At 37.0% G+C, this 144179-nt stretch overlaps 2 protein-coding genes and 1 long non-coding RNA gene across 3 annotated transcripts; 2 read left to right on the plus strand and 1 right to left on the minus strand.

Moving 5' to 3' along the window:
* Positions 1–21456: 21456 nt before the first annotated feature.
* On the plus strand, positions 21457–111497 carry LOC129754086 (uncharacterized). Its single transcript, XM_055749954.1, has 4 exons — positions 21457–21753; positions 78360–78449; positions 110107–110283; positions 110356–111497. The coding sequence occupies exons 1-4, from the start codon at positions 21742–21744 to the stop codon at positions 111178–111180; spliced, it is 1104 nt and encodes a 367-aa protein (XP_055605929.1). The 5' UTR covers positions 21457–21741; the 3' UTR covers positions 111181–111497.
* Positions 94847–95739, plus strand: LOC129754105 (uncharacterized). Its single transcript, XR_008738965.1, has 3 exons — positions 94847–95035; positions 95104–95234; positions 95310–95739. It is a non-coding gene; the product is annotated as an uncharacterized LOC129754105 (long non-coding RNA).
* Positions 111498–141683: 30186 nt separating the features above from the next.
* On the minus strand, positions 141684–142245 carry LOC129752742 (adult-specific cuticular protein ACP-20-like). Its single transcript, XM_055748511.1, has 2 exons — positions 142192–142245; positions 141684–142121 (listed from the first exon to the last, which is right to left on the minus strand). The coding sequence occupies exons 1-2, from the start codon at positions 142198–142200 to the stop codon at positions 141684–141686; spliced, it is 447 nt and encodes a 148-aa protein (XP_055604486.1). The 5' UTR covers positions 142201–142245.
* Between the last annotated feature and the right edge of the window lie 1934 nt (positions 142246–144179).

The raw sequence follows: 144179 nt of genomic DNA on the forward strand, positions 1-144179 counted from the left end.
GCGAAAAACTCCTTCTACTCATTAAAGAATTATATGCAAATTGTTGGAGGAGTCGAGATGTTCAATACCATCTGGGTACGCAAGTACAATGTCAATCTTAAATCACACAAAATAATGCAACTTTTATGAAATTCAAAACATCTGGATAGGATTATATTAAAAGTTAATAACAACTCGGGAAAATATTTTGAAATGAAAATAATTTCTCAAGCATATGTTAAATACTGTTAAGTCATTCCACCACTTTGCAACATTAAAAATCATATCAGAGTTGATTTTTAAGGGACATTTCTTATGCTCTAGGATCCAGGATTCAGCGCCCTAGGAAGAACGAACTGAAGGGGGGATACCAAATTCAATTGATGAGCATGTGTGTTCAACACATGTGAACTTCGGATGAATCTTAACAAATTGTAATGTGATGTTCCCTCCATGCCAATCCTACTTAATAGAGTGAGTGTTCCTACTTTGGACCTAGCGCCTATTTTAGTCCTAAAATGCCGAAAATCGGAAATAACTCATTCCGTTTGCATAGATTCAAGACACTCCTATGCAAATAATGAACTAGCGTCTATTTTAATCTTAAAATGACGAAAATCTGAAATAACTCATTCCGTTTGTTTAGATTCAATACACTCCTATGCAAATAATGAACTCTTATTCTTCCTTAATCTTTTAAAACCGCTATTGGCCATTAAAAGTGATTCTAATAAAATTTTCTACTTTTTTTAAAAAACTGCTTTCTCTTCAATGATGAAACAGACAGCTCAATAATTGGGAAGCATTTTCCCAGCCAACATTTTTGCAGGCATATTTTTTAACAAACTTTGTTATATGCTTCATATACATTATAGAATCATCGCATAAAACTCGAAAAAATAGCACAATATCAATATACATACCTAGTTTTAACTTCTGGCTTAAGCGATAAGAATTATACAAATTGGAACATATTCGAACCCTTATTCGTACATCCTGAAAGTATGCAAGAGAGCGCAAGTTTTGCTCTCAATGCATGCAAACCGATGCCAGCGACAATATTTGCTGCTTCTCTCATTCGACATTTTTTTTTAAATGAACCATCTAATTTTTAGCAATCTGGTTGCACTACTTATCGCAGAGAGAACAAAAAGGTTGTTTTCTCACTTGAATATCGCATGGGAGAACAAATTTGCAAACATGGCGGACTTTTCATCATATCCGATTTATACCGACTTTAAGTAATGATTTTTATGATCGTTTGCTTATTTGAATTGCGATTCGCGTTATCTCTGTTAACGGTTTGAGCTTTTATTTCTAATGCGATTTTATATTTGCTGGGTTGAGAAATCAGAGGTATTTAGAAAAAATCACATTATTAAACAGGCCAAACCTAATTTTAAAGGAAAACTACCATTGCTGCGATGAATATGAACTATACTAACTATACTAGCTACACCCAGAAATTGGTGAAGGGTCCAAAAGTAGGACACTTTCGACTATGATGATGATTTTTGGACCTGAAATCATTTTTTTATTACTAACCTAATAATTAGGGGCTAATTTTCATAAGGGCATAATTTGAAACCTACATATACTGAGCATTTCCATTTTTTTGTCAGCTTTAGGTAAATAAGCTACAAGTGAACCTTTTAACTATTATGCTGCTAAGAAATGGCTTATGAGGTAAAAGTTTAAGATATTCATTACAGAAACTAAAGAGCCAAGCTGAGAAAATCGTTGTGAGTTTGATGTTCACTTTCCCACGAAATTGTTTTTTCAATTTTCTTGTTTCTGGGATGAATTTTCCAAAAAGGTTTAAATCCATGGTTTTTTTTTTTTCTTAAAGTGTTAATGGATCATTTTGTTCGAGAGCTCTTGTCTTCATGCCGTTAGTTAAAAGGTTAACATGCCATCCCCGAATCTACTTAGAGTTTTTTAAATTTCAATTTTGAATTCAGCCACTGATTATAAATAACATGAGTCAGTCAATAAAGTTAAAAAAAATTTATTTGTAAAGTAGTGTAATACACCCTAACACCGTAAACGAAATATCATTGAAATACGGAAAAATCGTTGTATGAAATATAAATTCTGAATTCTGTACAGGATTCGACTTTTTTTTTTCTTAGGTAGTTCTACGCGGTCAAAACAAACGAATTTTGCGAACGCCATTTCGAAAACATCAGAAAATATTTCAAAATTCTAAATTCAAAATCAAGATTTTCAAAGTTTTGAGTCAGTGCTCTGTCCGGCCAATCATCCTTAGATTATTGAAAATGATGTTCCTTATTCTGAACTAGACATTTGCTTAAAAATAAATACGAAGCAATCAAGTTGACGAATCAAGTTAACATCACAGAAAACACAGAAATCGAATGCGGTTTAAAATTTTGAAGAAAACAGAGTTTAAAGCTTCGGGCATATGAATAATAGAAATAAAATTCATCCATTTAACCCAGATTTAAAAAGAAGCTTAATCTGAATTCTAAAAAAAAATTCAGATAAGATAAGAATTTAATCGAGATTTAAAATTGTTCAGCAAAACTATAAAAACTTCTGTTTGTTAATCGTTTTAATTAACATTCATTTCCTTCATTTTCAATTGATGGTTTGATTGAAAAATTCCGTTAACGTTAAACGTTAAAAAAGATACGTTTCTAGTATCGATGATATGGAGTTTATAAATTTCAACATGAATCAGTTTTAAGTGAAATCAATCATTTATAACTTATGAAATTGTAAAAAAATTATTCCTTATTTGCTTATATTATATTTAATTTATTTAGGAATAATAATGTTGATGATGATGATGATAATGCATGATCTAAAAAAGTTAAATTCTACAGTTTTTATAAACTTGGAATATATCATTACAAGCATGTCCGACTCTAGTAAAGAAATTAAAAAAAAAAAGATATTATTGAATTTTACCAATTTGTTTAATTCTGCATTTGTTTTTCGGCTACAAATATCTTAAATTAAATTTGATTTAAATGGAGTAACGTGAAGAAGTAGAAAACTGCTATAGCTTTTTTCGCAGAAACCAAAATTAGTTGCGATCTAGGGGGAAATGGATAATTGATTTGAAGCCTTTTATTTTCTTTTTTTGTTTCACAGATTTGTCAAAAAAGTCAAAAAAGAAATTCTTAAATGATTTTCACCTATTGTGATAAAAGGGATTTAAAAAACAAAGCTGTTAGAAACCTTATCACATATTTGGATTTTGGGCACCCACATTGTATAAAATCATCTCTTAAATTATTTGCGCCTAGGAAAAATGTTAAATTTGAGGCCTTGAGTAATTTGACAAAAACTTTTTGTATATGGAGTTTGGGATTCAAAAGAATGAGAAACACAAAATACAATTGAGGCTGAAATTGGTTTCTTGAGGAATATTTCATATGAGCATAAAATTTGGAATAACATTTACCTTTTTTTAACAATCAAAGTGGTTAGTTATAAAGTCATCGAAAATAGGATTTTGACTATCCTGCGTGTTCAACACCTTTCACATGGTTACCAACTTGTGATGTGTAAAATTAGTATTCTATGAATGAATTTTGAAGTTCAAATAGTTAGTTTCAAATGTTAAACTTGTTTAGTTGCACTTCGTAGTAAAAACCCATTTTAAACACGAGTTAGGGTTTTTGTGAGTAAAAATTTGAGTTTCAATACAAAAGGTATTAACTTAATTGCAAATCGAAATCCAAAATTGATTAGTTTCAATTTTCGAACGTCATATAGAGCCGTATAACAAAATGTCTAAGGCATTGAGAATGATTTAAGACGAAATTCCGCCGGAGCGCGAGCCGAATTTCTGACGTATTTGTCAACACCAATTTTCAAACACCTTTTGTGATCAAGTAATTTCCGGTAAATTCATTTCTTCTACTGAAAATTTAACTTGGCAAAAATCTTCTGGGGGGTGTTAAACCCCTAAACCCCCCCCCCCCCCCCCCCCCCGCTCCTCCTTTCGCACGGCCTTGATTCGGCACATTCGAATTCTTTAGAAGTTTCCATATTTGGATATTCGATGAAGTTTTATGTTTCAAGTAGACGCGCTTTCCCAGAATATTCAATGTAAAGTGAGATGGTCCAGCACAAATTTGTTGAAGAAGGGTTTTGAAAACATGTTGAAACATTTTAATAAACAAACCTCATTTTAGAAAATTTCTACGAATTTTCAACTTTCTGTTCATTTCCAAAAAGATAAACATGAGAAACCAAAAAATGCGTTAAATTTAATTCACAAAATGGAACTTGGTTTTTTGTTATCCTTAAACTGAGTTTTGAGTGCACCGTGCAGCTACACGAAAAAATTCGCCGCACCCCATTTCTCGTTCGTAAAATTTTGTAAACAGGACGTGCGAACTGTCACCACAAAAGGGAGAATACGTCATCGTGAATCGACCCATTACATGACAGTTCGCACGAAGCCATGGTGTCGTGTACATGGTGATTTGCAATGAAGATAAGCCGAACTCATAATCAAAAGAATGCAGTTCAGCGCATACGTTGGCGAAACTGCGGTGAATCCGTGCACCCTTAGAGCAAGTTCACTGGTGTTAGAAAAAAGTGATAGAAATTTTGACACTTACGGCACATTTTGAAAATTTTGTCATGCAAAAACATTTTTAAGATCTGTTGCCTTCTAGTTTTTTTACAACACGTGTTGTATTTTCGCATGCTGTGATGCAAAAATAGCAATATTTCTATCACATATGGCCGAAATAGAAACAGTGTTGTAAAAAAATACAACGCCCCAAGATCTTGAAAGCATTTTTGCATGGTAAAATTTTCAAAATATCAAAATTTCTACCACTTTTTCCCAACACCAGTGAACTTGCTCTTAGTGGGTATACATACATACATAAAACTTATGTGTGAATGTATTGGTTTTTATTTGATTCATTTAAATTTAATTAGAAGAAGAATTTCAGAATCGTATGTGCGGAGACACATATTCTCTAAATGTCGATTTTTTGCAGTGTATAAGGGATTTCAACATAAAAAATTTTGCAATGCGTAGAAAACAACTGTCTGCGCATGTGCATTCAGTTTTCAGACATTTATCTAGAGAAAAATTGGAGAAAATAAGTATTCTCCGTTGTATGCGCATTTGGGAATATTTCCCTCTACAGTATCATTCCAACGGAAAGAAATAAACTATTCCGATGAATCAGATAATGACGTAAACCCTTTGCATAATCAAAATCCCGTTTCCAATGTTGCTCGGAAAACCAGAGTTAGAAAAGTGGAATGCCATTTTGTAACACTTTCCACACTTACATCGTGCAATTGTAATCACAGCAGGCCTTTGCCCTTTTTGACCAATTGCATCGGCAGATTAAATACAGCACCAACAAAAGTGCGCTCAAAACAAGTTTAGTTAGTGCAAATGTAACGAACCCGCACGTTACGACAGAGAAATTTCTCACATCTTTGCAATCGGCTCTTACAAAATCGCGCTCGGAAACCAACCCCTTTCGGAAAGGAAAATCCATCCCATCCCGTTGATCGACATTCAGCGTTTTCTTCGAAGGCACTCTTGTGTATTTATTGGCGGCTGTTTGTTTACATATTGTGGTCCATGTGAGCGAGTCCATTCACAGGGGTAATGAATGAGGGGGATGCTGTAATTTTGCGACCGGTTTTTCACTTTCCTTTTCCATAGCACCCGGCCTCACATTGAAGTCGTCGGTTCCTTAGAGCTGAGCCGAGGTCGGTGCCGATCTCTGAGGACGGATACGGTCCGCCTCGAGGCCTCGAGGAGCAGCCATGATGGTAAATCCGCTTGGAAAAGCTAGTTTGTTTTATTGCGGCTTATCGACAGACTCGCGCAAATTGAGCCTTTCAACGGTGGAAACGAATAGTCGAGGGATGTAAGGATTCGCAAACATTGAGGTAAATATGTATTCTGTTACTACATTAAAGGTGAAGGGAAATTCTGTTTTATTAATTTTCGTTTACTCAAAAAAACATTTTTTTAAACGATTTTATTTCCAATATCGATTCCCAATATTAGAAAAAGACTCTGGATTGTTGCGTATGAAACGAATTTGAACAAAACAAATCGTCTCGATTGGAATCATGAGATACTAACCTTCCCATGAAGCTTTTAATTCTCCAGTTACTAAATGTTGAATCCGGGCTCCATCTATCGATTTTCAGCTCACCAAAAAGTTAAACAATCAACGAAGAATCGATTATCTAGTTCTGAAATATTGATAAACGGAGAGATGTTTCAAACTGATCAAACACAATGAAACGAATTTGATGATTCAACGTTGCTGGTGCCATTAGAGAATCGTTTATTGAATATGAAATTAGCACAGTGTATTGAATGGAATCATAATAGGGTAAAGGACCTATTTTGGACCGCTTTGGGAAGTGGCAATGGTATTTCTTGAAATAAAAAAGTTCATGTTACAATTTTTGACTTCTTTATCCGTTCATTACAAAGCTCAAGGCTTTTTCTATCGAAACGAATCGTCGTTTGTTGCAATGTAGCAAGATTTAGGACTAAAAGCTCGTTTATTAGATTATTACTGTGGTCGGCATTTTGGACCACCAGGTTTTTATTTTGGACCACCCTCTGGACCTATTTTGGACCACACTTAAACTAAATAAGTTTTTTTTCTAAATTTTATTATATTTACGACAGCGATTAATGTGCAATTTTGGACCTATTTTCGACATGGTTAAAATTGCTATTAAAACAAGTTTTTTGGGTCTTCAAGCTTGCAAACTAGTTTTTAAGTGTTTTATCATAGCTGTGAACATGATTGCAGTTGTTAAATCCATCACAGTTCAGCAGAAAACCTCTTGAAAGTTTACTTTAATAATGACACGTCCTTCTGAAATGGGCTTGATTCAGCCCAACTGTGACTAATCAAATCTTTATTTTCAATTTTCACCTTTATCAATTTGTTTAAATGGAATATTCCATATGATTAGAATCATGAGAAGTGGCTTTAACTATATTTGCTCAAAAATTTTCATGATAAACATGATTTGTGAGAGAAATATTGGAAAAAAGCTCCAGGGTTGTCCAAAATATGTACCCAGTCCAAAATAAGTCCGTTATTGCTTATGAAAGAATGCTGATATGTTTTAGACTATCCAAAAGTTTGGATATTTTCTAAGTGATAATACGGTCGTAAAGCATTATTTTTGGTGTTTTTCAAGTTAATTCAAGTCCTGTTCAAGGTGTTTAGGTTTTTTATAATTTTATATGTTTTGTAATTTTTTATGTTTTTGTAAAAATAGATTACAGAATTTTTGTCGTGGTCGGATCTGATATCTCTGTATAACATATTGTGCGGATAAACACATCCTCTTCTAAAAAACATTGAAGAACAAAGTGAATATTTAGAAACAATTCTAATAGTTTGCTACCAGTTTAGAGGAGTAAGCCATGACTTTTGGGTGACGGATGCGTTTCCTTTTATCTGTCAAAAATTTATTCAATTATCGTTCAATTTGGAAATTTGAAGTTTGAAAGTGAAATATCTTAAAATAAATATAAAATTAAAACATGTTCGAAATAAAACATAATCGCGGAGCATGAGGCGCCGATATTCGCAAAAGCCGCTTGCAAATACAGGGCTACTAGAATTAGGCAATCATCATCATAGCAAAGGTTGCTTTGATTTGCATTATTTGGTGAGGAACTTTCAATTTACTTTTCCCAAATTCGCTCTTCACTTGTTTTCTCTCAATGTCAGTAGGGGAGAGTGGGGATACTTGATCCCCTTTTCTTATTTTCACCATATCTTTTTGGAAAAATTTAGCAACTCGCCGTCTTTGACATTTTCTGACAGCTTGTAACTTCAAGTTTCTATGCTCCAAAAATTAGAACGATACTTGAACCCGTTGATGAAGTAGAAGCATTTTCGTGGGAGTAAAAAAATTGCGATTTTTCTGAAGTTAGGGGAGACTTGATCCCCTATTGAAGGAGACTTGATCATTTATTCAGGAAGCCCTAATCCTTGTATAAAAATCAAACAAAACTCCAAGATAGAATGTTAATTGACTATTTTGGTCATGTTTGTTCTCATTTCACAATTTATAGCAGACATAAGAAGAAAATTCTATAACTTTGTCTCAACGCTAATAATATTGCAGGGCTTGTGATATAGCTCAGTTGGCAAGTCTGTTGTCTCCTGAGCCGATGTCCGCGAGTTCGAGCCCAAGAGTAAACATCGAACACAGTTGCACCGGATAAGTTTTTCAATAACGATCCGCCAACTGTAACGTTAATAAAGTCGCGAATGCCATAAAAATGGTAAAACGACTATAATCGAAACAAAAAAAAAAAAAAAAAAGAAAAAGCTAATAATATTGCATACTTAAAGGCGCTATTTTTCATAATTAAGAGAAAATTAATTATTTTTGCTCTTTTCTTCAGACAATTGTTTGATAAATATTAGTTTTTGGATAAATATTAGTAATTTTGTAATCAGCAATCATAACGATCAATTCAGAAGAAGAATATGCCGTTTGGAAGGGGGATCAATTGTACCCAACTCTAGGGAATCAATTGTACCCATAATCAACATTTTAGAAAACTTTCTGAAAAAAGTTGAGAGTTTCCATTGCTTTGAAAATATGGCATTATGAAGTTCATTTCACGCTCGAACGATTGAAACATTGGAACAAATATTTTTTTCGTAATTTTCCCATATAAGGAACATTTTAAAGTGATGATAAAAGATCTTTAACTTACATTTTGTGAAATTTTTCAAACAAAGTACAATTACTCAAACAATAATTTTGTTAAAATTTTTTTTACTACAAGCATTGTTATTTTGCTCATTTTGGCACATTTTTCTAGAACATTTGGTCTTTGTAAGACATTCCAGTTTCGAGATATAGCTAAGGAATCAAGTATCCCCAGGGATCAAGTATCCTCATTCTCCCCTAAGGTTTTATGATTTCTTTACACAACACAATTCTACAGCAAAAATTTAGGAAAACACATCTGAATGAAAACATCAGAATGAAACGACTCAAAATACAAAACTAATATTTCGCATGATTTCAAAATATCAGCATTATCTGTAATAATTATTTCATATTTACCAATATGTCTTCTTGTTCAGACCCTGTTACTATAAGGTAGCATACCAAAATCCATCTCCACTTACGTTTCCAAATCTACATTTCTAGAGCCTTTTGATGACACCAGCGATGTAATTCCACTTTTGAATTCCAGTTGCCAAGTCACCAAGCGCGAATGATACTCCGCAGGCAGCGATTAACAAATACTTGCAGTTTTCGCGTCGTCACTTCATATCTGCACCAAGTTTTGCACCCGTACAGCAGTACGGATTTAACGGATTTCGGCGAGCAAAATAATATCGTCAGCCATGGTCATGGTCGTCCAGTTGCTCCATTGTCGAATGGTTCCACGGCAATCCTCGGTTTGGTCTACAGTCAACCGATTCAGTCAAGACCTCATCGATTACGAAAGAGCAGTTGTGATAAGATACATCCTTGTCTCAACCAAGCAGTTACCGGGATTGGATCAGACGAGACACCGTCGTACAGGATCTTCCACGAAAATGCCTCGTACTGTGCTTCGATGAGATGGACAAGTTTCTCTGGGAGTCCTCGTCGCATTAGAGCCGCCCATATGTTTTCATGGTTAAGTCGGTCGAATGCTTTTTCGAAATCAACGAACACCAGCAGAAGAGAGTCCTGGAATTCGTTGATTTGTTCCAGTATTCTTCGTAGCGTTGAGATGTGGTCCAAACATGATCGTCCGGATCTGAATCCAGCTTGTTGCCGTCTGAGTGTAGCGTCGATTTTCTCCTGGATCCTGTTCAGGATCTCTTTGCAGAGTACTTTGGGAGTTGTACAGATCAAAGTTATGCCACGCCACTTACCGCACTCGGTCAACGCTCTTTTCTTCGGGACCTTTACAAGGATACCCTGCATCCAGTCGGCCGGGAATGTTGCAGTATCCCAAATGTCAGCGAAAAGACCGTGCAACATTTGTGTTGACAAGGCAGGGTCGGCTTTGAACATTTCAGCAGGGATGCAATCGATTCCAGGCACTTTGTTGGACTTCATGTCTTTGATTACAGCTTCTTTTTCAGCCAGCGAGGGCGCTTCAGAGTTGACGCTATTAATGCAATTTACTGTTGGCGCTTCGAGCTGCGGGTTCTGTTGGCGCTTAGCGAGCGGCTGCATTGGCTGAACCGATACATGCGGCACGTACCGAGTCAGCCAAAGCAGCCGCTCGCTTACGATATGCGAAGCTGGAAAAGGCAGTTAAACGAGCTTGTAGACGAGACAAGAGAGCCTGGACAAACTCCCTAGCTGAAGAGGGAGAAGGAGTCGCCACCATAGGAGATATCCGATTACTTTATCACATTGTAAGATGCCTGCTTAGTTCCGCCTGTCTTCGGTCATCGACCATCCTCCAGGTTTCATCCAACATCGACTCACGTCTTCTTCCACAAATTTACCGAGAGTTCCATGGCTCGTCGTGATGAAAGCATTCTTGATTCTACATCACTGATCCGTCTGTCGGCAGTTCCGAGGCTCGGATTCAAGCTGTTCAAGGCATGCAATTTTCACCTCTAGATTCTCCAATAGGTGGACGTCGCGTATAGACATCCAACTTTCTCCTCTCGCCGTTGGACACGCGCGACTCTCAGTCGTATCTCACCAATGACGAGGTGGTGGTCAGATGCAATGTCTGCTCTCCATTTGCTGGGGACATCAAGAAGGCTTCATGTCCATTTTCGGCTGATGCAGATGTGGTCAATTTGATGTTCTGCTCGGCCATCTCAGGATACTCAAGTGACCTTATGTGGTGGTCGATGAGGGAAGAGCGATTCACCGATCACCGATTGCCACAAAATTCTACAAACAGCTCTCCGTTTTCGCTCATCTGTTCTAGACCATGGCGTCCCATGATGCGCTCAGCGTTCTGATTAGCCAATTTTTGTGTTGAAGGCGCCTAAGTGGATTTGAATGTCCTTCAGAATTTTCTCAACTACGCTGTTGTATTGACTGTTAAACAGCTCTTTCTCCTGCAAATCGGCGACATCAGTTGGCGCATAACACTGGACCATTGTAAGGTTTCTAACTCGTGTTCTATATCTGGCTACGATTAATCTTTCGTTTATCGGTTCCCATCGCATGAGGGCCGCATGGGCCTCTGGCAACCCTTCTGCTGAGCCACAACAAAGTGTTTTTTCCGCCGCGATAAAGCACCTCTTTTAACGGTCAAAACCCCCATAAATTGATAATTTCGTATTCGTCAAGTAGTTTAGTGCAGTTAGCATATGCATCAAATGCAATTTGTTACTTACGCGGACCTCAAATATTGGAAACTCCTTTTAAGTGAAACTCAAGGGTAGTGTTTTCAATGGTAGTACTAGAGTACCTACGTCGTTTGTGATCTCGTTTGTGATCCATAGCTAATGTCTACAATGGCTACGATACTGTGTTCAACCTGTAGGAAGAAAACCACCGAGAGAGATAGAATTGCCTGCTTCTGTGGATGTGGTGCGGTAATTCACGCTCAGTGCTCTGATCTCAACGCAATAGGAATCACCGCTCACAAAGAGAATGCATCTCTTGAGTTCGTCTGCTCCGAATGTAGAGAACAATCGCCCTCACCTAGCTGCAATCCGAAACACATGGAGTTGTTGTGTGCAATCTCAGGTCTCCATAAAAAAATCGATGATATGAAACACTTACTCTGTACCGAACTCTCTGCACAAATTTCCCGTGAGATTATTAAACAACTCAGTTCCCAGAAACTTTTGGCTAAAGCCCCCACCACTGCACCAATCACAAGCAAGCCACAACAAACATTCGCTCAGATAGTTAAAAAACCAACCATTTCCCGGATTCTTCGATCTTCACCGATAACTCCATCACCAACCACTACTACCCCAGTAAGCGGCTCACTACGATCTGGCAAAACTCGTCTACCGTCAACCCCATTGACTAACACTAAGACCTCGAAACATCTAACTACTACAGTTGTAAATCAACAGGTTAGCCAACCTTTGACAAAATCACCTCGCCCTAAATCATCCACTTTGCTGAAAATTGATAAGACGGTGATAATAAAACCTAAAACAACCCAAGATGCAGAGACTACCAGATCAGAAATTCAAAAGTCCCTCAACCCGGTCGATCTCGAGGTAATTGACGTGAGATCTCTTTCTAGCGGCAGCCTTGCTATCAGGTGTGCCACGGTTTCGTCAGCACAAAAATTACAGCACACTGTTGAGAGTTCTCTGTCTGAAAAATTTGATGCAGAAATGCAAACTCCTCTGAAACCCCGCCTCAAGATCTCAGGGTTCTCAAATGAATTTTCCGACAATCAGCTGATCAGCACTATCGTCCAACAAAACAATCTGCCCTCCACTGCCTCACTGAAAGTTATTCGGATGAAGGAACTCAAATCGTCACCTGAAACACATGCGTTCGCGATCATAGAAGCAGATGTTAACACATTCAATTTACTCTCCCGGATAAAAAACCTGAATATCGGATGGAACCGCTGCACCGTTCACGAACACGTCGACGTACGACGGTGCTACCGTTGCTCCGAGTATGGCCACTATGCTACAAATTGCACGAAACCACAAAGTTGTCCGATATGCGCGGAGGCTCACCTTCTGACCGAATGCAACGCTTCAATTGAAAAATGCGCGAATTGTGTTGCATTTAACCGAGTTCAGAACCGACCTGAACAATTCGCCCTCGAAACTTCTCACTCAGCCCGGAGTACCACTTGCCCAATATACCAGAAACGACTGAAAGCAGCCAAGGCTAGGACAGACTACACTGCATAGCAGCTGCAATCACCACCACAGAAGCCGGAACCTGCAGCCCAAAGTCTCTCCGGTTCCAACATTATCAAACCAGTCGACACTCCTGGTTTTCCAGGTAATTTAACCGACGACAGTATATGTTTAGTCGAAGCCTACACAGAAACTACGCACCCATTAAGAAATCGAAACTTGCAGTCGTTTTCGCACACGAACACAAAACCATCCAACGCCAGAGCAAGGTCTCGCTCACCAGATGACCTGATTTACGGAAGCACACTAGCTATTGAAACACCTCACACTCTCAACAAAGTCGATCACAACAGTAAACAACCACAACAAGCCGACCGATCCGCCGAATTGGGATTCACACAAACAGTCGAAACCCCTGTTTGGTCAGGTAAATGCCAGAACAGTATATGTCCAGTCGAAGCTTTTCCGATACATGCACACCAGTCAAGAGAACCCCCATTACAGACATACCCACAACTCACGGACTCCAGCGAACACCATCGGAGCTTGCCCAACACGAATACCTTGTCCTCTCAGATCACGGTGTATTATCAAAACGCACGTGGTCTACGCACGAAGATTGATGAGTTCTATCTCTCAACTTTGGATGTCGATTATCATGTTATAGTTCTCACCGAAACTTGGCTCAACGATCACATAACTTCGAATCAGCTGTTTGGACAACGCTACTCTGTGTATAGAAAGGATAGGGATCCTCTCACCTCGGGGAAGAAGTTAGGCGGTGGTGTTCTCATCGCTGTGTCTAACAAGCTCAGATCTCACAGAGTGACTACTCGAGCTAGTGATCACATTGAGCACTTATGGGTGAAAATCACCACCCCCCAGAGAAATTTATATGTAGGTGTTGTTTATCTTAGCCCAGATATTGCTTGCAACGATTCTACTGTTTTATCACACATGGATTGCGTGACAGAAGTCCATGATTATTTGAAACCACACGATTTGCACTTTCTGTTTGGCGACTACAACCAACCAAACATTACGTGGACATCACACCCTAGTGGTCACACCTACCCTGATCCCTTCCACTCATCGTTTAGTGCAGCTAGCTCACTGCTGATTGATAAATTAGCATTTATGAACCTGTATCAGATTAACACTGTTACTAACGTGAACAACCGCATTTTGGATCTTCTACTGGTCAACGAAGAGGCACTTAGTCAGTGCATCATTGAAAAAGCTATTGAATCACTGGTACCGCTTGATTCACACCACCCGGCAACTATCACTGCAATCAATAGTGCTCCTATACCAGACTTTTATGATTGCCAGCCGTCGTGTAAACTTAATTTCAAGAAGGCCAATTATGCTCTGCTGAACGCAGCGCTGATGAATATTGATTGGACACCAATATACCAGGCTTGTTCGGTAAACGAGGCTGTTCTGCACTTCACGAATACCTTAATCACGTTGTTTGATCAAACTGTTCCAAAATCTTCTGCACTCAAAAAACCACCATGGTCCAATAGGCATCTCCGCGAATTGAAACAGAAACGAGCATCAGCGTTAAAACATTATTCTCTGAATCGCAACTGCTACACGAAATCCGCTTTTTCCTTTGCAAGTCGTGAATACAGAAGGTACAATCGAGCACTGTACTCTAGGTATTTAGTACGCACCCAGCTGGATCTAAAAAGGCATCCTCAGAAGTTCTGGTCATTTGTAAATGAAAAACGAACTGAGAAAGGTCTTCCTAAAGAAATGTTCTTGGAAAACAACACATCTGACACAACTGCCGGTCAATGCGAACTCTTTGCCACACACTTTTCGAATGTTTTCATTAATGAAACAGTCGACCATTTAATGATCGAAAGAGCGCTAACGAATGTCCCTCTAGGTGCAATGAACATCGCTCTTCCCACCTATACCGAAACGGAAGTAAAAGCTGCTATTCAGAAAATGAAACCCTCCTCTAGTCCCGGCCCTGACGGCATTCCTCCGAATATTCTGAAGAAATGTTCCGACATTCTCTGTAGACCCCTAATGTCTATTTTTAATCAGTCGCTCACTACAAGCACGTTCCCGGTAGCATGGAAAAAATCGACTATGTTTCCTGCATACAAAAAAGGTGATAAACGAAATGTTCAGAACTATAGAGGTGTCACTTCGCTCTGCGCTGGCTCAAAAGTATTCGAGATCCTTGTTTCAAAAAGCATAATGACTGTAGCGAAATCGTATTTGTCATTTGATCAGCACGGGTTCTTCCCGGGACGCTCCATCAGTACCAACCTCACCTTGTTTACGTCCAGTTGCTTAAAATTAATGGAACGAGGACTTCAAATTGATACTGTATATACAGATCTAAAGGCAGCTTTTGATCGTGTGAACTTCGTTATACTACTTGCAAAACTAGATCGGCTGGGACTAGCAACTTCATTCGTCAATTGGATGGAATCTTATCTCACTCAGAGGAACGTGTCGGTGAGATTGGGTTTCAGCGAATCATCAGTATTCAGCAACTGCTCCGGCGTACCTCAAGGCAGCAATCTTGGCCCTCTACTATTCTCAATATTTTTCAACGACGTGCTAATAGCTCTACCTGCTGATTCAAGATTAGCATATGCTGATGACCTAAAAATCTTTGCCCCTATTGAGAAAGAACACGACTGTTTACGCTTGCAGAACTTCATCGACCTCTTCAATAACTGGTGTCAGAACAATAATCTTTGTATTAGCGTGGAGAAATGTGCTGTCATTTCGTTTAGCAGAAGAGTCAACCCTATAACATGGGACTATAACATCAGCGGTACTTCCATTGTGAGGGTCTCTAGTTTCAAAGATTTGGGAGTAATACTCGACGAACAACTCACTTTTCGTGATCACTACAGCTACATAATCTCAAAAGCGAATAGGAACCTTGGATTCATGACACGGATCTCAAAAGAATTTCGGGATTGCTACTGCCTCAGATCCCTGTATTTTTCTTTAGTGAGATCAATCCTAGAAACAGCATCGATAGTCTGGAGCCCACATACTGCCTACTGGTCCAAGAGAATTGAAGCCGTTCAATCTAGATTTGTCAAATACGCACTCCGTTTTCTCCCGTGGAACCAGCCACAAGAGCTCACTGACTACCACCACCGGTGCCGCCTGCTTGGAATGGAAACACTCTTGGAAAGAAGACTGACCGCCCGCGCCATTTTCATTAAGAAAATCATCGATGGCGACATCGATTCCCCAGAACTTCTACGTCTCATAAATCTGAATATCCGACCCAGGGTTTTAAGGAGGTACGAGTTTCTTCAGATTGAATACCAACGAACCAATTATGGTCAAAATGAACCGCTGCGTGCTATGTGCAAAATATTCAACTGGTTTTCCGAGCTAAACGACTTCAACGTTTCTACCAGCGTCTTCAAGACTTCAATAAGATCTTCAGAATTGCTTTTAAATCTAGTGAATCTTATTAAAAATCAAGCATTTTAATTGTATTAGCATAATGAAAGGAAGTGTTAGTTTTAAATTTCATGGAGACAAGGATGTCAGATGAATAAATGTTAATAATAATAATAATAATAACCCAACTCCTCGTTCTCGAGTAGCGGGTTCTCCTCGTGTGCCAGCTTAAAGCAGGACTTGCCCTGACTGTGTCTTGTGTTCTCCAGTGTAAGGTCAACGAACTTCGCTCAGTCCCAATATCTCTAGCTTGAGGCGGCTTGCTTCTCTAGCAAGTTGAGCCAGCTTACCTGGCTGGGCAAGTGTCAAAACATTCAAAGTTCCAATTCGTGTTCGTGTTTTCATGCTAAAAGTCGTTGCCAAAGTTCAAATTTGGTTATTTGTTGTCTCAGTTTCCGTAACAATTTAATAAATCGGGACCAGTAGGTTGTTAGCCTTTTTTTTTTAGTTGGTAACCACAGGTGGTAAATCCCGGTTTACCGATTGTATTCCAAGGCACGGCGAGCCACCGCGTCCCCCCAGTTTGCTACTCTGGGTCCATGGGTACAATGGGAAGACTCATGATATACTCCGTGTATACCCCCTACTCCCTAAACTCCACCTGGGGCCGCTGACCTGGTTCCCACCTCGAACTGTTTAGTACACTATGCTTCAATAGTGGGGGTCTATTCGCGCTAATGCGCTCCAAGGCAATACTCATTAACGAGACCACTTCCAGCAAAACCTCTCGTCTTTACGACTCGACGCCTGAACTCTCCTATAACGACTTGAGAAACGACATCTCCTTGCAATGACTCGAGATTCCCACACAAACCACACCTCTTCGCGACTTGAGGCCTGATCTCTCCTCTAACGACTTGAGATCCGACCCCTCCTCTCATCGACTCGAGGTTTACCTCTCCTCTGCACGATTCAAGGCCCGGTCTCTCCTCTAACGACTTGAAATCTGACCTCTCCTCGTAATGACTCGAGGTGACCACTTGAAACCCTCCTCTTGTTGATAAGGGGCCTTATCCCTCCTCTTACGACTCGAGACCCGACCCCTTATCATAAAGACTCGGGGTTGACCACACAAACCTCTTCGTCTGAAGGTTTGAGGCCCGACCTCTCCTCTAACGACTCGAGGACCGACCTCTTATCTTCAGGGTTCGAGGTTTGCCACCTTGCCCGTCATGTGCCAGATCGAGAGCAGCTTATCCTAGACTCGCGCCTGTCACGGCACACGCGCGGGTCTTAACGAACGTGGAATAACCCTTTCCCAACGATTTCCACTGCGAAAAAGGTCAAGTCTTATCCCCGCAGCTTCTGTCGTTGAGAACCGCCCTACTCGGATACTCCCCGAAGGTGGAGCATCCTTCGCACGAACGCGGCGCACCCACGGCATCTGCTACGCAGAAGGTATTGTCTTATCTTTGTAGCTTCAAACCGTGGGGTCGGACGCACTATACTCGACAGACCCCCGTCGATGGGGTCAGTCTACTCCGACCGTTGTCCGGTCTTCTTTATCCCCCTTGGCTGGCAACCCTAGGATTTTTGGCCCGCAGATTTTCCTGCCCGTTGTGTAGATCGAGATCAGCTTGTCCTGGACTCGCGCCTGTCACGGCACACGTTCGGGACTTGGAACGCTACGACTTGGATGTTTCCCGACGGTGACGATCAATGTGGTGGAAAGAGAGGTGATGAGAAAGAAACGTTGCAAAAGTAGAAGTAAAGTTTTTTCTTCGTAAACATAGTTGCCATGACAGAAGTGACGTCACTACCGACTATTTTCGCGACGCATTTTGCCTAGGATAAATGAAGCTCCCTGACAACGACGCGTCGCGACGCAGGGTTTGTTTATGTTTATTTATCTTTTTTCTCTCCAACGTGCAATAGTGTGCGTTCTTTTGCGCCACCTTAGTAAAAGTGTACCTCATTGGGTGACGATATCCTACATCGACTCGAGAGGCTCGCCCTGCATCGAGAGCCTCTCTACCCGTGGGTATCCCTCGACAGTAGTTAACCGTCTTCCCTCGAGATCCGCTACGAGGAAGGTAAAGTCTTATCCCCGCAGTTTCCCCCTTAGGAAGCGGCACTACTCGGCTACCCCCCGACATTGGGGTATCCTACACACGTTCGCGGCGCACCCCTGACCTCCGCTACGCAGAAGATGTTGCCTTATCTTTGTAGCTTCGATCAAGGGATCGGACGCACACTACTCAGATGCTCCCCGTCGATGGAGTCATCCTACACCGTTCGTGGACTGCCGTTGGTTCAAGCTCCTCTGCAGGGCAGTCATGATCCGGGTGAACCCATCGCTGACCGCATGCCAAGTGTTGGAATCCGCACACATCCTCCGTACAACGTTATATGCTGTCGTGTCTGGCCCACAGGCGGCAAATATGGAAGTACGTACCGCCGCAAACCTCGGAAAGACAAACACCACATGCTCGGGTGTTTCCTCTTCATCACCACAATTTGGGCAATATGGCGAAGCCACATGTCCAAACCGGTAGTGGTACTTCATGAAGCATCCATGACCAGTCAGGAATTGCGTCATATAGAAGTCCACTTCACCGTGCCTTCTTCCGATCCAGCTCCCGATGTGCGGGATTAGACGATGGGTCCACCTTCCTCTCGTTGAGCTATCCCACAGCTGCTGCCAGTTGGACATCGAGTCCTCATTGGCGAGATCTCGTACATTCGGCGTGTCTTTGTTGTCGTAGCAATAGCCATCCTCCTTAAGCAAAACCGAGATGGGCATAACACCCGCTACTACACAGGCGGCTTCGGACGACATGGTTCGGTATCCACTGATAACCCGCAGGTTCATCAGCCGCTGAACGCTGATAAGTCGCCGCAGGTTACAGTTTCTTCCCAGGGCCTGCCTCCAGGCCGCTGCTCCGTACCACAAGATCGATGTGGTCACACTTGCCAGGATCCGCCTTTTGCTGCTTTGGATGGCCGAGGAGTTCGGCATCATCCGTGTGAGTGCAGCCGTGGCCATTGCCGCTCTCTTGCACACGTAATCGACATGGCTCGCAAAGCTGAGCCTGTCGTCCATCATCACCCCTAGGTATTTGATTGCGCGTTTGGACACGATATTGCACGGTACAACGGCAATGGTACCTGTTTGGAGTGAGATCAGGTTGGTGACTAGCACCATCTCGGTTTTGTGGTGGGCTAGACGCAGGCACTTGGAGTGCATCCAGCTTCCCACTGCCTGGATAGCTACCGTGGCCAGTAACTCAACCTCCGCTGTTGAGGAGCCTCTCATCAAGAGGACTACATCATCCGCAAATCCTACGAGTTCAGCTCCCGATGGGATGCTCGTTCGTAGGAGTTCGTCGTAAGTGATGTTTCACAGAACCGGGCCGAGTATTGACCCCTGTGGAACACCCGCCGAAACCTCTTGTGTTCGCAAACCCTCGCCGGTCACGTACTGCAGTTGGCGATTGTGGAAGTAACTTTCCACAAGCCTATACAGATATGCCGGGATCCTCATTTGGATGAGTGACGACGCAATCGCTGTCCAACTGACACTGTTGAAGGCGTTCTTCACATCCAGAGTAACCACCGCGCAAAAACGGAGCCCTCTGTCCGCTACCTCGATGACCGAGCGGATGGCATCTACAGTGCTGCGACCTCGGTGGGAACCAATCTGTTTCTCCGAGAGTCCGCCCTCGCTTTCCGTGTATCTCTGAAGTCGCTTCTGAATCACCTTCTCCAGGACCTTACCCGCTGTATGCGGTTGTTAGCCTAAGGTCCCTATCCCGCGATGAGGCTGCCAACTTGGACTCAGCTGGAGCCGCATTTCATAAATTCAGCCGCTCGCTACGAGACAGACGTTGAGCCACCCCTGACCTGGGGAACATACGCTTGCGGCCACCTTCTCGGTCTGCATACGAACAAAGCATCCACCGGGGTTGGGTACCCGGTCTCCGCTTAGGTTACTCGCATCCCAGTCGGCACCATAGGGAAGTTGAGATAGGAGTTGTGAATAAGAGGTGATATGGCCACTATAGGGCCTCGTGTTGCACATTATCCACCATTCGCCAGCCAGTAAATATAGATCAAGATAAATATTGTTACTATGCTTAACATGATTCAACTGTTCAAGTCTTAAATAGAAGCTTTGCCGAAGATTAATTATAAAGTTTACGACTTTGATTAGAATTGCATCATCCAAAAAAAGTCAGCGTTGCGTTGATTGATTTCGCCATAAATCTGTAATTTAGCTGCTGGTGGTTCAGCTTATGTATTTTCCAGAATTTGGAAAAAAAAATCAAAATAAGGTGAAGTGGCATATTCAGATGGAAACTGTCGATAACGACACAAATTAGTACACAACAGGAAAGATTTACAACACTTTCGCGATGTACGGAGAGGAAATGTGCCTATCGGGTTGTTTTGTTGCCATCCGTGGTCGTTGTACTTATGTATGGCAGCTGTTTATGTAAATTATCTAATATATTTTTTTAACTTCATGGGAAAGGGAAGTGAGCAGCTTCCTATAAAAGTGATCGTTAACGTACTGATCTGTCACCTCTAGACTTTGAGATACACTCAGTTTTCAAAAGAGAAAAAAGACTCCATGATTCAGTAAAAAGGGGGAAAGAAGTAAAAATGTTTTATAGATTATGTATCGATGTTCGAAAGTATTTTTTTAATACCGAAAAGTTTAGCTATTAAGAAAACCCGTGGCGTCTCCACCATTCGTAGTACATTCAAGGAAAATCTTGCAGCAGCACCAGCAGTGTTCATCCGTATTTTCCGCTGCTCGCTCAAATGAACGGACGTTTGACATGAGAAAATTCCATTTTCTCGAAGCCGCCATCAGCCTCGACCCACAAGGCGCGTGTCGATCAAAGATCTTCCGACGACCAGGGCGATCAAACCAGGGCCGACAGTAATTGTGCAGAGAGTGAAAGGCACTCACCACTGTTGGAGAATTGATGCATGGCAAGGCGCCACTCAGCTTTGCTTTACACCCGCGCAGCTTACATATGTCTGTCTGTCGTTTGAAGTCATGTGGCCGTTTTATGCGTACCCACACGGAAAAAGCTTACTCTTGGAACTGGCCTCGGCGTTTCGCGTCTTTTCCGAAGAAAACAAAAATTCAACCGGAGCACTCTCGTAACTCGGGAAGGTAGCCCGGGTCTCCGTTCGTTCGTACGTTCGGTGGAAATTGCAATCTTGATCTTGAGGGTCTGGGCGGACATAATGTCTTTCGGCTCTCGGTATATAAACGTGAAAAGAAGATGAACGCCTCTTGAATAGTGCAGAGACCTTCGGTTGGCGCGGAACTAAATACGGATTGGCTCGTGATCGGTTCCCTTTTGGTGAAACTTGGTGAAAATAGTGCACGGTTCTATTGTCGGGCCGCAATATCGTTGACATCCAAAGGACATTCGAAAGGACTGAATTTATAAGTGCGAAACCAAAAGGAAAAACCAAACCCCATACCAGTGCTACAAATTCAAATGCAAATATAACAACTTGCCTTCGGTGTCTCTTGCAATCGGCTTTAAATCTTAACTGTGAGAAAATGCTACTCAAGGTGAGTTCAATTAAGAGTTCAATCAAACCTGAAGGATTCTGGCTGCGGCACAGCAGATTGTGGATGAATGGTGGAGACACACGCAGACAGATTCTAATTCTAGGCTCTGGCGGCTGCGTGCGACATAAATTCTGAGCCCCTCCATCCATACCCAAACCCGTTCATTCGTTAATATGTGAAAACGTGTGATTAAATGGCACCAGCTAGCAGCGACAACAGCCCCTCAAGTTCGATCCGAATTGCAATTGCACTTGCGTGTGGTGATGAATTTTGCACTCGGGCGGACGGAACGATTTCCGAATGTATGATTTCATTAATAAAGACTGTTGACTGCATTTGGATCGAATGCGTTCGGTGATAGGAACTGACCGAAGGAGTAGTGATCCTGGGACTTGACTCTCTTCGATTGACCGAAATATAGTTTAAAGATTAAGTGAATCCAAGCGTTCAAATGATCAATTCTTATAATATTACAAATATCCTTTCTGAGGCTTTGTGTAACGCAACGGACAAATATAGAGTTCTAGTGATGCATAATTTAGTTGAAATGGCTGATAAATTAACGTATCTGAACAATCCAGTATGAGGGTAGTGCGCTTATGACACAATGCATGAATAAAATTAAATGATACACATAGCTTTTGAAAATTTAACATCTCATACAACATTTTGCACCACGTTATTTAAAATCAGATGAAGAAATGAATTTACAGTAGTATCGACGTTTCAGTGATCGGGTGGTTAGCGTGGTAAGACGGTAATCGCTGGTCCACTGATGGCATGGGTTCGATTCCCATCTCGGTACTGGGTGTTAAATGTTATTCTTAAGTTGTCCACGTCATTTATTCAGTCTGTAAAGCCTAAATCGGCTAAGACGGTGTATGTCTTTTCTAACACTGTTGGTGTCTTTTCTATCGTAAAATTACTGGATCCTAAAAGTGTTTGAAGAAAGGTGTTAGAAAAGAAGGCCAAAAAATTTGCACGGTATTTAATCCTAAATCACTCAGGTCTAAAAGATTTCATTATACGATACTATATGACGTTCACATTTCCTAATGACCTAATAACCGCCACACAAAAACGTCTTTAAAATAGGTTTTTATTATGAAGTTTATCTAAACAAGTTTCTCCTTCGCTCTACTATTAATCACATTGAAAAAAAAACGTTTTGTTCATTTCAAATTTTATGCTGATACTAGCTGACCCGGTGTGCTTTGCTACACTTTCCAAAAATAAATTAAATTTGCTAAAATGATTGAAATTAACTTTAATTTCTAAGGCAGCATTTCAAATAAAATTTCACCATAATCTAGAAGCAAACTCGTTCAAAAGAGAGCTGCAACTGGAGTTTCGAATTTCAGTACAAAGTTGATTTAATGATAGATTGATATGGACTTCAAGCCCTTTCCCTGATCCGATGCAAAAAGTGCTCACGAACTAGTTTAAACTCATTTTTAGAATCTAATTGAGGCTTTATTTGTCTGATAAGTTTTGATATTATGATAAATTTAATATGAATAAAGACTTGCCTCTTTCTTTCCGACCCCACCCAGAAAAAAGGAAGGGTCTAAAACTATTTATGCAAACACACTTGTATGGAAGCCCTGATTGGTTAATAAGTTTTCAAGCTATATAGTGCAATTTATATGGAACTCCCTATGTCCCTCCCTTCTTTACACTGCAATGCAGAAAGGTTTGTAACAGTCATAGAAACTTATCTCGTACCCAAATACCTTCCCATTTTAAACTTGTTAAAATTGTAGACTTGACTCATTACAACTTGATGTGATGCCAAACAGCATCTGACGACTTTTTATACTGTAAATTACTAGATTTTTATTTTTAAAGCAAAAAGCATTCATATGGATGAGCTGTAACCCAATGATTTAAGGAAAAGAATTGTTTTATAAGGAGAAAAAATATGTTTAAATTTTGTTACTCGACTTAATTACAGCATTTTTTCTCTTTCTCTCTGAGGGTAATTTTAAAGACTTTTCAAGATTTCAACTTACTGAACTAATCTGTTCATTAACAATCGATTGGAAAGCAGATTTTCGAAATTTAAAGGATTGCAAAAAAATCTGTTCATGCTTCGATGGTTCTATAAACATTTTCTAAAAATTTTCATGTAAACATCACACAAAGCCTAAAAATGATGATTTTTGCGCCGAAAAGAATAACAGTTATCAAAGTTTCGACCACTAACCGACCGGGGTCCCTTGGCTCGGAGGTGATTGCTGGTACCTCCTACGGACGTGCAAGCTGCCTGGATGACCTTGACCACGCTATTGTCGATCACTCGGCCCAAACGTTGTTTTCTCCCACTGGCCAGTCTCGGTTCAAGAGGCTGGATTCGGAACCGACTGGCCGAGACGACGGAACTGTAGAATCTACAAAAAAACCTTCGTGTAAAGGTTTAATCTACACACACGTGTACGATTAGGTTATGTATCACACGAAAAACGGACAAAACGGACAATAGTCATACCTGATGAACTTCTTTTATCTAACGGATAGATCTCTCTACTGTAGCTTTGATGTGCTATTGTTAGAGCAGTTCTAGTACAAAATGGATATCATTTAGTGTTTCGTTTGTGTTTAACAAAATTCTTATCACTCACTTTCAAACACGCTATTCATCGCATGCACCGATGATACATTTAGCGACAGTTAATAAAGGCTGGAAATACTATAATAAATAGTTACAAACTATTCCATCCACCGCAGCCTACCATTTGTATCGAACGGAAACGACAACACTTAAAGTCTGCTGCGTGCACAAAACTTCAACTGCTCTCGATGAAGCCCAACGAACAAAGAGGCTTGAGTCAGCTCATCGTGGCATTACCAATCCCTTGGATAAGCCGCCAAACTCACACAATGGGTTTCGATCGAACCTAAGAGTAAGTGGGAAAGGTAGAAAAAATGCCACAGTTGATCAAATTGTACTAAGTTTTTTATCCAAGACACCGCTCATATACACTGAGGTGATTCGAATTAACGGTGTACAGAATACTGTTACAACATCATTCCTCTATTTTGAAGAACAGGCTTTTGTTCAGTTCAGTGTCTGTTCATTTTCATCTTATTTTGTTGTTGGCGCTTGATACATTTTCAGTTAATAGACACGAATGCCATAATGCTGATAAAGTGTCAAAAATAAAACCTTAAAAAAATCTTCAGTTAAGTATATGTTAAAAAAATGTTTTTGATCTATTTCTATCGAAAACATCTCATTCTTTTTTCTGTTATCGATATGAATCGAAACTAACCTTGGATTATACAACTATGTGTAAATCTTCCTACATTCTTTTTTTCAAATGTGCGGCATACCATTATTTCATATGCTTTAGTACTAAATTCTTATTTCTTAGACAACAATTGCTGTTTTAATAAACACGAAATCAAAATAGTTTTAATTTTTAAAATCGTTTAGATGGTTTTGATTTGATCGGCTAAATATCAATCTGGGTCACATCTAGGCATAATTCATTACCTTGTGCTATGAATGATCTAGTAATCAAGAAGAAAATAAAACTTATATTGCTATCAAAATTGCGGAAAAATCAATCAACTTATCGAAAATGAAAATGCTGATTAAAGCTGTTAAATGCAAAATTCAATTCACAATTTTTTTAATAACTCTATCACTACACCAAACTATCTGGATTAGAAAAATTTAAGGATAGATTTTAAAACTTTACTAAAATAACTTTACTAAAATAACCTCTGCAAATAAATTTGATTGAAAAGTACTCGAGTGATCCAAAAAAAAATGTATGAAAAACTCCTTTCCCACTTCCGTTGGAGAAAAGGAGGGGACTAGAAACATTAAAAACAATTCTAGTACTCGAATATACTTCCACCATCTTTTTAATGATAAATTTGGTTATTTTTGTTCGATTAATTAGTTCTCGAGAAATACATAAAACTGTATGGGAAATCCCCACCCTCTCTTTTTAACTCCCTAATCGAAGAGGGTGGAGTCCCAATTAATCATAGATACATTTCTCGAATCCCAATATCCATCCATGTCAAATTTGGTTCCATTTGCCTCATTTCAAGCCGATGTGTGCCAACGTAAGAACTTAACTACACAATTAACACACGACGTATTACAGGACACGACACTTAACGTTCTCACAAAAGGAGCGTTTGTTCCGTTCTCGCTAAATTTGAAATACTCAGAGCTCGGCTACCTTTTACTCAGACGTCGCCACATGTATGAAGCAGCCGACGGCTGATCTTAACGAACTCAGAAATCAGCGGAAAGATTACTCAGACGGCAGAAAATTCGCCACTCAGAGAACTCGAGTGCTTGAAGGCGACAACTGAGTAAATGTTGAACAGTTTGTGCGAGGCGGTTGAACTTGGTTGGTTTTGTGCAGCAAAAACTTGAAATTTTACATGGTGAATATATTGATTTTAAAGGTAATTTTTAGATGTTGATACGGTTTTATTTATATTACAGGATTCTGCAACGAAGTGATGATGGTCCAAATAGATTTGCCATCTAGTACGGCATAATGGGTCCCGGCCCGGGAGACAAAACCAGACGGGCAAAAAAAAATTCAAAAAGTTTGCGGATTTTTTTTAAAATAAAGGTGTATGAACAATATTTTCACTTTTATTATTCATCAATCAACAAATCCATCATTTGTCTGAATAATAATACAGGTTTTAGTTATTCTAGCATGAAAAAAGCGGCCAAAAACCGCTTCAGAATTATTCGCGCATTCTGAGTAACCATGACTCAGTTGTCGCGAAAAGGGCTGTTAGTCAGTTCTGAGTAAATGCCGTTTAGTCAGAACTGAGTAGGTGCGGTTTTGGCGACAACTGAGTAACCGCCACTCTGAACTGAGTAGCTGAAAGTTAGCGAGTTTGTAAGAACGTTAAGTGTCTTGTCCTGTAATACGTGGTATGTTAATTGTGTGGTTCCATTTGCTTGATTAGTTCTCGAATTTTGCAAAAAATTGTCTCCTTTTCTATCTCCACAATAGAAGAAAAGAGGAGTCCCAAACCATGATGAAAATATTTTTACTAACCATATACCCTCGTATGCCAAATTTGGTTCCGTTTGCTTGATTAGTTCTCGAATTGTGCGAAAAATTGTATAGCAGCCCCCTCTCCACTTCCTATTTCCTCATTGGAAGGAGAAAGGGGTGCCAAACCATCTAAGAAACATCTCTTATAACCAAATACACTCCCATACAAAATTTGGTTTCAATTGGAATAGGAACCTGCCCCGGCCCTCAAAGACCCCTCGTCTCAAATTTCATGCAAATCGGTTCAGTAATTTCCTAGTCTATAGGGAACAGACAAAAAGACAGAAATTCATGTTTAGTTCAAACAGCCATCTAGAAACAGTGCCATCTATTGTGCCGTTCATAAGTTACAAATCAATCAATAGATGGCACTGTTTTCCGTCATTTTTAGCGTCTTTTCCAAAGAGAGCACTGGAAATTTTTTACATGTTTCTGTAGATTTTTTGTTCGAGCTTGTACATCTGTTCATCTGTGGTAACATTGAGACTTCCGACAAAGAATCTAAAATTAAAAAAAAAAAAATACAACAGAATTAAAGTCAACCTCCATGGAGAAACAGACAGTTCAACAGTAAAATTAAAAACCCAGATTTTATTCAGACCCACAACCATAGTCACCATTTTTCAATCAATCAATTGAAACTTGATGCTAAGAAATGCTCATACTCAAAATTCTTTGCTGCCATTCAAATGAAAACTTAGGATTTGCATACTAGATTGAAAACCTTTTAGTGTTCATGCATTTTGAAAGAACTTACCACACACGGGATTGTCAAGGCTACCAGCAGGACTGTCAAATAAAAGCTAATTATTTTCATGTGAAACCGTGTTTATTCATTTTCAAAGTGAACTGAAAATTAGAAGTGGCTCGGTTCAATTGCTTTTTAAGTGATAAATATGGAATCCCAACCTATTGCAGGGACCTCCGGTGCTCAGAAAAGAATAACATTTTCTGATTTGGCCGATAGATACGTGAGAAAGGAGGAAAACGTTACGTACTGCGCAATTGAACCCGGAAGTTTGTGTCGTTATACTCAAACCAGATATGACCCCCAGAACATGGTGCGACACTTCAGGAGCCAACACCCAGAGACTGCCAATCGTTCGGGTTTTTTCAAAGACGACATGCCAACGAAGAAAAAAAGAACCATCCCGAAACGTTTGGTAGCAATCGACAGGCAGGCAACGTTGGAATCTGTTCTAAAACTTGTGACGTACCATAACCTACCGTTGGCCTGCGTTGGCTGGGAAGGGTTCAAATTAGTTTATGGACCTCTAGCCGAAGCATTCAATTTGACCCTGAATGAAGAAAACTTGAGTGGTTATCTCGATGATGCTGCTGGGAGAATCCGAGCAAAGTTGTCAGAGGAAATGGCAGGAAAACTAGTTTCGGTCAAAATCGATTCCGCCAGCAAACATTATCGACATGTTATTTGTATCCATGTAAATTATGCCTTGGATGATCAAGTCGTGACTAGGACTGTCGGTAAGATAAATAAATTTTTGTTCTTTTTCTTTTTTGAACATTTCTTATTATTTGGCAGGAATAATCGAGGTAAAGGAAAGGCAAACAGCAGTATTTTTGAAAAACAAAATTCTGGAAACCTTGGCTGCCTACGGTATAACAATTGATCAGATTTTTTCCGTCACAACCGATAACGGGGCTAATATGCTTGCTGCCGTAAGAGGGCTAAAAAGTGATCTGGAAATAGCATATTTGAATGCCCTGGATGATGATGATCAAGACCAGAATGATCAACAAACATTATTTGAGTTAACAAATGAGTTAAAAAGTCAATTGAACCTTATAAGGTGTGCGGTCCATACGCTTCAGTTGGCAATCACTTCGGTTGTCAATACAACGAACGAGTCGGTGAAGCTAATAACAGCGATTGCCAAAAAAACCAGGCTAATTAAATACAAAGCACTATTTGAAACCAAAAACGCTAGATATCCCCCTGTTTGGAGCCCAACCAGATGGGGAGGTGTCTACAAAATGATCGAGGCATTCAAAAAGCAAAAAATGTTTTTTAAAGATCTTGGCGAGCAGTTCAACGAACTCGGTAAGGACTTACTTAAAATTATTATGAAAATAAAAGTTGTACTTTAATTATATTTCCAGATCTCACGGAAGACCTTTGGAATTTTGTGGATAATTACTCAGAGGCATTTGAACCAGTCAATAGGTGTACGATAAAAATGCAGGCTGACCATATCTCTTTATCGGATTTTTACCTTCACTGGTTAAATGCAATCAACGAGTTGAGAAAAATGGACACAAATCCCTATTCCAGGCTTCTGATAGAGGCTCTAATCAACCGGCTGAAGGATTTAAAACAGTCGAATGCGTTCAAGATGGCTCTCTATCTGGACCCTCGTGTTAACTGTCTTGGTTCCAATTTGTTCTCTAGCCAAGAAAAGGAAGGTATTCAAGTAAGTTGAAACAAAATTCCTGGAAAGATGTTAAGCTTTGTAAGCTAAGTGTATCATTGAATTTCGAATGCTTTATTTTTAGAAAATGATTATCGACACGTGGAATCGGATCAACCGTTTAGGAAGTCAAGGAAGGGTTGAGAACAGCTTATCAGGGAACACCAATAACGACGATTTCGAAGACTTCCTAACAGAACTTTTTGGAGGTTCTTTTGATTCAAATTCTGAGGGCAGCTCTGGACGATTCCTGCAACAGCTGAAGTCTGTCGAAATAGAACCCAGGCAGATGTATACATTCGACACTTACAAGTTTTGGGTATCGCGTAAGCAGAGCCATCCAGAACTGTATGCAGTAGCATCTGTTATTTTTGCTACACCTTCTAATCAAGTGTCGGTGGAACGTGCTTTTAGTGCACTATCACTTATACTTTCGACCAACCGCGTGAACCTTGGAGAGAAAACTTTAAGTAATATTTTACTTTGCAAATTGAATAGAAATTTATTTGAAGCCAATATGGCTAATTTGTGTTGCTAATTCTTGATCTCAATAAATTACTTTTCTAACCCTAAGACGAAAAATGCTGTTTTCTTACTTCATAAAATTTGACAATTCGGAAATCCAAGTCCTTTTACTGAGTTTTTGAATACTATTGTAGCTAAGCATGCATTTAACATTATTTAAGAATGTTATGAAATAATTATTTACCGTCTTTTTTGTAAAAATAGTGATTTTTCTCATCAATTATAGTGTCATTTTTAAGTTACATTAGGAAATTATTTCATCCACTATCAACATCTTAACACCAGGAAAATGACACGAGTTAATGGTCGCTTGACTGTAGTTCAATAAATTATTAAACTAATAAGTAATAATGAAATTATATTGAAAGAAAAACACGATACTTTGAATAGTTCATAAATGTTTTTTTAATTTAATCGCTATTCGGAATTAGGACACATCAGACCGAATAACGAGGTTTTCATAGATAAGATTACTTTCAGGCATAGTGTTCATAAGATTTGACATCAGATAACTTCCTAAATTCCTAAAATGCTGGTCTATTTTCCCAAAAATCCGAGAAAGATTATACATTTTTGTGTTGACCTTTTGGTTGTAAGCTGGTATTTGATGGCAAAGAAAAGCTGACGAACCGGTACTGAAATGTACGAACTGCTTTAAATCCATTAAACTGCAATGTCACGACCTTTTGAAAGATACAAAAATAACGAACTTCATTTTCATTTGAAAATGAAAATGAAAACATCCAAATGAAAATGAACATTCGTACCTTGAAAGCCAACTTAGTTATTTTCATCGGAAATAGCACCAATTTTCAAATGAACGTCGCTTCAATGAATTGACTACCTAAGCCTTCTATCTTTCATTTGACAGCATTTCGAAAATTGAAGCTGAAAATTGGAGACACTGCCCACAACACAATGTCTCAAAGTAAAATCGTACTATCGAATTACAAATAAAATAAATAAAATTAAAATACGAAATTGAGAATAAGTTACAGTCATAGGAAAGCAGGAGTTGCAAAATTGATAGTTCAAATCCAAATGTTATTTTCTCTTTCACATCTTTAAAACACAAAAAATCGTGTTCATGTTAAGTGGTAAAACTTTTAAAATGTAATGCGGATTAAAACTTAAAATTAAAAATTATTTATTTATTTTAAAAAAATGTTATTAAAAAATTAAGAAGCTTTTGTCAAAAGTTCTTCGAAATGTGACAAAAATTACCTTACATACCAAAAATTTTTCAAAATTACACGAGCCCGAAACGCTTAGAAACTTAAATTTTTTATGACATAAAACTAAATTGATCTAATTTTACATCATTTATTACATAATATTACTCCATGCGCGTAGCAATACATCATATGTTGATAATTAACGTTCCCTCGAAGCTCATCGGTCTTGCAAAGATTGTTTTGGAATGTTTTAAAAATATTCATTAAGTGAACAAGAATTATGTGAAGTACGCTATGGAAGAACAGTTTCGTGGATGTGGATGAAAGAAAACATTTTCACTTAAACCATCCTGAGTGAGTGCAAATAAATTTAAGAGTTGAATTAAATTAATAGTGTGTAGGTAAAGATCAGCTTTTTATAAATATGAAATAAACAGGAATTTGTACTTAAATTATGAATGAAAAAATCTTATTATTTTTTCCTGAAAAATCCCTGAATTGTACTTATTGTACTCTTTTGCATTCTATGTCAACAACAATTTAATTTTATGTGAAATGCGATGATTAATTTATGTGCATCCAGTTTGACATAAAATTACATCCTTTCCTATGCAATTTTACGTCTTCGAGAATTTATGGCTTCAAACGTTTCTGTCTTCTCTAGTGAAATTTTATGACATAAGTGATGCTTCAGTTTTGTGCATCCAATTTGACATAAATTTACACCAAAAAATTAATAGTGTGTAGAAAACAATAAAACATAATGTAAATTGAATTTTCAAGACACAGAACCATAAATCTGGAATAAAATTAGATTGAAAAAATATCAATGTTTATGTTTAAAGAATCGTAAAATGAAATTTGCAATTCAATTTTGAAAGCGTTTTTTGATAATACTAATTTGAGAATGGTCATTTAGAGAATGCTGAATTCAGGGTATTTCCTTCAGTAAAAGAAAATTTAAAAAGTACATCAGTACATCATCAAACTTCATCAGTTGGAAAACTTTCAGTTGAAATTTCAAATCTAAGATTCAAATAGGAATAAAAATTCAATAGTGGAAGTGAGTTATGCACATAGATATTATTTAAAAAGCTACAGTTATCTTTTTTTTCCAAAATTAAAAAGGATGTACAGTGTAAAAATAGACGCAATTTCAATGATGTTCGAAACACTAATATAAATTTTGTATTATTCACACTCCTGGTTATGCTTATAATGTGAGCATTCCAGATTACCGTCAACTGGGGCAACATGCAACAATTTTCAACTTCAATAGCTTCTAAAATCTTAATGCTTACAGATTATCATTCCTCTTGTACATCAAAAGTTTTAAGGTTGAGGGGACACCAAACTGACGTAGTCAGAAAAATTATTGCTTTTACCATTTTCTTCTAAATTTTCAAAAACATGCGATTTCCACCCTACTAAGAAAAAGGGGTAAGTTGCAACAAACTCTGTAATTAATGAAAAACCGAATGAAAACGTTTAAAAATTTATAGTCTTTGATACAGTTGTGATGTCATAACGCATAATGCACCATTTGCAGTAATGTTTGGTGTTGTTCAAATTAAATTTTCCATTTTTTTCTGTGAAATTTTTTTTAAGACAAAAGTGTTAATCTGCTGCATACATTTAGGGGTAAAAAATTCTACAAAATATTCTTTTAGCTTAAATCATGAAAATAATTCTTAGGATGGATGAAATTTGAATGTTAACACACGCATAATGCAAAACAATCACATCCCAGCATATGGAAACACGATTTATGAGATTTAGTTCTGATTTGCATTTTGTTGCATTTTGCCCCAGACAGCTAACTGAGTAATAAAAATATTTGTTTGAAAAAATTCAGTGATTATTCGAAAAATATTTATACACCAACAGTGTTGGTATAGGATAATGAAAGCAATATAAAGTTTGTAGGTGATATCATTAAGCCAATCCGTCATACTAGGCAAAGTTTTTTACGACACCGAAAAATGTAAAATTTTGTACATTTATTGCTCGATTTTTTAAATTTTTTATGACTATCAAAACCTGAAAAAAACTTCTTCACGATGTTAAAAACTATGTCATCATCAATTTGTTATCATTGAATGATAACTTTATTACAGTATATTGAAATAAAAATTGAATTAGTGTTGTGGTATAGAAATGTTGCATCTAACCCTGCTTTTGCATGTTGCCCCGTTTGACGGTATCTGGTTTTATTAATATTATTCCAACAAAGCCCAAGAAAACTTATAATTTAAAAGGATTTTAATTGTTATTCTTCACTTTCTTCACTTTTTCAAATTTCTGCAAAATTTAAATACTGACAATTTCTTAATTTTTGTCGATATTTTTACAAATCTTGGAAAAATATCATCTATTCCCCGTAGAAGCCGTTACATTTTTTTTTAAACGAGGAAAAAATTCTTCTTTATCAGAAAAAAATGCTTATTTCGCTAAAAACTTCTGAAATATTTCCTTTGTTCAGTAAATAAGATGTACCGTAAAACGGGGAAACATTGATCACTGGGGTAACTTTGAACAACATGATATTTTCCACATCAATCATCAATAACTACACCGAAAATAATTTTCACTTTAAAGGTAAGTGACATCTGGAGTGAATTTTCGCCATTCGTAAATTCATGTGAATTTTAAATGACCGGTCAAGTGAAATCACTTAAGTGAGCGATCAAGTGAATTTCAAGTAAATGGCAAAGTCAATTTCAAATGTTTGCTCAGGTCATGATTATCTTTCAGTTGTAGTGGTTTTTAGGTGAAATTTCGGAATATCAAACATTAATCAACTTTGTTTCTCCAAAACAATTATTTATTAAAAAATACAACGTAAAAAACGTCACTTTTTCTCCTTATTTGGGTTCGAAAAGATTTTTCGGCTTCGAAAAATCACTGACTTCCTCACTTTGACGAGACATTCGGGTTGATCTTTTCTGAAATAATAATAAAAAAATAAATTTAACTTGTATTTATTGTTTTGCATGATACTTACTTTAATTGCACTTGAATATTTCCAAAATAAACCATCATCGGAAAACGTATCCGAAACCTGATTGCTTTAAAAAAGGTCTCTGCGATGTGTTAACCGGTTCACACGATGTTTCTGTCGGTCGACCTATGGAAAATATCATTGTTTAATAACATATAAATTACTTTAATTCTGCACCTACCAACTCAAACAAACCTCTGTTGTTTCTTTTCCAAACAACAATGAAACAATCAATACTGACATTGTTGACATTCGCTATGCAGAAAATCACTTGAATTTTAAGTGATGGGCAAGTGAATATCGGCTTAAGTGACCGGTCAAGTGGATTTCAAGTAAGCATCGAAGACATTCAATGCCGGTCACTTAAAACTCAAGTGATGAGCTAGTGTATATTGATGCGGTCACTTAAAACTTAAGTGAGATGTACATGAGCCACTTGAAATGAAGAAATTCACTGCGTTTTAACTTTTAAGTGAATCTTCTAGTGTTTTTTAAGTGTGATATTGGGTTCAGTGTAAGTCTAGAGATTAAATATTTAAAAAAAAATTTCTACGTATAAAATCCAATAAATTGAGTTTCAAATTGGGAAAAAATCGTTGAATTTTTGAAGATTCTAAATGTAAGTAAAAATATAATAACAAAATCATGAAATATCTATACATTCGAAGGCTTGCAAACAAACGTTTTTCCTTATGAAATCAAAGCGTTTAGAAGCAACAGGTTGATTTATGTGAGAGTTCAACTTATTTCCTGAGTAAATGTTTAGTTTTGGTGTAGTTTTTGTTGTATTTTGAGGAAATATTTTGATATTTATATCATTTGAGTTTGTTCCAAACTGCCTTAGCAATTGATATAAAAGCATTTGTAAATATTATGAAGGTATATTTTAGAGATGTACCGAATATTCGGTCGGCCGGATATTGCCAAAAACCGTTAAGCCGAATAGTTGAGCTAAGTATTTGGACGAATCGGTCGAAGAGGCCGAATGTTTATTATTTAAATTAATACAATAACAGACTTGTCAAAATTTTCAAATGATTTTGGATAAATTTTGAAATATCCTAAAATAATGTTGAAAGAGCTACTCAATCATCAAAAACTTATGGTTCGGTAAAGCATCTTAGGGTTATCTGTATACCTTTTACTGTAGATCGTACAGGAGAATGCTGACGAATATCGCTTAATACTTTGATTATCGTTTATTCCAGATTTTCTTGATATATTCAGGCTTGCCCATAAAAAGAATTCGAGATAAGTTAAATCTGGCCGGGATGCCCAAATATTGTTTAAAACTTTCCGGATAAGATTATTCGCTAAATCAAATTAAAAAAACTAAAATTTCTCTTTGAAAGTTTTAGATTTTGTATTAAAATACGATTTTAAATAGATTCCAAAATAAACATAATTTTTTTTATTAATCCTTCGATACGATTTTTACACGGCTGCTTTAATTCAATGAAAAAACTTTAAATTTCTTTTTTCTTTTGTATGATTGAGAATAAAAGATTGCTTTTAATCAGATTTGCCCTTTTTTTATTTTTTTTTTCTAAAATCGTCCTTAATTTCCCGACCATGTGGTTACGTTGTTTTGAACAACTATTTTGAAAATATCTTACTTAAATTAGATCTTCATTTAACTCGATCTTCATCTAATTCGTTATCAATTAAGCATTTTCAAATTGCTTGGCACCTGTATCGAATTGTTTTGTCCCAGATTTCGCAGCAACTTAATCTCCTTGTTGATAAACACCCTAGAAGCGACAAGTCATCTGATGTCCTTCCTAGTTTCAAATAATCAACTCAAAACACGAGGGGCATTAAAATGCAAGAAATATGAGAAAATTGAAACAATTTATATTTATTTTTTTATTTAAACTCAACAGAATATTTGTTTGACCGAAAAGCCGAATACCACTATTCGTTACATCTCTAGTATTTTGTATCCTTTATGATCAAGAAAACTCGTTAAAATCGTCGAAATAAAGACTGATCATAATATCCCAAAGGGTGCTTAATCGCTTGGCGCACGGCACCCGACCAAATAAACGCACTTCAATCAATCATATTACCCCAAAGCAGAGTTGCAAGATTTCAGATAATCATTTAAAATTGATACTCACTGTGATGAGTATCAATTAAGCAGCACAATGAATTTCGTTGTGATGCTCAAAGCTTTCGATGTCAAACGAAATTCACTGAGCATCACATCTAGAAAAAAATCAGAAGTCCAGAATCCCATTAGAGAAATCTTCAGCTATATTCCCCACTTTTTTCCCTACTATTTTTTGACGACAGTTAAATTTGTAACGAATCTATGGAATATTTGAATGTATCATATAATGTGATTAGCTTTTCACACTAGCGACACGCCAAGTTGAACGACTCCAAACGCTTTACTATAAAAAAAGAGCGCTTTAATGATTGGAGTTTATTGAAACTTTGTAATAACGAAAGTGTTAAAGCTCGTGGTACCTATGTTTTAAAAAGTGTCTATGTACACAACACACTACCTTATAAATGTTGAAAACAACACTTTAATCTATATATATAAAAAGTAATTTCCGTTTGTTTGTTCGTTTGTATGTTTGTCTTCAATAGGCTCAGCTGCCTTAAGAGCTAGAGAGCTGAAATTTGGCATGGGTGCTCATTAGGACCAGGAATGATGAAAAATGATTTTAGATTTTCGGATGACCCCTTTTGAAGGCGGTCGTCCAAACAACAACGGTTTTATTCCCCCGAACCAAAAGTCATGGCACCCATTTTGTGAACCGACTTTCGTTTCCGTTCGTTTCGTTGGCGGGATTATTTTCACCATCACCATAGGCAGGCTATTAGAAACGACCATCCAGAGCTCACATGTACTGGATAGCAAATCGAAGCTTGCTGAGCATTAAAAATTTGAAAGTGAAAATTTCGGCGGGTGTTTTTTGTACCTTCTACTGTTCAAAGCACATGTTACCGGTACGAGATATTTGGATACAATTATAAGCCTACATTTTGATTGAAAAATACAACAAGCCTGTTAGGAATATATTGACTAGAATAGTAATGGCTTTCAAAGTGCTCTTTACCGCTGCTGGGGGGCTTTGAAGGTCAACCATTTTTATATTTTTGGAATTCCTCATAGAGAAAGAAAAAAATTTTAGATATAGAGTTTATAAGTTCAAGGCTGCGATTTTAACGCTTCAATTGGAATTTTTAAGGGGGATTAGAAAATTGATAAGATAATAAAATTTGAGGTTTTGAGTTTTATACAATTTTATTTTACTGGCCAATTTCTAACTTTTGAGTTATCATTGATGAACAATGTTGTCGATTCTGCCATTTCTTAATGGGATGTTTATACCCATGAAAAAATAACAGAACTCGAAAAAAAAACCTTTTTCATAATATAAAAATGGTGTGTTCGAGATGATTTGTTGTTGATAACTTCAAAAAGTTATTAGTAGAACTTTTAACATTTAAGATAAACTAATAATTAAACAGTGCGAAATTGAAAAGCGAAAAAATACACACAATAAATGAAAACATGCAAAGTGGGTTTTCAACATGCTTCAACAAAGTTCGGAGGTTTTTGAGAAATTTCTAATTAAATGAAACTTAAATATACCATTTTACAGGGAGATCATCCATATTGAAAAGTGGGATAATCTGCAACAGATATTTTCATTAGATAGGGGATGGAAAAGATAAAAAAGCAGTTTAATCTTTCGAAGATAAAACTATTAAGTCAAATCTATTCAAGCTTGCTAAAAAATGATGGTTGTAAAAAATGTTTTTCATGAAAGGATGAAGGATTGGGATGAAAATTGGCACACAGTAGTATTCAGGGACGGACAATCGATTATAGATGTCAAATGTTTTGCCAGGGGTCTACGACAGGAGTAGTCCATTAGTTTTTCACTGCTTTACTATGGAATAGATTGCTTTGAAAATTTGCACACGGGAGTTTTGAGGGAAGGAAATTGATTTCAGATATCAAAGATTGTATAAGAGGCCACCGGAAGGGGTTTACCTTTTTGGCAATAATTGCGTTGTCATGAAACTGTCGAGTAGAAATTCATACACGGGGATTTTTTAGCACGTTCAATTGATTTCTGAATTCAAATTTAGTAGCAGACGACAGAAAAGTGAACGTCCAATATTTTTGCAATAATAAATAAACAATGATTTCGGAAGTGCATCTGGAAAATGCTTGACAATTGGCGTATTCATACAACAAGTTGAAAGCGAAACGGAGTTCGTATGGGATCAGCTAGTTTTATAATATTATTTGCAAGTACGACGCTTTGGTACTAAACAATTTATAACATAATTTCATAGTCAAGACGACTTAAATAAAAAAAAATATAAAATTCAGTCGTTGACGTTTTGTTGGTTTTCAAAATTAAAAGCAACAACATAATATGGGATTAAAAGCAACATTTCTAATCGATTTTCTGGCTATTTGAAATCAGTAAAATATGCTTAGTTAGCTTAGCATAGAATACATTAATAGAAAAATCGATATTTGTTTTAACTCTCAAGGGCTGAAATTTTTACAAAAAAAAGGTTAAAACTCAGATTTTTTTAGGTTTTTTTTTGTATATTCTCGGCTGTTGACATACAAAAAAAAAAACATATGTTGAACTGTAATATTATCACAGTCATCAAATTTCATGCGGTCCCTTCTTCAGAGCATGTTGTGTACGAGTGAAGGATATCTAAATTTGGAAATATTAATAAAGATCATGTATTCTAACAAATATGCATCTATACATTCAGAATTAGAACCTACTTTTTTACAACTGAATGAAAAATTTTATTATAGAAGCAGTGATGTCAGTGATAACCTGTCCTTTGTTTCAACTTTTATTTAAATCTCTTTTCAAACGATCTTTTTTTAAACGTCCTTGGTCCTTGACATCCCTTCTTTGTTCCTAACTACTCATTGGTAGTGCAATTTTCTGCCGAATTTTTGACAGGAATAGTCACTTAGAGACTGTAAAAGATCCGGAACAACCGTAGAGAAAACCAATTATTGAAACCAATCTTAGCATTCCCGATTTCACAAAAACCGCTTCAAAATGATGTACTAGGCTGTGAATGATCAATTAACAGTCTAAACTAGCCATTTTAATAAAATTGAACAGTGTTTTCTCCAAGGGTTTCACGAATTTCGTTTAAAGGGCATTTTTAAACGTACTAAAAATCGTTAAAAAAAATCCAGCTATGATAATTAAAGAACAATTTATTTCTGATGCATGTGTCTAAAAGCTCATAAGATAATAATCAAAAAATTAGAAGTAAGGCCGCTTAACAAAAGAAGCGATTTTACAATTACACCAAATGGTAGTACAATAATATTTGATCAATCTTAATATTCAATGGCACATTATTATTTCTGTCATATTCTTTTTTCTATTTAGAATTCTATAAACCTTCTGGAAACGCTCCTAATAGAATAAGTGAATTTATCGGACATTAGATAGGCTGGTATGAATAATATCCTACTTTTTGGTGCAACGATCATGTTTTCTTCTTTAGAAATTTCCCACAGGGAATTTCAAACATCACGCGAGTCGAGATAATATTTAAAAAAGATCTGTGAGCCGGTGCAAATAAAACCGGCTTTCCTTCTCTTGAAAGAAAAAATCGTTAAAATGCATAAAAATCATTAAAATGTCTTTTTTAAATTGAAATAAAAAAGATTAACCGTTAGGATAGAAGCTACAAACCGCCGCTTTCATTTGAAAGGGAAAATTTTTATATTTCTTTATTACTTTTTATTTGGTTCATAAATGCTTTTCATATGTGGTCGATTCCAGCCGGTTGCATAAGCTGGGATGCCATGCGTTTTAATTGGAATGGTTTTTCGTTGGTAACAATCTTTTTTTAATTTTTATACTTTAAAATTTAATTTGTTTGGAAGATTAAGAAACTATTTTCTTCATTTATATTAAAACTCTACATAGCCATCTATAGATTTCCACTTCGTTTTTAAGGTTGCCGCTACAAGTAAAAGCAAAGCATAGCTCGAATGCTATAAATAAAATCATAAAACTTTTTTCTGCAAAATTGACAAAAAAAACTTTCGGTAATTCAAAGATACTAAATTTGTAAAATTAGGCCCGGTGGATCCTTATAATTTTAATTCTGAATCTTAGTGTTTCCCAGCTTAGTTGTCTTTGCGGTACTTTTTGTGTTAATATTTATAATAATCAAATATTTAGCTATTCATATGTTGCTATATTTTTTTACAGTTTTTTTTTATGTCCAGAAGATTTGAGATGTTTTTTTCTGGCAAGCACATTAAGCCATTGGGGGTTTTCTGAAGTATTTTGAGCTTAAGCATTTCAATGTTTGCGGTTTTTTCCATGATTGCAAAACTTTGCATCAACGTTTTTAAGAGATTTAAAAGTACATTACTGTAGGAAATACAATTTCATAACTTGCATATCTTAAATCCTCTGAATACGAGCGAGACTCATCAATATATTTGGTCTTAAAAACTTTTTGCTCATTCTGTAAAACTTTCATTAAACTAAGACATAAATATTATAATCAGATTCTTACAAGTCATGATAATACATTCTTCAGAAAGATGTTTTAAAATCAAAACTTTCATTCACAATCAACGTTAACGTTTCACGCTGAGATTCAAAAAGGAAGAACCTCACTCGATGAAATATTAACTGAACGAGATTCCGCAACTTTGCTTAAGACATAAATAAAAAAACAAACAAATTCTTATCATCAACCTGATTGTACTGAGCTTTTAATAGTATGTTCTCTATAAAAATGTTTTAAAAAAGTATAACTGGCCTTTAACATTCATCAAGTATAACTGACAGTTTTTAAAACGTCGTGGTATGTTCAGCTTTTTCTGAACTATAAAACTTGTTTCATTGTTCAAGAGCTTGCACAAATATTATTCCATGGCATCTCTGCCTTCCAAAAAGTAGTTTTTCTGCTCGTGATTCTCAGTCTGAGACAGCGTTGACATTCAAGACAAGAACCGTTTGTGATACTCACGATGAGATTACCTAGCATCACACTGAGATTCAAAAAGGGAAAATCTCACTCAAAAAAATCTCAATCTCATGAGATTTCGCAACCTTGCCCCAAAGTATCAAATTCTAAACTGAGATGAAATCGATTTTTAAATCAAATTTCTACATTTCTGCAACCATTTTTTACGTTCATAGGAGTCCAGTACGGTACTATTTATTGTAGGGTATGCATTCTAGATTCCCCGGCTTATTCGGACATTCCCGGCTGTTCAATGAGGCTCAATTTATCTGTGCATGTTTTAAACAAATAGTTTTTTTGTAGTTTCAAAAGAGATTTAAACGCTGCCTGACGTATTTCGATAAAAAATGGAAATTTTAGGTGGTTCCTTAAATTACGTAAATTTATGAATTTAAACTATTTTCATGACCTTAAATATGTTACTTCTTGGTACGTAGAGTGCCAAACGTTTGATCGTTCAGTTTTTGATTCCGCTTTTCATACGGACTCTGTCAAACTTCCTTCAACTAATAAATCAATTGCCATGCAGCATCATTTGAATTCATATTAGTCAAGTCAAACTGTGCCCCACTTTTGGCCGGAACTGCAGCACATGCTCAGACAGAACAGAACCACATCTAGAACTTCATCGATATGCACCGGAGATTTTATGGCACACACCATTCATCGTCATCGTTGCTCGGTCAGATCTCATTTTGACGGAACATCAACCACGGCGCGGCAGTTCTGAAATGTGTTAATGTCCCGCCAAAGTGTGGCAAAGCATCAACTAACAGCAGCAGCTCCACCATAACTGCATGCTGGACTGGACTGATGTGTGGCATTTCGCAAAACTCGAAAAGACAACCGCCCCGGGCTTTGGAAGTTTTTGAATTGCATGAGCAATGGATGGCTTGCAGAATCCGGCGTTCGTCGTCAGTTGCAGTCGGTTTAGGAGAGAAAAAAAACGATAATAATGGTGCATTTGATCGAAACCCTTACTCAGTTCTACATGCGGTCGGTGGTGGTGCGTTTGATACTTTGTCGTCGTTTTGCGTTCCACCCTCCCCAGAGACCTAATCTGATATGGCTTTAGGTGCACTCTCCGGTGTCGGTGAATATCATTAGGAGTGAACATTAAAATGCAGAAAATCACTGACTACAGCAGCAGCCCCCCTAATTCAATACACATTGGCAATTAGAAGTTTAATTAATTAGACTCATTCCATTTAGTAATGCTGCTTATTTTTAATCAAATGGTTTTGTACTACGTATTGGGTTTGAAACGAAAAAATATTTCTAAAGCATTCAAGGACAACATCTTTTGCGCCGCAGTGTTCCTAATGTCCTTAGGTATCTTTGTGATTGTTCTTACCAAAAGTTTCAAAACGAATAACTATATAACTCCAAATTAGAATGAAAAACTGTTTTCATATGTATGTTAATAACCAAACCGGAGTGAGTGTTTGAGTCCTGAAGCGTTAGAGGATATCAGTTTTTTCGTTTATGCAATCAACGCACTGAGAACCGCGAAGAACAATTCAAGGTCAATAAATGTATCGTAACTTTTCATAAGGGTGAAACAAGCAGTTAGCTCGAAACGAGGAAAACGCGTTTGAAGTTTCGGAACATCTAATCAAATCCTATTTCAAATATCGACCACTTTTTGTTAGGGGAAATCGAGAAATATGCATTATATTCACTCATGGCCGTAGGAAAGGGGGGTGGGGGGGTTGGGGGTTAAAGCACCCACCCCCCTCCCCCATGAGGGTCCGAAAAAGCAAGCGAGGTATTCTACTCTACACTCAAAATTTTAAATTCATAATCAAATTATGATAGTAGAGCAAAGATATTCAAGAGTGACTATCTGAACTAAAAACTAATACCAAAACCTCAAAAACCTATTTCAAGTTCAAAATTCTGCTACAGTTTTTCAAAATTTTCTCACTTGTTCATAGAATAAGGTTGTCAGATTTTTTTTCAGCACGTATAAGGGCCGGATAAATCTGGGCAGTTTTATATGAAAGCCTGACAAAATCTGGGTATTTGATTTCAAAATTGTCGACCAAATCCAGGCAAAACCGGTCAATTTTGTTCAAAACCTAGGAATTGCTCATAAAAAATCTAGAAAAAAAAACTTCAAAAACCTTCATGATAATTGTTTTCAACTTGCTGCAAAAGTTTTGGATGCATTAATAAAACAAAAAATTAAAACACAATTTGTTTATTTTTAAGTTTGATTTAAGAATGAGAATGAGAAAAAACCCCTTTTCCAATGAAATCTGGGCAACCGGCTCGGACCGGACTTTTCCCAAATTTGATATTAAATATTCGGGCCAATCCGTTTAAAACCGGGCAATTTGCAACCTTATCATAGTAATTCAGGTCTGAATATTACATTTTAAACTAAATTTATTTTGGAGGTTCTGGTTCCATATTCCTTTAACCAACATTGTATTTCTACATATTTTCGAATTTCAGATTTTGTATCAAGTTTAGGATTCTTGATTTTCTGTTCGAATATTTATAAGAATTTAGGAATGAAAAGCTGCTTTGAAATCCTTGTTTGAATTCGGTTTTGCATTTCATATCAAATTTGAATCATGTTTTTCGAAAATCAAACGCATTTTTAATATTTTAATAAGAGTTTTCCGAATATGAATAAAGTAGAAATTTGTTTATATACAAATTCGAAGCTCTTAAACTTTATTCTAGTACAAAATTTAAACAATTGAAGCTTCTAAGTGGCGATCTAAAATTGAAAACCAGATTTTGATTCATCATTCAAAATTCACATTTTAAATCAGATTCACAAAACAGATTAAAAACAAATAATTGAAATAATGAATTAAGAGGTGTTTTTTTCGGTAGCGCGTTCCTTCTACGTTCTTATACCTTCTTCAAATTTTATGCTATGGATTTAAGGTACTTTAAACATTGGATAGGATAAAGTGAAGTAAAGTATAGTTAAATGTGAAGTTTAGAATGCAGATACATTCATATTGATTTAAAATACAGTGTTTGGTAGACGAGCAAAGAAAAAAGGGCTGGCTGTGTGATTTGTTTTTTACTTGCGCAGTGCAAAATTCTACGATGCCCTGGTACAATAATGTGTTTAAGTAGTCGATAGCTGGTGAAGCCAGGAAAATTTGTTTTAAAAAAGATAGTGATAGTGATCAGCGGAATTTGGCAAATGGCTATTGCCGTGGCGCAGCCTAAATTGTAAGTCAATGAAAGTGAAAAAAAGATGTGGTCGCGATGGGCAAACGAAAGCGAATTTTCCTGATTGCTGCGATGCGCGTTGCTCATAGGCAACAGAGATTAAAAAATATTTGGATGCAACCCATTTCCAAATGACTGGATTCAGGAAGAATTGGGAAACAGCACCGGCATAAACATACCACCTTTTTACGGACTTTGGTGAGATCGTTTCATTTTTTAAATTTAATGCTTTAACACCATATTTATTTTATTTTGCTTATCAGTCCTATTTGCCAAGTAGGATTTCCCATGTATATACCCTTTTCCTTACCTAACTGAATACAGCACCCTGGGTCGCATGAGTTCTCTGCACCTAAAAAGTTCATTTAGCTGTATCAGATCATCCTCATTATGATTACATTTACTTGTCACGGTGTGCATTATTGTACCACACTTATTTTTAAAACCAACACTTGAAATGAGTTTTGAATCCAGAAACTCGTTTTGGCATCTTGTGTTTGTTTTGATTATTGAGTTGTACTTTGGGTATCATCCAATGCAAGATGTGTGTAGTCACCCAATGCTATGCTATGCTATGCTATGCTATAATTGAAATAATGAATTAAGATTCAACCAGCACTACAGAATTTAAATAATAGATTCATGAACGAGGGCTCTAAGATTTGGCTCATGAAATTCTGATCTGGAATCAGGATTCGGAAATCGTATTTTTTTGTATATTTCAGAAACCGTATAGAAATTCGGAAACAGATTCAACTTCTATTTTTGAATTGAGGTTTATAATTCAGAAAAAAAAAGATTTAGCTTGTGAAGGAGTTTTTCATAAAAACATAAACTTCAAAATTTGCTTGTCAATTCAATTTCCAGATTCAAAAGTTTTTGATCAGGATAAGTTTGTTCACACAATTCAGCTGAAAATCACAAATTTGAGTTTATTTCTAAATTTTGATTCAGGCAATATATCCCAAATTATATTTTAAAAATCATCCACAGGATTTTTAGTATGGAATTGATTATACATGAAAAATATTGCCTGTTTAGAAAACATGTACCTGAGCTTTATCTGAAAAATCTGCACATTTTTTTTCGGTGTATTGTTTAACATTATTAATATTGTAGGTTTTTTTAAGCCAAATTTCAAACTCAAATCATAAATTTAGTTCAATTTTGCATCAAGCAAATTTGGTTGGAAAATTTACTATCTCTTTTTAATTTTATTTATTCTTATCAAAGGTTAGAATCTTGGAATTGGCAAAAGGGATCAGAAGATTGGGCTTGTTTTGTAAAGACATACACCGTCTTAGCCGATTTAGGCTTTACAGAATGAATAAATGACGTGGACAACTTAAGATTAACATTTAACACCCAGTACCGAGATGGGAATCGAACCCATGCCATCAGTGGACCAGCGATTACCGTCTTACGACGCTAACCACTCGACAACCGAGACGTTGTTTGATTTGAGTATAGAATAAGTGTTTTTTTAAGAAATTGAAGGCTACCCTAAAAAGAACTTATTTTAAGCTCAAATCAAATAACTTTCATCTACCAGACATTTAAACAAATTCAAAAATTTTAACCATCGATGAAAGCAAATTTCATATTTCATTCCTAGAGGTTTCATTAGAAAAAAAAATTAGCTCACCCTTAAGGCTAAGGACCACTTTTCAAAAGTTACTCTTTTTAAGGTTTTGTTAATGACACTTTACCATCCTTTTGGCATTCGTGTCTTCTCTTAAGTTACAATTTCATACGAACACTATTAATGAGTACTTAAAAACGAATAATCATATAGTTACAAACATAATTTGTTTTAATTTTTTTTTATTCGTGTGTTTTTAGACAAAAAGTCGTAGGTAAAAATAAGTCACCAAAACCCCCCCTATAAGTCGATTCTTCCTACGGCCCTGTATTCACTCATTATTCGTTGGTTATCAAGAACTTTAACATTTTTCATAAAATTTTAGATATTTTCGAGTTTTGCCCTTTTTTGTTTTAAATTCCAGTTACGCCTGCATGTTTCTCAGAATTGATCGGCCGTTTTTGTTTTGGTTTTGAAGTTTCGCCCTTTGATCGTACACGAAAAAACTAATTTTTCCGTTTTGTCACACACGGTCCACTCAGTTACGCCTGTTGGCCCTACACGAATAGAAAAATTAACCCCATTTTGAATAGGCGTAACTTCACGTTCCAACGAAAATGCATCAATAGGAAGTTTCGCCCAATTGTGATTTTTATCAATTTGATTTTAAGATAAAACCGAGTTTATTAGTTAAAGTGCAACTGCGTACATCCGGAATAACCGTTAACTCGATTTGTTTACAGGTGGCAGTTTCGCCCTTTTGAAATGTTACGCTAGAAGGGTATTCGAACCGATTGAGCAACCTGTATATTTTAAAGCATAACACTAAAAAGTGAAGAATGAAATCCCTTTAACTAAATGCAGGCAAGCGAAAAAGCTTATTTTCAAAATGATTTCAACAATTCGACTGTAATTTTTTTGTAACTATCATAAGATCATTTGTCGAAATTTCGATATCTCTTCTTCAAATTGGCTTTTTCTATGGAAAAAGGAGTAAATTAATAAATAACTCCAATCATGAGTTCTCAATATTTCAACGTCATTGGCATAAGATGTGAACGCCAGAGGCGATTATTCGATTTGAGATCACCGCCATCAACCTCCCAGTGCAACCGCATTGCGTATGACAGAAGAAAACAACATGAAAAAAGTTTTCATTTCCCTCTCCCATCACAAGATAAAGGAGGATGGAAACATTCTCTTAACGCCAGGCAACCAGCGAGCCTATATTTGAATGAATTGATCCGCCCGGCCAATGCTGTGCGTGCGTATATAAGGCGACATTATGAAAACTACAGAGAAAAATAAAATATTTCCTTGTCTCAAACACTCCCCTGCAATGCTATAGAATCCGTGTGGAGCACATCTATCAGATTTAAGCTATTTTCCTCAGATTTAAGCTTTTTTTTTCTCAGATTTGAGCTTTCGTCTCCAATGCTCTCAAGGCAAAAAAAAAGCTTAAATTTGAGGAAAAAAAAGCTTACAAACGACATTCACTAACACTAAGCAGAAAGATGTTGGTCACACAATATGTGCATAGACAAGACCTATATCATTGCAGAGGCCTGATTATTTCTAATCATTCATATAAAAAACCTGAGCACACCTCATTTTGTTGGTGTGTGTGATGATGCTTCTATTTGACTTTCGACAATTGGTCTTTAGTTTTCAAGATGGCGTCCAAGAGAGAAGAGCTACGAATCAAAATTTTGTACATGCGTCGTGAAAATCCAAACTAAACGCACGCAGAAATAGCAAAATCGATGCAGGTGGTGAAATCAACTGTCACCAAAGTAATAAAAGTGTTCGGGGAACGTTTTAATACAACTTGAAAGTCGGAATCTGGGGGAAATCGAATTTTTAACAAATTTTTATTGCGTGGTAATGGACGACAAAACCTACGCCAAGGCAGATTTCAGCCAGCTTCCGGGACGAAAGTTGTATACAGCATCCGGATGGAGAAAGGTATCAGACATTTTCAAGCATATGAAACTATCAAAGTTTTCCCAGAAATATCCCGTTTGGGAGCCTCAACCAGGAAATTTAAGTGAAAATGCATCTTTCAAAGCGTTTTCTGCATTTCCTGAAGAATCATGTCTTGTTACAGAGATGTTAAAATCGTGAGTCTACATACTCGCACTTTGCCCTTCTTTGCAGAACGATTTTATTTCGTTAAACTCAAACTGCAATGATGCTATCTATAGTTCAACTCGGAAAGCATCAGGAAGTAAGCTTCGGGTAAACTCGGCAGGAGTAAACAGCAATCGGGGGAAACATCTGCGAAGCGAACGTACAGTTCAGCTGCACACTACGAAAAAAATCTGTAAAATCACATCACATGTGATGTAAATAAAAAGAAGCATCATATATGACGGAATTTTCAGTCCTAGTTGGAAATTACATGTCAGTAAAATTTTGCTACATGTAAAATAAAAAATGATGTAAAATTTAAAAACGTGTAAAATAAAAATGATGTAAATTATAAAATCACTAAATATTTTAAGAAAAAAATCCAATAGGAATTTGTTTTGTTTCATTTTTTGTTGTTATGATTTAATAATGGAATTTTCTCATTTTATAATAAAAAATAAAATCTTTCTATAATTAATCATTTTAATAGTGGCAAATTTTTCTATCGGACAAATATTTTTTGTTAGGAGTTGCATTCTTACTTTTATTTTCTTCCCCGAAGTACCGGATCCAAAATTGAGTAACGTCGCGAACTCCATTCCTGCTTCTCGAAGATTTCCAGGAATCAGCAAGATCGGTTTACTAAATCGCGGGAAAACTGCTTCAATAAAATACTATTGGGCACGACTTGACGCAACACTTTGTTGACATTTGTGTTTGCCTGTTTTCGACAGTCTGTATTATTACATGACATCATCGCGTTCAGTGTATTGTAATATTAATTGAATTCAAATTCAATGATCTATAACATTCCATGTCGTGTAATTTTAAGAAATTTCTATTTCAGTGCTGTTAAAAATTTTGTGTAACACGAAAAATGTTGTAAAATTACATCACATATGATGTAACGGAAAAAAACATCACATATGGTGGAATTTTCAGTGCAAGTTGAATATTACACGTCTATAAACTTCAACAGACGTGTAAAATATGAAAGACGCAGGTAAAATATTTAAGACGTGTAATTTTTAATTCGCACTGAAAATTCCGTCATATGTGATGCTTTTTTTTATTTACATCAAATAATCGCGTTCCGTGTCAAATAATGTTTGTGTCATTAGAATTCAGTGCTGTTAAGGATTCAACTTTTTTTATTTTGTAAATTTACATTAATAAATCGCGTTCCACGTCATGTAATGATAAAGGTTTTCAATTTCAGTGTTGTTAAGGATTCAGATTTTTTTTCTGTGTGCGGATTAAAAAAAACGTTTTCACTCGGCAGCCGAACACATCAATCGGACAACCCATGGGGGTGTGGCTAAAAGTGATAGATACAAGGGAACGGGAAACGAGCGAGAGAAGGGTGCTAGGAATGTTAACTCGGTCCGTCGGGCAACGATCGCTCGTGTGCATTCGAGTACGGTTAGCTTCGTTCTGTTGATTTGTTGGTGTGATTTTATTCCTGCGAGGTATGGAAAACATCAACGCAGAACTGTTCTCTTCTTTTTGTGTGCAATCACGTAATGATTGGAACGAAGATAAAATCAATCTGCACACAACAAGTTAAACTCGGTAAAAATCAGCCGAATGATTCTTTCCGAAGCGACTTTACACATCGCTGGACTTGTATGTGCGGTTTTGGCCGGATTTGGCACCCTGCCATTATGGGAGGAGGCCATGGAGTGGTATGCCGCTAACAACATTCAGATTGTGCCCATGGATAAGAAACCTCTCAACACACCAGAACTTCTCCCAATCGAAAAATTAAGCACAACCGTAAGAAGACCCAAAAAAACTGTAAGCAGCGATAAGCGATTGTATCCCATTTACCCGAAAACCATTGCCCAGAATGAATTTTTCCCAGAATGACAAATACCCGAAATCAAACCCCAGAATGAACCATTTCCCAGAAAAAAAATCCCCAGAATGCACCATTTACCAAAATTTTTTTTCCCAGAATGGATCATTTCCCAGAAGCTTTTTCCCCAGAATGGAACATTTCCCAGAATGGACTAAATCCCAGATTTTTTCCTCTAGTATTTTTATTTGTTTTTTTTTTTCTAATGAATTCTTGTAAATTTCATATGATTCGAACTTCATTTTTTCAAAATGATGTTTTAAATGACTACAACTTTGAAATTTTCCAACTTAATTTATTTTAGAACCAATATTGTGCTTTGTTTATGGTTTGGGTACTTAAATTGATGCAATGCTTACCATGCTCCTTTAAAAAACCGTTTTGGTATCCGACTCCTCACGCTGCGCGTTCGAACTTGAAAGACGTTTTGTCCTTCACGCTGTCGCGTGGCGGACGGGACTAAGGGATCATCCCTAGCTTTCACGCAGACCTAGGAAGACCCGGCATACCTAGACTAATGTCTTAGGGCCGCCGCTTCCGACGGCGGATCGGCGGCCACCTCGGATTTGGGAGCTTCGGCGGCTTTGTGCCGCCTCGGCCCCTTCATCCTCGTTGGTTGCGGCTTTGCCGCAAAAGAATAGTATTACATCATACATCAAATGTTCTGAGAAATGGCAATTCTGGCGAAAATTTTTCTGGGAAATGGTTCATTCTGGTAATTTTTTTTTCTGGGGAATGGTCCATTCTGGGAAAAAAATCTGGTAAATGGTGCATTCTGGGAAAAAAAATCTGGGGAAGTGGATTTCTGGTGATTGAAATTCTGGTGATTTTTCATTCTGGGCAATGGTTTTCGGGGAAATGGAGTACAACCGCGATAAGCAGTTCAAAGCAAACTGGCGTTCTGCGTCGAAGAAATTGGATGAGGTGACTGTAAAAAACCTGATGGCAGGCTTCAAACGAAGTTCTCGCCAATTTGAACTAGGTCGACCGGAATCTCAACTGAGTATTTTTCCGTCTTTTATACAGATTGAACTTCAAAAAGAAAGATACTTAGATTTTTTAATAAACAAATAATCGATTTACACGCAATTAAGTTTGACAACTTTTTAATCCGAACACCCTTTATTCCTACTTTTCCAAGCATTTTCCGGTCAATGAACTGAAAAGATACATCTGGTTTTGTCCTAAATCGGAAACCATGCGGTAATCGCGAACGCTAATTTTACCATCCCCATTATCTAATATCCCGTAATCTTGGGTATGAATCGAAACCATGTGACTGAACGCTGCTGATTGCCAGCTAATAAGCCATCAAATTGTTCACACATTTCGATTAAATAATGAACCGGCAGCTTGTTGTTTGGCTGCACCCAACTCACAATAGTGTAAAAATGACACCTTTTGAAACAATCTTTTGCGAGTTTGAAAACAGCTTGGAGCTAAAACGGGTATAAGGTTTGAACAAAAAAATATCCACCCTTTTCATCTACGAAATCAAAGCAATGGGTCTTGGATTGAAGAAACAATGAATTAGTCGTTCGCTCGTTGATTCACTAAGCGCAGGCAGGTAGACACGTGCCAAACATGCTTTTGATCTCTGCAGATGCTATTTTATTGCTTTTCCAACCTGACCTACGAATTCAATCAATGCAACCCGGCGCTGCTCAATTATCTTAATTTTGAATCTTTTTTTTTCTCCTGTGGCAATGGACTGTCATTTTTTGCTTTCCACCTGTTAGTCGATCGGACCACTTTTGAAATTTTCGACGGTGTTATTGAGTTGAACGATATTTTTTTGCTTTGGTTAAACTTGCCATTTTTTAAGTTAGGACCGTAAAACGTGAGACAATTTTATTGAATTCCAAAAATTATTGTTGTTGCAAGCGAGGATTGTGTTCATTAAAAAAATTTGATTAATTAAAAAAAACAAATTTGATACTTTTTGATCATCACCATTAAAACTTGTGCTTCTGAAATTTGAGCCCCATTGAAATCATCGGATATAAACTTGAACCCTTGGGTGATTTCGATGGACTGATAATAATTTGTATTCCAGATAAGTATTCAGTGTAAAGAATGAATGTTTGTGTGCTAGTGTAGTTGTGATAAGCTTAGCAAATTTCAACGAGTCCTTCTCTTTTTGTATTAAGTTCATCTATCTATCTTAAGCTTGCCAGATTGCCCGGTTTTATCCGGGTTTGCCCGGATATTTGATGCAAAATTTCAAGAAAGTCCGGTCCGGCCCGGTTGCCCGGATATCGTGAAAAAGTCCGGATATTGTCCGGATTTTTTCACCATTTTCACAAAGAAACCAAAAAAAATCAAAGTTTTTGAGTAAGTTTCAGCATAATCGATTAACGGTAGAGAAATTTTCAACGGTTGTTTCAAATAATTTCGCTGATTTACTTTTATAAACCTTTAAATATTTAAGTGTTCCAAAAAGTTTTTGGAAGTCTGCCTTTACATTAATAAAATATTAATTTAATTTTTTTGCATTTTTTCTTTGCTTTTATATATAATAACACCTTAATTTTGCCCGGTTTTTGCCCGGTTTTCGGATTTGAAAAATTGAAATCCATGCCCGGATTTTGCCAGGTTTTTTTGAAAAAATGCCCGGAATTGCTAGGCCCAGATGGGAGTGGAAAAAATTCTGGCAACCTTAATCTATCTATATATATAAAAATGATTTCTGTCTGTCTGTCTGTCTTTCTGTCTGTTCCCTATAGACTCAGAAACTACTGAACCAATTTACGTGAAACTTGGCAGGTGGGGGTATTGGAGGGCGGGTAAAGTTCCTATTATAGTTTGGGACCCCTCCTCCTAACAGGAAGGGGAGGAGGGGCCTCCCAAACAAAAGACAATTTTTTGCATAACTCGAGAACCAATCAAGCAAATGGTGTCAAATTTGGCATGGGGTGGTATTAGGGAACGGGGAATATTTCAATGAATATTAGCTAACCTTCCCTCCTCTCAGTAGGGTGGAAGGAAGGGGGAAGGGGGGCTACCTTATAATTTTTCATATAACTCGAAAACTGATCAAGATATTGGAACCCAATTTGGCATGGGAAGGTATTTTTATACGAAAAATATTTCAATGATTATTCGAGACCTTTCTCTCTTTGCTGTTGAAAGGGGGAGGGGCTTCTTTCATATTTTTTAAATAACTCATAAACTAATCAAGCTAATGGAACCAAATTTGGCATGGGCGGATATTTGGGACCGTGACATGTTCTAATGATTGTTTGAGACTCCTTCCTTCTTCCAGCGGGGAGAAAGGAAAGAGGGAGGGAAGTTTCATACAATTTTTACTGCATAACTCAAGAACAACAACAGGAAATGGAACCAAATTTGGCATGGAACGATATTTGGGTTCGAGAAATGCGTCTATGAATATTTGGTATACCTCACTCCTTCAAAAAGGTGGATAAAAATGGGGAGAAGAGGTCTCCCTTACAACTTTCAGTATAAGAAAGTTGTAAAGGGGGAAAAATATAAAGGGAGAAAGGGGCCCCTCCATACAATTTTTTTTGCATAACTCGAGAAATAATAGAGCAAATGAAATAAAATTTGGTATCAAAAAGTATTTGAGTACAAAAAATACTTTTATGAGTATTAAGTTCTCATCCCTCCATTCAATGGGGAGAATGGAAGGGGGATGGTACTTCCTTTCAAGTTTATACATAGCTCAAGAATTTACAGCGCAAATAAAACCAAATTTGACATGGGATGGTATTTCAATACGAGAATTTTTTTTGTATCAAACCATTCCTTTCTTGCAGTGGGATGATAGAATTGGGAATAAAGGAAGGGAAGAGGCAAGCTTACATTTAACTTTTTTTTTACAAAATCCGAGAAATGGACTAAACTTAACATGGAAAATCATTTTGGTATGATTCTATGATCATCTGACACTCCATCCTCCTTTCAGTGAGTAGGTACATAGGAGGAGGGAGATGAGCCCAATACAATTTATTAAGCATTAGTTCTCAATTTATGCTAAAAAAGTCAACAATGCTCAGGGTGGCCGGCTTGTGATCTTCACATTTCTACTTTGCAACAGGTGTAGGATTGGTTAGGGTAGGAAGATGGTAGGATGTTAGGAATGCAAAGCTAGAGGATAATTTCCTATCCTGCATATAATTATGGTTTGTTACGGCGAATCAAAGAGACATCGAACCCCCCGACTAATCAATCTATCTTTATACCGTAAGGCTTCGACAAGGTAGGTTGATGCCTCTAAGCTGAGTTTTCTTAAGGTGGGTTGAAGAGAAAAGATTTTAGATTTTTCTTGAATGTGTCTAAATTCCTAGCATTCTTAATTTCCAACGGAAGTGAATTGAATAAATTCATTCCACGATGTACTAAGCTGTTTTGTGCAAATTGTGTTCTTGTTCTAGCAATGAAAAAGTTCACGTTTTCAGCGCTTCTCGTATTCCTAGCATGGATGTTGTTAATATAAATATGTTCAAGGTTAGACTTAAGGAGATTTTTAGAGATTTTATAAAAAAAACGTTAACGTTTCAAATTTATTAAGCATTTCTAGAGGAAGCAATATTGAATTGTATAACAATCTAGTGGAAAATAACCTGGGTAACCTTCTTACAAATTTTATAGCTTTATTATGAAGAATTTTCAGGGGTTGCAAACGTAATTCAGCTGCACAACCCCAAATGGAGTTCATGTAAATAAGGTGAGATTGGATATACATAATACATTTTCCAAGCTGATGTTTCATTAACCTTCGTTTCATGTTTTTTTTTTTCCCCCAAAAATTATTTTAAACAATTGGAAATGATGTGTACATTAAGAAAAAAAATTAAAATAAAATACGATTTTTCCATTTTTCCAAACATTAATTGTTGCAGATTTGTTACTTTATGAAACGAAGGGTTAATATTTTGACGTGCTTTTCGTACGACACTTGTTCAATCTGGGTTTCATTTATTGATAATATCAATGGTTTAGAGCGACCTCTCAATGAGAAAATCATGAATTTAGTTTTTTTGTAAATTCATGGACAGGTGGTTCATAAAAAAGTACTCAAAAGGAACTTTTATGTCGTTTTCTATTTGAGTCTTCAGGTCATTTAAATTTTCAGTAACGTAAAGTAAACTTGCGTCGTCTGCATACATTTGCAGTTTTCCATTTAAAGGTAATTGGAAGATGTCGTTTATGTAGATATTAAATAGTAGTGGTCCAAGAACGGAACCTTGAGGTACTCCATATTTAATAGTTTTCGGTGAACTTGAGTTGGACCCTATGTAAACTGATTGAGTTCGTTTTCACTTAATTAAGCTAAGGGGCCCCTAAAGTAAAAAGGGAAGGAGTTCTCCCGCATTTGGCGTGCTGAGAATATAAAAAATCTTGGTATTGAATTTCAAAATTTTCTGGACAAAAAAAATGCAAGACGAATTCAAAAAAAAATTATTAAGCAGCATTTGAGGAAAACCAAAAATTTTAATTTTTTTTATCGGAACATATCAGTAAATATCAGGAAAAATAATGAAGAAATATCTCCTCGTTTTCATTACATACAAACGTCTTGCACAATAATAATGTTTGTTATTATGTTAACTTTCCAAGTAATGGTCACTGCACTGAAAAACAGCTAATTTTGTCCAAACTGGCTCACAGTGCTAAGAGAGAACAGAGAAGCTTTATGATGAACATTTCAAAATTTTACCTAGGCAGTAAACGTATTAATACCGGGTATTATCATAACTTTTCACTGTTCAATCATTGTTATTGAAATTTCCGTTAGTTTATAAATTCTGTACCCTTTCTCTCTCTATTCTTAAAAAAAATCTTAAAATAACTGTAATTGCTAAAATTCCACCAATCTACGGTACAAAGTTTCATTATTGAATTTCCATCCCAATTTATGTCTTAGACTTGAAATTCGTATTGAAACATTTTCAATTGATTTTACCAAAATTGTATCCTCATTGAAGTAAATATCCTGATATCAGCATATCATTTTCCAAATGATCGTTCTCAAATTATCATAAAACGATCTCAAAGTTGAGTTGCTGATACCGTTGAGTGATTCTCTTAACATGAATATTTCAATGTTTCTAATCTTATCTTTTTCCAGATTCAATTCATTGAGATTTTCAAGACAAGTGTTGTTCTTTCAGTTATTGAAGTTCAAATTCATAGTATTTCTGAATATTGTTAACTCAGGATCTTTGTTTTAAGTAAATTTGCAGCTCACGTCCTATCGACCATCGCAAAACATGCCCAATTGACGCATCCAATTCATGTGACGCGCTGCGCCTGTATTACCAGAACGTGCGTGGTTTGAAATCAAAGATTTGTGAGTGTTTCGTTGCTACATCAGAGCCATAGATGCCACACCTACCGATTTTTCGGTATTCATACCGATTTTTGACCAAGAATCGGTATTCACAGAATACCGATTTTTGGCAAAACCTACCGATTTCATACCGATTTTTGAACAATTCGTTCTAACAGGTTTTTTTTTTCAAAATATAACTATAACTATCTTTTTTCTTATTTGAATTATGAAACAATATAATTCTAGTGCCTATTTAGCCAGCAAGTCTCAGATTATTCGATAGCATCTTTGTCTCCTATGCCAACTCTCTTGAGATCAAATTTTGATTATCAAATAACATGGTAGATAAGAGATTATAGCATTTTCAGATATAAGCAAATCATATCTTGAAGTTGTGGGTTTAAAATTTAGGAACCAAGATAAGTGCACGCTCTTGACAAATTGCACAAGTCCACAAAATTTGAAAAAAATCTATGTTTTTGCGATAACTTTTGCTGGTGAAAATTCTTTAAAAAAATTTGTGCGCTTTTTGGCAAAGCTTTGAAACATTCCAAATACTTTGAAAATATCCACACAATAATCAACATTCTCGAAGACCACGAGTAATTTTGATTTATAAAAAAAAGTAATGGAAGTTTTCATTTCGTTAATTTTTCCAAACCACAAAAAAAACGGGAAAATTGACGAAATTTTAGAGAAATTTTAAACGAAATTGAATTTTTGATATTCAAAAACACAAAAAGTCAAATCGTTTAGCTGTCTTCAACAAAGTTGTTTAATGAGTTATAATCTTTAATATCAAAAACTCAATGATTATCTTGAATGATGCCATAAATAGTTGTTATCTTATTTATTTCAATTTTTAAAAATTGTAGAAATTATTTTTTTCTTAACGTTGTATTTGTGAAACAAGAACATCCTGGCAAGATCTGGATTCATGAATGTAGTAGTATTCAGTGTAAAGATTTAAGGAGCATAAAAATACTAAATGATAAAAGGAGCGCCGATGTGGTCTAGTGGATAGGCTGGCGCGAGTCTGGTATTGGTACGCCAGGCGTACTGGGTTCGATTCCCGGTATCGGCAAGAAAAACTTTTGGGTTCGAATCCCATAAGCGGGCCGTCAGGTAAGATGTGTTTCATTATATAACTGACTATATAATTGGAATGTTCAATCAGTTGCCAGCTGGCCAGGTATATACACGGATGCCGGAATACCTGTAAGTAAACTAGCCCACCTGATTGATTCGTTCTTCCAAAATATACCTACATCAACACACGCAATACATTCACCACATAACAGTTCATACGAAGCCATGGGGTCCGGGTATGGTGGCGCGCTGCATTGGAGATTTGTCGAACCTAATAATCTAAGGAATGTATGTGAACCCATACTTTGGCAGAAACTGCGGTGAATCCGTGCACCCATGGTGGATTACCAACATACATAACATACATACATAAAAATACTAAATGATAAAAGTGTTTACACGGTAAACAAAGTTACTCTGTTCTGTATAAAAATTCATACAGATCCGAGAAAAGTGTCTCCACTTAGTTTTATGTTTGGGCGCTTTACACAGAGCGTGAGCAAAAAGCTTTTATACATTCGAAAGCTTTCAGCCAGTTAGTCAATTCTGTATATTTTGACATGGGGATGTCCATGCATTTTGAAAATTTCTCTGCAAAAGTAAATTTGAAAAGAATTTCTAAGAAAAAAAATATCTTCGCAATAATTAAGTCTTTATTTATATCATTAAAGGTAATGAAACAAACAATTTAAACGCATCCATAGCTTCGCTTCAGTAGATGCTTGTGAGTTTTTTTTCTTCCGCCAGAAACTCTCAATATTCTTTGACCGGGTACCGTTCGGATCATAAGTGGCCAACATCTGATGCAAAATTTCGGTCTGATCGAGAACCAGCGACCGTTCCAGGTTCGTTAACTCTGTTCAGCACCGGTTCCTGAAATCAAACCAATCAATTAGGTGCTGTCAATTGTTACAATAATTTTGGAAATAGATTAACTTTATCTTCTTACATTTTAGCCATAGCAGGTGTTTCTCTCCCGTTGACGGGTCCGAAGTTGAATAACACCAACTGTAACACAATTCGCCGATTCCGATGCCAAAAGGAATAATGTACCTGAAATAGAAATCAAAGCTTAACGATTGAATAAAATTAAAGCATCAATATGGTGAAAAATATTTATAATTAGAAACAATTGATTTGAACAATTTAATTGGTATAAACCTGTATAAATCATTCCAAGAAAATTATTTTTTAATAAAATGCGTTAATGTTTTCATGGTGGGTTTTTAAATCCCGGTTTTGTTTAAAATAAACTAATTCTATTATCAATCTATTATTGGACTTGCTTAGTTTACTAATACTCTCATTTTTGTACGTACGGGAATGCAGTGCAGATATCAATTTCTCGGTTCCAATTTGGCTCCCTTTTCCGGAATCCACCGCCGTCGCTCCCCGCCGCAGTCCCGTTCCGGGTTAACCTTAAGTAAGAGTTCCGAGGAGCCCAGATATTTATCGATCGTGCTTGATTTAAAAAAAAATTAAATTTATACCGAATTGTTCGAAATCTAAGATGACGAAATTGGGTCTCATCGAACTTACTTATTTTGGCGAAACTGTTCGATGCACATCCAGCGAAAGTTCCGTCGGATGGTGATGTGCGGATAGCCTACGAAAATTTTCCAATCAGATCCATCATATCTTGTTCCAGCTCGTTCACCAGCGTTTTCTGCAGAATCTGTCCCATACCGTTCATTTTTCTTGACGAGCGCTTTCTCGGCACTGGCTCGCATTTTCAGACGTTGTTTCTAACAGTTCGAAAAAAGTATATTGGGAAAATCTTAGTAAATTAAAGTTTCATAATGCAAGCAACTTTACCTTTTTTAAATTTCGATTGACATTCCTTGCTCAGTCAAATTAGCTTCTGTGTCACCGGGTTCGGTTGTTAAAATGATCCTCCGCGATCAAAAAGTTTAAAATATTTTTTCTTTTTTCGCTTCGACATCCCTTCAAACCAAATTCCAACAACAGCTAACTTTTTATACAGAGTTGACTAATCTAGTTTTAGTTCACATCTGCTTATTGGCAACCCATAAGTACTCAGATTTGAATAGGGGATACACAAATTTTGAACAATAACTGATTAGTCATTATGAACGTGTAATTGGAACACATTTTATGAATAACTCTATTTTTCCGTGTAGAGTGAACAACACAATAAAGTCGCAGTGGGCAGAAAATATCATGTTTAAAAATTACTAGAGTGCCTATAAGAAGAGTGACGACAATGTCAAAATTGGAATAAGCGATGAGCTGTCAGTGTCATTCCAAACGAACAAATGACCTGTCAAATTCAGCCTTCTCAGGCAGAATTTGACAGGTCATTTGTTCGTTTGGAACGACACTGACAGCTCATCGCTATTCCAATTTTGACGTTGGCGTCACTCTTCTTATAGGCACTCTAAAAATTACGATATCAGCAAAATAGTAAATTTTCAATATTCTTTCAATAAAAATAGTATTAAAAGCTTCGAAAAAAAAATCGGTATTTATACCGATTTTTGGAATTTTCATACCGAATACCGATTTTTTCGGACTCAAAAATACCGATTTTAATGTGGCATCACTGATCAGAGCTCGGCTACGAAATCTACTCATTCACCGAAACTTGGCTTGATTCTTCAGTACCGTCTAGTCAGCTATTCGGCTCTGATTATAATGTATTTCGTTGTGACAGAAGTAGTGTCAATAGTCGTCGTAGCAGGGGTGGCGGAGTACTTATAGCGGTGTTAAACAAGCTCAGCGCATCATGGGTTACTTTAACTAATACCAATTGCATACAAGCCTTGTGGGTGAAAGTTTCTCATGGTCATAGTTCGTTTTTAATTGGTACAGCATATATTCCACCGGAAAAAAGTCAGGATGGATCAATTATCGATCAGCATGTTGATAGCTTATCTGAAGTTAGATTGCAACATCCTTCGTGTAGCGTTATTCTTCTCGGTGACTTCAACCAACCGCAATTGACGTGGATTCGTGGTGACAGTAACAGTATGGTGATAGACTCTACTTCAGTATTAACATCGGCTAGTGCATCACTTTTGGATGGAATGCAACTGAATGGAATGGATCAAAGAAACTCTCTACGCAATTCTCAAAACCGAACGCTGGATTTGGTTTTTACGGACGAGTCTATCTCAATAAGCTCGGTCACTGAGGCCATCGATGCCGTTGTTCCGATCGACACGTACCATCCTCCGTTCAATTTTGATATCTCTTTTCCAAACCCGTTCGTTTTTGATGAGGCATTCGATACTTCAGCTCGCAACTTCAATCGCGCAGATTTTGACACAATGAATCTAGTCCTTTCTGAAATCGATTGGACGGATTTCCTCAATTTTACGGACGTTGATATTGCCGTGAGAGTCTTTTGCTCAATTTTGGATGATGTTTTTAACAACTCGGTACCCTTGGTGCGACCTCCTCTTCGACCTTCCTGGAGTGATGGACGGCTAAAGCGGTTAAAACAGTTACGTTCTAAATTACTTAGAAAGTTCACTAGCTCCAGATACCCTTTCACTAAAATGAATTTGAACGTTGCTACAAGAAAATATCGCAGCTACAACCGTTTTTGCTATCGACGTTATGTTGCTCGCACGCAAAGGGAGCTTCGCCGCAATCCGAAAAAGTTCTGGAAATTTGTCAACTCAAAACGGAAGGAATCCGCTCTGCCTGCGGTACTCCAACTAAATGATAGAATTGCCACGTCTTCTGCCAAAAAATGCAACCTCTTCGCGATGCACTTCCCCAGTGTTTTCTCTGATCTATCGCCAACTGCTGATCAAACTTTCGCAGCCGTCACACGGTTACCCATAGATGTGTTGAACCTGGATGTTTTTTCTTTAAGCGAGGAAATGGTTCTTGAAGCCATTGGTAAACTGAAGTATACTACATCAGCCGGACAGGATGGAATTCCGGCGTGCGTTCTTAAGAAGTGTCGTACTCTTTTAGTGAAACCACTCACTCACATCTTTAACCGGTCCCTAGAACAGCAAAAATTCCCCGACCTCTGGAAAAGATCGTTTATGAGCCCAGTCTATAAAAAAGGTGATAAGCAAAATATTCTCAACTACCGTGGTGTCACATCACTAGCTGCCTGCTCGAAGGTATTAGAGAGGATCGTAAACGATGTTATTTTCTCAGCTTGTCGGAACTGGATCTCTGATAATCAGCACGGATGTTTTCCTAAACGTTCGGTTACCACGAATTTGACAGTTTTTACATCATATTGCATATCACAAATGGATGGCGGAAAGCAAATTGATGCAATTTTTACTGATATTTCGGCTGCATTCGATTCAGTGAATCACGATATTCTCCTGATAAAATTGCAACGTTTGGGATGTTCTGAACGACTATGTGCTTGGATAAAAAGTTATCTTACAAATCGCCGTTTAGCTGTCAGAATTGGTTCTGCAGAATCTCCTGATTTTATTCTAAAGTCTGGGGTTCCACAAGGCAGCAACTTGGGCCCTTTGTTGCTTACAATGTTCTGTAATGACATCAATTTGCTTCTTATTGGCTGTGGAGTTCTCCTGTATGCGGACGACCTAAAAATATTTTTGGTCATAAACAGTTTAGCTGATTGTTACGAGTTACAAGGCTTCCTGGACATGGTTGTGAACTGGTGTGCTGATAATTTACTGGTTTTAAACGTTGCTAAGTGTTGTGTTATTACATTTGGGCGGAGGAAACATCCATTCATATATGAATACAGCATACTGGGTGAGTCACTGCAACGTGTGGATCAGATAAAGGATCTTGGAGTTTTATTGGACCGTCATATGACTTTTAAGCCTCATTACTCTGTGGTACTCGAGAAGGCCAACAGGATGCTGGGATTCATTATACGCCTGAGTACAGAATTCACCGATCCCGTCTGCTTGCGTGCTTTGTATTGCTGCCTGGTTCGATCAATATTGGAATCTGCGAATCTGGTATGGTGGCCGTTTGAGACTTTGTGGGTTGCGCGTTTCGAAGCAATTCAACGGCGATTTGTGCGGTATGCTCTCCGTGAACTACCTTGGGAAAACCCGTTAAATCTACCGCCTTATCCACAACGAGGTGCTCTGCTTGGACTCCATACGCTGGCTGATCAACATTCCATTGGTCGATCACTGTTCGTGGCAAAGATCTTAAGAAATGAAATTGACTGCTGTTGGCTGCTTTCCCGTTGTAATATTTATGCTCCAGAACTAACCCTTCGGAATCGAGACTGGCTCTCATTGGAACCACGAAGTACGCGCTATGGCAGTAACGACCCCCTTCGTGCCGCAAAAATATGCTTTCTCCGTAATTATACCCTATTCGATTTTAATGTGTCCATTGCAACTTTCAAACAACGGATTGAGCATAACATGAGTGAACGATTAAGAAACTAGCAAACGATTTATGAAAACCTAGATTTAAGTTTTATTCATTCAGACACCCACCTTTGTCAGATGATATCAAGATAATAAACAAATATAAACAATTATAAGTACAAAACTCATTTGGGTTCCTTATCTGACTTTTTTCAATGATAACTTATTCTGTGTTTTAAACATTTAATCTCTATTCTGATTATTTTTCAATAGATTATTTTTGCACCTATACCCTTTGGTTTTGAGAGCATCGAATGAAACTTTTGTCACATTTAGACTAACAATATGATAACAATTGTTTTTACCACTATGGCATTTGTATTTAATTAATTTGTTTATTTTTTTGATTTTTTTATTCTTTGTTTCAAATTTCCATGATACTTCCCAATCATCATTAGGTAAATATTCTCGATGAAGCACAAACCAGACGACTAATGATGAAATGAAAATAATTTAAAATATCTATCCGGTCATTTTTTCTGAATCAGTGAATTTTAGTTGGTAATAAGTAGAGATGTACCGAATAGTGGTATTCAGCGAACGGCCGAATACCGAGTATTGACCTTTTTAACTATTCGGCCAAATGAATATTTGATCAAATATTATGTTTAGTTTTCGATAGAAATACTATTTATAATAGAAATCTTCTATTCCTGCTATCTTAAAGCCCCTCATGTTTTTAGTCGATTATTCCCAACCAGATGTATCAGATTTTTTTAAGTAAAGTTTTCCTAGTATGTGTTAAGATAAAGATGAGTATGCGCGAGGAGCTTGACTTAAAAAGTAAAATTAATATGTATGTTTGTTTGTTTAGTGGCATGCCTGAATTAAACATTATTTAAAACATTAAAATTTACACTTCCAACACACGTCGGCCAATGTTAGAGTGTTCTCCCGATGCTCTGGAAAGATTTTGAAAGTTATGAAACTTGAAAGCCGTTCAAAATTTGTTTGTTTACTCACGGGTTTGATGATTAATGATCCTGAATTAGTATAAACAACAAAAATGTTTTAAATAATCATACGCACTGATGTTTTTGATTCAAATATGTTTTGTTCTCAAAAGTACCATGTGCGTAGTATTTTGTTGATATGAATTGGTGCCACAATGTCTAAATTACTATGCGGACGCTAGTTGTAACAGAAATAACGATGAAATCATCATGACCATAGTATTATCTATAAATTTTTCATACGTGTTCATAAGATTTTTCATTAAAAACAAAGTTTGTTGCAAGTTACCCCATTTTCTAAGGAGGGAGAATATCGCATGTTTTTAGAAAATTAAAAATAACTAAAGAAACCAATAATTTTTCTAACTACACCAATTTGATGTCCCATCATCCTTAAAACTGTTGATGCATAAGGGGTTGGATTAACTGTGAACATAAGTTTTTTAGAAGCCATTGAAGTTGAAAATTGTTGCGTGTTGCCCCAGTTGACGGTAACGTAGGAATGGTTAAATTATCATGACAACGTCTTTGGAATAGCAACACAATTTGTTTCCGTGTAGTATAAACTAGGTTTTAGTGACTTCTATTAAATGGGAAGGTCCACTGCGCATGAGAATGAAAGTGACCAAATATTTTTTGTTAAAACTCAAGAACGCAAAGTAATTAGACTTTTTACGGAATAGTTGAAAGATATCTCTGAATTGATTGGTGAAGTGGGAGAATTCGGAACTCAGACACAAAACCATTCCTAGATTCAGAAACATTCTTGAATTTTTGAAGATCATTAAACGATTATTGTTCAGAATTATTCAAACTCAAATTCCATAGAATTCCTTCCCAAATGTGTATCGTTTTTTATTCTTTAGTTTGCATCATTCATTAAATCACTTATCACACCCCACCCCGAAGCCAATCAATCAACAAGTTGTCGAAAACAATCCGTTCCGCCCTTTGTTTACGGTTTGCCTACAGCGATGACAGCGCGCGTGCGAAGGCTCTCCAAAAATGAAGTGATCAACATGTCCATACCTGCAGCAATCATTCATCAACTGGTCCGACAGCTAACGAAACATGAAAGCAAAATATGTTGATACCCATGTAAATGAATTAGTAAATTACTTCTGCACCTGCTCCATTGAAGTCAGCCTCAGATCCAGACAGACAGACCCCGGCCGGGCTGCTGGAACAAGATCTTCTTCAGGAATTGGAAAAACTTGGCCCCCGGGAAGACCGGTTCGAAAAATATGTGACCACCAGCACCGGACCCTGTAACACCCTGGCTAGACGGCTTCTAAGGCGCATCGTCTTGGACAACTCTTGCATAATGGAACGAGTTATCGAATAGGAAATGATCTCACATATTTGTTGTACCGATGATGAAGAAAAAGAAGGAGTTGCCGCCAGGTGGAGGGAAAGTGTTTTGAGCCGAACGGCAAGTGTTAAATGAAACCATGAATGGGCGATCTGCTTCTTTTTTTCTGCGTCTTGCTGTTTCGATGATGGTTAATGGGCAGTAAACATTACGATCATTATAAATTTATGCATGCATGGATGCATGCAAGTCACCGAAATCAAGCTACACTTCTTCACCTCCTCCTTCTTGCCGTATGCTAATCAATAGGCATATTATACGGTCGATATTAATAGGCTGGTCAAAAGTGGCGGATGATCAATTGCATTTATGCAGATCAATTGGAAAAAATGAACTTTCACTGGTAATTCTTGTTTCCGGGTTTTCAGTCAACTTATTACAAAGATGTAAACTTGACATAAAACCATGTACAGTGGTATTCTTCCACACAATACGATCCAAATTTATTATTCTCTAGTTCATTCTAGCTTTTCAGACTGGTTGAAAACCTCAACCAAACAAACATAATGGCAGCTATTCAATGAATCGACCTTCATACATACCTAAGATTCTAATTCCTTCAACCTCTAATTTCCATGTAATTAATCTACCAAAGAATTGACCGTGAAACCGCGATTTATGGACCAAACCCCCTGGCCCTGGCCGAGTGACACAGCCCTTCAAAGTTGCGAAGAAAAATAATTGACATGCCTGGAGCACTTTTGGGAGTTCGAAAAGGGATTTATTTGGTTTGCGGTCGAGGTTGTGGGTCGAAGTAGGTACCTCATACCTACATTAGTTTGGCCCTTTCATGAGAGCGGTTGGTATTATTGATGATTTATTGGCACATTGGTGACAAGTTTCGGTCACGATCCAATTAAGAAATGAGAGACACAAATGGATTTGAGCAGCATAAAAAATTGAAACATGTCGCATGAATCGGGGCGATACTGTAATGTGAAGCTAAAACGTATTTTTGATCAGTGGCAGTTAGAGGTGACCTTAGATAAATTTAACGCTCTTGGTTGGGAAAAAAATCCACAAACTTGCTGCTATAAAAAACCATAGACAAATTTGTTCAAAAAATTATCAAAATTTTGAATTTCTTTTAATTAGTATAACTTATTATTAATTCATCGAACATATAGTTTTAAAAAATAGTAAAAACACAATCAAACAATATTAAATAATCTGGACTAACGTATTCGACAATTCAAGCGACTTCGTAGTTGATTCTCAAAACTGATGTAGGTGTTCAGCATCCTGGAACATACGCATAATTGCACTTAGTGGACCGTTAAAATCAATCGAAGTCCGATGAGTTTAATGAAGCGTAACGAGTTAGATCATAGGGCTCTAGAATGGACACAAAAGTTTATCATTCCTAGCAGATTTTAGAATTTTATAGATAAATGAGGCATGTTGAGTCTTTCGACGGCATCCGACAGTTTAACAAACGATGTAAATAGTAACAAAAAAAAGGGAATTTTAAATCTAGTGTGAAATCAATCATGGAGCCAGAAAGTTTAAGTTAAAATTGATGTTATTAACAAACACACGCTTCTGACTCTAGGCAACCGATTCTAAGTTAACGTTATATATCAGATACAAATAACCAATGACGAACATACATGTGAATTTGGCCCTCAGAGCAAAAGGGGTATTGGTGAGAAAATGGTCTGTTTTGAGTAATGCCAAACGTTTCAAACTTTATTTGGAGAAATTCTCCGATTTTCGGAATTTTCTCTTCATACTATATTGTTTAGAGAAAAACTACAACTATTCAAAAATTATACTAAAGGCCCTTGCACACTGCACTGTGGTCCGAAAGGGCTAAAAGTGGAACTTTTTTCGTAGCGCCTCTGTCTTTCATCTTATCTCTTAAGTGTCTTCAGAACATTTGCTTCTTGAAACATGTTTCATAACTTGAAGGCATCAAAAGTTAGTCAAAGTCAACTAGAAAAAAATTGAAAATTCTAACTTTTTTATTTCAATAGATAGAGCTTTTCTTTATACTACAAAGTTGTAGAATACGTAAAAATATGAAACTTTGTTGAATACATCAAAACTCTATCTCTTTTCAGAGCAGAGTTATAAAGGTTTTATTTTGAAAGTTATTTAAAAGTTAGTTTTTTAAACTTAACTATAGTTAGATGAGGATTTACATGAATAAGATGTTCTGAACATTTGTTAAGGCATTTAAATCACACGTTTTGCTTAAGATTTCAACTTTCTACGACGTTTCCTAGCCAAGTTATTGCAACTTTAAGTTTTATTTTTACTCAACTTCACGAGCGTTTATTGCAAAAACGTGCAAGTGGATTTTAAAAACTAATAAACCACATTGAAGCTTGAACTAAGTGCAACAAATTGGTGTTGGTTTCATCTGTCTCCACGTGCACGTATTTGAACACAACAAGCATACGTTTGATGTGTTTTGCGTGTTTCCATACAAAAATTATTTTCAACTGCCTTCTGCCTTCGTTTTGCGCAGCATCTGCGTAGCCTGGAAATCAATTTTTCCATTTTTCGTATGGAAATACGTGAAACACATCAAACGTATGCTTGTTGTGTTCAAATACGTGCGCGTGGAGACAAATGAAACCAAAACCAATTTGTTGCACTTAGTTCAAGCTTCAATGTGGTTTATTAGTTTTTAAAATCCACTTGCACGTTTTTGCAATAAACGCTCGTGAAGTTGAGTAAAAATAAAACTTAAAGTTGCAATAACTTGGCTAGGAAACGTCGTAGAAAGTTGAAATCTTAAGCAAAACGTGTGATTTAAATGCCTTAACAAATGTTCAGAACATCTTATTCATGTAAATCCTCATCTAACTATAGTTAAGTTTAAAAAACTAACTTTTAAATAACTTTCAAAATAAAACCTTTATAACTCTGCTATGAAAAGAGATAGAGTTTTGATGTATTCAACAAAGTTTCATATTTTTACGTATTCTACAACTTTGTAGTATAAAGAAAAGCTCTATCTATTGAAATAAAAAAGTTAGAATTTTCAATTTTTTTCTAGTGGACTTTGACTAACTTTTGATGCCTTCAAGTTATGAAACATGTTTCAAGAAGCAAATGTTCTGAAGACACTTAAGAGATAAGATGAAAGACAGAGGCGCTATGAAAAAAGTTCCACTTTTAGCCCTTTCGGACCACTGTGCACTGGTACAGAACATCAATCTAGCCGAACTTAATTAATAGCGCCCAGGGATGAAAAGATAGACTTTTGATGTCTTCGACATTTTTGCATAATTTTACAAGGCGCATATTTTGAAATAAAAGATAGAGTCGAGGGGTCCACCAATAGTAAGATAAAAATGCTAACTTTTTTTGTTAAGCATTTTAGAGCTTTGGTTTCTTGTACAAAGTTGTTTATCTTAACAAAATACATAACTATACTGAACAAGTCAAAGTTCTACAGTTTCCTTCTAAGGAGTTACAATGAAATTTAAAAAAAAACCTTGAAAAAACAGTTTTTTAAATCTGAAACGTTGTAGGCAAGACAAAACAATTTTCAGTCTTCGAAACAAAGTTGAAAAAAGTTAAGATCTACAATTGTTTAGTACATTATGATGTGTTTTGAAATTGCTGAAGCGCTGTAGAAAGCATTTAGTGTAATATATTAACGATTTTCAAAAAAAAGTTTATCGAATTGCGCAAATTTTCGCACCATCAGCCAATGTGGATTTTATTTTTGGTGTTAAAAGGAATCATCACCATATAAAACTAGCGCGGAACTTGGTGGAATTCGAAGCAATTTTAAGATTGAAAATCTAGTATTTTGTTCACAAATATCACTTTTTTTAGACACTTAATTAGTTTCTTAGTTTCTTTGAAGCAATTAACTTGCGGAATTTGAGAATAAGAAATAATTAGATGATTTACCCGATTTTCCGTTTCAAATTTATCAATAGAATCTGTACATCATTATATAAATGATATCTGTACCAACACGTGAAAGTGATTTAACTCCAAAAGTTAAGTAGCTTTCAGCTTTCAGTAGCTGATGGCAGGCAAATTTTTGCTGTATTTAACGAAAAAAACACTTTTGAGATAATAAGTTTTCGTTGGATTACAAACTCAATTTGAGTAATGGATCTATGACCATTTTGATAAATTTGAAACGGATTTATTTGAGAAATTACTTGATATTAGAAGTGTGAAAATTTTTATATTTTGGATTAGTGAAACTTTGTTTTTGGATGTTTTTTTGGATTTCTGTATAACTAATTTTGATGTTATGGAAAACTGACGACGAGAAAAATTCGTGAAAAAGAAACATAGCTCCGATTCTTCTTAAGTTTTATATGAAATCTGATAATTTATTCGAAATCGGAGTTCTGATAGTAAATTATTATTGAGACCAAATTTTCTATAACTTTAAAAGCCGGGAAAAAGAGGGTTTTAGAGGAGGATTTGATATTTTTGTATGAAAAAAAAACATAAAAATAATAAATGTTGAAAATTACAAATCTCGAGTTAAACAAAAACCCATCTCCAGTTTCTTCTGTATTTAATATTTGTGTTAAAACCTAGTTGATGCAGCAAAAAGCAGATTTTTTCGTTTGTCCCAATTCGAGATTCAGCAGCTCAAAAATTGATAAATTTTTACACAATAATGCTCCTAGCTTTAAAAGACAATAAGATAGCCATGCACAATCTTCGAAAAAAATATGTGTTTTGTTGTGTTGAGAAAGTGTTTAGAACACACCAAACTTGTAAAGCTTGTATAAAAAAAGTTATAAGCAAAAAACCGTTTTTTAGACACGCCCTACTTTCTCAATCTTGAAAAAATCATAGAATGATACCTCCCATTTCACGACTTTGGTATGTTCAGCAAAGTTTCTTCAAAAGATACAATCTATACACCCATAGAAGAGGTTGCAAAAATCCAATGCCTATTTAGCAAATCTCTGTGCCGATAATGCGCTGAAATGTGCACTGTGCCGAAGACGGTATGTTTGAAAAACCGTAACTGGCATAAGGACTCGGCTCCCAACCAAAATGATGACCACTACATTCAAGCGAAACAAGAAAAACATTTTATGGGATTTCCTTCCTATTGGATAATTCATCCCAGAAACAAGAAAATAAAAATTAAAACCACAGCGCTGTAGTGAGAATCGAACTCACATCACCAATTGTATTGTCTTGCCAGTCCGACATTCTAACCAGTGTACTATTCGAGCTTCATGCAGGACGAGGTATATTTGTCATAGGATTTCTGTTACCGATCAATCACAAAAAACGTACAACGGCGGCTTCCCGGCGTTTGGCCTCCTTTCAATGCATTCCTTTGTCTTAAGATGGAAACGGGAAAGCGAACGGGAGTGAAGGAACGGGAAACCCATTGAATGAGAACTGTGCTTTGCTTACTGCCTGCTATTACATACACACGCTACATATACACAGCTGCTAAAGCCGGGCAGCTTGGCCGGTGTTGTTTGCCGGTGAATTAAAGGAATGTTTTTGTTGTTGCTTTTGCTACATTCACACGCACTGTGCTCGGTTCGCTGGCTGCCTGGTGTTGGCCGGTATTTATTTCCATCCTTCTTCGGCTTGTGATGCGATGGGGAGGGACGCGAAAACGTTTTTATTTTGTTTCATTCAGACATACGCATTTCGGTTGCGCTGGGAGGTTAATGCCGGTGGGCGCAAATCGAATCAGTGCCGGTCGCGTTATCTTCTTGTACCAATGATGCTATGAAATTGACTACACGCCATTGGCACAGAGGCTGAATTTTGGGTGTAGCTTTCTAGAATATTTTCATACTCTATCTCTTCACCGAAAGAAATTAGTATCTCGAATTTCCACGGTATTGACACGTCCTAATAATTCACCTTTTAAAAAGAAAGCGTTATATGAAGTAACGTTGTAGAACAAATTATTTGTCTTAAATGCACGTATTTTGTGTTTTTAATTTTGTCTCGCAAAATGCATGCGGCTCTTTGGATGTATAACTGCGGCTCAATGTGTGAAAATTTTGATAATCCTCGAAATTTTCTAGAGTAAACGGACGCAACATAAGTTCCTTCAGTTCAGATAATATTTTCAGGATTTCATAAGAAAACAAAAAACTACTACAGAACAAATTAACAGCATCTTGTCAGTTTGCTACCAAGTTGAGATTTAGAAATCAGTTAACGTTCTTCATAAAAGTATGATATAACATTTGGAAGCCTGGAGAAATTTTTCTTCGTTGGCACAGGAAGTTTTCCGTTGAATTTGATTTTCTGATTTAATCGGATAAAAACCGAGAATTTCCGATTCCTAAAATTCAAGATACACTGAAATACAGCAAATCTGTCTGTTTTTTTGACTGTTTAAAATATTTGAAAATGTTTTGTTTTGAAATATTGAAAAATGAAAATAAATTATTCACACAACGAATCTTATATCATTATAATTGGTTAACATTTTCGGCTAGGAAACACCCAACAAACAACTTTAATGTTCAACATTACAAATTCGCAAGTGAAAACTGAGAATTCAATCAACAAATTTAAATATCTGTTTGAAAAAATCAAATAGATTAAATTACAAATCACTAATTGTATGAAAATTCAAAATATGAATTTGTGATTAGAATTTATTTGAACTTTGACAAAAAGATCAATCTGAATTCATGATATATTTGAGACTTTACACCCAAAATTCAGCCTCTGTGCCAATGGCGTGTAGTCAATTACATAGCATCATTGGTACAAGAAGATAACGCGATCGGTGCTGATTCGATTTGCTCCCACCGGCATTAATCTCCCAAGTTAACCGAATTGCGTATGTCTGAAAGAAACAAAATAAAAACGCTTTCACGTCCCTCCCTATCGCATCACAAGACGAAGAAGGATGGAAAAAAATACCGGCCAACACCAGGCAGCCAGCGAACCGAGCACTGTGCGTGTGAATGTAGCAAAAGCAACAACAAAAACATCCTTCTAAGGCTGATGTCATGCTGAAACAACTAGCAACGCGACCTACAACGCAACGTTCACACGACTAACCAGCTCTCATTTGATCTCCATGGAAATCGCGCAGACCTGTCATACTGGTCGCTTTGTGTAGCGCGACCAATCTGATGCCAATGTGTTTAGTAGCGCGACTAGTAGGAAATCCAATAGGAACATTGTTTTTTCTCGATTTGAAGCAGTGATTCCGGGTTTTAAGCACAATAGTACGAAGATCTGTCCGAACTTGTGATAATAAACTAAAAACTATCTTAATCGGCGAGAAAATTTTCATGAATTCTTAGTTCCGGCAAAAAACAAGGAATTTTGTCGGTTCAAATTTCGGCATTCTTGCAATCCGGGTCGTGATTTGATGAGTTTTTGATGGCTCCGGAAAGAAAGGAGACGATTCAAAGCATTATCAGATGTAGAGAAGTGATGATTTGTAGGGAATTTCAAAGTGACAGGTCGCGCCAGCATGACATACCAATGCAATGCAACGCAATCTTATTGGAACGTTGCGTTGCGTTGCGTTGCGTTGCGTTGCTAGTTGTTTCAGCATGACATCAGCCTAATTCAATCCCTTCAATCCACCAGCAAACAAGCACGGCCGAGCTGTGCGTGTGTATGCAGTAAAAGCAACAAAAAAAAACATTCCTTCAATTCAATTCGCCGGCAAACAACCACGGCTAAGCTGTGCGTGTGTATGTAGCCAAAGCAACAAGAATATATTCCTTCAATTCACCGGCAAACAAGCACCGGCCAAGCTGCCCGGCTTTAGCAGCTGTGTATATGTAGCGTGTGTATGTAATAGCAGGCAGTAAGCAAAGCACAGTTCTCATTCAATGGGTTTCCCGTTTCCTCCACTCCCGTTCCCTTTCCCGTTTCCATCTTAAGACAAATGAATACCTTGAAAGGAGGCCAAACGCCGGGAAGCCACTGTCGTGCGTTTCTTTTGTGATTGATTGATGGCAGAATGCCTATGACAAATATCCCTCTTCTTGCATGAAGCTCAAATAGTACACTGGTTAAGATGTCGGTCTGGCAAGACCATATGGTTGATGATTTGAGTTCGATTCTCCCTATGGGCGCTGTGGTTTATAATTTTATTTTCTTGTTTCTGGGATGAATTATCCAATAGGAACGAAATCCCATAAAATGCTTTTCTTGTTTTGCTTGAATGTAGTGGTCATGCATCATTTTAGTTGGGAGCCGAGTCCTTATGCCAGTTACGGTTTTTCAAACATATCATCTTCGGCACAGTGCACATTTCAGCGCATTATCGGCACAGAGATGTGCTAAATAGGCATTGGATTTTTGCAACCTCTTCTATGGGTGTAGACATTATTTTTAAGATTTCATTAGTATGGTGAAGAAACAACTTGGAAGGGTTACGATTTTGAACAGAATTAAGAATTTAAACTTAAATTTCGTTATCGAAATCGAAAGCTGAATCGGAATGCTTGTAATGAAAAACATTTAAAAGAAATTTTATAACCACAGTTTATAAACCACATCTCGCGACCAATTGTTAAATTTTGTCAAATTTTGACTAATTTTTTCGTTTATGAATTAAAATTTGTTGGTTTATTTATTCTAAGGTCCGGAAAATAATTATCGATTTAAAATGATAGTTTTATGCGCATAACAAACAAATGAACCTCAATGGCTTTTAACGGATTTTTCAAAACCAAAAAAAATATGTTTTTTTTGTAGAATTTGATGAAAATATAATTGTGACAAACCCTCTTATAGTTTTTTTATATTAATTGCATCTTGTAATATGCATTTTTATGATATAAAATTTTCAATGCTTCATTTTAATATTTCAACAGAAGTCTATTTTTTATCTGGGAAAAGGTGTTAGGAAAGAATTGATCAATCGATCCTTGATGAAATTCTTATTTTTTGATATTGTGATCTTAGAATTTCCAAGGCGGTCACACGGTACCAAGTAGGTACTTATTTCTTGGCCAAAATCATCCACCACCCCTGAATTAATCCCAGATATTCGAAAACGGGCATCAATTCGGTTTAATTGCAAGATAGTGCTGCCATCTATGACTTGAAACTAGAGAAATAACGTTTGGCTATTTAAAAACATTAGTATTTTTGAATTTGAAGCCTGTTTTTTTATTCAAATTCAGCCTCAAATCTATGTTTCGTCAATTTGCATCATACTAATGACGGAAATGAAGAAATAAAGCACTTTGATAAAGTATTATAGCTCAAGTATCAAATTCCTAAACGCTAGATGAGCATCTCTTAAAACCCCCTTTTCAAACCTTTGAAAATCTTTGAAATTCTAGAAAACTCCTTAAAATACAGTTATCTATTCAAATACTTCGTAGAAGCATTATTATTCACTTTAACACGGTAAATTTTTAGAAATAATCTTGTTTTTGTTGAAAAACACAAGTGGTGCTATTCTTATTTCGCACCTTTTTCCCATAGTTTTGTTCCTCAACGCCAATTGCAACGTCCAAAAAAAGTAAACTTATGCTTGATTTTTCCGTTAAACAATTCAAAACAATTTGTAGAAGAAGATTTTGGTGATTTTCAAGCATTCATATTTTAACAAGCAAAACACATAGTGGTGCTATTCTTATTTCACTCACTGTAGATGTTGGAATTGGATCGTCATTTCTTTTATCGTTCCCATATTTCTGGTATTGTGTTTGTGGTAAAGTCTGCTTCATTTAATATTGGAACAAATTCTTTTGCTCATTGTGGCGCTCCTAGTGGACGGATTCGGAAACTTTTTTCACCCACGTGTCGGGAAATTCATTACCTTTCACCATGTATTTATGTCATAACACCAACCGATAGCATTTTGTAAACAACCGCCATGGAAGCCGAACGGAGAGATCAAATTGTGCACAGTTTTCTTGAAAATCCATTGTTGTCGGCATCGAAGCTAGCTAAACAGCTTAAAATGCCCAGAAATACCGTATGGCGTGGAAACATTGACGACGGCTCGGAAGCCGCATTCGAAGCGTCGGAGTGGAACTGTCGATCGGAAACTGCGTGGAAAAGTCATCAAGGCCGTCAAGAGGAATCCCAATCTTTCAGACCGCGATTTGGCCAATAAGTTCCAGGCCGCTCACAGTACGGTGCGACGAATTCGTCTCCGGGAAGGAATAAGTTCATTCCGAGCCAGCAAACAGCCAAATCGGACGCAGAAGCAGAACAATGTGGCCAGAATCCGTGCTCGAAAGCTGTACGACCAAGTGCTGACCAAGTTCGACGGATGTATTCTGATGGACGATGAGACCTACGTGAAGGCGGACTTTGGGCAAATCCCAGGTCAAAAATTTTATTTGGAGACGGCTCGGGGGGATGTACCTGCAAAATTTAAGTTCGTGTTTGCGGATAAATTCGCCCGCAAGTACATGATTTGGCAGGGGATATGCAGTTGTGGACAGAAAACCAAAGTCTTTCTCACTGACAAAACAATGACATCAGAAGTCTACAAAAAAGAGTGCCTACAGAAACGGATTCTGCCGTTTATTCGTGCCCACGACCGTCCAGTAATGTTTTGGCCGGACCTCGCAAGCTGCCATTACAGCAAAACGGTTATGGAATGGTACGCAACGAACGGGGTCAGCGTAATACCGAAGGACCTCAACCCCCCAAACTGCCCCCAGTTCCGGCCGATAGAGAAATACTGAGCAATCACGAAGCGGAGGCTTAAGGCAAAGGGAAAACTTGTTAGGAACATGACTCAAATGAAGAACTGGTGGAATCAAATCGCCAAAACGGTGGACGAAAAGGGTGTGCGCCGCCTAATGTGCCGTATTACGGGAAAAGTACGAGAATTTCTTCGAAACAGCAATGAATAATTTTTTTAATTTTTTTTATGAAAGAGAAAAGAAAATGCTACATTTGTATGAAAAACAAATTATGAATTCGTTAATAAATGACTGAACTACACGCAATTGTTTGTGTTCCAATATTAAATGAAGCAGACTTTATGATGTTTCATGTTTTTTGAAAGAGTTCTGGTTTTTTTTTTAAGGGAAATGCTGGATTGTTGCTTCATAAAGCCAGAATACCAGTTTTGCCCTGGCTTTCCATCTTTGAATTGCTTGCTTGCTAGCTTAGACGTATTATTAGACTAAAGTTTTAAATTCTCCCTTATCGCAAGGAAAACCCATCTGTGCCCTGGCAATTAAGCATTTCACCAGAGGTTTTACAACTTCAATGGAAATATTTGTTGACCGATCGACCATTTTATTTCGACTCGGTTATGGAGCAGCCCCAAAGGAATTCCATATACATCCGACGCTTCTCGATAGTTCTTATACCTATTTGAAATGTCCTACACAACGGCCATCATGTTTTCCCCTACACCCATAGAAGAGGTTGCAAAAATTCAATGCCTATTTAGCAAATCTCTGTGCCGATAATGCGCTGAAATGTGCACTGTGCCGAAGACGGTATGTTTGAAAAACCGTAACTGGCATAAGGACTCGGCTCCCAACCAAAATGATGACCACTACATTCAAGCAAAACAAGAAAAACATTTTATGGGATTTCCTTCCTATTGGATAATTCATCCCAGAAACAAGAAAATAAAAATTAAAACCACAGCGCTGTAGTGAGAATCGAACTCACATCACCAATTGAATCGTCTTGCCAGTCCGACATTCTTACCAGTATACTATTCAAGCTTCATTCAGGATGAGGTATATTTGTCATAGGCTTTCTGTTACCGATCAATCACAAAAAACGTACAACGGCGGCTTCCCGGCGTTTGGCCTCCTTTCAATGCATTCCTTTGTCTTAAGATGGAAACGGGAAAGGGAACGGGAGTGAAGGAACGGGAAACCTATTGAATGAGAACTGTGCTTTGCTTACTGCCTGCTATTACATACACACGCTACATATACACAGCTGCTAAAGCCGGGCAGCTTGGCCGGTGTTGTTTGCCGGTGAATTGAAGGAATGTTTTTGTTGTTGCTCTTGCTACATACACACGCACAGCTTAGCCGTGTTTGCCGGTTGATTGAATTAGAAGGATGTTTTTGTTGTTGCTTTTGCTACATTCACACGCACTGTGCTCGGTTCGCTGGCTGCCTGGTGTTGGCCGGTATTTATTTCCATCCTTCTTCGGCTTGTGATGCGATGGGGAGGGACGCGAAAACGTTTTTATTTTGTTTCATTCAGACATACGCATTTCGGTTGCGCTGGGAGGTTAATGCCGGTGGGCGCAAATCGAATCAGTGCCGGTCGCGTTATCTTCTTGTACCAATGATGCTATGAAATTGACTACACGCCATTGGCACAGAGGCTGAATTTTGGGTGTAGATATCTCGGGCTAGGCTTTTTTCACGTACAAGCAAGGCATCTTAATATTTGAACCTAAACAGATGATTCGAAGAAACTCATAAAGTTGTTGTTTTGATTAAATACTCATTACAGTATTTTTGATTCCACTTGTATTCGAAGATCGGCTGATCTAAAAGAAAGTTTCACTCACTTAATCAATTCTCTGACAGCTGTACTAAATTCCACACTATCAGCACTATTTACTTAGAAAAAACTTGAAATACTTGAAATCTGCTTTGATCTTTTAAGGTTTTGTGCACCACACAAAATCGAAGGAACATTTGAATGCTTTTGATTTGCGACGCAGTATTTGAATGTGCATCGAATGTCCCGGAATCAAACACAACAACAAAGGAAGATGGGAGAATCGTTAAAAACTACACTGAAAATCAAAAATTCCCAAACTTTGGAACTTCTACCCCCCAACCCTGAGTTCAATATTAACAACTCAATTTTGTGAAGAAATCACAGCTTGTCAATATGCCAAATTTGCTTTTCAAGCGGAGAACTGTTTTTTTTTTTTGGATTTTTATATGTTGGCAAATCTAATTCTACTACCTCCATCGTGGCAGATCTACCCAACTACTTCCGAACGATTTAAAATCATTAACGTAAACCGTTTGGTATTTAGTTAGGTCTGTATGGAAAAAAATAGCATGAAAAAAATTATGCATTTAAATTAATACGTTTTGCATGGATTGTGCTGAAAAAATCCAAATTTATGAATCCCATTCTATTTCTATGTAAGCTCGAGCAAGTGCAGGTAGAATTAGAAGGATATAGATAATTTAATTCTTTCCGTCTTTCCGATACCCGTCTAGAGTGTTTCAAAAACATAACTACCGCGTTGAGATCATAAATGTTGAGTAATAACATCGAATTAAGAAATACACCACTCGATTTGTTTGCCTCTAAGTGGATTATAAGCAGGTAGCCCACCAATTACAGAACCCGCACGCGAATAATCACAAATTAATGTACGCACATTGCGTTGCTTATAAATAGAACGATTGCGACAGCTTCTAATGGCATAATCAACGATTTTCGATAGAGCTGATTAGAAGGATATAGAGGGGTTAGCTGTGAGGTTGCTACGAAAAATAGTACTCATTACTAATCCGCCATGCGTGCCAGACTAATTATACACATATTTTCATTAGCAACAACTGGTAACTTGGCACTCCTCACATCCGGTCAACACTTGCGTGCGTGCGGGCTCAGAATCGTAGAATCCAATCAATGATTAGTGTTCTTCAATTTACATTTGTCTGGTTAATAATTTTGTTATATTTTCCTGTCTTGACTCATTTCAGGCGCTTTTTCTCGTATTTCTGTCATTGATGGGACCACCGTTACTGGCCAACGCCTCCAAAGATCCACTCTTCGGTTATGCTCCGGAATACGTAAGTACTTTGTACCTTGTTACTGTTCGATACCTTACGCCCCGCCTGTTACATGACATAACGCGATCGATTGGCGTGAATTATTTTCCTTGAATCACTAATGAGCCTTGCAGCATTGTATAACTCGAAGCTTTGATGGTGTTTAATAGTATCCTAGAGTTGTTTTTGTTTTTAATAATTATGAAACTTTCTGAAGAGATTTCAATCAACCTTAGTGTGAATCGACAGCTCCATGTCGGGGGAGGTAATTCAAGGAATATGCTAAAATCTATCAGTAAGAAGAAATGCTACTGAATAATTGGGGAGAGTGGGGTATCGTGGGCCATGGGGAAACGTGGGTCACTATAAATATCTCGGATGTGTGTTGAGATAAACATCTCATTCCAACTGTCTTCGTCATCGCTTTGCGTATGCGTAAATATATGAGAATATACTTTTGAAATTGTGAACGCATCGTATGTTTTATTTTATTTGACTAGCTTTGAAAAAAATACATGCATAATTAATCAAGCCCCCGCTCATTGCATCGCTGGGAAACCTGAAGTTCATAAAAAAATATGCTCGTATGCTGTTGGTGCAAAATGAGTTTTTCATTAATTTTCAAGAAGTCACTCAAACGCAACCTATTTGCAAATCATACCTTGTGGGGAATCATGGACCACATAATGTGGGGTATCTTGGGCCACCTGTATTTTGGCATTTATAACTTAAAATAAATTCATGAGATCTCTAAAGTTTTTCTTTGTCAAATGATGAGTTATGAATAGTATCCTTTTTTTACAACGCGATAGAGACGAACATAAATCCTGTATAAGGATTTTTTTCCAAAACGTTCGTGAGTCAGGTTTTTGAAACTATACAATCCTATTCTACACTCTTTTTCATTTCCTCGTCTGAAGTTTGTTTAATATAATTAAACGAGTTTAAAAAATTACAGATTTAAGTCAATTCATATACATTGCATGTAGTTTGGTCTTACCCAGTGAACATTTTGGTCTGTATATTTCAGTTGTTTCTGAGATATACACACTTTTGTACAATCTGAAAAAGTTGTATAGAATATTCTATATGAGCCTGTACGTACCAAAGTGGAGGCAATCTACGGACCAAATTTTGCTCACCTTGAAAATTTAAAACTTTGTTTTGCGTTTTCAACAATTTGATAGCAATTTTGCTTAGCACAAAATCTTAGGATTGTACAACTTACAACTTTCTAAAAGAAAGTTTCTATTGCCTGTCTTACAATTTGATTACAATTTCCTTTTGCAGGTAGCCTTAGGTTTGTACAACTTTCTTCACCATTTAATACAATTTATTGTTACAGTATCCCAAAGCAATTATATTTTTCCCCTATCACGATTTTACTATGAATCGCCGAGAACATAAAAACAATAGAATATAATGTTTACTGCGAAAAAAAAACTGAACCATATACAACTTGATGTGTCTCTTTTTCCTCATTCTCGAACTCACAACGTTCCGATCCCTGTCCTTCGAAAAAATCAAATGAAGTTTCTTTTTCAAGTTTAATTAGTATAAAACTCAGGAAAAATATTCAGTTAGGCTTCTGCTTTTCCAAATCCGAATTGCCAAGCCTTACGCTTAACCCCTGCCATCAGATTTTGTACAGCCACCTTGTCCACCTTCTTCGCCGCAGAAAGCCAGTTTGCCTTGAACTGCTGCTCGTCCTTAGCAGTTTTTTTGGTCTTCTTTAGGTTCCGCTTGACAACAGCCCAGTATTTCTCAATTGGGCGGAGCTCTGGCCTGTTGGGAGGGTTCTTGTCCTTGGGAACCACCTGCACGTTGTTGCCGGCGTACCACTCCATGGCCTTTTTACCGTAATGGCAAGATGCCAAATCTGGCCAAAATAGTTCGGAACAACCGTGTTTTTTCAAGAAAGGCAGCAGACGTTTATTCAAACACTCTTTCACGTAAATTTCTTGGTTGACAGTCCCGGAAGCTATGAAAATGCTGCTTTTCAAGCCACAGATACAGATGGCTTGCCAAACCAGATATTTCTTAGTGAACTTTGACAGTTTCATGTGCTTGAAAATATCTGCTACCTTTCCCCTCCCTTTTGCCGTATAAAACTCCTGTCCCGGAAGCTGCTTGTACTCGGCTTTGACGTAGGTTTCGTAGTCCATTACTAGAAGTCAAATTTCGTCAGCATCGTCGTGTACAGCCTCCGGGATCGCGCTTTGACCGTCGTATTTTGTTTATCACCGCGATTTGGAGTCACTACCTTCTTGTAAGTCGATAGTCCGGCTCGTTTTTTGGCTCGATGCACGGTTGTAGAGTATACACCCAGCTTATTTGCGGCATCTCGGAGGGAGAGGTTAGGGTTTCGCTTGAAATTACCAGCAACTCTCTTTGTCGTGACAGCGGCTTCTGGTTTTCGATTTACTTTGTTCCAGACTTCCTGGCTGTCGACAAACGTTCCCCAAACACTTTAATTACATTTGTAACGGTTGATTTAGCAACTTTTAGCGATTTTGCCAGCTTTGCGTGCGAGTAGCTCGGATTTTCGCGATGCGTGAGCAAAATTTTGATGCCCTGCTCTTCTTCCTTGGACGGCATTTTGACAACTGAAGAGTGAATTCCAAAATCAAAATAAGAGCAACATTCTACACACACACACACACACACACACACACACACACACACACACACACACACACACACACACACACACACACACACACACACACACACACACACACACACACACACACACACACACACACACACACACACACACACACACACACACACACACACACACACACACACACTCACTCACACACACACACACACACACACACACACACACACACACACACACACACACACACACACACACACACACACACACACACACACACACACACACACACACACACACACACACACACACACACACACACACACACACACACACACACACACACACACACACACACACACACACACACACACACACCTTCAAAATGAGGGGTGTTCAGGTTTTTTAAATGAAAAATTGAATGAAATACGTCAAGTTGTCACCCTTTATATAAAATCATCACTTTAAATACAAATTAAGTAGAATATATGATAATCAAAATCAGTTTCTTAATATGAATCTTTTGGAATCTAGTTTTATTTGATATGCTCTTGAATTTAAAGTCATCATTCAAAATTAAAAATTCAATTTTTATTGTACTACAAAGTATAAATTATAAAAAAAAAAGTGATTGATCTTTTTTATTGTTCCTGTAGGTATCAACAAATAATTTCTAATTTTTTTAATTCAAATTTTAAATTAATTTTTTGGATTTTAATAAAACATTTTTTTGTTTCGATTATAGTCGATTAACCATCTTTATGACATTCGCGACTTTATCAACGTTGCAGTTGGCGGATCGTTATTGAAAAACTTATCCGGTACAACTGTGTTCGATGTTTACTCTTGGGCTCGAATTCGTGGACATCGGCTCAGGAGACAACAGACTTGCCAACTGAGCTATATCACAAGTCCCAATAAAAAATAATGAACCCTTCATTTCTGATAGTTAATACTTTTCTTCTGTGAAGAGTCTCAATCATTCGCAATTGAAATAGCGAAGCTTTCAGATTCAGAATATCAAACCGTATGCTAAATTTTAACTTAAAATTTCAATATTATTGTGTAGATTAGCTGAAAGCAGTATCGGTTTCGGTGACATAATTGCTGTAGATCTTGAAATCCAGGAGTGTTGGTTAAATGTCACTAAAAAATCTTCTGACTTTTTAGCATGATAGATTGCCTTGTTGCCGATAAATAGTGGAATGAAAAGGGGATACTTTTAATTCACAAGGGAAAATTAAAACTGATTTTGGAAGATTTTTGCATCCCAAATTAGATTTTTTTGTCAGATTTTGCTCTCCCTTCTTATTTTCTGGCGTTAAGTAATTTTAAAACTAAGCAGTTTAAAGTGAAAAATCGATCAATGATAATTGATGAAGTAACTAACCTAAATATGTTAAATCTTTCATTATCCTTTATTCATTCAACGGTACAAATTAGAGGGAAGAATGCCAAAAAGTGACAAATTCCCGGAAAAACAATACAGATTTCGTCTAGACAATCTTCGTATTTTACAAAATGGGGAAACATACTTACTTCTAGACTTTTTTCTCATGGTGAATTACTCACAGTCTTCATGAAAATTGATCATTAGGTTAAAACCTTTTTTTTCTAAATCTTTTTTATGTTTTACACTTTTGCTAAAAAGTGCACAAATTTTTTCAATGAACCTTGTATTTTCAAAATTTATACCGGAAACAAGAACTGGTAAAAAATACAAATTTGCATTTAATACTCCTTAATAAGTCGAAATCAGTTTTCAAATTCTTTGCACCTCGGAAAATGTAAATTTTGTTTCCTTGTGTAAAAGATTTGAATGCAGGCTTTGGGTTCTGTAGATGAATTTGAATCTCTATCGCCAACACCAATTCTTTCATATTGAAACAGCTTTCATACATACTTTTTTGTTCCTTTTTGGTTCTAAAAACTCATAGGGAACGCAAAATCATAACACGTAATCTCTTTTTTCGATTTATTGATGCTGAAATGTCCGGAGAAGAATTTTTAAAATCAATCTCTTTCTATGAATATTTTATATTCGATTTCTGTTTGGCAGTATTTGTATTTTTTTCATGGTCATCCATAATATAAATGTTTGATGTAATAGATTTTAAACCGAAATAAATAAAATCAGATCTGAAATTTAAATTATTTTTTTTTTAATTCCATAATATAGGTTATAAATTTTAAGTTTATAGATCATATTTGAATGGTGGAATGGTGAAACAACTCGCGAAAGAGAATCTTTACTGTGATTCAAAACCTGAATTCTTATTTTGAAATAAGTCATGAAATCCCTGTAAAAGCAAGTGAAAATTGAACTACTTTAGATTTTAAAATGAGGTTAGCATAAGACATCTGATATGACCTTATTAAGTTGAAAAATTCTCAATGAATCAGCTGTAGACAAAAGAAAAAAAAAACAGAATTTTTAATTCAAATTTATATTTTAATTTCAGATATGCGTAAGCTTTTAATTTTTAAAGTAATGTTTTATCAGAATGATTTTTCCTGATTTTGAATAGATAATTTTCCTTCGATTTCAAAAATATTTTGAAATGCAAAACAAATTCTAATGGAAGCTTTTCGCTGCTCAAATCTTCATAAAAAATGAATTTTATGCTGCATCAACACTTGTTGATTATTACGATTGAATTTATTTAGTGAAATATTGGTAACTAAAAAACAAAAAGAAAGATTAGAAAGTTAGACGGTGAATTGAAGTCATTCGTTTCTTAAACGCCTACTGGAAAACTGATCACTCCGATGGATAATTTGACCTAATTTAAATTTCATACAATAAAGGCAATTAAACAATTGAAGGCACAAGGGTTTCTTCTACTTCCTAGAACGACCAAGACCTGTTAATCCATTAAACATGGTAAAAATTTCTAAAAATAAAGAAAATCGAAAATTACATGATTCCGTACGTTTAAAGTTTAATGTTTTTTTTTTATTGTTTCCTTCTAAATCTGAGCAAATAAAAAGAACTGCATATAGAAGGCAATAAACAACAGAACAATTTTTCAAGTATTTCAGTATTATAACCATATACACCCCCCTCATATGGCTTTTTCAAATTCAATTTCATATTTCAAATTTCAAATTCATTTAATTAAAATTCAAAACAAAATCAAGAATTTAGAAGCTCTAAATTTGAAGCAAATATTAAATTTATTACAATTTGCTCGTGTTAATTTAGGCATATGAGGGAAATAAATGGCAATTTAAAAAAAAATAAAAGTTGACCTACATTTCATTAAAAGCAAATTCAAAATCAACACTCAACAACACACTTTTGTTGAGTTACTTATCAACAAAAGTTATTTGGTATAAATCAGTCCAGGGAAACGTTACAGCTGCTTGAGTTTGGTGGACCGACTATTTTCAATGTTGAGCCTTTCAACTGATAAATTAACTATTTTGCTTTAAAAAAAACACCCCCACGGAGTGAAAAATTTTGAAAATTTAAAAGCATCTCTACTAAGAAAAGTTCCAGCTTTTTATAGAAATTTGTGCTTTAGCGGGTATTTTATAAGGTTTTTTACTGCATAGGGGGGGGGGGGATGCCTTTTGCCAACCGCACGCGTTTTTCTTTTTGTCCGCGAAAAATTTGTAAAATCCTGATTTTAATATCGGAAAAAAGACATAAAATCGCTTAAAAGTGTTCAAAGTGAAGGCTGGGATGAAGTGTTTCACGAGTTTCACCTAAGAAACCCCGGTGAAATATATTTAATCTTATTTAATTTCACGAAAAGAGTGGCTAAACGGTTGGGGCGAGGTTTTTGTTATCTAATTTCAGCCGAAAACGTGTTTTTTTTCGTGCTGAAGTTTTCATGTGAAACTTTCGGTTGTTCACTCGGAAAATACTATCGCCGTATAATCGGGAACGGTTTGCATTAGTTGTGTTAGTTTGTGCATCGAAGAATTTGTTTCTTGAAAACAATGTTTTGTTAGATTGAGGCAAAGATACCGTCACTTCAAGATAAAGAAGTGGGCTTTGCCGCAAACATTAATTCTTCTATACGGACTTTCGATGTTCGCAACGCCACCTTAAGAGTTCGGGCAACAAGATTCATGCATCTAGCCATGGTAACCAATGTGTGTTTTGGAAAAACAAATCTGCTTTAAAAGTATATCTGATGGAAGTGAGTACTTCATAGCCATCTACAATGCTTTAAATGGTAAAAATATATTTTGGCTGACCTTTTGGACGAATTATTAACCATATATTGACAACCGGAAAAAAATTTATTTGAATTTGAATTAAACCGAAACTCTGCTTTTCTAATTTTACTCTGTTCGAGAAGAAAATCATCTATTGAATGCTCAATTGGGAATCTTTTTGTTCATAAAAAAAAGTATGTTGAAATTGAAACCAACAGTGCAAATACGAACAACGGTTGCTTTGATAAGTTTGTATGTTATTTGACGTTGAAGTTGTTGAATACTCAAACCATTGACCCCCATGGAGGGTGTACAATAGGGTGGCCCAAAATTGTACTATGTCTGGGATGTTGGGGGCTCAAGCTTCAAATGATAGCTTAGGGTGTAAGAAACAATATTTTATATGGCGACGACTCAGAAAAATGATGTTTAGAGGTCGCACTGGTTCGATTTTTGAAAAAAGGCCATTTTTTTCGAAATTTTGTCCTAATAATATTTTCAGATCTTGAAAAAGTATCAAACATGTGTCTCTAATATTTTTTAAATTTCCTTTATAATGTAAGTTTTAAACTAAAAATTTATTGGGACTATTTTGGACTCTCAATTTTTATGTATGATTTTTTTAATTACGCAATACTGTGAATTTTTGTAAAAAAAATAATTAAAATTAACAAAAAAGTGTACTTTGGATTAAGATTTTTAATCAATATTGAATTTAAAAGATGCGCGACGTTAAAATGTGCAACTTTGCAGAAGAAAGTGTACAGCTATGACTTGTCGTTTCAAAGTAATTCAAGTTTCACTGTGGAACAAAGTCACAATTTTCAAATTTTTGCTAAGAATTGCTCTATATTATGATGTTGATGAGTTTCGAGCAATCAAAGAACCAAATAAACTCCTGATATCAAATTTTTTCATCCTTTTATCGATCCTTAAATCACCAGAAAGAACCATTCCAAGTTTCTAGAGCCCCTCGGAGCGTATGGTACTGGTGGTCCACGCTTCTTCCTTTTTCTTGTTCCTGACGTCTCTGCGTTCTCTGCTCCACAGTAGGCCCGACCATTTTATGTTTTTAATTATTTTAATGTTTTTATGTTAACATAATCAAATGCATGAACAAGACAAGAAGAATAATAAAATATTTTTATTATTTTTCGGGGCTCAGACTTAAGTTCTGGCTGTGGAAATACGATTAGTGATTAGTGATTAAAATCTTTGGTGTCTGGTCTGGTCAAACTTGATTGGCAAAATTGTCGTAATACCATGAGTTTTCACCTTGTTATGTACGTTAAGAATTTTTACTTTTCATTTTTCAAGTTTGCAAATTATTACTCCACTTTTCAATTTTACAATTAGATAAAGACGTTTGTAAAATGTACAACAATTTAGAGCTCATTGACATGTTTGTATTGCTTTCGCCTCACGCGAATTGCAAACGTGACTCAAATCGTACACATGCCTATTTTTTACCGCAATCGAGAATCGATTTCGGCACTCATGTGACAGATCTGGTTTCAAGATCAGCCAACCCAGTAGAGGTTCAGCGAAACCACATTTGACCGCCCCAAATGGTTTTGTTGGTGTAAATGGACAGGACAATCCATTTTTCTGCGATTCTACGCTTTTGGCAGTGTGAGGTAAATATTTGCACGCTTTAAGTGTGTATTGATATATTATAAACTGCGACAGAGAGCCACTCACAGAAATCGCGCGTCTAGACATGATTCGATAGCGATCGCAATAAATTAATAGTGACATTACAAGGTATTTAATTAGAAGCTGACACTCGAGTTCATTATTTTAATTTCGCGTGATAGGAGGGAGTTTTGTTTTGTGTTGGACTCTCGCTCGATGGCAGTCACAACTCACAACAAAACGATGAAGCAGAATATTGCTGATCATGTGGGCGAACTAGAATTTTATTTTCGCTAAACTGCCAATGTCAACCGATCGAAGGTCCTTCGGGCAATTTATTATCCGAATCATGAAGTCGTTGGAAATGTTATCCAGTTCTGATATTTTCTTACTATTATTTTCAGCTATTCATTAAATAAAATTGAATCAAAGTTTCAAACAAAATTCAAACACCAGAAGGGAGCGTAAAAATAACCATAAATCATATTTGCAAGATAAAAATTGCTGAAGCCCCCAGGGCATAGCAGCGCCAAAGCTTTAGACGTTAAGTCTATTTGATTGACAATTGACACAAATTTTCAATGAACGACCAACCGATTCTCTAAGGAGTCAATCAACCGGTAGGTACCATTGATGTGCCTTTCAGCTGGTACATTGCCCTAGCACCTTCTAGCTACTTACTTACTACTTCTAACTGTTAGCTTCTGGCTACTGGAAGTTGTTTTCAAACGCCGGAGCCGCCCAATTATTGTCGACAAGGTAGCGTTCATTGATGAAGCCGCGTCATATCAAGTTGGTTGATTCTACTAATGAGATTGTCTTACACGTTTTTACCACATTTTTATTTTTCCAAAAAAATTGTTGATTTTCTCTTAATTTTTCATCTCTATCATCATTTGTGGACGACTACTTTAAAATAATTCCATCCGCTATAGGGTTGTCTCATAACTAGCACTACTTAAATCGCTCGTTGCTGATTCATCACGTGGACTTGATTGTTCTTATGTACTCTGGGCTGTTTCACAAATCATAATCGGTTCTCAAAGCAAAATTACTTATAGTATACTTTTTTTCGCAAAAATTCAAGGTTATAAACATTACTTAATCCAAAAAACGACCAAAACTTTTATATTTAAAGTAACAAAAATCGTGTTGACTGCAAATAAAATTAGTTTTAGAAAACTTTCGCTAGCAACTATAAAACCATCTGAGTCTTGTGTGTAATAATGTAATTTTCGCAAAAACAGTCAACGGTTAATATGTACGACCCCGTTGCTCCAACTCTGAAAAAAAAATTGAAAAATTGGAATTATTTGCCCGTTCTTCCAAACACCCATGTTCAAATTTTCATCTGAATCCTATATATAACATAGCCAATATTGCTGAAAAAAGCATTTGGCTTGTATGTACGACTTATTTTCATTTTCACAAAAACATTTCATTCCTGGTTCTAATGAGCACCTGTGCCAAATTTCAGCTCTCTAAATCTTCAGACGGCTGAACTTATTGAAGATAATTTTGAATAAAGAGCCGACGAAAGAGGTCGTCTTTATAAATTGATCACTGATTTGGCGATATTGATGTTATTCTGCATAGGATTGGAATTAAAATCATCTTGAAATTTAAGAGAAGATGAAAAACCAATTGTTGTGCCTGAAATTCACATTTCAGACACATTTCAAATTTTCTTTTTTCCTTTACTCAAATCCCGCAATGCTCGCAATCCCGGTATACGATTTCTCATGTGTTAAACAGATAAAGCAATAGCCTTCACTCCGATTAGCTGTCATTCTTATGGAAATTTGTGTAAGAGTAAAGAGCTATAGATTTATTCTTTTTAGCAGGCTCAAGCCTAATCCTTTTTGATCATTCACAAGCGATCCGCGATGCCAGGTTAAATGTTTGACGTTTTGTAGTTAGGAAAAAAAGGTAAACAAAAGGGATGAATTTAAAACTCATTTTACTACAGCTTTTTACTTCAGAGATCTCTTAAAAAGTAAGTAGAATCAACATTTAGGTCTTCTTCTAGTGTTTAAAATATTTTTTGAAAAAATATTGATAGCTACTAATCGGTAAATTGAGCTTCAAAAACTGGTGTTTTTCTTGCTATTGAAAACTCACCTAAGTATTTTAAAAGGTTTTGAATGAAAAAGTGATATTTTTACAAAAACATTCATTCAATAAAAATTGTTGGAGATATTTGTAAACTACATTTACGAAAGTTCTGTTTCGGAAAGCATTCTTACAAGGAAAAAACCTGGTTGAAAAAACTAGAATTTTATGCTGATTTCTGTTAACTAAAGTAACAAATTTGATGTTTTTTCTGGAATCATCGGAGTGTTTGAGTCGTTTTTAGTACTGGAAGAAGATTTAAAATTATTTAGATTTTTTATAAATTTATTTAAGAGCTGTATTTCATTTATGAAAAATGCACTTCTGAAATGTCTGCTCTTATGTGAGAGCTGATTGCACATTTTTCGAAAAATTTTGTAAGAAATCAAATGTATTTCTGTCGGAGTGTCTTGCAAGTACCTTCACATGACAAAATTTTGCCCAATAGTTATTAAAAAATAACATTAGAAGCCAATCTCCTTTTAATTATATGCCTAGCTTCCCAAATTCTCTAAACTCTAGTATGGAGCACTTTGTGGCGCTACTGTTTGGTTAATATCTCGGATATCATCGCTCTCATTCTTTCAATTGTTTTCTCACTTCAATCAAATCTTCGTCAAGTTCCTACACGTTAAACCGGCTAAATCTTAATTTATCTATCTGTTTATTGATTAATATTTTCCAAACTATTTCTTTATATTTTCTACATTACCACCGGCCTCTACTCTTCGATAGTTTTAGACTGGGTTTTTTCACATATTTTCTTTTTTCTTATATTTTCGGCTCTAATTATTGATTTTTTCTGAATCTTGCGTTGGATTGGATACTCACCTAGTTCAAAAAGTTCATAACTTTTGATACTAGAGGGACTGAGAATTTACATATTTTTTTCTGATTTTCTCAAGAGAGTACTTAAAAAGTTCAACATTCCGATTCATTCATTAAACCAAAGCTGAGGATAAGCAGGTTCTGTAGGCTTCCTATATTGTTTTTTTTTTATATCTTTACGCTTCATTACCGTTTTTCCTACTTTCCTGTCTTTTACTTTTATTTCCTCCTCTTCTTACTTTTCTTTGTGTGTTTTCAGTTCTGAATTCTTCTACCGTTTCCCATAATCTCTTGACTTTTCCGTTTTTTTTTTCACTGATCCTTATTTTCTTGTACCGAAACTCACAATTTCAGTTGTGCATTTCTTTTCTCCTTTCTCCGCCTGTTCCATCCCAACTTGTGTTCTGTTCTTTGAACATTCCTTTACCGTTTCTCTTATTTTCTTATCTTTTGGTTTTTACTCTTCAAAAATTATTCCCTCTCTCTAATTTAATTTTTTTTTGTTCTGATAATCTCATTTCTATCTTCTTCTCTCTTTTTTTCCTATAATCTCTTTTTCCATAATGTTTTCATGAACGGTTTTATAATATTCATTCACTTTCTTTTTTCTTCTCTTGATAACATTAATTCATATTGCTAATCCATAGACTATAAGTAAATCTTCCCTCAAATCAAATTCAGTTTGAGACAGTAATACAGAAATAACCAAAACCAATCTGAGTATTTAAACTGTAATTGAAAAGTTCATGTGTAGGTCTTCATTGGGATATTTTTGCTTGTCCAAGTCTTTCAAAGGAATTTCTCATATAAAATAATGAATATTGTAGTCTTTGATCGGTGAAATAAGCATAACAATATTCCGAGATACAAAATCACTACCCGAGTCTTCAAAAGGAAAATCAGATTTTGAGTCTTTCAACGTAAAAATTTCTTTTGTAATCAGAGTCTTTCATCAAAATTCCAACTGATCTTTGTATATATCATAATGGTAATTTCATAATTATCTAATATCTGTTCGCTTCTTTATCGTTTATATTACTCCCTTGTCCATTCTCTTCTTATTTTTTTCTTATTTTCACTCAAAATATTGTTTTTGGTTTGCTCTCTGTGTCTTTGCTTTTCTTTGGTACTTATGTATTTTTTGCAAATTTCAACTCTCTGTTATATTTTGTTTTATCTTATTCATACATCTTTTTTTGCGTTTCTCTTATTCTCTTGCATTTTGTTATTTTAAATCTTCACAACAATGAATCATTTCTCATTAAATATTTTTTTTTTCGTTTTCTTCCCATCCCTCGTTTACTTCTCTCCTCCTCTTTTTTTAATTTTTCCTTTCATTTTGTTTTCTTAGTTCGTTTTATTTAATTGTCCCTTTTTCTTATTTTATTTGTTTAATTTTAATTATTCTTCGAATATCTGTTTTATTCTTCACAGTTAATCTTGTCTCGTTTTTTAATCTCTTTTCTTCTCTTTTCTTATTATTATTCGCTTGATTTTACTACTCAACTCTTTTTTTCTCTCTCTGGTCACTCTCCTACCGTTTTTTATGCTCGCTGGCCTTCGCTTTTCTTCTTTGACTATTTCACTTTTCTATTATTTTGCTGATATCTTTTACAATCATTCCCTTGCATTTCTCTTACACTATGTTTAAAAAAAAGCTTTTTACAATTATGTTCATCTCTTCTTCAATATTTTTTTTTTTGTTGTCTCATCTCATTCCTAATTGTATTCTATCTTTTCGCTCCAATTTCTTCTATAATTTTATGTTCATATTTGTTTTATTGTATTTTATTTAATTTTATTGTTTTTAATTTTTTTGTTATATCTATTTGCTTCTTTACCGATTATCTTATTCATTTATTTTATTTTTCTTATTTGTCTTCACTTTTTTCCCTTCTTACTTTGTTATTTAACTGATCGCTTTTTTACCGTTTCTCATTTTCTCTTGCCTTTGCTCACTTCCCTATTATTTTGCTTCGTTATCTTCTCTGTTAAATCCTTTATGATCCTCTTATTCTCTTGCCTTTTATTTTTTTCAAATCTTCACAACTATGTTTCATCTTTCCGTTAGTATTTTTTTCTTATTATCAAATTTCATTCTTCATCTTCTTCACATTTTTACTCAAATTACTTCTTTTATTTTGTTTTCTTCATTTGTTTTATTTTATTTCATTCCTTCCCATTTTTTTTTTATTTTCCATATCAACTCAGATTTGAATATTAAGCCATAGCTTATTCAACGCTTGCATTCAAATAACATCTTTCAATAAATCTTTGAAATAGCCTTTGAATAGCCCTTTGAAATCCAAGATGTCCAAGGTCTAATTGGGATATTTTAACATTTCCAAGTTTCTCAATTAAATTCATCATTTAAAATAATCGATATTGGAGTTTGAAATATCCTTGTTTCAAACTTACTTCCCAAGTCTTTCATCGGAAAATCGATAAGTGCTTTGATTTTGAGTGCAAATAGATTTCGAATCTTTCATCGAAACACTTTCTTTTTTCAGCCGAGTCTTTCATCGGACTTTCAATTGATCATGGTATCTTACGAGTCTTTCATCGATATGTCTATTCTTATGAAGCCTTGAAACAATAGCTGCGTTCAATCGTAAGTAGCGATTGGTTTCGACTAGTTTCTGTCAAGTAAGGCTATGATCATTTAGTATCCGGGCAGTTACAAACGTGTGTAATTTAAAAACTATTCATCTGATCGAAAAACTTTCTATGGAGGAAATGAAGGTGTTAATATGACATTTAATGTAAAAATATATAAAAAAAATTTATCAATGATTTCAAGAAATACTCTAACTTTTTCATAAAACCTCTTTTTCATCTTTGCACACTTTTTTCAGTCATGCATTGATTTATTTATTTTACCACAGAAGCAAAACCTTTGAAAAATCATGATATTTTACACAAACTCACCTGGAAAAAGCAAGTGGAATCTGGTTGGAACCTTTTCATGAGTAGGCATCTCGAAAAATTTGATCTCTTAAATCAGATTTCAACATAATTTTTATTGTCCTTCAGAACACATCTGTCATATTGTGTAAAAACCGGATGCACAGGTTGCGATCTTTGGAACTGATCATTATTAGTTATTTACTTGGTGTCCACTAGTCAGGAAACACTTTTTACCTGCCGGAAATGGATTTTTTGCATTATTTAAGGAGTCTGCATTCAGTTATCCCCAATAACCATAGACTTTTAACCATATTTAAGATCAAGGGTTCCATTCCTATGCTTGATTTGAACTTCGTGTGAATCCTAGTGTGGCTTCTTATACTTCTTAACCATTTGGTCCGAACTAAAAATCAGAAAAAATCAACAGTTCATGAGCTTTCAAGTCAACAATGAAGAATTTTCGAGGCGCAAAATGCGTAAAAGGAGCAAATTTGTGCAAAATTATTTTTACCATGTATTTTTGCATAGTAAATATCTCTAACGCACGTTAACTTAAAAATCTATTAAAAATAGGCAAGATAGTCCTTTTCAAAACCAACACAACGCTACTAAAGTTTTGCATAACCGAGCTCTATTAACGTAGCTATCACCGAAATGAAGTGCCCGGATACTAAATGATCATAGCCTTAGTCATTGTTCAACGGGCTCATGTTTTGGTCGAAACAGGTCTGGTCGTTGTTCAACGGAGCAAGTTGAAATCGATCGAAACTAGTCGAAACCGATCCAGCTCGAAAGCAGGATTCATTTCTACCACACTAACACACATGCAGCGTGTGTGTCAGACAGAGAGCAAGTTTTTGTTTCGTTCTCGCCATTTCATTTTCGTCAAGTGCTCTGGATGTTTGGATTCAGTCGGCAGTCGGTTCTGTGTGTTTCGAGTCGATTGTCGCTGTGCTAACTCTTCCTGCAATTATTCTTGTGCTGTGCGGTAGAAGACGTTTGCACTTGCCCCGGGGGGAATGAATTAAATAAAAACATGTCATAAAGTTATCTTATTTATAAGAAATTTAATGGTTTTACCTCACGAATGCGTTTGAAACAAGTCCACGCAATTTTTGTTATTCATCTTTTGTTTGCGGTCGGCTAAGACCAAGATGGTCTACTAATGTGAACACGTCCTCAAAAAGCAAACCGCCAAAATGTCGCGGAACTCTGCAATAAATTCAGATTGTCCCATCATCGCTTGTTCAATCTCATTTAATATTACGAAATTTTTTATTTCAATACATTTAAGGATTCCATGCATATAAGCTTGTTTTCCAGCCCGTTACGATACGCGTCTGAATTTTCGCGTGATCTGTTTCGGTCTGTCTAGAAATTCGTGTGCAAAACGCACAAAACACGCATTAGTATTGGTGTAAGTATGTTCAACGGACGACCTGGTTGAAATCGGTCGAAGTCAATTGGAAAGAGACAGATTACCAACTGTCAAAATCCATTCCTACTTGTTTCGACCTATTTCAATCTGTTTCGACTAACTTCCATTGAACACACATAATTTTGACCGAGCCTTAGATCGGTTAAATTTTTCCTTCAGCATTTTCCAAAAAAAAAAATTTCCTTACCAGTAATTAAGTCCTGCCAATTGCGCCATTGTCGTGCCTGAAATTCACATTTCAGACACATTTCAAATTTTCTTTTTTCATTTACTCAAATGTTACACAACCTATTATCACAACATTAGCTAATATACTTTTTTGATCATTCACAAGCGATATCATCGCTCTCATTCTTTCAATTGTTTTCTCACTTCAATAAAACCTTCGTCAAGTTCCTACACGATAAACTAGCTTTGGTACTATTTTTCTTAAATATATTCACGCTCGATTTTAATTAACCATTTTTGTTTAAAATGTAACCATTTTTTGGTTTTCGATGGAGAACTATCAATTTGGTTACTTTTTAACGATATTTTTCTCATAAATTTTAACCATAGTAGAAGTTTTTCAGCATTCAACCAAATTTGGTTAAAAATTCATCCATAAAATAAACGAACACCGCCATTTTGGAAGTTTGACCGGTCGCGATTTCCTATTTCAATGAACGAAAAATCAAATTTAAAGCATTTTCACACATTGAAAACCTTTAAGACACGATGCTCTAATCCTGAAATTTGCACTCTTTTTAAAGGTAGGTAGGTGCCTGGGGTTGGCCTGGAGCGACCGTAAGAATGAGATCGGGAAAAATCGTCAGATGCAGAAAGCAACCGGAGGTGGCTGGCAACGCAAAGGATTCGAATTCGGGTTTCGATCCGGGTTCGCCCGGCGGTTCGGTAAGTTGAAATAAATCCAATAAGTATAAAAAGTGAAGATCAATTTATTTATTCCAACTCCCCCACAGGTTTTGCCTGCAATCTTGGCCTGGTCGCGTTTGGTTGGGTTTGTAAAACATCGAAATGTGCAGTAAAATCACAATGTCCGCCGACGATTCGATGGTGCTAGATGTGCCCCGCAACGAAAATCATCAGACAGGTAAATATTTGCTTTTCAAAGTCTTTTTTGATATTTTTTTATAAAAATCTAAAATTTTCCATTCTTTGTTTACAGTTGCGAGCGTATTTCTTGCGAACAAGCTGATAGCCAATCAACACATTTGCCAGTTCGGTCACTTTGATCTTCCCAAGGCCTGAGAGTTTTCGTGCAGCATCCCGTACAAATGCCAGCAAGCGGCGGAAGCTACTCTGATCCGCGGAAATGTTTTTCTTCTGAATTGACGATGTGATTGAGGGTGGAGGTATCAATGGTAACAGCATCGATGGTTATTGAATCCTATCTAAAGAAACGAATTTCGAAGAGGTTCACGGTGGTTACCCCACACAATCTCTTCAATTTGTTCCTTTGAAGATGATGGCACCGATCGGTATCGAGTTCTGGATGTGCGAGATAAATACGCGCGTTCGATAACCGCATCAGAAAAAAAACAGCAATGTCCGTTGTGGCCGCAGTGTGCTTTCGCATGAATAGGCAGTTTTTATAAAAAAGTACACAAAAATAAAATAAAAACGTCTTTAAAATCCGAAGTGTATTTTCATTTATGTAAAACTTTCTAATTCCAGCATTTTTAATAATAAATTCACCCGCTTTCTTCCTATTTTGTGATATGGTTCAAAATTAACCGTTTTTCAGCTTCTCCGCAATAATTTCTTGCGGTTAAAAAGTAACCATATTTCCACTTCTCAAGAGAAGTCAAAAAATGACTTCTGTGGAAGAAACCAAAAAATCACTTAACGCGGAAAGGTGTGAAAATGGTTACTTTTTAACGATAATTGGTTAATTAATTTCGAGCGTGTTCCTCAGTTTTCACACGCATGTTATTTTGTGTACATTGTTAAAATCTTTATTTATCTATCTGTTTATTGATTAATATTTTCCTAACTACTTCTTTATATTCCCGACACCAATGTAAGGTTTAAAATTTTGTGAACCGTTCGAGATCGGAAGATCGTTTATATTACGATTAATTTTTTTTTGCAATATTGACGTTACAGTTCGAAAATTTGCACATGGGAGTTTTGAGAGATGGTCAATCTATCTAACAGTTAAACCTGTTTTTGTATAGAACCCACTTCAAAAGAGGTCATCTGTTTTAATAGTTTACTGGTTTTGCAGTATTGGCGTTATTATTCATCGGATTCAAAATAAACATTCTTAAACGACACTCGCGACGACCGAACATTTTACCGCGGCGATGAATCTGGACTGACGAACCCCATGACAAATGTAAATTATATCATCGAGTCGCAAGTAAGAGATAACGTAAATTCGCTATTGTTCTAAAATCGACGAAGAGTGAATTCGTAGTGTTCACTGGGATTGTTGCCAGTTGAACAGATTGGAAATCACTAGTAAAGTGTTGCCAATATGACGGATGGATAATCCAAGCATATTTATAACAAGCACTATTGTAACCTGATCTCTAAACATGACTTGACGAGAATAAATGTGAATGTATTACATTTTACGATACAAATAGTTCTCTGTTTAATTTGATACCACAACAGTAGTTTTAAGGAGTGAATAACTGATTTCAGGTTTCAAAATTAGAGTGAAGGATCGGAAAAAGACACCCTCATATAAACTGTTCAATAAATATAATCGATGTGAAAGTTTACATACGAGGCATTCACAATATTAAGATGTACGTTCTAAAAAAACATCACTTTTCACCAATAAGGCCAATCATTTAAGTAACAAACATCGATAACGGTGATTAATCTCTTCATATTCTAAAAATCTTCAAGATCAAGTTTTGATATAAAAATAGATTTTTAAAGGTTATTTCCATATTCTACACTGATACTCCGAAGGTTTTTTGAAAATCAACGTCCAAGACAAAGTTTCATTAAAATGAATTTTAAACATGTTTGTCAAAAAGTGCAAAGAAATTGGACCAACGTTATGAAAGTTAGATTTTATATCTTCAGGTTCCAAATTTCTTCCTGAAGGGTTTTTTGTTTGTTTTTATTTTTAAATTTTGTATGCAAATCGTTGCAAAGCTGTTTTTTATCACTCTTCGTAATTATCCAACTCGGTAAGTCTGCATAAATGTTCAATTCGTGCTGAAAAAATCAACTGTTTTCCAACATGTTGCATAAATAACTATATTTAAAAAATGTTCTAGACTTAAACAGGCTTTAAGAAAAGCGGAAAGTTCCAGCTTTCCAATGCACTTTGGGACAGCCCCATACAATCAGGCGGCAAAAAATATATTTTTGCTTTTTATGAAGAATTAGAGAGTATGATGAAAAAAATTACAATTATCTTCTTGCGCGTTATGAACAATGTTTGCTAAATGATGTTTTACATAAAACATGCTATTCTTCCAAAACGGTTAAAAATTACCCATTTTTTTGTTTTTATTATAACTTTGAAGGATACAGATACTTACAGCTGTTTTTTTTTCTTGCATTCAAATTATTAGACCCTTAACTATGTTTAAAAGACAAAATAGGTTTGAGCAACGCTAGGCTTTTTTCTTGGAGACCAACATGTTTAAACCCTTGGAGTAAATCATAAAATTACTCATTTTTTACACTTTTTTGTTAACCGTGTAAAAATGAAGAATAATTCGAAAAAAGCTTAGAAAATAGGCTTTTCAACGATGTATTGGAAATTTGTGTAGCATTTCTTTTATTGGAGAAAAGTTGATTTCAATATTATTGGATCAGAAGTCAATTTTTTTTAAATTTTCTAAGTCTGGTCTGTGAGACGATAAGTGCTTTGAGTAATGATCTGAAAAATTGAGAATATCTTAGTTAAATATAAAACTACAAACTGGTTTATGACAAATATCATTACGATGAAGTTGATTTTTGACTTTTTGCCGCCTCAAATCCCATAGTGCAATGGTGCAAAAATAAGCGAAGCCAATTATTCACACTTAGAAAAATCCACGTAGATTTACATGCAACAACATGGGTAGAAAGGAATCGGGCATTTGCGTGTGATAAAACTGTACAACTCACGTAAATTCCCGGTAGCTAACAAGCCTGTTGTTTACTGTACATTTACATTATTTAGCACATCTCATGAATCTTATTGGACAAGGAGTGGTGACACTAAATAAAAAAGTTACCAGTTTGAGGCAGAAAAAAACTTTTATTTAACTACGATCACACTTGAATAACAACACTTACACTGATCTTCATCTTCCAAATATTGGTTAATTTTCGACGATTCACCCGACGACGGAAACGACGGCTGGTGCGATAAGACAGCAGAAAACTGGCTGCCGCACAGTTGGGGCTATATGATGTTTTGGGGATTTAGCATCAATTTCCTGTAAATAACAGTAATTAGGGTGAAAATGTTAAGTCAATCACAGTTATTTTTAATATTGATTTACCTTTTATCAGCAATCACGGTTAGATTGAATGAAAAACTAAAAACTTTAGCCGACACAGTAAGGAACCTTTAACGAACAGAAATGAAAACAAAACAAATCTGACGCTGGTGCTGAAAGAAGCATGCATTGACATGTAATTTTCATTCGAAGAGGCAAACATGCTATACTCTTTTTCAAAATTTTCCAGCGGCGATGTAAAAATGCAAAATCACTTGTAGTGTAAGGTTACATTTTTTATCTGTGTTTATTAACAAAGTAATTCAACAAAATACATCGTGCCGTGTTAATGTCTTAATCTTTTATTGTTTTGTAGATTCGTTTAAGACTTGAATCATATTCTGTATGAGTTCTGATTTTTTTTATAGCCACAATAAAACACATCCGTTCCTGATTACTTGTTAGCCTCAATGAAGAGGCCTTATTAAAAAAAATCAGTGCTATAGTTTAAAAGCGTTTTACAACTAGGTTATTATTTTCGAATGAGAAGCAACTTTGAACACACTTGAATAGAATTTTACTTATTTAAGATTGAACATTTGGTGTGTGTTGTTTTTGAGTAAAAAGAGTACCCAGAAATGTTAAATTGGATCTAGAAATTGAAAAATGGAATACCAAAATATGCCTTTTTCTTCGAATTGCTTAAATTGAGCATCCACCCAATATTTCAACAGAATCAAAATAGGATTTTTTTGTTTGTTTTAAAACTAGGACCGATGCCTTTACAATAGTGGTAAAACTTCAATATGCAGCTTTTCAAATGTCACATAGATGAATCCATTATTCAGTTAAAATATTATGCATTAAATGACAATAATGTTAACTTGCGAGCGAAATTTAAAATAAAACCTGATTATTTGTTTTATTGGAATCCAAAATACTCTTAAGTGCGAATAAGTTCGAGGTTGCAAATAAATGCATATTTTCTATCCTCAATTTCGCTGTTAGAACCAGACTGTTCATTTGAAGTAGGTTGACAACTCAAAGTTATATCAATTTCAAAGCATGTCATTAATATATTTAAAGCACTAATCAATGCGAAATACCAATAATAAGTGAAAAAAAAGAGCACAGGATAAAAAATCAGATTGACTTGAAACATCAAAGCAGTTTTATTTATTGACTCCGACAGTCTTTCGTCGAATGTCCCCCGCGGCGGCGTTGACGATTGTCTCAGAGGTCGTCTCGCCGCTACTTAACGCAACAGGAGCAGGTCGATCGGTAGAAAGCGAACTTGTGATCTCTCAATGTTGATAACCAACAACCTCAATCCGATCGGAATCGGATCTGTCCGGTTGGCGCCAAATTCAGGTGACACTTAGGCAGGCAGGTGCTCGATTAAAAAAAAACGATTTCGAAGGAATTTCCGAGGCGTTGCTGTGTCAGAAAACACGAGACGGCATCAGTCCCAGATGAAGTGTTAATTTGTAGACATGCGATTTCAGAGTTCCGAGATTTATGATAATGAGATTTTAAAAGGTTTACATGATAACCAGGGGACAGAATTGCATTTTCCGATTGACAGATTTCGATGTGTTTAGATTGAGATTTTGCATTTTATTTATTAGAGCGAGCTTGATTGCTGCTAGAAAACTGATAGCTGTAGCGTCAAGATCATTCAGCTGGAATGCATTCGATGATCTGTCGAAACGTGGCCTAGAGTGATGCGTGCTGGAAAGGCAATTGCTTGATTTTTCGTAAGTCAATCAACCTTGATTAACAAATTAAGATGTAAGTACCCTGACAGTTGATTGATAGTATTGAACTCACTTTTAATTTGAAGGATTGAGCTACAACTTTAAACCGATTACATTATAACCAGAAATAAACACCAAATATTTGTTTTCAGGATAAATATTTAAACAAGAAGCTAGTTAAAATTTAAAAAATAGATGAAGATGCGAATGAAGGTAGTCGATGACTTCCTTTAAAATCAACAACAGTATTCGACTAGCTCACTGAAGATGCTTATAAGTAGCTATAGTGAAAAACTAGTATCCGGCTACGTATCCTGAACTCTGATCTAGATCCTTATTCTGGTTCCAAATGCCGGGCCTCGGTTTGGACGCTCATCTTGGACTATGATCTCGGATTATGATCATGGTCCTGAATCCAGAAAATAGATCCTGATTTTAAATCTTGGTCAAGGAACTTGAATAATTGATCCTGATTTTGATGCCTTATTTTCAATAAGGCAGTTGAACAGAATCTTCTTAAATATTTCGATGAGCCTTATGTTTCTGTCTGTTCACCAACCAAGCAATTGAATGTACTTGAGATGTTCTGAATATACAGTCGGCCGAATATCGACCCAAAATCGTTAAGCCGAATATTCGGCTCACTGAATAGTTGTTCTTAGTGCTAAGTATTCAGCCGAATATGGCGGATGATTATTTTTTCAAATTTTAGGCTATAACAGGGTGGCCAGCGAACCGGGAAAACCGGGAAAAAACCGGGAATTGAAAATGGGACCGGGAAAACCGGGAAAAACCGGGAATTTCAAATCAATCCGGGAAAAAATTGTGGATCGTTTTTTTCATACATGAACTTATTAAATTCTTAATTTCGTTCATTTCTTCATGACTTATTTATTTCCCAGAAGCTGGGAAATATCTGGATTAAAATTCCTTGAAAAAAAAACGAATAAAAACTTGGGAGTTATCTTAAAAAATCGGGATTTTTGAGCTTAACGCGTACGTTTCAGCGCTCTGAAGTGTTCAAGTTCCATGTCCAGAATATTCTAAGTTTATTATGTACAGTTGCGTTAAAAAAGAATGAAATCGCGTGAAGCTGCACACTCTCTTCCAACTTTGAAAAGCTGCCATTTCTTTCTCGGCTAATATTTCTTCATAAAATTTGATCATTGACAATTTTCATTGAAAAATATTGAAATTTGCTCTAAAGATGTAAAAACGTATGATCTCGAACTTGGCCAGGTTTCGTCAAAATATATCAACGCGATAAAAAATGGTGCCGAGTAGAAAATGAGGTTCAATATCGCCCACTAGACGATTTGATTTTCTTTGGACGGATGTTTGTATGGAAAACATCAATGTTTTTCCTGGTTTTTTCTTTCTTAAAATTAAAATTTATCACAAAGAATGTTTTAAATTGATAAAAGTGTAATTCGGGCTTTGTTTTGGAATAGAACATGTATGAATTTTCTATACACACCGAAATTGATAAAACAACTGTCTAAAAAGTTAGTTAAAAAATCAAATGACTAACAAGTAGCCAAACCTCGAGGGACGTAACGTGTATGGTTATATGGAAAATAGTTTACTCAATATTTTACTCTTGAGAATCTGAAATTAATTAAATTTGGTGGCTACCGTGTTATTTTGTTCATTAATGAATGTAGAAAAGGTTTCAAGTTTTCTGAATTCTGTAATTACAGATCTTAAGTGTATGAGCTACGGAATCACTTTTGGATATTTTGTTGTCATCTGCATTAAGAATTTATAAAGAAAAAATCAGAATTTGAAAAGCAAAAATTCCTTCTGACGATGGTTCTCAAAATTTAGATTAAGATTTTAAATTAAAAGTTCTTTTTAAGATTTACATTTCGGACTGAAAATTCAGATTCAGAATTTACCCAGAATATATGCCAAATCCAGCACTCAGAACTCTCAAAAATTCGCCAGTACTCTAGACGAGAATCTAAATAAAATTTCAGGATGCTTATTCTTATTCTTCTTATCCTTCTTATCTTTTTCTTACATTCAACGCAATCAGTAGTTTGAGGTTAAGCATCAGAAACTAAAATTAAAATTCGAACTCTGAAACCAAATTTAAAATTAATTTCTGATTTATGGATCAGTAATTAAATACATTACATTCATACAAATTCATTCTTCATGATTGTTATTAAAAAATTCAGAAAACAGAGCGCAATAGTTTTATTCAGTATGAGGACAGGAAAAATAAAATAATTTTCAGTCGAAACTTAAACCTGAAACTTTGAAAGTGTCACAATCCCCATTTTGTGCTTCGTGGAATGTGTCCTTTGCATTTCAATCTGTTAAACTTTTTTTTTTCTTTAAACATATCAACAAATATAACCGAAATCTGAATACATTTTAAGCTTTCTCGCACTTTTACGTTCCATTTTTCAACAATATTTTCTTTTTGGCAAAAAAGCCCGATAAACATTATTATTTGTGTATTATCAAACCGGAAAAATTATGAAATCTCAATCGTGAAAACCGGGAAAAAAACGGGAATTTGAAAATGGAAACTCGCTGGCCACCCTGCTATAATAAACTTTTCAATTTCTTCAACTGATGTTGGGTTATTCATAAATTATCCAATAACAATAATGAAAAGGCTACAAAATCATCAAAAACTTATGGTTCCAGTAAAACATCTTAGGTGTATCCGTGTATCTTCCACTGTAGATAGCTTTATACTTTGATTATAGTTCGTTCAAATTTTATTTTTTAGTAATTTTCTTTCTTTATCATCTTGTTTGTTTGAAAAAAAAAATGCCTGGATTCTGTTTAGGTTTGCCCTTTATATTTACAAATTTATCAAAAAAACGTCCAGAGTGGTCCAGCCGTGTTGATACGTGTAGTAAAAGTATGGTAAGCTTTAGGTTAAAGATCATCCTTCTTTCTAAAAAATATTTTAAAGGCATCTTGGCAATTCGACATTAATTTAATTCGTCATTTTTTGAATAGCTTGGCACCTATTTCGACATGTTTTGTCTCAGATATCACTGGAAAACAATTTCATTGGTGATAAACGCCCTCGAAGCGAAAAGTTACCCGATAGCCTTTCAGCTATTGGAGACTTTTTGAAAATAAAAGAGACCCCTACTTGGAGAAGATCTGATGTATTTTACTTCTGGTTGAATATAATAGGCTAAAAAACATGAGAGTCATTAAGATGGAAGAAAAAGAAGAAAATGAAATGATCGCTTTTGTATTTTTATTAAAAACTCAACAAAATATTCGAACGAATATTCGGCCGAATATTCGTTTGGCCGAAAAGCTGAAAAGAACAATATTCGGTATACCACTATGCGGTACATTTTAAGAATGTACGCAATATAAGCATCCACTATTCCAAAAAATGCAAACATAAAACATAAAAAGTAATTTCACCTACATTGCCCTCAATCTATTCCCGAAGAAATGCAAAACATTGATCAATGATTTTTTTTTATAGCTGTCCTCTCGACTCGCTTGATTTCTCATCAATAACTTAGGCTGTCCTCTCAACTCGCCTTTCGATTTCAAGCTGCCTTCTCAACTCGCTTGTTTTTTCATCAATTACACATGCTGTTCTCTCAACTCACCTGTCCTCTCAACTTGCTTGTTTTCTCATTAATTCTCAGGCTGTACTCTAAACTTGCGTTTCGAATTCAAGCTGTCCTCTCAGCTCACTTGATCTCTCATCAATAAATAACTCAGGCAGTCCTTTCAACTTGCCTTTCGATTTCAAGCTGTCCTCTCGACTCGCTTGATTTCTCACCAATAACTCAGGCTGTCCTCTCAACAAGCTTTTAAATTTCCAGCTGTCCTCTCAACTCGCATAATTGTTTTGGAACGTTTAAGCTGTCCTCTCAACTTGCCTTCCAATATCAAGCAGTCCTCTCAATTCGCTCGAAATTGTGAACATGATCAAGCTGTCCTTACGGTTCGCTTGATATTTAATTTTATTCTCATTTCGGCTATATTTCATAAGCCGCTCATTTCCCGAAAAAAAAGCATGTTATTATCACATATGGTACTGAATTTTCATTTTTCTTCATTTGAATCCAAAAAGCTTCTAAAAATCATCACTCTACATTACTTTTTTTGCTACAACTACTTCTTGCTTAGTGGGTAGTTGAATTACTCATTTTATCACGTTTTTTTGCATAATGGATAAATTATAAAGTGTTTGATTTCTAAGCACACTTTGATGATCTTTCGGTTCGATTTTCTTTATAATTTCTCGCTCAATTAAGCTTACGAGAAATTACCTGTCACGGTTGCCAAACGTGCAGACCTGTCCTGAGCTCCGAAGCTCGTAAGCAACACCAATGAATCGCCGGATAACGAAATACCAGGAGAACACACACACTGATTAAATGTCTTGTTGTGTTTGGGCGGGCAAAACAATATCGTCGTCCAGGTCAAGGTCGTTCAGTTGTTCCATTGTTGAAGGATTCCACGGTAATCCTCGGTTTGGTCTACAGTCAATCGATCCAGTCAAGATCTTATCCATTACGATGAGAAAAAGCAGCGGTGAAAAAATACATCCTTGTCTCACTCCAGCAGTCACCGGGGTTGGTTAGGACAAGACACAGTCATTCAAGACTTTGCATGAAAATGCCTCGTACTGTGCTTCGATGAGATGGACTAGTTTCTCTGGGACCCCTCGGCGTCTTAGAGCAACCCAGATGTTTTCGTGGTTCAGTCGGACAAATGCTTTTTGAAATCAACGAACACCAGCAGAAGAGAGTCCTGGAATTCGTTGATTTGTTCCAGTATTATTCGTAGCGTTGTGATGTGGTCCACACATGATCGTCCGGATCGGAATCCAGCTTGTTGCCGTCGGAGTGTAGCGTCGATTTTCTCCTGGATCCTGTTCAGGATCACTTTGCAGAGTACTTTGAAGGTTGTACAGATAAAAGTTATGCAACGCCAGTTACCACACTCGGTCAGGTCTTCTTTCTTCGGGACCTTTACAAGGATTCCCTGCATCCAGTCGGCCGGGAATGTTGCAGTATCCCAAATGTCAGCAAAAAGACGGTGCAACATTTGTGCTGACAAGGCAGGGTCGGCTTTCAGCATTTCAGCAGGAATGCAATCGATTCCAGGCGCTTTGTTGGATTTCATGTCCTTGATTGCCGCTTCTATTTCAGCCAGCGAGGGCGCTTCCGAGTTGACACCATTAATGCGACTTACTGTTGGCGCCTCGAGCTGCGGGTTCTGTTGGCCATCGCTATTTGTGACTCGGAAAAGTTGTTCAAAATGCTCAGTCCAACGCTTGAGCTGATCTGTTCGATCTGTCAGCAGCTGATCTGCTCGGTCTTTCAGTGGCATTCTTGCATTAGTCCTTGCACCACTAAGGCGGCGAGAAATCTATTATATAAAATTCTCTTGTAACGGTGTTTGTAGTACTACTCCTCCGAAATGACCCAACCGATTCAAATGAAATTATTTTTAGAATATTCTGTGGGCATGCGAATCGGTTTATATTGAATAAAAATATCAGAAAGTCACATCAATTGTCCGTAATCATTAAATTTGTAATAAATTGAATCAAATTAAAGTCATGGCCTTCAATTTTATCGAGATTTTCTTTCTTTTGGGCGCCGGGCGGTTTGTTTTTCGTCTCCATGGTCGAGGCGTCGCGAGCCAACGGCGCAAGAGGATAGTAACCATGGCATAGCATACTGATCAGTGAGAAGATTTGGGCGCGTATTTCTCAACCAGGCATACTGTCAATACACGTGATGGCGCTATTAAGCCTAGATGATTTTTTTACTTCTTGATTCCCAGCTCATTTGTACAGCACATGGTAATGAATGACGCCTATATGTGACTCAGATTGAAAGTTTGCCGAATGAATAAAACATACCTATATCTAATTTTTTTTTTGCCAAAATCTGAGATTGAAAAGTCATAGGCCAGTTTTAGAGATTTTCTTTTTTCGAGGGGTTTGTTTTTCGTCTCCATGGGTGAGGCGTCGCGAGCAAACGTCGTCGCAAAAGGATAGTAACCAAAGCATACTGTTCATTGATCGCTGGAAAAATGTAACAATTAGGCGCCTGTTTCTCAACCAAGTACCTACAGTTCTTATGCACGTGGGGGTGATATGCCACCTAGATGTTTTTTTTTCTTGCTTATTTGTACACAGCACATGGTAATGGATGACGCCTAGATGTGACAAGTGACAGGGATTGGTATTTTAACGATCGAATCAAAACCATATAAACGATTTTGAATATTAAAACCATTTCGTGTTAATTCAGTAATACATTGTTGTCCAAAAATGCATATGAAATAATAGTATGACACATAGCGGACGTTTGAAAAAAAAATTTTTGAAACTTTACCTTTCGTATAATCCAATACGCCTAGAGTTTTGATTCATTTTGATAACAAAAAAAAAGAATCAGATGTTTTCGAAAAAAAATTTTTTGAACAAGTAATGTACTTAACTGAAGATGCATCAAGCGCCATCAAATTTTTAGAAGAACAACTAAATCCGATGAAAATGAACAGACACATTAACTGAACAAGAGTCTGTCCTTTGAATAAGATTAGATAGGATTGAAGTATTTAGACTTTTTGAATTTTTGCATGCGTAAGTTGAAGTTATCAATAAAATAATCAACTTTTTCATAACAAAAAGTGAAGATATGCATTTTCCGGAAGAATTTTCAATTAGGAAGGTAAACTAGAGCAAGAGCAAACTTTAAACTTTTACAAAAAATGTATAAATTCTTGCTTCATCTAAAAATTGTTGAGCCCAAGTAAACAATCTGACTAAATAAATTCAAATTTTTTTAATCATTCACCGAAAAGTACGTACGTACGTACGTGTACGTCTCGGTGGTCGAGTGGTTAGCGTGTTAAGACGGTAATCGTTAGCCCACTGATGGCATGGGTTCGATTCCCATCTCGGTACTGGGTGTTAAATGTTAATCTTAAGTTGTCCATGTCATTTATTCAGTCTGTAAAGCCTAAATCGGCTAAGATGGTGTATGTCTTTTAGAAAAGCTGTTTACACGTTTACTGTTTGTTAACACACAATTCAAGTGCGTATTTAACATGAAAAGTGTGTTTTTGTTTTACATATTTTGTCTACATAGAGAAGACTACATTTTTTTGTTGAAAAGTTTTTTTTGTGATTGATATTTCAGGGGCAGCATATTTTTATGATGAATTTTAATACGAACTGAAAGTTTGAAAAATAATATTAATTCCTGTCATTTCAAACGGTAGAACAAGTGAAAACGCGCCATTTAGCCATGAAACATATACCATTTAAGAATTTGATCCCCAAAATGGCCAGAAAGGATATCCCGAGTATTGAATCTGAAGCGGATATTCAAAATTATTATAAAGGTCTTTGTAAATCAAGGTCTTTTGGTTGAACAGCATTCAGTGAAATTGAAATTAAAGTTCAAAGGAATTCAATTTGCATAATTCGCTTGAATAAATAAAAAATGCAATTTGCAGTATACAAAAACGCCAGATTTAATGCCATGACAAGTGCTGTTTGGGAACACTTTAAGTTGAAATGTACCATGTCTATAAGTTTAGTATCAGGTGAAACTTTTTTGAACATGATTTTAGTAAAAATATGGATTTTAATTCAAACTGCTTCGAAAAAAGAGGATAGTGAACAAAACGCTGTTTGGAAATGGATAGTAAAACATCTACTTTTTTTGCATGAGGCTTGCCAAGTTGGATGGTTATGTCGAGGGCTGGAAAAAAATCGAATTTGCAACCGAATTAAAGAAAAGTAAATAAAAAGTATTCATGCAAGATGCATGTTATATTTATTGAAGGCTATTTTTTGATAATTTAAGTAGAGACCCGTAGAATTGAGTTAAAATTCTTAGGTTTTATTTCGATAGAACAAAGCTTTTTTTTTTTGTTTCGATTATAGTCGTTTTACAATCTTTATGGCATCCGCGACTTTATCAACGTTACAGTTGGCGGATCGTTATTGAAAAACTTATCCGGTACAACTGTGTTCGATGTTTACTCTTGGGCTCGAACTCGCGGACATCGGCTCAGGAGACAACAGACTTGCCAACTGAGCTATATCACAAGCCCCGATAGAACAAAGCGAGACAATTCGAGTAAACGGAAAGGAGGGAAATGTAAAAAAAAAAATAGGAAAAATGGAAAATGAACGCCAAGTTGAACATGGTAAGACGAAGTTTACCGGGTCTGCTAGTATCATATAATAATCGGATATCTCCAATGGCGGCACTCTTTCACCCTGTTCGACTAGGGAGTTTGTCCAGGATCTATCGTCTCGTCTACATACGTTTCCATGAATATAAAATTCATTTTTTCAGATTCAGATTTTTGAATTTTTTTTAAGATTTTCAAAATTATAAATTTTTATGTCATTTTCAACTTTTTATTTCTGACTATAATTCATGAAAATATGAAAACAAGGTAATGTAAAATGATTTTTTTCCTATTAAAGCTGTAAGTTGTTTCAAATTTGTTGATGTTTCACGTGATTTCCCAATGAACTTCATAGAAAAAGCGTCACAGAAAACCGTCACAGAATTTTAGATTCAAATCACAGAATTCGAGAATTTTTTTTGTCAAAAACACAGAATTTTTTTCGGCAACCTTGCCTTGGGTATAGCACCTTTACTCGCTCTTGAAAATAAATATTGGAAGAACAGAAAAAAAATAAGTAGCACCAAAAAAACTTTTGGAATCAGCTCTTCTAAAAGACTTTGCGAAATTATTGTGAAAGAACTCATCCATGACTGACTCAGTATCTGAACAATTACAATGTGTCGTCAGTCATAGATATGAATCATAACGAATAAATTTATATCATTCAATAGCTTACCGCCCATTGAACTCTAGCCGTGAAAACTTTGGTAAACATAGGAAATTTTAAACATGCAATCTGATTTATAAAACGAGCACATATACAAACTGTCGGGTTTCAAGACACAACATAATTGTAAAAACTCCCTTATCTTACGTTGATTTCTGACGTAATTCTTATGCGTATCTCACTTTTCACCAGTCACTTGTTATCAAATCATAATAGTAATTCTAACACAACTTTATAAACGAAACCCGAAAATGTTTCCAACATTGTACTTCTTAAATTGAAAAAGTAGGTTGAAATAGAAAAACAAACTTCTCTGCACTCCTTGCATACTGCGGGGAATCACCTCATATCTTTTCATAAATTAATAAGCGGTATTTCAGAGTTTTCAAATTTTGTAGGCTCCTGAAAATCCTCAGGAAGAAATCCCTTGATTTCAGTTAACAACAAATGAATAATAAGGATAATGGAACGAACTCACCAATTGTTGAAGTTGCATGTGTGTTTCCTCTTGTAGCGAATCATTCAACAATGTCACGAGGTGAACGAAATCAACGGAAAAGCACAATAAATTAAACATGCAATTATTAATCACTGTGCTTTTTCCTGATAAAATCACAATTTTACAATAAGAAATTAGTTAAACTTCAAAAATTTAATTTTCTCTGCGACGGTACGAAAAAAACACGTGCGATACCAACAAACCATCGCCTACTTTTTCCGTATTTGGGAGAAATAAAAGCTTGTGTAAAATCTATCAATGTGAGAAGTTTGATAAATTTTCCTTTATTTGCAGCGTCTGTGTTGTGTTCATTTCTTAAATAAAAAGAAATTAATTTCAGAAAGAAACATTCTTAAGACATGGAACGACGGCAAATAAATAGTTTTATACAAACACATTAATGTTCGAGAGGAATAGAGGAAAGTCAATCAAATTCTAACATTCTTCTATACTTCAAATCGTTTCAGGGTCATCCTTCCTATTCCTTCAGTTATGGTGTCAAGGATCTTCACAGTGGAGACGTCAAATCACAGTGGGAAACGCGTGATGATGGCATCGTAAAAGGACACTACAGTGTGGTCGAACCTGACGGCTCGATTCGAGAAGTCGATTACACCGCCGACTCAAAAACCGGTTTCAATGCGGTAAGAGTAACCCTCTCTATGGTCAATTCCTTTTTTCTTAGCTTTATAACATAAACATCCACATCGTTGCAGGTAGTTAAGACCCATGGACCGAACGCACATCCCATTCACGATGAACACGACCAGTACCACTACGATGAGCACCATTCCCAATCGAAGATCAACCATTTCAGCAAAAATCAGGATCACCTTATCCTGAGCTCGGATGTTCCGCAGCATGAAAAGCCCATTGCCGAGCTCAGTGAAAAGAAACGACCGACTCCTTCCATTTTGGAGTTGAAACCTCATGTCAACTTTGAAACTGGCTTCGAAGGATATCGTCCTCGTCCACAAAAATACTATGGGGGAAAGGAAGAGTTCTTCTCGAAAGAATTCGATCCAACGAAAGACAGCCTACGACCGACTCTCAAAATAGAAGAAGTTCAGGCTCCAGACCTATCGAAAATGAAACCAATTTCTCCATCGGTTGACTTTTCAAAACTAGGAGAGGCAGAACTAGGCTCGTACTACAAGAAAGATGTGATCTACCAACCATACGCCCAGTACAACAATCAAATTTCCCACCCGGTTTCAACGCTCCAAAAAACCAAATACGGTGGCTCTCGTCCATCGAGCAATCCCAAAAAGAACCTCCTAAAACCGTACTCAACTCCAGGTCTCAAGCACTTTACAACACCCAAAGTATATCAGTTTAAGGCTCGGGGAGGCCCACCACGACCCGAATATTCCCACTACTTCGGGCCCCCAACTCCCGGAAGGCGACAATCTCGTACCGGACCAGTGCTTTTCCCGAGCGTCGAACAGATGGCGGCCTCCGAGAAGATGGTCCAGGCCATGATCGAACAGCAACAGCAGCAGCAGAGGCGTGCTCCCGTGTACGCCAACAACTACTCGTGATTCTTTTTCAGCGAGCCATTTGTGATCAACCCTTATCCTTTGTGCAATACTCTGGCGATCAGTTGATTAAAAATTGGTCCGAATTACCTGGTTAACTGTAAGGTGCTGTGGGAGGATGATCAACTACGTCCCAGCTACAGCTATTATTTATAATTCTTTCTTCCAATCACTACTGCTATTCCATTTTTGAACAAGCTGCAAATTATAACACAGTTTTTTGTGATCATTAGGTAGCGACCATCATTTTTCTTTAGTTTAGAGAAATTAGGTTGTGCATAGTTACGTTAGCTATTGGAATAAAACAAAGTACTACTTCTGTTGAAGACTTTTAATTGATGTAGTGAATATCACAGTCAAAGACTCAAATACAAAATAACCCCGCTTATGCGAGCTATGCGCGTGGTGCATATCAACCAAAAAAATGTTTTCGTTTGAAAAGTGGCGTTATTTTGATATCAGATAATCATAATAAAGATGATACGCCAATGTAGTCTAACGGGTAAGCTTGTGCCAGTTTGGCTATGGTATGCCAGGTGTACGTCGTAAGAGGCGACTAAATGCAGCAAAACTCCCCCCTGACCTACGCAAACGAACTCGGATTTTGCACCCGGAACAAATCGGAACCATCCCCTCTTCTAACGATAACATATGCAACGGAAATGGATTATGCAAACGGAACTGATAGAAACCCCGCTTATAAAGACACATGCTACGGAAATGGACTATGCAAACGGAATCGACGGAACCCCCTACGGATGAAGACATACGCAACGAACTCGGACTTTTCTAACGGAACCTATTGGATACAACGACCCAAGATTACCCAAAGTGTGCCGCTCATGGGGGTGTGAAAACGCCTCTATGCGAAAGACCGCGCTGATGAGGTGGAAGGCTGGCGGGTCGAAAATGTGTCAGTCGAAAACGGTAGCCTGTGGGGCACCAGGACGCACCCCACAGTAATAAAATCCTTGCTGCGCTAAAGCAGGGCACTGGCGCAGTGAACCGTATATTTCCCTAGCTACTCGTGGGACTAAACATGAACATAAACAACAACACTGAAAACAGAAAGAACGTCGAGACAACTGATGTTAGCTCGGACGAAGGAGGAGAAAGCAGAAGAACTCAGACGGAGGTCTTTGCTAAGAGAGGACTCCTTAGGTCTCCTCTACTGAGCAAAGTAGTAAAGGAGCTAGGAAAGGAGATTGGCAGGGAGGTTGCCAAGGAAGCGGGAAGAAGCCCGGTCGCTGATGGGTCCACTGAAAACCTCAGCAGTTCCCAGCAAGAGGAGCAGGTCCCAATCGCAGGAAGAGGTGCACCAAGGGGCATCAAAAAATGTGGCCTTTTGGAGGCAGCCAACATGGTCGACAAGATGCAGGAGTTTGTGCGAAGCACCAACAACGTGCACACGCACATCAAGACCTGGGTGCCGAAATTGATGGTGCTCCTGCAGAGTGCCGTCAAGGAACGAACGGAGTTGGTGCGGAAGGCCGAGGCTGCAGAGGAGGACCTGAAGGAAGCAAAATTGGTTGCTTCTCAAGGACTTTCGAAGGAGTCCAAGCCAAGAAAAACCGCAAAAAAAGATCGTGACTCCTCCGTCGTGAGCGATTCCTCCAAAAAAAGGAGGGACACGGATTATGAGGATGCCGACGGTGAAAGCAGTGCTGGAGGTTGGCGAATGGTTCGCAATAGGAAGGAGAACGTGAAAAAAAAGGTCGTTATGAAACCAGAACCTCCCCCAAAACCCAAACCTCAACGGGTGATGTCCAGGGGTGATGCGCTTATCGTGGAAGCGAAAGAAGGCACAACGTATGCGGACTTGTTCCGGAAGTTACGCGCAGAGCCAAAGTTATCTGCTCTTGGTGAGAGCGTCACCAAAACAAGGCGCACCCAAAAAGGCGAACTGCTCTTCGAGCTAAAAAAATACCCGTGGTAAAAAGCGCCGACTTCAAGGAGCTTGTCGAAAGCACCCTAGGCGATGAAGCGACTGTCCGATCGCTATCACAGATCGCGTCCATTGAATGTAAGGACCTTGATAAGTTTACCACTGCAGAGGAGCTCGAGAAAGCTCTCTCCAGCATACCTGGCATGAGCAACGAATCGGTAGCTATAAAAATAAGAAAGGCGTACGGTGAAATGCAGATTACAACGATTCGCCTCTCACCAACAGCGGCCAACACGCTACTGACGGTAGGAAGTGTAAGAGTAGGGTGGTCAATAGGGCATTTTAGAACCGCACCCAGGATACCGAAGCAGATGCAACGCTGCTTCAATTGCTGGGATTTTGGTAATCTATCCCGAAGTTGCAACGGACCCGACCGGTCACGATGCTGTCGAAGATGCGGTGAAGAGGGACACTTCTCTCGAGAATGCAAAAAACAGCCGAAATGTATGCTATGCAAGCAGGAGGATGGAAATCTCCACGAAACTGGTGGCTTGGACTGTCCGGTATGTATAAAGGCAAAGGCAAGCCAGTAAAACTGGAAATAATCCAGCTAAACCTCAACCATAGCGAGATTGCACAGCTTCTGCTGGATCAAACGGTAGGCGAAAAGAAGTGTGATGTGGCGCTTTTATCAGAACCATACAGAATCCTGTCTGGAAACGGTAATTGGGTAGCGGACAGGTCTGGCTCAGCTGCTGTCTACGCCACGGGACGTTTTCCTATCGACGTTAGGAGATAGTGGTAGATTCTCGGGACGGATTCGTGATTGCCAAAATTAACGGCATCTTTTTCTGTAGCTGCAACGCTCCACTTAGATGGACGATCGTGGAGTTCAACACAATGTTGGATGAACTCACTCACGATCTGACAGGAAAGGCCCCTGTTGTAATAGGAGGAGACTTCAACGCCTGGGCGGTAAACTGGGGTAGTAGGTGCAACAACCCTAGGGGCCACAGTCTACTAGAGTCCTTCGCAAGACTGGAAGTTGAGCTGTGCAACACTGGATCCATCAGAACCTATCGCAAGCATGGAATACCAGACCGAACGTCAGTGATCGATATCACCTTTGCGAGTCCATCATTAAAAACTGATATGAATTGGAGAGTGTGTGACGATTACACACACAGCGACCACCAGGCGATACGCTATAGCGTAGGAAACCGACATCCGGTGGCAGTAAGGCAACTGCCAGTGCACGAGCGAAGATGGAAGACTAAAGTTTTCGACAAGGAAGTGTGCACCGAAGCTGTATACATGCAGGACTCATCCCAGGTCTATAATGCTGAGCAGCTGACGAAAATGATGGTAGCGGTGTGCGACATGACCATGCCCAGAAGAAATACACCGAAGTGGTGGCGACTACCGGCTTACTGGTGGACTTCAGAGATAGCTGAGCTTCTTACTAGCTGTCTAAAAGATAGACGACGAGCTCAACGGGCGAGAAATGAAGCCGACAGAGAAACGAGAGGTGCCGTTCATCGAGCAGCTAGGGTGGCACTTAAGCGAGCGATTAAAGCAAGCAAAGAGAACTGATACAGAGCGTTATGCCAGAGCGTAGATGATAACCCATGGGACCAAGCCTATAAAGTTGCACTGGCGAGATTCGGTGGCCCAAGGTCGCCGACTCAAAAGTGTCCGGAAAAACTGAAAGAGATCGTTGCACATCTTTTCCCGCAGCATGGCCCAACGCAGTGGCCACTTACCCAGTACGACGCGGGTTCCCGCGACATCGAGCCAGTAACGAATGAGGAACTTGTGGCTATTGCTAAGAAACTTGCGGTGAATAAGGCCCCTGGTCCGGACGGAATCCCAAATGCAGTGCTGAAGGTGGCGGTACAGACCATTCCGGATACTTTCAGAGTGGTGCTACAAAAGTGTCTCGACGAGGCAGCGTTTCCCAATTTGTGGAAAACGGCGAAGCTGGTGTTACTACCGAAACCTGGGAAACCCCCAGGGCACCCGTAATCATACAGACCCATTTGTCTGCTGGACACCCTTGGTAAGTTACTGGAGAGGATAATATTCAACAGACTTATTATCAGCACAGAAGGCGAAAGTGGACTGTCGGACAGACAGTTCGGTTTTCGAAAAGGGAGATCTACGGTGGACGCCATCCGAATGGTGACAGAGTACGCGAAGCGCGCATATAAAAAGAGGCGGACAGATGTTAGTCACTGCGCCATCGTGACAATCGACGTTAAGAATGCCTTCAACAATGCTAGCTGGGAAGCGATTGCCAAAGCGCTTCACAGGATGCATGTTCCCAATACCCTCTGCAGGATAATAGGAAGCTTCTTCGAAAATCGAGTCCTGTCGTACGAAACCGAAACTGGGTTACGATCTACTGCCCTAACAGCGGGGTTTCCACAGGGTTCCATACTCGGACCTGTGCTCTGGAATGCCATGTATAATGAGGTGTTAACGCTGAAACTACCAGCAGGCGTGCAGATAGTCGGATTTGCTGACGATATCGTGCTCATGATCACTGGCGAAACAATTGAGGAGGTAGAAGACCTTGCAACGGTGTCCGTTGAAAGGGTTGGCATCTGGATGGAGGGAGTTAAGCTTCAAATAGCTCACCAAAAAACCGAAGTTCTGCTCGTGAATAATACAAGAGTTGTGCCGCACATGGAGATTACTGTTGGGGGGCAGGAGCAATGGGACGCATCGAACAACGCAAGATGGACGCATGGGCTAATCCCGAGACTTTCAGACTGGGTAAATCGGAAGTATGGAGAGGTCAACTTCTACCTGACGCAGTTCCTATCGGGGCATGGGTGCTTTAAGCAACACCTTCATCAGTTTAAGCTTATCAGCTCGCCTTATTGCCCGGAATGCGTAGAGACGGAGGAATCGGCAGAACATGCTATCTTTGTCTGCCCCAGGTTCAATTAAAGGCGTCAATAACTTCAAAATTTGAACGCTGAAAACATAGTGAGTGAAATGTGTCGCGACGAACAGTCGTGGCGTGCTATAGTCGACGAAATCTCGCAAAACATGCGCGATCTGGTAAGAATCAGGAAAGATGATGAACGGAGAGAGCGAGATAGTCAACCAAATTTGACAAGCTAATGGAAGGTCTTGGGCCTCATATGACACCTCAATTCAAAAGCAACACGATCTTAGGGCGCGGTATAACCCTAATCTGGACTCATATGTGTGGTGGGACTTAAAAGGTCTCACGTACTCAGCTACGATCTTTCCTGCAGCAAAAGGAAGCGGAGATACCATTCGGGGTGAACGTGTCGGGATTCTAGCTTGGTAGTTTCTCAATCGGACATGCCTTGGTAGTTAGAAATCCTGCGAAAGTGATTGCTGTGACGGGCGCGAGTTACTTTGAAAGCGTTACCTAACCGGCACACGTTTCGAGGTCCCCGGGATAGTGGATGCTGTGACGGGCGTGAGTTATTATGAAAGCGTTACCTAACCGGCACACGTTTCGGGGTCTTCCGTACCAGTCTGAAGTTGGCGATAGAGGAAAAGGAGAAGGAGGAGAAAGGAGAAAAAGGATAAAGCAGAACGATGATCAAGGAGAAATTGAGGAAAAATTGAGAAAGAGGAAAAGGGTGAGATGTATAAGTGCATGAGCACAGCCTACCCCTTGATGTAGTATCATAGGGTGAAACCAAGGGGCACATCTAGCACACGAAGCCCAAGGTGGTTTTAGTGGGACGAACCCACTCACGGCAGCAAACACCCGGCTGTTATGGTTTGAAGTCAAATTTCCATCTTGTAAAAAAAAATGCCAGGTGTACTGGGTTTGATTCCCAGTATCGGCAAGAAAGTTTTTAGGTTCTAATCCCATAATTATGCAGTCTTCGGATGAAATATTTGTCATAATTTAGCCTTTAAGAAAAACCGTAGTTGAAAGAAACCGGCCGACGAGAAGCAAAGATATTGTTGAAAAACTGGTTTTTCATGTTTCTCCCGAACAAAATGTCTCAAAATCCTTCCCGTGATCCGATCTGGCCCAAATTTGGCATGAGATCTTGTACTAGGCATATGGTCAATTTTAGCTTGCAGCGCGTAACATTTCATAGGTTTTGAATTTCCCATACAAATTTGGGGCAGTCTAGTAGGTGATATCATTCAGCCAATCCGTCAAACTGAGTAAAGTTTCTTACGGCATCGAAAAATGTTAAAATTTGTACATCTATTGCTCGTTTTTTTTTTAATTTTCTATGAGAATCAAAAACTTAAAAACCTATCTCACAATGTGAAAAACTATGTCATCATCATTTTTATATCATTGAATGATAACGTTATTACAGTGAGGGGCAAAATAAAGTATCCAAATTATTTTTTTTTTCAATTTCTTTTATTTTTCTGGTTAAAATTCAATGGAAACACATCGTAATCATTTTTAAAATATTGTTTATTATGTTCCTTTCATTTTTTGTTAATATTGCGCTGGTAAAAAATTAAAGTTTTTTTGATTGAAAAAAAAAACAGTTAAAATTAAAAAAAAACAGGGGCAAAATAAAGTGTCCAGATCAGTACAGCTTCAAATAATTCAAACTGAAGGCAAACAAGAACGATTTAATAATGAGTATGGCCTTCTTCAGCCATCAATACCTCCTGCAAGCGTTTCGGCATACTTTCAACAAGGTAGTGCAAGTATTGTGGGTCGAGTTCTTCCCACGCACGCTCCAGGGCATCAAAATAAGTATTTTTATTTGTCACACCAGTCTTATCAATCAGAGCATCGAGGATGGCCCACAGACTTTCGATGGGGTTCAGATCGGAACTTTGTGGAGGCCGTTCAAGGGGTTTGATGCGGCAGGAACGGAAAAATGAATACGTCAGATTAGCCGTATGCTTCGGATCGTTATCCTGCTGTAGAACGAAGCACTCTTCGAGGCCCTTCTTGATGAGGGATACCTCGAGGTTTTCCCGCAGGATATTACAATATGACTCAGCTGTCATGATTCCGTCATTTTTTACCAAATTGCCCACCCAACCCCAAGAAAAGCACCCACACCATCACGTTACCTCCTCCGTGCTTGACTGTTCCTTGGATATGGTGGTCTTGGAGCTCCTTACCCGACTTGCGCCACGTATGATCCCGCTTCGTCCGGTTTAATAGCTCAAATTTGGATTCGTCGGCCCACAACAATCAGGGTTTGAAAAATGAATCAAAATTCACGTTCACCCCCTTAGTGAAGCCCTACAGAAATGAACGTGCTTCGATCTGCTCTGTGAACAACATGCTTCTGTGTTATCTGTGTTGCCTACTTTCAAACCAGCGCGCAGTGGAATATTCAGACATAGGAGAAGCTCCAAGGCATTCTGTTTGGTTTTCGTCAGGATTGAACTTTTCTTCGAATCGGCGTCATTCGTTTATGTTACAAAATTGAATGATGGTCATTTCAATTTTATTCTTTCTCAAATGGAGATGGCTGGGGATGGCAGTTTCTGCTTAACTAAAAATTGCAGTAAATGACTGAAAAATGTATGAAACCCACACAATATGGGTATTGGGGAAAAGGGCTTAACGCGTAGAAGTCGAATATCGTCATCCGACGCCATCTTGAAATCCAAGATGGCGGCTTCCGTTTAACTTCAAAATGCTGTAAATGACTGAAAAATGTATGAAACCCACACAATATGGGTATTGGGGAAAAGGGCTTAATGCGTAGAAGTCGAATATCGTCATCCGACGCCATCTTGAAATCCAAGATGGCGGCTTCCGTTTAACTTCAAAATGCTGTAAATGACTGAAAAATGTATGAAACCCACACAATATGGGTATTGGGGAAAAGGGCTTAACGCGTAGAAGTCGAATATCGTCATCCGACGCCATCTTGAAATCCAAGATGGCGGCTTCCGTTTAACTTCAAAATGCTGTAAATGACTGAAAAATGTATGAAACCCACACAATATGGGTATTGGGGAAAAGGGCTTAACGCGTAGAAGTCGAATATCGTCATCCGGCGCCATCTTGGAATCCAAGATGGCGGATTCCGTTTATCTTCAAAATGCTGTAAATGACTGAAAAATGTATGAAACCCACACAATATGGGTATTGGAGAAAAGGGCTTAACGCGTAGAAGTCGAATATCGTCATCCGACGCCATCTTGAAATCCAAGATGGCGGCTTCCGTTTAACTTCAAAATGCTGTAAATGACTGAAAAATGTATGAAACCCACACAATATGGGTATTGGGGAAAAGGGCTTAATGCGTAGAAGTCGAATATCGTCATCCGACGCCATCTTGAAATCCAAGATGGCGGCTTCCGTTTAACTTCAAAATGCTGTAAATGACTGAAAAATGTATGAAACCCACACAATATGGGTATTGGGGAAAAGGGCTTAACGCGTAGAAGTCGAATATCGTCATCCGACGCCATCTTGAAATCCAAGATGGCGGCTTCCGTTTAACTTCAAAATGCTGTAAATGACTGAAAAATGTATGAAACCCACACAATATGGGTATTGGGGAAAAGGGCTTAACGTGTAGAAGTCGAATATCGTCATCCGACGCCATCTTGAAATCCAAGATGGCGGCTTCCGTTTAACTTCAAAATGCTGTAAATGACTGAAAAATGTATGAAACCCACACAATATGGGTATTGGGGAAAAGGGCTTAACGCGTAGAAGTCGAATATCGTCATCCGACGCCATCTTGAAATCCAAGATGGCGGCTTCCGTTTAACTTCAAAATGCTGTAAATGACTGAAACATGTATGAAACCCACACAATATGGGTATTGGGGAAAAGGGCTTAACGAGTAGAAGTCGAATATCGCCATGCGACGCCATCTTGAAATACAAGATGGCGGCTTCCGTTTAACTTCAAAATGCTGTAAATGACTGAAAAATGTATGAAACCCACACAATATGGGTATTGGGTGGAAGGGCTCAACGAGTAGAAGTCGAATTCCATCATTCAACACCATCTTGAAATCCAAGATGGCAGCTTTCGTTTAACTTCGAAATGCTGTAAATGACTGAAAAATGTATGAAACAACCACAATATGGGTATCAGGTGGAACGGTTGAGCGAGTAGGTGTCGAATTTCGTCATCCGACGCCATCTTGAAAACCAAGATGGCGGCTGTCTTTTAACTTCAAATTGCTGTAAATGACTGAAAAATTTATGAAACTCACACAATATGGGTATTGGGTGAAAGGGCTCAACGAGTAGAAATCTAATTTCGCCATGCAACGGCATTTTGAAATCCATCCTTGCACCGGTCGTAGACACAGCAGCGGCTACTCAAGTGTCTGTGGAGCGTGATAATTTGCATTTCTGAATGATATTCACGCCCCACAGACACTTAATTGGACAAACAAAACTGGAGAATGTTTTACAAGTAAAACTGAATGCTGAACTCATCAATCCAGCATTAGATCGAGCGATTCCATTTTTCAAATCAGGTCCTTCCCAAAGTGTACCTAACACACCTTAAATATTATTTAACAACTTTTTTTTATTATTAATGTTCTTTTAATCTTCGATTTTGAAATTCGACTTCTACTCGCTGAGCCCTTTCACCTGATACCCATATCGTGGGTGGTTCAATTGATTTTCAGTAATTTATTAAGTTAAGCAAAAGCCGCTATCTTGGATTTGAAGATAGCGTCGGATGACGAAATTTGACTTCTACTCGCTGTGCCCTTTCATCTGCTACCCATATTGTGGATGGTTCAATTGATTTTCAGTAATTTATTCAGTTAAACAGAAGTCGCCATCTTGGATTTCAAGATGGCGTCGGATGACGAAATTCGACTTCTACTCGCTGAGCCCTTTCACCTGATACCCATATTGTTGGTGGTTTATTTGATTTTCAGTCATTTACAGCAATTTTTAAGTTGAGCGGAAGACGCCATCTTGGATTTCAAGATGGAGTCGGATGACGATATTCGACTTCTACTCGCTGTGCCCTTTCACCTGATACCCATATTGTGGGTGGTTCATTCGATTTTCAGTCATTTACAGCATTTTTAAGTTGTGCGGAAGACGCCATCTTGGATTTCAAGATGGCGTCGGATGACGAAATTCGACTTCTACTCGCTGAGCCCTTTCACCTGATACCCATATTGTGGGTGATTCATTCGAATTTCAGTCATTTACAGCATTATTCATTTGAGCGGAAGACGCCATCTTGGATTTCAAGATGGCGTCGGATGACGATATTCGACTTCTACTCGCTGAGCCCTTTCACCTGATACCCATATTGTGGGTGGTTCATTCGATTTTCAGTCATTTACAGCATTTTTAAGGTGTGCGGAAGCCGCCATCTTGGATTTCAAGATGGCGTCGGATGACGATATTCGACTTCTACGCGTTAAGCCCTTTTCTCTAATACCCATATTGTGTGGGTTTCATACATTTTTCAGTCATTTACAGCATTTTGAAGTTAAACGGAAGCCGCCATCTTGGATTTCAAGATGGCGTCGGATGACGATATTCGACTTCTACGCGTTAAGCCCTTTTCCCCAATACCCATATTGTGTGGGTTTCATACATTTTTCAGTCATTTACAGCATTTTGAAGTTAAACGGAAGCCGCCATCTTGGATTTCAAGATGGCGTCGGATGACGATATTCGACTTCTACACGTTAAGCCCTTTTCCCCAATACCCATATTGTGTGGGTTTCATACATTTTTCAGTCATTTACAGCATTTTGAAGTTAAACGGAAGCCGCCATCTTGGATTTCAAGATGGCGTCGGATGACGATATTCGACTTCTACGCGTTAAGCCCTTTTCTCTAATACCCATATTGTGTGGGTTTCATACATTTTTCAGTCATTTACAGCATTTTGAAGTTAAACGGAAGCCGCCATCTTGGATTTCAAGATGGCGTCGGATGACGATATTCGACTTCTACGCGTTAAGCCCTTTTCCCCAATACCCATATTCGACACCTACTCGCTCAACCGTTCCACCTGATACCCATATTGTGGTTGTTTCATACATTTTTCAGTCATTTACAGCATTTCGAAGCTAAACGAAAGCTGCCATCTTGGATTTCAAGATGGTGTTGAATGATGGAATTCGACTTCTACTCGTTGAGCCCTTTCACCCAATACCCATATTGTGTGGGTTTCATACATTTTTCAGTCATTTACAGCATTTTGAAGTTAAACGGAAGCCGCCATCTTGTATTTCAAGATGGCGTCGCATGGCGATATTCGACTTCTACTCGTTAAGCCCTTTTCCCCAATACCCATATTGTGTGGGTTTCATACATGTTTCAGTCATTTACAGCATTTTGAAGTTAAACGGAAGCCGCCATCTTGGATTTCAAGATGGCGTCGGATGACGATATTCGACTTCTACGCGTTAAGCCCTTTTCCCCAATACCCATATTGTGTGGGTTTCATATATTTTTCAGTCATTTACAGCATTTTGAAGTTAAACGGAAGCCGCCATCTTGGATTTCAAGATGGCGTCGGATGACGATATTCGACTTCTACGCGTTAAGCCCTTTTCCCCAATACCCATATTGTGTGGGTTTTATATATTTTTCAGTCATTTACAGCATTTTGAAGTTAAACGGAAGCCGCCATCTTGGATTTCAAGATGGCGTCGGATGATGATATTCGACTTCTACGCGTTAAGCCCTTTTCCCCGATACCCATATTGTGTGGGTTTCATACATTTTTTAGTCATTTACAGCATTTTGAAGTTAAACGGAAGCCGCCATCTTGGATTTCAAGATGGCGTCGGATGACGATATTCGACTTCTACGCGTTAAGCCCTTTTCCTAAATACCCATATTGTGTGGGTTTCATACATTTTTCAGTCATTTACAGCATTTTGAAGATAAACGGAAGCCGCCATCTTGGATTTCAAGATGGCGTCGGATGACGATATTCGACTTCTACGCGTTAAGCCCTTTTCCCCAATACCCATATTGTGTGGGTTTCATATATTTTTCAGTCATTTACAGCATTTTGAAGTTAAACGGAAGCCGCCATCTTGGATTTCAAGATGGCGTCGGATGACGATATTCGACTTCTACGCGTTAAGCCCTTTTCCCCAATACCCATATTGTGTGGGTTTCATATATTTTTCAGTCATTTACAGCATTTTGAAGTTAAACGGAAGCCGCCATCTTGGATTTCAAGATGGCGTCGGATGATGATATTCGACTTCTACGCGTTAAGCCCTTTTCCCCAATACCCATATTGTGTGGGTTTCATACATTTTTTAGTCATTTACAGCATTTTGAAGTTAAACGGAAGCCGCCATCTTGGATTTCAAGATGGCGTCGGATGACGATATTCGACTTCTACGCGTTAAGCCCTTTTCCTAAATACCCATATTGTGTGGGTTTCATACATTTTTCAGTCATTTACAGCATTTTGAAGATAAACGGAAGCCGCCATCTTGGATTTCAAGATGGCGTCGGATGACGATATTCGACTTCTACGCGTTAAGCCCTTTTCCCCAATACCCATATTGTGTGGGTTTCATATATTTTTCAGTCATTTACAGCATTTTGAAGTTAAACGGAAGCCGCCATCTTGGATTTCAAGATGGCGTCGGATGACGATATTCGACTTCTACGCGGTAAGCCCTTTTCCCCAATACCCATATTGTGTGGGCTTCATACATTTTTCAGTCATTTACTGCAATTTTTAGTTACGCAGAAACTGCCATCCCCAGCCATCCCATCAGCATTTTCTACAGATGCCTTTCATTTTCACTGGCCTCCGCATTGAACTTGGTTGATATCAAGTAAGTCGAAATAATTTCATTCGTCCACGCGATGGCTAGGGATAATTTGTTTGGCAATCCATTCCATTCCATAATGTTACAAAATGGAATGATTCAGCTCAAGCATGATTCGGAATGGTTTGCGTTTTGATCGTTTCGGGCATCTAGCTAGCGACTCGATTTTCAACCCCTGACAACAATGTTTTCCAGTACTCGAGCTGTTCATCGGCGTGTTCCTTGGTGAACTCGAGCCGCTTAGCTTTGTTCACCTGGCTGGCTGATGAAAGGCCTTCTAACTGCGATCTTGCTATGGTACTCTTTTGCATGGATGTGGCGACGGACAGTACGACGCAATACGGAAAATTGGAGCTCTTCCTGTATCTGCCGGATCGTTATTATTGCGTTTTTCTTCACTTCAAGAACAATTTTCTTGTCCGTTCTGGCATCTATCTTGGGCTTCAGTCCTCTTCCCGGGCGATCCACCACCGATTCGAACGTTTTCATCTTCTCCATGATTTTTGATACCGCTGTATTGCTGATTTCGGAGTGCTTGGCCTAGGATTGGTCGATCTTGGATCGATCCTTGGAAGATCGATCTTTTCAATTCCGATTTTCGATTTTTTGGATCGATTCTTTGGCCAGGAAAAAATCGATTAGATCGGTTTATTTTCGATCCGATCTTTCGATCTTTTTTTCTCATTTAGGGAAAATAAGGTTATAATGGTCACCTTAAGGAGGACGCTTATCTAACCATAGGAAACAGCAATAATATGTGAGTTACATTATTGTTATAAACGTTTAAAAATGCATTTTAAATTTATGTGCCGAAATCTGAAAACCAGTCACTGTAGGGGTAGTATAAGCACCATCAATCGGGGCACGATGAGCGTTTACTGCCGTAGAATCTAGCAGCGAATATAATTTGATGAAGTCAACTTAATTATAGAGCTACCACTTCACTAGTTTACAACTGACGATTTACCTATTGGTAAGGTGTCGGAGAGAGAATCAGAAAACTAGAGTTCGATTACTGGTCAAGCCGATTTTTTTTTCATTTAGCATTCATGATCACTTGAAAAATAATTTTAAGTTTTTTATATTTATTTCAATTGAATTTTGAAAATTATTTCCAAACCTTGTAAATTGGCTGAAAGGTGTTTGTGATTGATTAAGAATTAAAAAATTGCTAGAACTTGCTAATCTTAAGAAATAATAGCAATTTAAAAAAAATCCTTTGTTAAAAAGAAATGATTTATTTTTTATTTTCTTCCGCATATTTTTTTCGAAACCTATTACATTCATTCAAAAATCTAAATAAAAATACCTTGAAATAATTTCTTTAAATTTCTAAAATACTTCTTGTCAGTACATTACATAATGTATCAAAGCGTTTCCGAGATATTTAGATTTTGATTAGTGTTGTTTTAAAGCACCAACTTCGGTTCACCTTACAAAATAGCGTTTATTTTTTTTTCTTTCCATATGTAGAAGGACTAGGACCTATACAAATTTGAAATTTTGTGTCTTTTTTGCAAATGTTTGATAAAATGCAGTTCCTTCTTGTAACAAATAGAAAAGATCGATTAATCGGAGATCGATCTTCAAGCTCCGATTTTTTCGATGGATCGATCCCAGAACCGTTCATCGAATCGATCTTGGAGATCGATCTTTTCCCGAAGATCGAACAATCCTAGCTTGGCCACTTCCCGGTGCGTTAGACCGTTATTCACATCACGAACAACTAGTTTCCTGATGGACAACGGAATGAAACCAGAAATTTATGCGTTCTCCATATTTTACAACTTATTCGAATGTAGACACCTGTTTGAATACTCCAGAGCAAGCCAGTTGTTTATGAAACGTCAAAATACACAACACAAACAAATTCGAGGGGCCTCGCGATGGAAACTTATCAAAATTGTATTGATTTTTGAGTTGGACGCTTTATTTTGCCCATTTTTTTGGAATATTAACTGTTTTTTATCTATCAGAAAAACTTTCTTTTTTACCAGCGCAAAACAAACATTGAAAAGAACATAATAAACAATATTTTAAAAATGATTACGATGTGTTTTGTTTGTGATTTATAGGATACAAAACACCTTCATAATATTTACAAAATCAAATGATTTAAAATAAATCATGAAACTACAAAATTGAACACAACTCTTTTGGTGGCTCAAAGATACCAAATTTGTAACTTTTGGTCCAGTGAACTCTGAAATATACAATGCTGAATTTCGGTATTTTTTAGTTTAGATTTCTTCGCGGTCCAAAAAAAAAACAACATCGCTGGTGTGTTGAGGCCAAACAACAATTAAAATCGAAAGATGGACAAAGATGCTGCATAAATTAATGGTCTGATTTTTTTTTTTAATTAATTAACTGACATAATTTTAACTTCCAAAAAATTAAATTTTGCCCTCATTCAATTCCTTCGGCCCTAGCACTATTTCCCATAATTTTTTCCTTCATAATTTACCAATTTAAAGCGTTTTAGCCTTTTGTCTTAGACTGGCTTGCTTTTGGAAAAGGTCCCTATTTTTGTGGTATCAAAAATTTACCTCAAAATTTAACAAAAACTACACCAAAACTATACATTTACTTAGGAAAAAATTTGAATTCTCACATAAATCAACCTGCTGCTTCAAAACGCTGTAATTTCATCAGGAAGGGAGTTTGCTTGCGAGCCTTGGAAAAAAATATTTCATAATTTTGAAATTACATTTATACTTACACTTGAAATTTTCAAAAAAAAAAATTTCCCATTTTGAAACTCAACTTATAGGTTTTTGAATGTAGAAAAATTTTTTGAGATATCTTAACTTTAGACTTAGTTATTGATGATTATGTGGAAAAATTTCATGTTCATCGAAGTTACTCCGGGGATCAATGCTACCCCGTTTAACGGTACCTAAATGATTTGATCTGCAATTAAAGGGTGATACGGTCAAAACTTGGTCAATATCAACTTGACGTATTTCTTTCAATTTTGCATTTAAAAAATCTGAACACCCCTCATTTTGAAGGTGTGTGTGTGTGTAGAATGTTGCACCTATTTTGATTTTGGAACTCACTCTTCAGTTGTTAGAATTCCGTCCAAGGAAGAAGAACAGCGTATCGAAATTTTGCTCGCGCATCGCGAAAATCCGAGCTACTCGCACGCAAAATCGCTAAAAGTGACCAAATCAACCGTTAGAAATGTAATTAAAGTGTTTGGAGAACGTTTGCCAATAGCCGGGAAGTCTGGATCGGGGGGGAAATCGAAAACCGGAAGCCGCTGAGACGACAAAAAGAATTGCCGGTAGTTTCAAGCGAATCCCTAACCTCTCTCTCCGAGATGCCGCAAATAAGCTGGGTGTATCGTCTACAACCGTGCATCGAGCTTTGGCTAGCCCGACTATCGACTTACAAGAAGGTAGTGACTCCAAATCGCGATGATAAACAAAAAAAGACAACTATAGCGCGATCCCGGAGGCTGTACACGACAATTTACGTCAAAGTCGACTACAGGCAACTTCCGGCACAGAAGTTTTATACGAAAGGAAGGGAAAAGGTAGCAGATATTTTCAAGCACATGAAACTGTCAAAGTTTGCGAAGAAATATCTGGTTTGGCAAGCCATCTGTACCTGTGGCTTGAAAAGCAATATTTTCATAGCTTCCGGAACTGTCAACCAAGAAATTTACGTGAAAGAGTGTTTGAATAAACGTCTGCTGCCTTTCCTGAAGAAACACGGTTGTTCCGTACTGTTTTGGCCGGATTTTGCATCTTGCCATTACAGTTAAAAGGCCATGGAGTGGTACGCCGCCAACAACGTGCGGGTGGTTCCCAAGGTAGTATCATGAGTCGTCCAATTGCACCCATGGACCCAGAGTAGCATACTGGGGGGACTCGGTCGCTCGCCGTGCCTCGGAATGCAATCCGTAAAAAGGATTTACCACCTGGGTGATTAACTAAAAAAAAAAGGTGGTTCCCAAGGACAAGAACCCTCCCAAAACGCCAGAGCTCCGCCGAATTGAGGAATACCGGGCTTTTGTCAAGCGGAACCTAAAGAAGACCAAAAAACTGCTAAGGACGAGCAGCAGTTCAAGGCAAACTGGCTTTCTGCGGCGAAGAAGGTGGACAAGGTGGCTGTACAAAATCTGATGGCAGGGGTTGAGCGTAAGGCCCGGCAATTCGGATTTGGAAAAGCGGAAGCCTAACAGAATATTTTTCCTGAATTTTATACTAATTAAACTTGAAAAAGGAATTTAATTTGATTTTTTAAATAAACGATTTCACCGATTCATACGCGTTTTCCCTTGACCAAATTTTGACCGAATCACCCTTTATAATAAGGAGGCTTTCATAAAAATTAATAAAAGTATGACACAACTCAAACATATTTTTTTATGATTTTTAACAGAACTTCAAACACCATAGAGTTTTAAATTGATGACATGATTTTTCGATTTGGCGCATATTATTTGATAACGTAAGATAAAATTCATTTTAGATGTTTACATAGATGACATACATTTTAGATGATTTATTGTATCGAAGAGCTTTATATATTTTAAATCTGCTTTCATACTCCATAAGATAACCTAACTTTAAGCTTTCGTGGCTTAAAAATGTAAACTCTGTATGAAGAAAACAAGGGCAAATTCTGTATTAAAGAAACTATATCAATTGAAAAAAAAAAACAACAAACCAAAACTATCAGTTCGGCGTTGAATCTTAAAACATTCAAACAGAAGATCAGCTATCATTTTGAAAAGTTCACGTTTGAGTTTTGTTGAAATATAATCTAGAATTTCTCTTAATCATCTGAACAGTTTTTGGAAGGTTTAGCAAAGCACACCTGGTCAGCTTGTTTGAATATAAAATTCAGAAGTCCGAAATTGTCGGATTACCGATCCAACAATACCTGTCAATAAAAACATCTGACTAATTTCACTATCCCTTTCGTTTCGTTTTGGTTACATCAGATGTGTGGTTTTGTAGCTCTACACAATTCTAGCCAAACCAGTTTTTCAACCAGGAAAAATAGTTTAACCTAACTTAAGTACTACTCACAACTCGGTTAGGCTATCAGCCATTATTATAGGCCACGGAACGGTAGTAATTAAAACTCTATTAAGAATACGCCCTGTAGTTGCTACATACTTAGTAACCCACAATGTTTAGTAAGTGTTTGCTCGTGTATATAATTAGCTTGAGTTCAATTCCGTCCTACAGATATTCTGGTTCGGCGTATCGAATACCTTTGCCACGCCACAATATTGAATTTCGATCAAACCTTTGTTAGATCCAGTTTGAAGAATTGAATAAGTTTGTTGGACACAAAGCGTCTCCAGCTTGAAAATTGGTTAGTAAAGGATAAAAAAGTAAAGCTTTTAAATGTGAGTCAGGAATAAACACTTTATTTCTTTAAAGTGATTGTAAAGGCGTCGATTTCTACAATAATAACTGGTTGAAGAAAACCAGAATCGAATAAATAAAAATGATTGGTAGGTGTATGTTATCACATTTGGCAAGACTGGTAAAGAAAACTATTCGTACTGTATGTGAGCTAACGGATATTTTAAAATTCTTTGCTGAAGAAATATTAAAAAAATGGAATTTAGTCAGAAAATCCTAAATAAGAATGTCAACGGTTTAGAAATTTATAACACAGAAATTGAGCATTCAGAACTGAAAATTTTAAGATGTTATTGGAATGAATGTATACAATCTGTTTTGAATGACTTGGCAATGGATTTATTCAGATTGTCACTTAAATGGGGACCGATTTCGTTCATTATACAACACTTGGCGTTCCTTCTTATCTGAAGCACTTAGCCGTGATGGCAGCATACGCTTAGAAGGCGTCAAGGCGCAAAGAAGCATTTAATTTATTAGGCATCAGAAATGTTCTAATTTTAGCCGCAGATAGACTTTGCAAACCAGTGCGACACCCCAACAGTTTTCTGACTGCAGAATGTCCGCAGGCTATAAATAAACATGCGAATAAAACGCGTCAAGAACATGCGATGAATGGACAGCATGTTGTACAACACACTACTTATTCTGGCACATGATTAACGGCTGCCGCACAGCCAAGTTGCGCCACACGATGACACATTCGAGGTATGATATTTGATTGAAATATGAACTAAAAGTTGAGCAAATGCTAGCAAGGTTCCCCTCACACCCGATTCAAGATTCTGAAAGAGATTTTGTTTAGAATACCCTTTGAAAATGGCCACGATTTTGGCATTTCGGGCTCATAAATGCATAATAGAACAGATTCGACCGGGGCGATGTTAGGCAAAAGGGCAGGGTTCGTCGTGAAAAGTGAGGACCTTGCAAACACTCCTCCAAACGCATGCGTGGTCGGCTTACAATTGAGCGGTTCATGAGCGGCCAGGATCGGTCCAAGGTTCGGAAACTGAACATGGACACCGGCACCAAATTGGACGGGCCCGCAATGTGACACCAGGCAATTATTACTGATAAAAATCTCGGCTCGGCAAGTGGCATACATACACACGAGGGTAAAATCACTTTTGATGTTCGAGACTGGTCTATTGACTACTTACCTGGCCTCTGTAAGTATTCTGAAGTGCACTTAGCGCTATCAGCCACTCTTAAGGATAAAAAACTGATCATATGGACTTGAAAGCACAGAGAAAAATACAGCTTCTCCGGAAAATGGCAGCTTGCAGATTATTTGGCCAAGCTAAAGGAGCCAAGATGGATGGTGGTGGAGATTAGAAATAAGAACAACAACACGCATTAGGTTGCGATCAACTTACTGGCAGCTTAGCCCGCGATCGTTATCAATTTGATACATTACACATGTAGCTACACGTCAGGGCTACTGTAATTGCAACAAATCAATTTGGATCGGCATTGATTATGGGGCGGTACAAAAAACGCGAGCCCGCTGCTGATTTTAAACGATAACTTTTCTCCGGTAATAGAGTATTTAGCACGAGGTCACATTTAGCACCTGATTGGAAGGAACTTTATAGAATGCTGTGTTGTAAACTGATGAAATTTTGCACCCAGTATTGCAATTTTCTTCATCGTCCAACCTGCATTGATTGCAGATTGTGATGAAAACAAATTAAGAAACCAATTTCACAAGGCCACTTAAATTTTTCACCGTTTTGCTTGTTTGTTTATTCCAGTAGCGGAAGCCCTCAACCTTTTGAAAACACTGAACTTTTTTGTTAACCGGGCACTTTTCATTCGGACACGCTTTGTAATCGGTCGTCTCGAGAAGTACCTGTACTGTTGAAATGCCCATTAGGGTGATTTGCTAATCGTTGCACACCTAAGCACACATTTCTTTCCAACCCTCTCAAAAAATAGTTTCGTGGTATTCTTCCAGGATTGAGCAAGAGAACCCAAAAACTTCCGGATGAAAAACATATGGCATTAGGGTAAAGTATCTAGTTTTCGACAGTTTTTATCTAGGTTTACATAGTAATCGTAAATAGTAATTTTCAGGATTTTATTTCAATAACCAAACATATGTTATAACATAAAACAAACATTTTTCTACACTTTTAGCACTTTTTGCTAACCATTAATGTGTAATTTCAGTTTTTACTGGCTTATTGTAAAAGGGCTCATGTAAAGATCCAGTTTTCGACAGCCAGTTTTAGTTTTCGACAAAAAAGTTTTAGTTTTCGACAGTCATGTTAAAATGGAATAATCAATCAACCAACAGCATAAATCATTTTCACTTTAGAAATCATTCAATTTTTTTGCGGCAAAACTGCTTTTATTCGAAAGAATGTGAAAAGTTTTCTGAATGAAACCAGATTTCCATTGCTTTTAAGGACATAAAAGACCTCAAAGGCTGAAGCGTCGATACAATACAACAATCCACTGCACGACTTTTTCTTTCATACAATTTATTTTATGAATCAATCTTATGAAATTTTCTCGAATATAGACGACCGGATGTCAGATTGCTGACAATCGACCGTGCACAATCATCTAGGAAGAAGCTTCATACAAATGACACGACCGGAAAACTCATTCTTCATGAAACAGGGAAACCTTTCATATTTTGAAGATTCATAGTCACATATTTGCCGCATTACGACTCAGAGTTGTTGGGCATGTGCACAAAGGGCCTAGAAAAGAAATTTTTCAATTATAAAATTTAAATATGTTAAATTAGCTTACCATTAAGGGTTTTATTTTGCGAATTCCATCCTCAGTTTCGAATTTGCTAGTTGTTTGTTTACCTCTTGAAATCACAAAACTTCGGAAACCATGACTACGTAAGCTGCAACGCAGATGTCGAAAATTAGATGTAAAGTGATTTTTCAGCGCTAATTTTCGACAGATGAATAAAACTGTTGAAATTCGATTGATGGTTAAAAAAATGCGAAGTAATCAATCAAGATCAGATAATTCAAAGCATTATCAACATATTGGATTCACTTAAATCAAAAATGGTTTATATAAAGATTCCCAACTCTTATGAAAACCGGGAGACAAAAAAAATAAGCGCCACCATCAAATATGACGGCAGAAATGCAACTACAACACAGTGAACACTGTTAGCAGAGAAAACTCATGTATAGCGATTTTTATCACACGGTGGGAAAAGTGTACTCAATTGAGAGTTTCCAAGCACAGCAATCAAAAGCCCCATTAACAATAACTCATTTTTGCACGCAAAAATCTTTCGTGACAGAAAGGAATGTGCGCATGATTCCATCCGCAGCGCACGAAATGAGACTACGCACTTTAGATCTGTGGATTGTGACTTTTGATTCTAAATTTAAAATCTCAGCCTGTTAAACTTTAAAGAACAATCAAAATTTTCAAAACTTATTATGGAATAATCTTCTTCGAAAGTATACACCACACTTCAGGTAACCAAAAATACTATATTTGTATAATTTGGTCCAGCGGTTTCCATCATGCAAAACTTTGATTTCCGGATTTTTCCTTTCCTTGCAGTCCTTAATGCTTACCTTATTTAGTTCTTAATTTTAGTTCACCGTTTTAAATAGCTTTGTACAAAGTAAAGGTCGCACCATAGGTTAAAATGAAAAATTTCCTTTTGCCAATAACTCATAACAAACGACACAATTTTCTTTCGTAACATAATGGAATCGATACGGAATAGTTAAGTGATGAATTTTGAACAGATCTCAAACAGAGTTCAAACTTGCTTTAATGTTGTAAATTTGATTACCCCGATTTTTACCGCGAAAGTGTTATTATATTGAGGAAATCGAAATAAAAACATTTTTTAGAAGTTTCAAACAATTAGATCGGCTCAAAATTCAACTTTTCACTATCCCGGTCGATTCCACCAGGTTTAAAAGCCAAAATATGTAGCGTTTTGAGTTCTTGACAAAATAAGATTTTCTATCATCATTTTCTTCTGAGGTGTACCGCGACGTTTTGGTTGTAATTTTTTTCAAATATATCGTCTAAATGTGAAAATTTCTTCATCTACTATTTAAATTGTTTGTTGAGATAAATTATCAACTTAAACACATTGTAAACGTTTGTGTTTCCTTATTATGTTAACTTAATCAGTTTTTTCACAATCGATGAATCTGATTACGGTTAGCTCAATTTTACTAAGTCAGTTGCATTTGTGTCTGCAAAATTAAATGAAATTACGTCAGAGTGCATTTTGCATATTTTTTAATTTAAAATGATTGAAAACATATCAGAGTGTATCTTGAGTCAAACGTCATTTTTTATACACGCTACGATCATTAAACACAATTTGTGAGAAATGGTGACCTTTTCCGCCAGAAGGTGGTGCTGATGTTTCTAGAAAGAATGTCTGTTGAAATTTATATGAAAAATGTTAAGAGTTGGGTATCTTTGTATCTACTATCTTTGCTTAAATTGCTGTTATTTTAAAAAAGTTCAGTTTTTTTCATGTTTGAAAATTTACCTTCTTTGGACCAAAGCGAACTCTGACCGTGGTATCTGCGATCTCTTCGCCCAAAAATTTTCCAGCATCTTCACTTCAGCTTCAACATCCTCAGAACATATAGATAGCGCTGTCAGGAACGTTTTGCCATTGGGCTTCTCAATAAATGGTATTGAAATCGAGGAGGCAGCCATCTCTAGAGCAGCAGCGAAGCTTAAGAATTCCTTTTCTACGGGCCCGGACGGGATACCAGCTGCTTTTTTAAAAAGTTTCATGCCTGTCTTGCTGACCCCTATTCGGCTCATTTTTCAAGCTTCGCTAGATAGAGCCACCTTCCCTCTACTTTGGAAGGAAGCTTACATGTTCCCGGTACATAAAAAAGGAGATAGAAGAGATGTTAACAATTACCGTGGAATCTCTGCCTTATGTTCGATTGCCAAACTATTCGAATTGGTGGTTTTGGATCCTTTCTTCACGTACTGCAAAAATAACATCTCCAATGATCAACACGGATTCATGCCCAAACGCTCTACGACAAGTAACTTGCTAACGTTCACTTCTTTTGTGCATGAAAGTTTTGTTGCCAAATCTCAAACCGATGCAATCTATACCGATCTGTCTGCTGCATTCGACAAGGTGAACCATGAAATTGCCATCGGTAAACTCGAACGCTTAGGATTCTGTGGTACTCTACTCGGCTGGTTCCGCAGTTACTTAACTGGTCGTAAATTGATTGTTCGAACGGGTGACACCTTTTCCAGGCAATTTCCTGCTACCTCCGGTGTGCCTCAAGGTAGCCATCTCGGACCGATTATTTTCCTAATTTACTTCAACGACGTGTTGTCACTCCTCGACGTCCCCAAACTTGGCTATGCTGATGACCTAAAACTATTTTACACCATAAACGACAACGACGACATCAATTTCCTGCAACGTCAATTCAACCTCTTCGCTGAGTGGTGTGACATTAACTGCCTGCCATTAAACCGCAGCAAATGTGCAATCATCAGCTTTTCTCGTAAGCGGCAGCCTTTAATTGCGGAGTACTTCCTCGGAGACGAACCCATCGCACGTGTGAATCACGTTAACGATCTTGGCGTAATCTTAGATCAGCGCCTGGAATTCAAGGCACACACCAACTATGTGATTGACAAAGCATCCAGAAGCCTCGGTTTCATTTTTAGAGTGGCGAAGGACTTCAAGGACGTGTATTGCTTGAAAAGCTTATACTGCAGCATTGTTCGTTCCATCCTTGAATACGCTTCAGCTGTCTGGTGTCCCTACTACCAGAACGGTGTCGATCGGCTCGAGACCATTCAGCGGCGATTCTTGCGATATGCCCTTAGACACCTGAACTGGCAAGACCCTTTTCGCTTGCCTAGCTACGAAAATCGATGCCGCCTCATAGATATCGACACCCTTCAAGCCCGCAGACAAGCAACACGTGCCTCATTTGTCGCCGACCTCCTGACATCGCGAATCGACTGTCCCACGCTATTGGAGGCTATTCCGCTTAGTGTACGACCCCGTGGATTCAGGAATCAGGATCTTCAATTGTACATTCCCTTTCGAATGAACAATTACGGAGCTAACAGCGCCCTCATCGGTGCAATGAAATCTTTCAACCGTTTTTCGGAGCATTTTGACTTCGACATTTCGAGGGATGTTTTCCGAAGAAAAGTGATTAGGGCCTTGAGATCCCCATAGTTAGATTTAAATGTTTTGTTTTTAACCTTAATTTTAAGTAATCATTGGGATCAACATGTGATCCGTTGATCAGAAATAAATAACAAATAACAAATAACAAATAACAAAGCTTCGAATTGAATTGGCCAATTAGACAGTAACTTTTGAATTAATGATTTACGCATGATAAGCAACTAGTGTTGTTTCATATTTATGTTCAGCATGTGCTACGTTCGAAGAAGAAAAATATAAAAATGTCAACATGTAGGATTTGAACAACTTAGAAATAAGATAGGGGAGATGGGGGCATAATGGCCACCTTAAGGAAAACGGTTATTTAACCATAGAAAATAGCTACAATATGGAGGTTACATTATTGTTTCGTGTTCAGACACTTGAAAAGCCTATTCCCTAACGGGCTGAAACGTGAAAAACTAGATGAAAACGTTAAAAAATGCATTTTAAAAAATTTTGCCAAAAGCTGAAAACCAGCCACTGTGGAGGCATAATGAGAACCCCCCCTGAGGCAGTATGAGCACCATTAATCAGAGCAAGATGTGCGTTTTTGCCGGGGAATCTAGCAGCGAATTCAATTCGATGAAGTCAGGTGAGTCGTAGATTCATCAAACAAAGCAATAACAAAATAATCTAGGTCTGTTTGTAGAATACAAACAATTCACGCACGCTCATACATTAAGTGCTTTGTTCGGAGGATGATGCTACTAGCCGTATAATCTATATATATAAAAATGAATTTCTGTCTGTCTGTCTGTCTGTCTGTCTGTCTGTCTGTCTGTCTGTCTGTCTGTTCCCTATAGACTCGGAAACTACTGAACCGATTTGCGTGAAACTTGGCTGGTGGGGGTATTGGAGGTAGGAGAAGGTTCCTATTATGGTTTGAGACCCCTCCCTCTCTCATGAAAGGGGGGAGGGGCCTCCCAAACAAAAAACAATTTTTTGCATAACTCGAGAACCCATCAAGCAAATGGTATCAAATTTGGCATGAGGTGGTATTTGGGAACGAGGAATATTTCTATGAATATAAGATACCCCTCCCTCTTCTCAGTGGGGTGATAGGAAGGGGGGAAGGGGGCTATCTTACAATTTTTCATATAACTCGAAAACTAATCAAGAAATTGGAACCAAATTTGGCACGGGAAGGTATTTGGAAACGAAAAATATTTCAATGATTATTTGAGACCCCTCCCTCTTTCCATTATAAAGGGGGAGGGTCCTCTTTCATATTTTTTTACATAACTCAAAAACTATTAAAGCAAATGGAACCAAATTTGGCATGGGAGGGTAGTTGGATAGGAAAAATATTTCTATGATTATTTGAGACTCCTCCCTCTTTCCAGTAGGGAGGTATAAAGGGGGGAGGGGGCCTCTTTTATATTTTTTTACATAACTCAAAAACTAATTAAGCAAATGGAACCAAATTTGGCATGGGCGAGCAAATTGGGAACGTGACATGTTCTAATGATTGTTTGAGACCCCATCCTTCTTCCAGCGGGGAGAAAGGAAAGAAGGAGGGGAGTTTCATAAAATTTTTACTGCATAACTCAAGAACTACAACAGCAAATGGAACCAAATTTGGCTTGGGAAGGAATTTGGATACGAAAAATATTTCTATGATTATTTGAGACCCCTCGCTCTTTCCAGTAGGGAGATATAAAGTGGGGAGGGCCCTCCTCTTAATTTTTTACATAACTCAAAAACGAATCAAGCAAAAGGAACCGAATTTGGCATGGACGGATATTTGGGAATGTGACATGTTCTAATGATTATTTGAGACCCCTCCCTTCTTCCAGCGGGGAGAATGGAAAGAGGGAGGGAAGTTTGATACAATTTTTATCGCATAACTCAAGAACTACAACAGCAAATGGAACCAAATTTGGCATGGAACGATATTTGGGTACGAGAAATGCTGCTATGAATATTTGGTTCCCTCACTCCTTCAAAAAGGTGGATGAAAAGGGGGAGAAGAGGTCTCCCTTACAATTTTCAATATAACTGGAGAGCTGATCGAGCAAATTGAACCAAATTTGGCATGTGAGGGTATTTGAATACGAGAAATGTTTCTATTATAAATTGAAGCCCCACTTTCATCAGCGGAAAGATATAAAGGGGGAAAGGGGGGCTTCCATACAATTTTTTTGCATAACTCGAGAATTAATAGAGCAAATGAAATTAAATTTGGTATAAAAAAGTATTTGAGTACAAAAAATACTTTTGTGAATATTAAGTTCTCACCCCTCCATTCAATGGGGAGAACGGAAGGGGGATGTTACTTCCTTTCAAGTTTATGCATAACTCAAGAATTTACAACACAAAAAAAAATTAAATTTGGCATGGGATGGTAGTTCAATACGAGATTTTTTTATGTCAAACAATTCCTTTTTTGCAGTGGGATGATAGAATTGGGAATAAAGGAAGGGAAGAGGAAAGCTTACATTTAACTTTTTTTTTTTACAAAATCCGAGAAATGGACAAAACTTAACATGGAAAACCATTTTGGTATGATTCTTGAATTATCTGACACACCATCCTCCTTTAAGTGAGTAGATACATAAATAGGAGAAGGGACGTAAGCCCGATACAATTTTGTTAGCATAAGTTCTCAATTTATGCTAACGAAGCCGACAAATGGAAACAAATATGGCATGGAAAGATATATGGTTACGAGATATGTTTCTACGATTGTTATAGACCCGCTTTACAGTGTAGAGAGGAGAAGAAAGGAGGGGGCTCCATAAAAATTTTGTTGAAATCTTAAAAACTTATTAACGAATGGAACTATATTTGATATAAGAGGATTTTTGGGAACGAACAAAAATGGGTATGATAATAAATGATCACGATCTTCTGCAAAATAGGAGGTTAAGGGAAGCACAGGGGGGCTCTCTTATCAGTTTTTTAGCATCAATCCAGAACATATCAAGCAAAAACAACCATATTTAATAAGTTAGATTGTTTGCGTATGATTTATTTGAGACACTCCTTTTCAATGGCGAGGCTTAAAGATACATATTAAAAATATCAGATCTTTAACACATATTTATTGATCAATATTCAGAATATTAGTTTAAGTTATCTTTGTGTGACAATTTGAAACTCCAGCTGCAGCTCTTATTTTAGAGCGGTTGCTTATGAATTATGTTAAAATTTGATTTAAAATAATGCCAACAAAACAATAAAAATTTGAATAAATTCTGAAAATATCATTTGATTTTGAAAGGTGTTGCAAAGCACACCGGGTCAGCTAGTCTATATATATAAAAATGAATTTCTGTCTGTCTGTCTGTCTGTCTGTCTGTCTGTCTGTCTGTCTGTCTGTCTGTCTGTCTGTCTGTCTGTCTGTTCCCTATAGACTCAGAAACTACTGAACCTATTTACGTGAAACTTGGTAGGTGGGGGTATTGGAGGACAGGGAAGGTTCCTATCATGATTTGGGACCCCTCCCCCTAACAGGAAGGGGGGAGGGGCCTCCCAAACAAAAAACAATTTTTTGCATAACTCGAGAACCAATCAAGCAAATGGTATCAAATTTGGAATGGGATGGTATTTGGGAACGGAAAATATTTTTATAAATATTAGGTACCCCTCCCTCCTCTCAGTGGGGTAATAGGAAGAGGGGAGGGGGGCTACCTTACAATTTTTCATATAACTCAAAAACTAATCAAGATATTTGAACCAAATTTGGCATGGGAAGGTATTTTGATACGAAAAATATTTCAATGATTATTTGAAACCCCTCCCTCTTTCCAGATGAAAGGGGGAGGGGCCTCTTTCATATTTTTTTACATAACTCAAAAACTAATGAAGCAAATGGAACCAAATTTGGCATGGGAAGGTATTTGGATACGAAAAATATTTCTATGATTATTTGAGACACCTCCCTCTTTCAGTAGGGAGATATAAAGGGGGGAGGGGCCCTCTTTTTAATTTTTTACATAACTTAAAAACTAATTAAGCAAATGGAACCAAATTTGGCATGGGCGGATGTTTGGGAACGTGACATGTTCTAATGATTGTTTGAGAACCCTTGCTTCTTCCAGCGGGGAGAAAGGAAAGAGGGAGGGAAGTTTCATAAATTTTTTATTGCATAACACAAAAACTACAACAACAAATGGAACCAAACTTGGCATGGAATGATATTTGGGTACGAGAAATGCTTCTATGAATATTTCGTATCCCTCACACCTTCAAAAAGGTGGATGAAAAGGAGGATAAGAGGTCTTCCTTACAATTTTCAGTATAACTGGAGAGCTGATCGAGCAAATTGAACCATGTTTGGCATGTGAGGGTATTTGGATACGAGAAATGTTTCTATTATTAATTGAAGCGCCACCTTTTTCAACGGAAAGATAAAAAGGGTGAAAGGATGACTTCCATACATTTTTTTTTGCATAACTCGAGAATTAATAGAGCAAATGAAATAAAATTTGGTATCAAAAAGTATTTGAGAACAAAAAATACTTTTATGAATATTATGTTCTCACCCCTCTTTTCAATGGGGAGAACGGAAGGGGGATGGTTCTTTGTTTCAAATTTATGCATAACTCAAGAATCCCAAATTTGGCATGGAATGGTATTTTAATACGAGAAATTTTTTTACGTCAAACCATTCCTTTCTTGCAGTGGTATGATAGAATTGGGAATAAAGGAAGGGAAGAAGGAGAGAAATGGACAAAACTTAACATGGAAAATCATTTTGGTATGATTTTATGATTATCTGACACACCATGCTCTATTCAGTGAGTAGGTACATGGGAGGAGGGAGGTTAGCTCAATACAATTTTGTTAGCATTAGTTCTCAATTTATGCTAACGAAGCTAACAAATGGATACAAATATGGCATGGAAAGGTACTTGATTACAAGATATGTTTCTACGATTGTTATTGACCCTTTCGCTTTACAGTGTAGAGAGGAGAAAAAAGGAGGGGGTTGCATATAAATTTTGTTGTAAAGCTTAAAAACTTATCAACCAATTTAACAATATTTGATACCAAAAGATTTTTGGGAATGAATAAAATGGGTATGATTAATTATTAAAGATCACCCCCTATTCAGCAGGGCGGAGGGAAGGACAGGAGGGGGGGCTCTCTTATCAGTTTTCTAGCATAAATCCAGATTATATCAAGAACAACCATATTTTATCAGTTGAATTATTTGCGTACGATTTATTTGAGACCCTCCTTTTTTAGGGCGAAGCTTAAAGAAACAGATTAAAATTATCAGATCTTTAACACAAATTCATGGATCAATATTCAGAATATAAGTTTAAGTTATTTTTGGATTGCCTTCCGATACTCCAGCTGAAGCTCTCATTTTATAGCGGTTGCTTATGAATTATGTTATAATTTGATTTAAAATAATACCAACAAAACAGTAAAAATTTGAGTAAATTCTGAAAATATCATTCGATTTTGAAATGTGTAGCAAAGCACACCGGGTCAGCTAGTGTAACAATAAAAAAATCGATCATGAATTGTGAATGGAAAAAAATCACCTCGAACAGAAATCTATCTCTAGTCTTTTGATTACCTCTCCGACACCTAACCAATAGGCTAAATTGTCGGATGAAAACTAGTCAAGGTGTGGCGCTATAAATCAATTTTAATTCGCTGCTAGATTCTACGGCAGAAAATGCTCATTATGCCTCGATAATATGGTGCTCTATATGCCCCTAGTCAACAAATTTAAGTAAAAACGTGTTTTAAAATTGATAAAAGTGAAAAATCAAAAATTTTATGATGGAAAAAATTGAGAAACAATGTGTACATCATGTTGCAGTGCGTACATTATAGATCAAGGTTATTTTAAGATCATAAGAGCTTATTTCAAGGATCAAGTCTCCTGTAACTTAAAAAATATCACTTTTTTTTAGTCTCACGAAAATGCTTCTAGTCCATCTACGAGTTCATATATCTTTCTAACTTTTGGAGCATATAAATTTGAATTCACACGCTGTTAGAAAATGCAACAATCCGGAGTTGCTAAATTTTCCCAAAAAGAAATGATGAAAATAAGAAAAGGGGATCAAGTATCCCCATTCTCCCCTATCTATAAAAAATTGAAATATATCTACGTGCTTTTCAATGTACCCTGAGTGAACTTTCCAGTTCCATAAGGCACCTTCTGAATTTGGAACTCCCATGTAACTTGTATGATGCAGATGTATTTTCCTCAGCCATAATAACTTGAGAAACAAAAATCGTGATCTGAAATTGAAACTAAGTTTTTTTTATTACCATAAGGAAGCTTTTCAGTAGAAATAACACAGATGAGATCAGTCTAGTTTCAGTCTCGCTTAGTGATGATGATGCGAGTGCAGGTTCGAGTTGGCGTAGCTGCTGGCATGGCCATGGCCATGATGACCGTGTCCTTCGAATCCTCCGTGGCCTCCATGTCCTGCCTCATGATGATGGTGATACACCTGTGGATGATTGGCATGACCAACTCGGGTCACATGAGCCTGGAATCCGTTATGTTTGTCCGAGTTGTACTGCACAATTCGTTTGGTTCCATCAGCTTCATCCAGGGTGTACTCTCCCTTGACCACATCTCCATCTCGATGTTCCCACTGACTCTTGTGATCTCCCGTTTTATGATCCTTCACTCCGTATTCGAACTTATAACTGGGATGCGAGTGATAATCATGATGCTCATGATGACCTCCATGTCCACCGTCATGCCCTCCTTCCCATGAAGCGCAAACAGCCACAGCCAGCGCAAGAACTAGAACAAACTGTCAAATCACAATTTTAATCATTGTTAGTATTTGCCGATTACTGAGAGATAATTTGTAAATCAGGTACCTTAAACATGTTGACGATTGAATTTGGAATTCACTTGACTGGAACGCTCTCAATTGTCTACTGATGATTGTTTGTTCCGATTTGAACTAATTTATACTAAAACACACCGTTTGTTGCATTCTGATCTAGACATGCCAGTCGCTTAGTTTTTGAATACCGATCAGCGAACTAACGGTGTTTGAAGGTTTCAAGAGATTTAGTTTATCCATGAAAGTCGGCTCAAGTTAAGCGAAATGCGTGATGAATTGTGGGGATAATTTTGTTAACTCTTTTCAATTTTAAGAGATGAGGTGATAATTTTAATTGTTAGTTCGAGGATATACATGACTAAATCCTCGTAATAGTGAGTATGACTTTGATGACAAAATAGAACAAATTCTATATTGAGTCTCAATATAACTTTTCAGTAACTATCATATTTTATGGTTGAAATAAAATTATGACAGAGGTCAGATCAGAATGGGTGTAGGCTTAATAGCGGCATGTTATCCAAACATACGGGAAAATTGTGTCTACCAAGCATCAATGTTAAATTTGAGATGATCTCGTTGATTCCAGAATTAGTGCAACGCGTTTCAATTTTGTATGAAAATTCGTAGAGAAGAAGAAATTTATGCGTATTCAATCATCCAGAAAGTTCAAATAAACTTGAAATATGATTTGTCTTTAATTTAAGGGTTTGCCTATTCTGGAGCTTCGTTTTCGTTAACATGAGAAGAAGCTAAGGTATTACTAATTCAAAATGAAAAATCTGAATTCAATGACAATTATTTAAAAATAGCAGGTTTTGCTGACTAGAGCTTTGACATATTTCAAGAAATGTTTTTGTCATGGTAAAATAAATCAACAATTTCATTGGCTATGCAAAGCAGTTTTTTTATTCTTAACCTACGGTAAAACAGCTTTTAAATGATGCAGTCGAAAACGCTTATTTTTTTAAATACAGTTTTTTTCATTCGAAGGCTCAACTGTCATTTTAACTTAAGGAGGACGAGCGAAAATGCTTAAATTAAAAATATATATTAAGGAATTTTCTTGCTTAACATCGAATATCTTTTCTGAGGAAAAAATCAGATTTAAGGTTTGTTTACATGAAATGTATTGCAGGAATCAGGGAATTTTGAAAATCCAAAAATGTATTTTTTAGAACATTTAGTAGATTTCTTGAGATTTTTAAATGAAAAATTTTGTTATCCCATACATATTTCCGAACAACATTAAATCTCGTTGCGCTAATTAAGAACTGAATGAATCGCTTCCAATTTTTTTATTGCTATTTGTGGCAATAAAAACAACCAAAAAAAGTAATGTTAGGGATAAATGCGTATAAATTTGTTATTTTCATGCAAAGCTTGCAGCGATCTACTGTTCACGGTACTCCCACAAATTAGACTCTATTCCAATAACGAACTTACTTTGAGGTGGAATTATCGGTATAAGGTTGCATGGCGTTCCGAAATTAACAAGCTTTTCAATAACTGGCATTGTCCTCCCAGCACATCTGCATTGCATGTAAGAAACAAACCAAATAAAACATATACCATATCCTATCACAAGACAAAACAAAATAAAAATAATAAGCCATTAAGGATATTGTCGAACCGTTGTACCGAGCGCTGTATGTGTATGTAAACCGACATTAGAAAAAGAATCTTTGTTAGTCCGGCTGGCAAAAGAAAACAGTTTCTAGTTGCCCATTCCCATCCCTTGCCCTTCAAAGACAAAGAAGGATAAAATTTTTTTGGTAATCGGCAGTGGCAGATAGACTTTACTGTAGTGATTAGCTTGTTGACTTCTTCGAGATACAGGTCCGATACCACTCTGTTTACCCAATCGACATGTTAACCTCGCTGGCGAGGCTTTGTTAAATATAAAGAATAAACGGACCAGTCTCTTTGATTCTGGCTTCCAAATGAACAAGACGTGTTTCAGTGTTTGACTTGCTCCTTTTGAAAACCTCACTTTAATCTATATATATAAAAATGAAT

This window comes from Uranotaenia lowii, chromosome 3, assembly GCF_029784155.1.
Source record: "Uranotaenia lowii strain MFRU-FL chromosome 3, ASM2978415v1, whole genome shotgun sequence".
Classification (NCBI taxonomy): Eukaryota; Metazoa; Arthropoda; class Insecta; order Diptera; family Culicidae; genus Uranotaenia; species Uranotaenia lowii.

Excerpts from the sequence above, each read along its gene's own strand:
- LOC129754086 (XM_055749954.1), top strand. Across the intron at positions 78,450-110,106 it reads TCGGTTATGCTCCGGAATAC|GGTCATCCTTCCTATTCCTT; the intron begins GTAAGTACTTTG and ends AAATCGTTTCAG. Across the intron at positions 110,284-110,355 it reads CAAAAACCGGTTTCAATGCG|GTAGTTAAGACCCATGGACC; the intron begins GTAAGAGTAACC and ends ACATCGTTGCAG.